General features: G+C 45.9%; 1 protein-coding gene and 1 non-coding gene across 2 annotated transcripts; both read left to right on the top strand.

Annotated features, from left to right (window-relative positions):
* Positions 1-53013: 53013 nt before the first annotated feature.
* Positions 53014-121372, top strand: SIAH3 (siah E3 ubiquitin protein ligase family member 3). The gene is made up of 2 exons (XM_005896747.2): positions 53014-53148; positions 120689-121372. The coding sequence occupies exons 1-2, from the start codon at positions 53014-53016 to the stop codon at positions 121370-121372; spliced, it is 819 nt and encodes a 272-aa protein (XP_005896809.1).
* TRNAC-ACA (transfer RNA cysteine (anticodon ACA)) lies at positions 77210-77281 on the top strand. The gene has a single exon. It is a non-coding gene; the product is annotated as a tRNA-Cys (tRNA).
* Positions 121373-144179: the final 22807 nt, after the last annotated feature.

Raw genomic sequence — 144179 nt, 5'->3', positions numbered from 1 at the left:
CCAGAGCAAGATACCCGAACGTTTCATCTTTGACTCCTGCTTAGCACCTAGTGCCATAAACTGACACCAGTTGTTGCTGTTCAGTCACTAAGTCACGTCTCACTCTTTGTGACCCCATGGACTGCAGCACACCAGGCTTCCCTGTCCCTCATCATCTCCCAGAGTTTGCTCAAACCCGTGTCTATTGTATCACTGATGCCATCCAACCATCTCATCCTTTGTCGCCTCCTTCTCCTTCTGCCCTCAATCTTTCCCAGCATCAAGATTTTTTTCCAATGAGTCGGCTCTTCACATCAGGTGGCAAAGGATTGAAGCTTCAGCTTCAGCGTCAGTCCTTCCAGTGAATATTCAGGGCTGAACATCAGAGGGACCCAATAAATACTTGCTGAATGGCTGGGTAGATACTGGCCCCAGTAAGCAAGTTCAGAATTAAGATGCATCCACCCCTTACCTGTAAATGGGCCTTAAATGCTTTAGAGGATGCTCCCAGAATCACAGCTGCTCACACACCCACCCAACAGTAGTCCTGGCAACCACACAGATCAGCCTCAGGTTACCATTGCTTCAGACCTGCACCAGTCCAGGGCCAAGGGCCAGGCTGACTTGCTCTGACGTCAGAGATTTGCACTCCTATGGCATCTTGTGGAAATGGACTGAGTTACTGACTACCAGGACTGGTTCATCTGGCTGCAGTAAAGAAGATCCTGTGTGTGTGTGTGTGTGTCTCTGTTCTGTCCAACTCTTTATGACCCCATGGCTCTAGCCCTCCAGGCTCCTCTGTCCATGGGATTCTCCAGGTAAGAATACTGGAGTAGGTTTCTAGTTCCTTCTCCAGGGGATCTTCCCAACCCAGGGATCAAACTCAGGTCTCCCACCTTGCAGGCAGATTCTTTACCATCTGAGTCACCACGGAAGCCCAACTTAGGTATGAAAATGGGGCTCATCTTGAGGACCCAGATGGAGCTCTAATCAGGCCAAGCCCCTTGTGGACACACCTGGAGTTTGGATCTGCGAACCTTCATTCTGGTGCCCGACCTTGCTCAGACGTGGCCACACACCTCAGCTCTGATTCTGCTGGGCCATGAGCAGGCCATCCGTCTAGGTGAGGTCTCCCCATGCCCGACTCCACTGTACAGCCTTTGATTTGAAGCTCTTGCAACCAGCCAGCGAATGTGTTGTCTCCATTTTAGTTTGGATTTCTGAGTAAAGAAATTTTGGACTTCCCCGGCAGCCCAGTGGTTAAGAATCTGCCTGCCAAGGCAGGGGACATAGGTTCGATCCCTGGTCCAGGAAGAGTCCCCATGCCAGGAGGCAATGAAGCCCATGTGCTGGAGCTACTAAAGCCGTCATGCCCTAGAAGCTGAGCTCTGCAACAAGAGAAGCCACTGCAATAAGAAGCCCGTGCCCCCCACTTGCTGCAACTAGAGAAAGTCCACGAGCAGCAACAAAGACCTGGCACAGCCAAAAATAAATAAATACATAATTTTTTTCAAAAAAAGAAATTTGATTGGTCTAGTGCATCTCTGTTTGGAGAAGGAAATGGCAACCCACTCCAGCGTTCTTGCCTGGAGAATCCCAGGGACGGGGAGCCTGGTGGGCTGCTGTCTATGGGGTTGCACAGAGTCGGACACGACTGAAGTGACTTAGCAGCAGTGCATCTCTATAAGCCAAACGATGTGGCCCTTAGGTCAGGTGCCTTCTGTGGAGTCTAGTCCCCAGAGGCTGGGGTGCAGAGACTCGTGTGTATCCAGGGGACTGTGCAGTGGAAGCTGCTGCTCAGGTGGCAAGGTCATATACCCGTGGAGGATGGATGCCCGCCCCCCACGGTGACCCTGCGGCTATGGGAGCGTGAAGTAGGAAGGACTCTGCTCCCTGTCTGAACAGCAAGAGAAACACAATAATCAGAGGATGTGACAGCGAATCCACCCAGCTGTCCAGGCTCTGGTGCACTGAAGGGAGAGGTGGGAGAGTGGTATGGGGAGAATGAAACCACCACAAGTGATCCCAGACTTGTTAGGAAACAAAGACTAAAAACACACACCAGGGAGAAGAAGAAGAAAATGAAGTCAGCACTATAATTAGCAGTGGAAGCCTGGAGCTGGTCTTTCTGTACTGAGTGATAAACTCCATGCCTTATTTAGAACCTTAAATAGAGCTCGTTTGGGCCTCCTGTATTTTAGACTCATATTCTATTCTGGGTCCTCATTTTTAAAGCATTTGAGGCTTGCCACGGGATATTTAAAAAGAAAAAGAAATCATAAGCCATTGCCCGATGAATGCCTAAGACACAGCCGTTTCTGATGTTCACTGAGCGCTTTGCCTCTCAAGGCGGCTGATGCTTGTTCAATTTTCATCTAACAAGCTCTCCCTTCTCAAGTCTCCGGTACTTTATAATCACAGATGGAGAGCCGTGATTAGCTGTTCAATCTGGTGACCACAAGCACCAGTTATTTCTTTCAGCAGATTCAGGCAATCACTCTGAGGTCCCTCTGAGAAGAATCTGATTTCAGGGCACTACTGGTCATGGCTGCCCTGTTGCTCTCCCTGCTGCTGGTGCCCTCCCTGCCTCTGGTGCTTCTTTCTCTTTCTTCCTTCGGGAATCCTTTGGCTGACCCAGCACTGATCCTAAGAGCCAACATCTACTGAATGCTTACTACACACCAGGCGTGCTTGTAAGCGTGTCCCATAATCACCTCACTGAATCTTTGTGATGGCCCTACGGGCAGGTACCATCACATCTCTGATTTACAGAGATATTTTCAATGCTCTCCTTCCAGTCTGGGCTGGGGTTAAAGTCGGGGTGAGAAGGAAGCAGGGCATAGGAGAGAGAAGGCAGGGCACAAGCCACCCAAACCCGACTTGATAAAACGTACTAGGCTGTGATGTAAAGCGCATGACCCAACCTCTCTATGCCTCCGTTTCCTCGCAAGCAAAAGGAGAATAAGGATTCACTCACCCCTGGAACAGACAGATGGTTCTGTTACTGGTAGCTGTTTTCAGCATCCTGAGGCTTCTCAGGTGACTCAGTGGTAAAGAATCCACCTGCCAATGCAGGAGACGAAAGAGATGCAGGTTCAATCCTGCAGGGTCAGAAAGATCCCCTGGAGTAGGAATTGGCTACCTACTCCAGTATTTCTAGCCTGGAAAAAGTCCATGGACAGAGGAGCCTGGAGGGCTATAGTCCATGGGGTCGCAAAGAGTGGGACACGACTGATCAACTAATCACACCTAAGTATCCTATCAAGTCACGCTTGACCTTATGTGCAGACCCTCCCAGAAGGGCCTTGCCTCCCAGAGTCCTAGGAAGCAACCTGAACGCTTCATTCCCAAAGAGGTGCACTAGAGGGAAGCTTCCCAGGCATGGCATTTCTGGATCTACCACAAGGTGATAAAATAGGCCGTGGCACATAATATTAGTGTATTTAACTGGCACAGCAACTTCTAAGAGGTGATTTTCTCTTCATTTGGCAAGTTACCCCATCTCACCACGCTGAGTTGCAATGAAAAGAAGAAGGGTTCCTGATGGGACCTGCATTTAAAAAAAAATTTATACTGGAGTATAGCTGGTCAACGATGTTGTGATAGTTTCTGGTTGGACAGCAAAGTGATTCAGTTATACATATACACGCATCTATTCTTTTTCAAATTCTTTTCTCATTTAGGTTGGTAGATAATATTGAGCAGCCTTCTCTGTGCAATACAGTGGGTCCTTGGGACCTGTGTTTAATCAGAAGGACCCCTGTGGGTTTTTCTTTTTCAATCAAGCAGACCTGCTGCCTCCTGTTCCCAACCCCGGGCACATCTGCAGTGGTGGGAAACCCAGACCTCCTGGGTTTCTTCTGCCGTGTGGCTAGGACTCCATTTCCCATCCCCCACCATCACCCCCACACCACACACAGAAAAAGACAGGGGAGAGACAAACATCCTTTGTGTGGCCTGAAAGACTTAAACTTAGGGGCCAATCCTGCTTCAGCACCAAGACGACAGAAATACGGAAAGATTCAGCTCAGCTCCGTTCAGTCGCTCAGTCGTGTCCGACTCTTTGCGACCCCAAGAATCGCAGCACGACAGACCTCCCTGTCTATCACCAATTCCCAGAGTTCACTCAAATTCATATCCATCGAGTCGGTGATGCCATCCAGCCATCTCATCCTCTGTCGTCCCCTTCTCCTCCTGCCCCCAATCCCTCCCAACATCAGAGTCTTTTCCAATGAGTCAACTCTTCGCATGAGGTGGCCAAAGTACTGGAGTTTCAGCTTTAGCATCATTCCTTCCAAAGAACACCCAGGGCTGATCTCCTTCAGAATGGACTGGTTGGATCTCCTTGCAGTCCAAGGGACTCTCAAGAGTCTTCTCCAACACCACACTTCAAAAGCATCAATTCTTCAGCACTCAGCTTTCTTCACAGTCCAACTCTTACATCCATACATGACCACTGGAAAAACCACAGCCTTGACTAGACGGACCTTTGTTGGCAAAGTAATGTCTCTGCTTTTCAATATGCTGTCTAGGTTGATCATAACTTTCCTTCCAAGGAGTAAGCGTCTTTTAATTTCATGGCTGCAGTCACCATCTGCAGTGATTTTGGAGCCCTAAAAAATAAAGTCTGACACTGTTTCCACTGTTTCCCCATCTATTTGCCATGAAGTGATTAGGGGGTGTTTATTCTGTCCACCGATCTTTAACTTCATGTTCCTTTCTACTTGCTTTCTTGGGGAAAGTTCTACATTCTCCCCCTCCACCCCACAGACAGATGTCTTGAGATGTCTCTTGTGTCCCCCTCTTTATTTTCAGTTTTACACTTAAAAAAAATTTTTTTTTCACCTTGTCACTCCCTGGGGTTGGCATTAAGACTACAGCCTCAGTGACCACCTCAGCAGCCTTAAAATGTACACTTCAGGGCTTCCCTAGTGGTTCAGTGGTGAAGAATCTGCGTTGCACTGTAGGAGATGAGGGTTCAGTCCCTGGTCTGGGAAGATCCCATGTGCTGTGCACCACAACTATTGAGCCTGTGCTCTAGAGCCCGGGAGCTGCAACTACAGGCCCATATGCTACAACTACTGAAGCCCTGGCGCCCTAGGGCCTCAGCTCCACAGCAAGAGGAGCCGCCGCAATGAGAAGCCTGCACACCGCAGCTAGAGCGTAGCCCCGCTCGATGCAACTAGAGAAAACCCACACACAGCAACAAAGACCCAGCACAGCCAAAGGGAAATAAATCCTTTTTTTTTTTTTAAATATACACCTGAATTCTTCCAACCCTCACCTGCCCTCTGCTGTGGGGTTCATCTCCTTCCAGTCAGGGTTGGAAACGAGGAGCTCTGCTGATGGGAAGATGAGAGCAGGATGCTTGAGCCTCTGAAGTCCCTCTGTAGTCTGTATGCAGAGTGAGGCTTGGCTGAGCTGAGTGTTTAGACAGCTGAACGCTCTTGAAACAAAAACCTGAACAGGTACTTCCATTCCTGCAAAAGAATTCAGTTCTGTTCAGTCACTTAGTCGTGTCCGACTCTTTGCGGCCTCATGGACTGCAGCACACCAGGCTTCCCTGTCCATCACCAACTCCCGGAGTTTGCTCAAAGTCATGTCCATTGATTCAGTGATGCCATCCAACTATTTCACCCTCTGTTGTCCCCTTCTCCTGCCTTCAATCTTTCCCAGCATCAGGGTCTTTTCTAATGAGTCAATTCTTCATATCAGGTGGCCAAAGTATTGGAGTTTCAGCTTCAGCATCAGTCCTTGCAATGAGTATTCAGGACTGATTTCCTTTTAGGACAGATTGGTTGGATCTCCTTGCAGTCCAAGGGACTCTCAAGAGTCTTCTCCAACACCACAGTTCAAAAGCATCAAAGCTTCAGCACTCAGCTTTCTTTATAGTCCAACTCTCATATCCATACATGACTACTGGAAAAACCACAGCTTTGACTAGACAGACCTTTGCAAAAGAATTAAACTTCATCAAATTCCCATTGATTTTATTCTCAATAGAGATATCAGGTGATAAAGAATCTGCCTGCAATGCAGGAGACCCGGGTTTGATCCTTGGGTTGGGAAGATCCTTTGGAGAAGGGAAGGGCAACCCACTCCAGTATTCTTGTCTGGAGAATCCCATGGACAGAGGAGCCTGCTGGGCTACAGTCCATGAGGTTTCAAAGAGTCGGACACAACTGAGCGACTAACACACTACTAGGGGTTTTGCCCTGGGCATTTCAGGCTGAGGCTAGGTCCATTTCAGACATAATTTCCTCAAAAATAGGAGACCTTCAGCCAATCAAATTAGGGTTGATTCACCTGACCCTTCCCAACCAAAGCACAATTACTAAGTGACCCATGACAATGGCTTTGGATTATTTCTACAGTAAGGAAGGAAAAGCATCAGCCTCCCATCTTAGAATCTTTGACTTCATCATTCAATAAATAGAGAGCAGCAGCTATATGCTGGGCACTGGTGGCTCAGAGGGTAAAGAATCTGCCTACAGTGCAGGAGACCCTGGTTTGATCCCTGGGTCAGGAAGATCCCCTGGAGAATGAAATGGCAACCCACTCCAGTATTCTTGCCTGCAAAATCCCATGGACAGAGGAGCCTGGCAGGCTACAGTCCACGTGGTCGCAAGAATTGGACATGGCTTAGCAACTAAATCACCACCCTTATGTGCCAGGCAGTGAGTGTGCTAGGGGAGAAAAGAGACCCCAGGAGGATTCTAGGAAAGAAAGAAATTACACTTCAGTTTCCATCCTCTGAGCTCAGAACCAATGGAGAGATACATTCAAGAATCTGACAGGAGAGGATTGAAAATGTCAGCTTTATTATTGGGAAAAGCCAGACTAGAGGATTTTTGGCTTAGGTGTGCAGTCTTTTACTACTTCTGACCACTATCCAACCCATTCCTGGAGAGTTGGCCTCCTGCCACCTCCTGCCTCCAGCAAAGGTGGCGCATGTGTGCCCAGGGAGCTCGCCCCAGGCTGTGGGAAGACAGGCAAACCAGTTCCTCCACGGGACCAGATCTGAAGGAGAAAGGAAGGTACCAGGACCAGGCCCTTCTCCAAGCTCACAGGTTCCACACAACAGTGACTCCCAAGGCTCCTGCCAGCTGGGCTGGTTGTGTGCATGCATGCTAAGTCGCTTCAGTCATGACCAACTCTTTGTGACCCTATGGACTGTAGCCTGCCAGGCTCCTCTGTCCAGAGGATTGCTCATTGTTTTACAGAGCAGGGGGTCTTCAGGGTAAGGTCAGAAGGATAAGCAGGGCCTCTGCCAACTGGGCTGGTTGCAGAGGACTTGACTGTGCCAAGGCTCAGAGCATGATGTAAAGAGGGTGAGTGCAAGATGAAGATGAGCTACCAAGGAGGACTTCTTCCCACTGGCTGTCTAAGAACCAGCTTCCTCTGCCTCCATGGCTTTTGCATTCAAGGAATAAGGAATTGAGCACAGGACGCAGGAGGCAGATGCTCCACAGAGTAAAGACAGGTTTGCTTGTGTGTCTGTGACAGCACTTGGCACGCGCGGGTGCTCCGCAAGTGTTTGTTCTTGGAACTCACATCACCTCCCTCTGGCTGCTTTCTGCCCGCCTGGAGCAGGACGCTTTTCCTCTGGGCCCATTTCTTTTAACTGCAGAGACCCGAGTCAGAGTCACCTTCTCACTTCCCTGAGCCTGTGTTGTGAACATTCCAGAAGTGATGTTTGCACAAGCCTGATGCTCTCAGATGCCCAGCTCTCTGTAAACACAGTTTTATTATTAGAAGACAATGAATTTTTAAAATGCCAATTCTGGCCTTTTCACTGTGACAGAGTGCAACTCAAGTTTCCAGGCACTTTGTTCTTTCTTCCTCAGAAACCTTGCAGGTCTCAGCTCTGGGCTGAGGACATGACTCTTGCCAGGGTCAAGGCCTCTGATGCTCAGGGGAGCCAGGGAGGCCCCATGAGTGATGGAGCCTGCCCAGCTGAAGCACAGCAACCCTAGGAAGGCCCAGTGGTATAGGTCCAGCAATAGCTTGTCAACATTTTTCAGCCTTGTATTAGTTTTTCCTTTAATGTTTCCAATTGGAGGACTTGTCTTAATGAAAGTTGATGCCCTATGGCACCGACTCAGCCAAACAGGATCGGAGGTACACAGAGCAGAGCCCGTGATGTCACACCAGTTCATATCCTGATTCCATCACTTATTGCTGTCTGATTTTGGCAAATCATTTCATCTTTCTGAACCTCATCTGCAAAAAAGGAACATTTAGGGCCTCCCCAGTGGTCCAGTGGCTGAGAGTCCACACTCCCAACGCAGGCGGCCTGGGTTCCACCCCTGGTCAGGGAACCTGGTCCCACATCCCTCAACTAAGGAGTCTGTATGCAACTAAAGATCCCGTATGCCGCAACTAAGACCCAAAGCATGCCTGCTAAGTCGCTTCAGTCATGTCCGACTCTCTGCGATCCTATGGACTGCAGCCTACCAGGCTCCTCTGTCCATGGGATTCTCCAGGCAAGAATACTAGAGTGGGTTGCCATGCCCTCCTCCAGGGGATCTTCCTGACCCAGGGATCAAACCTGCTTCTCTTATATCTCCTGCCTTAGCAGACAGGTTCTTTACCACTAACACCACCTGGGAAGCCTAACTAAGACCTCGTGCAGCTAAATGAATATAAATAGGCATTTTAAAAAGAAAGAAAGAAAGAAATGTTCATAATCCCTGTTTCAAAGGATGACTGTGAAACATACTACAGGTCAAGCCCAGGGCACTCTCTCCAGCAGAGCAAAATTCCAGAGAGGAGGTTCCCTGCCCCTTAATGCCTCCTGCTGCCAGCGGAGAACCCAGGGGAAATGGAGAGTCAAGTGGGCATCTCTTGGGGAGAGAATCAGAATCAGCCAGCATTGGGGGTACTTCCTTAATTCCCCTGGGTTGCTGATCTAACTGGGAAACAATCTGCCACTCACCCAATTGGCCTCCTTTACTGATGGAAACATAAGCTTGCAGGGCAGAGTCTGGGGCATGGAGTTCTCTTAAGCCCTTGGCACTTGCCCTCAGCCCTGTGAGGCAGAAAGCGACTCCTTCTCTTGGATGAAGTCTATCTCCCTCCTCCTCCTGGGCTTATACCAGAGAGTTCCATGTGACCCTCCCACAGCATTTAGTATTTATCTTACCCCATTTCTCACTGTCTGTGGGCAGGTCTCTTCCCCTGTTGGGACACAAGCTGTCGGGTAGGTTGGACAGTGGGCTGCGTCTCCATCTCATTCATCCTTGTATCTCCTCTTCCTCCACCAGCTTGCCCAGTGGCTGCCAAGCAGTGCTAAAACAAGACAAGACAAGGCTACTCTGTTAATTCAGGACTGAACCAAGAACACCACAGAGCCACAGGGCCCAACTTCCCTGCTAATTTCATCCTAGCCTTTGGCCTTTGATGGTTTCCATGTCCTTTTCTACTTTAAAGTTCTCAGTGACATCAATGATTGACTCCACACCAGACTGTGGTCTCTTTTCCCCTTTGCAGATTCTCTGGGGCCTGAATGTGAAACTTTGGAACTCATAGACTGTGAGGAATAGCAACCAGGTCTTTAAAAAAATTATTTTTAATTGAGACCAAATTCACATAACATAAAATGAGCCACTTAAAGCACAATTCAGTGGCATTTTGTACATTCACACTGTTGTGTAACCACCACCTCTATCTAGTTCTAAAATATTTTCATCCTCTGAAAGGAAATCCTGAACTCATCAAGCAGTCACACCCTGTACCCCCTCCTCAGCCCCCAGCAACAACCAATCTGCAGTCCATCTCTATAGTAGACTTACCTATTCTGGATATTTCATTTAAATGCAGCCTTTTGTTTCTGGCTTCTTTCATTTAGCATAAAGTTTTCAAGGTTCATCCATGTTGTAGCAGGTATCAGCCCTTTATTTCTTTTTATAGCTGAGAAGTGTTCTATTATATACACCACATTTTGTTTATCCATCCATTTTGTTTATCCATCCATTAATAAATTTGAACACCCATCCAAAAGTTTTCAACATTATTTTCAATGTTTCAACTAAACATTCTTTCAATGTTTAGTCTGTTTAATTGTTTTGGCTATAATGACTAACACTGCTATGAATATTTGTGGGGAACTGGGTCTTTTAAGCCATTGTATTCTCAGTGCAATGGCGCTGCCATAAATATTTATTAAATAAGTGGATGGATGTTCAAACATGGTTGTGAAAAAAAATATGCCAATGTAATAGAACTTAAGGTAGAGGCTCTAAGGGTTCTGTTACCTCACCTCCAGCTCCAAGGAAAACAGCTCACACTGTTCAGTGCTTGACAAATGGATGCTGACAGTGATGACAAGACAGGCAGTAACTGAAGAGCAAGCTGAGGATGCTGGCTGTTCTAGAACTGTCCTGGTAGCAGCTCTGGGTTTCATGGACTCGTAGATGAATTCATGACGGCAAAGTGAATAACTGATTTAAAGACAATTGGCCAGTGTTTCAGATGTTCTTCAGCTCCTACAGAAATCCAGAGAAATAAAGCAAACGCTCTGAGATTAGGTAAAAACTTTGCCCCGGCCCATGTCTGCACCAAGGAGCAGTGGTAGCACTGTCTCGAGAGTGGACGGTGACACCCCAGGACTCTAGAGTGACATGGGGACAGCCCTGGAGTGGGATGGTGGGCTGGAGCCGCCTGCTTTTAGGGCGGGCAGCAAGCTGACCGTAAGCCCAAGAGAAAAGGCCGTGAAGAGGATGCTGCCAGGCCTGGGAGGAGAGTCATGTGGCTGCACGTCAAAGAGCCACCAAATTGTGGGAAGAAAAACCAGTCATATGTGGGCCTTGACAGTGACACCTCAACAAATTGTTAGTAACTATTTTCAAGGTGTTTATGTGAACATAAAGTGTCCTGAGTTACGGCACACTGGGAAGAATAATGAATTTACAGTTTTGCTGTTAGGGTGCTACTTCCCAACTGTGTGGTAGGGAGAGCTTGAAATAACCAGTGATCCCACATGCACTCATTCATACATTCTTTCCTTCACTCCTTCATGCATTCAGCAAACGTTTATGGCATAACGTCCTCCTACAGGGCACTGTGCTCGGCACCGCAGGATGACTGACAGGAGCTCATCGTTGACGCAGAGATGCGATTCAGTCTTAAAGCTTGGAGAGGGGTTTACCAGGTTTCCTCGGTGGCTCCGCAGTAAAGAATCTGTGTGCAATGCAGGAGATGGAGGAGATGCAAGTTCGATCCCTGAGTTGGGAAGATCCCCTGGAGGAGGGTATGGCAACCCACTCCAGTATTCTTGCCTGGAGAATCCCATGGACAGAGGAGCCTGGCAGGCTATGGTCCAGAGGGTCGCACAGAGTTGGACACACCTGAAGTGACTTAGCACGCCTGTAGGAATTTACCAGATGGGCACAGAATAGGGAGGGGAAGGCATAGGCCTGCAAATCAAACTTTGAGGAAGATGAAAAAATATGTCCCAGGGACAAGGTTTTTTTCAAGCTCAGATAATGCAGTTATCAATTTGAAAATCTTTGGAATGATCTATCATTGGACAATAGCTAAAGGAAGTGATTTTGGAGTAAAATATCTTTTTCACTCATAATTTATCAGACAGTAGTTACCTGCCAATGTTCAAAAAGAAACTGAAGTGATTGACAATAAAAATTCCTTATTCTCAATGTGAGAGAAAGACCCACTATGTGAGGTCGGAGCAGATGGTATTGGGGGTATCTCCATGGTCCTGGGGGTTCCTGCAGGCAGCCACCTCCCCCTGCCATGGCCACGGGTCTGCCTGAGGGCTTTCCTGCCTGAGGCAATGGACATGCTGGGAGGCAATGCTCCAGCAGCCCGAGGCCCTACAGAGGAGGTTACAGCAAACACACCCAAAGCTCCTCCAGCAGGATATTCTGCATGGTCCTCTGGGGCCCCCAGCAGGATTAGGCCCCATCTGCCCCCAAGAGCGTCCCGCTCATTCACGTCCTCTGTCTGCCTCCCTTCCCTTTCTCACTTCTCCACCTGCTTCAGCGCTTCCTGCGATCACCTCCCAAAGAAACTAAATATTTGCATTCACAACTTTGTCTCAGGGTCTGTTTCAGGAGGAACCCAACTGTTGCAGGTTGAACCATGCCTCCCCAAAAGACAGGCGGAAGCTTTAGCCTTCCCTCCCCCACCTGTGGGGCTACCCTGATAGCTCAGTTGGTAAAGAATCCACCTGCAATGCAGGAGACCTGGGTTTGCTCCCTGGGTTGGGAAGATCCCCTGGAGAAGGGAAAGGCTACCCACTCTAGTATTCGGGCCTGGAGAATTCCATGGACTATATAATCCATGGGGTTGCAGAATTGGACACGACTGAGAGACTTTCATGGGAAATAGATGGGGAAACAGTGGAAACAGTGTCAGACTTTATTTTTTCTGGGCTCCAAAATCACTGCAGATGGTGACTGCAGCCATGAAATTAAAAGACGCTTACTCCTTGGAAGGAAAGTTATGACCAACCTAGATAGCATATTCAAAAGCAGAGACATTACCTTGCCAACAAAGGTTCGTCTAGTCAAGGCTATGGTTTTTCCTGTGGTCATGTATGGATGTGAGAGTTGGACTGTGAAGAAAGCTGAGTGCCAAAGACTTGATGCTTTTGAACTGTGGTGTTGGAGAAGACTCTTGAGAGTCCCTTGGACTGAAAGATCCAACCAGTCCATCCTAAAGGAGATCAGTCCTAGGTGTTCATTGGAAGGACTGATGCTAAAGCTGAAACTCCAGTACTCTGGCCACCTCTTGGGAAGAGTTGACTCACTGGAAAAGACTCTGATGCTGGGAGGGATTGGGGGCAGGAGGAGAAGGGGACGACAGAGGATGAGATGGCTGGATGGCATCACTGACTCGATGGACGTGAGTCTGGGTGAACTCCGGGAGCTGGTGATGGACAGGGAGGCCTGGCATGCTGCGATTCATGGGGTCGCAAAGTCGGACACGACTGAGCGACTGATCTGATCTCATCTGATCTGAGCGACTTGCACTATCTACAACATTTCCAGATCTTTTCTACACACACCCACAAAACCCTACACTCATATGTAACTGAATTTTATAGCTTTTAAATACTAAAGTATGATGTTTGCCATCTTTAGAAAGATCATAGCACTAATTAAATATTGGCAGGGGAGTTCATATAACTGTAAAACTTGCTATGTCAGACTCTACAGTTCAAATCTCTGGATTGTTTACATTTCTATTCCATTTCCAAGGAAAGAATGAAAGAAGGAAAGGGGGGAGGGAGAGAGTGAGGGAGGCAGGGAAGGAGGAAGAAAGAAAGAGAGAGAGAGAAAAAGAAAGAAAAAAGAATCATTTATCTGTTTTGGAAATTATCTTAATCCTTTATCAAAACCCAATTCCAGGTTTCAAACTTTCAACTGTTTCTATCTTCTTTTATCCACCTTTATTGAGCCAGCTGCCTCTTCCTTAACTTGCATTCAGTCCTTTCCTGTTAGAAATAAATCTGCTTTTAAGTGTTTGACCTTGAGCCCTGAAGACGGAGGAAGGACGGAAGAAAATCAGCACAGCCTGATAAAGACGCTGTGAGCCTCCTCCTGAGGCTGGGGAGACTCTTCATACACATCTTTGGAACCTTGGAGTTTTCCTCCTGGTCGTTCATTCCCGGTCCAGAGTCATCAGATAGATAGCCCCAGAGCAAAACTCAGTGCGTGTCTGTGGCTGGAAGTGGCCACAGCAATTTGGAATCTCTTTTAAGGATTCCTTCCCGCCATTCTGCAGACAGGTGTTGCCATGGTAACTCTCAGGGGCATTTTCAACCAGAGACATTCGAACACGGGAAGACGGTTGGTTAAGAAAATCCATCTTGACAAATAGTTGGCGTTTTAATTTGAAGGCAGAGTCAGAAATTCTGCCTGCAGCTCTGAGTGACCCTATGTGCAGGAGAATGCAAGTGATCAAAGTAATCTGAAATGTCTGTAAATCAGACTCCCAGCTGGGAAGAGCATGGCCCGGAAGCCCTTACTGGGAGGTCTCTCCATAGGAGGCCCAGCTAGTGAGAGACTCTGTGAGTGCTGTTGAGAGCAGAAGTCAATGGTGGTGATTCCTCCTGGAAAGGGTGATGGGCGTGTTCTTCTTTTACTCTCTTACACACTTATTCACCGTCCCCATCATCCTCCTAGAATCTTCCTGCCTTTCTGGGTTCCATTTCTCTTAGGCCACAGACCATATTTGATTTGTAATTCGTTTGAACCTGGAGTTCAGTCCCAGCTGTGTGACCTTGTTCCTTAACCTCTCTGAGCCACAGCATCCTCATCTGTTAAATGGAACTAGTAGGGTGGAGGATGCTTGTCAACAGCGAATGTGGTGACATCTGGACCTGGGTTAGCACAAAAGCAGCACAGTTCAGTTCAGTTCAGTCGCTCAGTCGTGTCCGACTCTTTGCAACCCCATGAATCGCAGCACGCCAGGCCTCCCTGTCCATCACCAGCTCCCGGAGTTCACCCAGACTCACGTCCATCGAGTTAGTGATGCCATCCAGCTATCTCATCCTCTGGCGTCCCCTTCTCCTCCTGCCCCCAATCCCTCCCAGCATCAGAGTCTTTTCCAATGAGTCAACTCTTCGCATGAGGTGTCCAAAGGACTGGAGTTTCAGCTTTAGCATCATTCCTTCCAAAGAAATCCCAGGGCTGATCTCCTTCAGAATGGACTGGTTGGATCTCCTTGCAGTCCAAGGGACTCTCAAGAGTCTTCTCCAACACCACAGTTCAAAAGCATCAATTCTTTGGCGCTCAGCCTTCTTCACAGTCCAACTCTCACATCCATACATGACCACAGGAAAAACCATAGCCTTGACTAGACAGACCTTTGTTGGCAAGGTAATGTCTCTGCTTTTGAATATGCTATCTAGGTTGGTCATAACTTTCCTTCCAAGGAGCAAGCGTTTTTAATTTCATGGCTGCAGTCACCATCTGCAGTGATTTGGGAGCCCAGAAAAATAAAGTCTGACACTGTTTCCACTGTTTCCCCATCTATTTCCCATGAAGTGATGGGACCGGATGCCATGATCTTCGTTTTCTGAATGTTGAGCTTTAAGCCAACTTTTTCACTCTCCACTTTCACTTTCATCAAGAGGCTTTTTAGTTCCTCTTCACTTTCTGCCATAAGGGTGGTGTCATCTGCATATCTGAGGTTATTGATATTTCTCCCGGCAATCTTGATTCCAGCTTGTGCTTCTTCCAGTCCAGCGTTTCTCATGATGTACTCTGCATATAAGTTAAATAAGCAGGGTGACAATATACAGCCTTGACGAACTCCTTTTCCTATTTGGAACCAGTCTGTTGTTCCATGTCCAGTTCTAACCATTGCTTCCTGACCTGCATACAAATATCTCAAGAGGCAGATCAGGTGGTCTGGTATTCCCATCTCTTTCAGAATTTTACACAGTTTATTGTGATCCACACAGTCAAAGGCTTTGGCATAGTCAATAAAGCAGAAGTAGATGTTTTTTTGGAACTCACTTCCTTTTTCCATGATCCAGCGGATGTTGGCAATTTGATCTCTGGTTCCTCTGCCTTTTCTAAAACCAGCTTGAACATCTGGAAGTTCACGGTTCACATATTGCTGAAGCCTGGCTTGGAGAATTTTGAACATTACTTTACTAGCGTGTGAGATGAGTGCAATTGTGTGGTAGTTTGAGCATTCTTTGGCATTGCCTTTCTTTGGGATTGGAATGAAAACTGACCTTTTCCAGTCCTGTGGCCACTGCTGAGTTTTCCACATTTGCTGGCATATTAAGTGCAGCACTTTCACAGCATCATCTTTTAGGATTTGAAATAGCTCAACTGGAATTCCATCACCCCCACTAGCTTTGTTCGTAGTGATGCTTTCTAAGGCCCACTTGACTTCACATTCCAGGATGTCTGGCTCTAGGTGAGTGATCACACCATCGTGATTATCTGGGTCATGAAGATCTTTTTTGTACAGTTCTTCTGTGTATTCTTGCCATCTCTTCTTAATATCTTCTGCTTCTGTTAGGTCCATACAATTTCTGTCCTTTATTGTGCCCATCTTTGCATGAAATGTTCCCTTGGTATCTCTAATTTTCTTGAAGAGATCTCTAGTCTTTCCCATTCTATTGTTTTCCTCTATTTCTTTGCATTGATCGCTGAAGAAGGCTTTCTTATCTCTTCTTGCTATTCTTTGGAACTCTGCATTCAGATGCTTATATCTTTCCTTTTCTCCTTTGCTTTTCGCTTCTCTTCTTTTCACAGCTATTTGTAAGGCCTCCCCAGACAGCCATTTTGGTTTTTTGCATTTCTTTTCCATGGGGATGGTCTTGATCCCTGTCTCCTGTACAATGTCACGAACCTCAGTCCATAGTTCATCAGGCACTCTATCAAATCTAGGCCCTTAAATCTATTTTTCACCTCCACTGTATAATCATAAGGGATTTGATTTAGGTCATACCTGAATGATCTAGTGGTTTTCCCTACTTTCTTAATTTAAGTCTGAATTTGGCAATAAGGAGTTCATGATCTGAGCCACAGTCAGCTCCTGGTCTTGTTTTTGCTGACTGTGTAGAGCTTCTCCATCTTTGGCTGCAAAGAATATAATCAATCTGATTTCAGCACAGAGCTACCCAAAAAACATTGGTTCCTTCCACTCATAACTTTTCCTTTTCTTTGTAGTCTTTGTGTGAAGAAGAGTGACCATGAATTAGAATCAGAGGGAGATGCCATTCCTCAATTCTGTGGGTGTTTGGCTAAGGTGAAAGCATTTGATTGAAAGTAGTTAGAGCCTGGCGGGCTGCAGTCCATGGGGTCGCAAAAGAGTCAGACATGACTTAGCAGCTGAACAACAACTGCTCAAATGGAGGAGAGACCCTCACAGGATAAAGGCACACTATTCCAAGAGAGATGCAGTGGGCCCAGCAGAAATGGCAATTAATCATCAAAATCTTGCTCTGCCACTTCTAGTGAGTCCAGACCGCTGGGGATGAGGGTAGGAAAAAGTGCAGAAGTGTCCCCAGAAGCACACCATGAATGTACTTAATGCCACTAAACTGGATGCAAAAAATAGTCATGATGATCAATTTCATGTTATGTGTATTTTATCACAACTTTTTTTTAAAAAAGCATCACTAGTGATTTCCTGAGGATTTTATTCCAGATTGGAAAAAAATAAATGCAATTAATGCATTAAACTAAGAAAGAAGTCCATCTGGGATTTATTTGTTAATAACAACCAAGGCATCCTTAACTAAGCTGAACTCAGCAAAGAGAAAAAAGCGCTGTGAAATTTGAAAGGCCAATGAGAGAAGGAAGAGTTGTTAAATTCCAAAGATTCCAAACCACCTTTCAGATCCCCTTGATTTAGGATCTGAGGCACACACAACCCTGGTAAGTCTTTAGGCCGCCTTTAAATGCATCTGCTTTCCTAAGTATCTTCATGTTCTACCCCGAAGGGAAATTGATCTGAAATTGCCAAGTTTTAAACAACCCTGTCTGTGATGTAGTTGGTTTCTGTCAGGGCTGCAGTCCTTTTGAGGATGTCTGCCTGCTTCTGCTCCCCAGGCTCCCAGTCCATGGGACGCAGCCTCCTCCTTCCAAGAAAGCTGCTTCTCCCCTACGGGGTGGGCTCTAGTGAGGGCCTCCGAAAAGTTCCGTTGTAAAGGTGGCTTGATGGGGTGTATTGAATTACCTCTTAGAATGACAAGTGCAGTCAATTATTTAATGACTCTTCAACTGCAGGGTTTTGGGCTTTTGTTTTCTTCAAATTAAAAATAAAAAAAAAAAAAGCAATTTCAATGAGACTCTGCTTGACAGTTTTTCAAGCCTGTGGAATATCATTTCCAGCTCAATCACCAGAAAAAAAAAAAAGCATGTCAATCATGAAGTTGAAAAGAAGAAGAGCTTTCCAGGAAGCTCTGATGTGAGGCCCAGGGACAGGTGTCTGCCATCAGGGCACGGCTTCTGCTGTTCTGGGAGCAAAGGGGGCTAAAAGAGGTGTGAGGCTGCTCAATGGCCACAGAAAGGGCGGGGATGTACATTGGTATAGCCACTGGGGAGAAGAGTATGGAGTTTCCTTAAAAAATTAACAACAGAGCTACCATATGACCCTGCAATCCCACTTCTGGGCAAAAATGTGGAGAAAAACATGGCCCCAAATGATACATGCACCTCAGTGTTCATTGTAGCACTGTTTACAATAGCCAAGACATGGAAGCAACGTAAATGTCCATCAACAGATGAATGGATAAAGCAGATGTGATAATATATACAATGGAATAATACTCAGTCATTAAAAAGAATGAAATAATGCCATTTGCAACAAAATGAATATATTTCCACAGCATGTTGGATTTTCCTGGACCAGGGATTGAATCCACAGCTCCTGCATCGGCAGATGGATTCTTCACCACTGAGCCACCAGGGAAGCCCCACTCTTGTCCAGCCGCTCAGTCGTGTCTGACTGCAACCCCATGGACTGCAGCACCCCAGGCTTCCTTGTCTTTCAGTATCTCCTGGACTTTGCTCAAACTCATGTCCATTGAAATCAGTGATGCCATCCAAACATCTCATTCTCTGTTGCCCCCTTCTCCACTTGCTCTCAATCTTTCCCAGCATCAGGGTCTTTTCCAATGAGTCAGCTCTTTGCATTAAGTGGCCAAAGTATTAGAGCTTCAGCACTGGTTCTTCCAATGAATATTCAGGGTCAATTGCCTTTAGGATTGACTGCTTTTAAATAAAAGATTACTTTCAAATGTAGGTGGGCCTCTGTATTTGCTTATGCTGCCATAAGAAAATATTGCATCATAGACTGGTGTGTGGGAGCGGGGAGAGGATGGCTTAAACAACAGACATTGACTTCTCACAGTTCTGGGGGCTGCAAGTCCAGGACCAAGGTGCTACTAGGCCTGGTTTTTTCCTGAGGTGTCTCTCCTTAACCTGGAGACCTTCTCTCTGTGTCCTCACCTGGCTTTTCCCTCTATGTGCTCCTCCCTGATGTCACTTCCTGTTCTTATAAGGACCAGTCCTGGGGCTTAGGGCCCCACTCTGTGACTTCATTTCATGATTGAGCAAATAAGTGCACACGTACATACACACACACCCTGCTCTGTGACCTCATTTCACGACTGAGTGAATAAGCATGCACACACACACACACACACACACACACACGGACCCTATCTCCAAATATTGCATTGGAGGTTAGGATTTTCACATACACATTCTGGGAGGACATAATTCAGTCCATGATGGTCTCATTCAATGAATTGAAGGCCTTAAGAGCAAAGACCTAGATTTCCTGGAGAAGTAGAAATTTTGCCTCCAGACTGTAACATAGAAATCCTGCCTCAGTTTCCAGCCTCTGTCCTGCTCTATGGGTTTTGGACTTGCCAATCAGTAAACCAATTTCTTATATCAAACCTCTATACATTGGAGAAGGAAATGGCAACCCACTCCAGTGTTCTTGCCTGGAGAATCCCAGGGACGGGGGAGCCTGGTGGGCTGCCGTCTACGGGGTCGCACAGGGTCGGACACGACTGAAGTGACTTAGCAGTAGCATACATATCATATATATGTAGTATATAATTCATGATCTAGAATGGATAAATAAGACATGATATATACATACATATGCATACATACACAATGGAATATTACTCAGTCATAAAAAAGAATGAAATAATGCCATTTGCAGCAATGTGGATGAACCTAGAAATCATCATTTTAAATGAAGTAAATCAGAGAAAGATAAATATATGCTATCACTTGTATATGGAATCTAAAATCTGATACAAATGGACTTATTTACAAAACAGAAGCAGACTCAGACATAGAAAAGAAATTTATGGTTACCAAAGGGCAAAGGCAGAGAGGGATAAATTAGGAGTTTGGGATTAGCAGATATAAGCTACCATATATAAAATAGATAAACAACAAGGTCCTACTGTATTAGCACAGGGAATCATATTCAATATCTTATAATAACCTACAATGTAAAAGAATACAAAAAAGAATATCTATGTGTATGTGTAACTGAATCTCTTTGCTTATACCTGAAACTAACACAATACTGTAAATCAACTTTAGCTTCAGAAAATATGATCTAGAATAGGATACATATATCATATGTGGTATATAAAGGGTCAGCGCCATGCATGTCTGCCTTCTAGCTTCTCCATCAGGACTCCTCAGGCCATATTATCTGGCAGCTGAGGCCTCTGGGCACACTCCTGGCATGAAGTAGGATTGAAGAGAAGGTGAGGGCAATGGAGGTTCTCCTGAGTATCTCACTGAATAAATGTCCTTATCCTATAGAGCCCTTTGAATGTGAGCCCCAGTCAATGAACTGGAAACCCTTTCATTTCATTGCCACAAATAACATATTTTCTCAGTCTTTAGTGATCGGTCCTTCTTTTTGCCCCATCTTATCCATTTTCCTTATAAATGATCTTAGTTGTGACCCTGAGCTACTAATAAGTCAGTTAAACACTGTGAGTTTTCTGCCTCCAGTGGTGCTATAGAAATTGAGGGTTCTGCTGGTAAGTTACTAATCCATCAGAATATATTAATTACTGCATGAACTATTAAGAGCTTTGAGAACATCTTAAGAACATTCTAAGAATATCTTGATAATGAAACGTCTCTCCTCCATGATTCACCTCTGGGTAGTCAGGAGAGTGTCTCACACCAAGGGAAAAGCCTCCACCTGTGCTAGACATTCAAACAAGAACTCAAAACAAGCACTCAAAAATGGAGACCGTGTGAATGTGCTTGTATATTTTTATCCATGAGGACTGGTCAGGTTTACTGCAGTAAAACAGCTGCCCAACTCAGCAGCTAAAAACAACAAGTTTCTCTCTTGTTCATGCTGTTTATCCTACGGGCCATGTGCTGGGTCACCCTGGTATTGGGAGGAATGCACTGGCATGAATTATGCCTCCTTCAGTCACATCAGGGCAGCTGTGGATCAAGGTCATGTGCCAGTGAGGCAGAGGAGCACAGCCTGAAGCACTGGGAAGAAGACCTTGAGAGACAGACAGGTTTGGGTTCAAGCTCCAGCTCCAGCATGTCCCTGCACGTGACCTTGGGCATGTCCTCCATTTCCTCTGAACCTCAGTTCTCCTATCCAGTGAGATCAGTTGCATCTCCTAAGGCTGATGTGAAAATTTAGGAGATGATACTTGGAAAGCGGAAAAGCATTGAGTTCCATGCGTGGCAGGAGACAAGCACTCAGTCAACGTAAGCATCCTTTCTGCTGCTCCAATTTCCTCTGAGCCCATCTACACACACACAGCATCAATACCACCACCAGGCAATGAGACAATCCTGAGTTTTATTTTAAAAAAAATTACCTTAGGAGTCTTCATTTTTTTTACTTTACTTTTTAGTTGGAGTATAACTGCTTTACAAAGTTGTGTTAGTTTCTGCTGTACAACAATGTGGATCAGATATAAGTATACATAAATCCCCTCTCTCCTGTGCCTCCCTCCCTCCCACCTCCCATCCCGTCTCTCTAGGTCATCGCAGAGCACTGAGTTGAGCTCCCTGTGCTATACAGCACCTTCCTGCTAGCTATTTCATACATGGTGGTGTGTATATGTCAAGGCTACTCTCAATTTGTCCCAATGTCTCCTTCCTCTGCCCCTGACCTTAGAAGTCTTTAGGCTCATGCATTCCAACTCTTAAAAATCACAACACCCAATCAGAAAAATATTTGAATAAAATCATGTATGAGCTGGTAAGGGGAAATAGGTACAAGCCCTGAACTGCACCTCACCAGGTAGAACACGCAAGAATCACAAACCCAACACCTGTCTCTTGTGTAGCCAGAGAAACTCCTTTGCAAGTGTGCCAAGGAAATGAAGGAGAAGGTTCATACTAGCACTATTTGTGAACACCCAATCTGGAACCATCTCCATGTCCCCCAGTCCTGGGGCAGAACATGGATCATGATACAATCATAGGAAGAAAAGCACGCAGCACTGAAAACAAATGAACTCCACTTATGGGAATAAATCTCCCAAATATAACATGGGGTGAAAGAAGCAGATCAGGGAAAACTCTTATGAAGGGATCAGAGACAGACCAAACTAAACTGTTTTTCCTGATGTATAGATAGGTGCTGAAACTATAAAGAAAGCAAAGGGGTTATTATCATAAAAGTCAGGACAGGGGCTACCTCTTGGGACAGGGAGGGGAATGAAGAGAGGAGTCTCATTCAGATGTTTTCTAGAAGGTATTGGTTCTGTCCTAGTTCTTAACCAGAGTGATGGGAATTCAGGATTTGGCTTAGTCTTTAAAAAACACGAATTGTGTTTCAGGCGCTTCTGCACATGTCCTGAGGTGATCTGCTGCCTAGCTGGTTCATGCCAGGAACTCAGGTCTGAGGCGCCAGATGTGTGGCCTCTGCATGTGCCCCCTTAGGAACTAAGCACAAAGGAAAAGAGAAGAAAAAGGTGCTGGTGCGAATGGTCCTCCTGCCTGGCTGGAAAGTCCCCGGAGGGGGATTTGTGGCAGCAGAATTCTCACATTCTCTAGGTGCTGAGGGGGTGTGGAGCTCAGTACGTAGAAAGAAGAGTGCAACCAGATCAAGCACTGAGCCTCTGGAGTGGGAGCACAGACTCCAAGACCCAAGACCACCAGAGAACTAACCCTGCTGCTACTGCTGCTGCTAAGTCGCTTCAGTTGTGTCCGACTCTGTGCGACCCCATAGACGGCAGCCCACCAGGCCCCGCCGTCCCTGGGATTCTCCAGGCAAGAACACTGGAGTGGGTTGCCATTTCCTCCTCCAATGCATGAAAGTGAAAAGTCAAAGTGAAGTCGCTCAGTCGTGTCCAACTCTTAGTGACCCCATGGACTGCAGCCCACCAGGCTCCTCCGTCCATGGGATTTTCCAGGCAAGAGTACTGGAGTGGGATGCCACTGGGGTATCAAATAGTGAGAACTCACACTAAGAAAACCTCTGGAATACAAGACCCGGCATCACCCAACCACCAGTAGCACCCTGTGCACCCTCATCTAAACAACAAACAAAACAAAAATACAAACCCAGTCATTAGTAGACAGGATTACCACCTCACTCAGCCTCGCCCATCAGAGGAAAAACAAAGAAGCAAGCAAACAAACAAAAACCCAGCACAAATCTCACTCTATATGAGGCTTACACAAACCACTGAACCAACCTTAGGAGGGCAGAAACCAAAAGGAAGAAAGAATTCAACCTTGAAGTCTGGGAAAAGGAGACCTCAAACACAGTAAGTTTAAAAAAATAATGAAAAGGCAGAGAAATACTACACAAATGAAGGAACAAATTAGAAACATAGAAGTTCAAATAAATGAAGAGGAAATAGACAAACGACCTGAAAAAGAATTCAGAATAATGATAGTAAAGATGATCAAAAACCTTGAAAACAAAATGGAGAAAATGCAAGAATCAATTAACAAAGACCTGGAAAAATTAAAGAATAAACATATAGAGACAAACAATGCAATTACTGAAATTAAAAATACTCTGGAGGAATCAATAGCAGAATATCTGAAGCAGAAGAATGAATCAGTGACCTGGAAGATAAAGTGGTGGAAATACTTCTGAAGATCAGAATAAAGTAAAAAGAATGAAAAAAACTGAGGATCGTTTCAGAGACCTCTGGGACAATATCAAATGCACCAACATTCAAATGATAGGGGTCCCAGAAGATGAAGAGAAAAAGAAAGAGTATCAGAAAATTTTTGAAAGAGATTATAGTTGAAAATTTCCCCAACATGGAAAAGGAAATAGTCAATCAAGTCCAAGAGGTGCAGAGTCCCATACAGGATAAACTCAAGGACAAACAGCCCAGACACATACTAATCAAACTAACAAAGACTAAACACAAAGAAAGAATATTAAAAGCAGCAATGGAAAAGCAACAAGAAACATACAAGGGAAACCCCATACATTTAACAGCTGATCTTTCAGCAGAAACTCTGCAGGCCAGAAAGGAATGACAGGATATATTTAAAGTACTGAAAGGGAAACATCAACAACCAAGATTACTGTACCTGACAAGGATCTCATTCAAAATTGATGGAGAAATAAAAAGCTTTTCTGACAAGCAGAAGTTAGAACTCAGTACCACCACACCAGCTTAACAACAAATGTTAAAGGGACTTATATAGTCAAGAAATACAAGAGAAGGAGAAAGATCTATAAACTCAACCCCAAACAATTAAGAAAATGGCAACAGGAACATATATATCAATAATTAGTTTAAATGTAAATGGATTATATGCTCCAACCAAAAGACACAGACTGGCTGAATGGATACAAAAACAAGACCCATATATGTGCTGTCTACAAGAAACCCACTTCAGACCTAAAGACACATATAGACTGAAAGTGAGATGATGGAAAAATATATTCCATGCAAATGGGAAGCAAAAGAAAGCTAGAGTAGGAATTCTCATATCAGACAAAATATACCTTCAAATAAAGGATATTGCAAGAGATAAGGAAGGACACTACATAATGATCAAGGGATCAATCCAAGAGGAATACACAGCAATTGTAAATATCTGTGCACCCAACATAGGAGCACCTCCATACATAAGACAAACACTAACAGACATAAGAGGAGAAATTGACAGTGACACAATAATAGTAGGAGACTTAACACCCCACTCACCCACCAAGGGAAAGATCATCAAAACAGAAAATTAATAAGGAAACACAAGTCTTAAATGATACATTAGATGAGATGGATCTCATTGCTATCTTCAGGACATTCCATCCAAATGCAGACAAATATGCCTTCTTCTCAAGTGCACATGGAACATTCTCCAGGATAGACCACATCTTGGGTCACAAATCAAACCTCAATAAATTTAAGAAAGTTGAAATCATATCAAGCATCTTCTCCAACCACAACGCTATGAGACTAGATATCGATTACAAGAAAAAAACAGTAAGAAACACAAAAACATGGAGATTAAACAATACGTTTCTAAATAACCAACAGGTTACTGAAGAAATAAAAAGGGAAATAAAAAAATTTCTAGAAACAAATGACAATGAAAACATAACAACTCAAAACCTATGGGATGTAGCAAAAGCAGTTCTAAGAGGAAAGCTTATAGCAATACAATCCTACCTAAAGAAACAAGAAAAACATCAAATAGACAATGTAACTTTACACCTAAAACAACTGGAAAAAGAACCAAAAAGAAAAAAAAAAAAACCCAAAATTAGTAGAAGGAAATAAATCATAAAGATCAGAGTGGAAACAAATGAAAAAGAAATGAAAGAAACAATAGTAAAGATTAATAAAACTAAAAGCTGTTTCTTTGAGAAGAGAAAAAATTGACAAGCCTTTGGGCAGACTCATCAAGAAAAAAACAGAGAAGAATCAAATCAACAAAATTAGAAATCAGAAAGGAGAGGTTACAACAGACAATGCAGAAATACAAAGGATTATAAGAGACTATTATGAACAACATATGGCAATAAAATGGATAACCTGGAAGAAATGGACAGATTCTTAGAAAAGTTCAATCTTCCAAGACTGAACAAGGAAGAAATAGAAATTATGAGCAACCCAATTACAAGCACTGAAATTGAAGCTGTGATCAAAAATCTCCCAAAAAACAAAAGCCCAGGACCAGATGGCTGCACAGGATGATTCTATCAAACATTTAGAGAAGAGCTAGTGCCTATCCTTCTAAAACTCTTGCAAAAAATTGCAGAGGAAGAAACACTTCAAAACTCATTCTATGAGGCCACCATCACCCTGATACCAAAACCAGACAAAAACAACACAAAAAAAGAAAACTATAGACCAATATCACTGATGAACATCAATGCAAAAATCCTCAACAAAATTTTAGCAAACAGAATTCAGCAACACATCAAAAAGCTCATACACCATGATCAAATTGGGTTTATTCCAGGAATGCAAGAATTCTTCAGTATACCCAAATCAATCAATGTGATATACCATATTAACAAATTGAAAAATAAAAACCATATGATAATCTCAATATATGCAGAAAAAGCCTTTGACAAAATTCAGCGCCCATTTATGATTAAAACTCTTCAAAAAATGGCCATAGAAGGACCCAACCTCAACATAGTAAAAGCCATATATGATAAGCCTACAGCAAACATTACTCTCAATGGTGAAAAACTGAAAATATTCCCCCTAAGATCAGGGTCAAGACAAGGGTGCCCACTTTCCCTACTATTATTCAATGCAGTTCTGGAAGTCCTAGCTTCAGCAATCAGAGAAGACAAAGAAATAAAAGGAATCCAGATCAGAAAAGAAGTAAAGCTCTCACTGTTTGCAGATGATATGATACTGTACATAGAAAACCCTAAAGATAGTATCAGAAAATTACTAGAGCTAATCAGTGAATTTAGCAAAGTTGCAGGATACAAAATCAATATATATTGATTTTGCATTTCTATATACTAACAATGAAAAATCAGAAAGAGAAATTAAGGAATCAACCCCATTCACCACTGTAACAAAAAGAATTAAATATCTAGGAATAAACTTACCTAAGGAGACAAAAGAACTGTACACAGAACATTATAAGACACTAATGAAAGAAATCAAAGATGACATAAACAGATGGGGAGATATTCCATGTTCCTGCATAGGAAGAATCAATATTGTGAAAATGACTATACTACCAAATGCAATCTACAGATTCACTGCAATTCCTATCAAATTACCAATAACATTTTTCACAGAACTAGAGCAAAAAATTCCACAATTCATATGGAAACACAAAAGACCCCAAATAGCCAAAGCAGTCTTGAGAAAGAAGAATGGAGCTGGAGGAATCAACCTTCCTGACTTCAGATTATATTACAAAGCTATAGTCATCAAGACAGTATGGTACTGGCACAAAAACAGAAATATAGACCAACGGAACAAGATAGAAAGCCCAGAAATAAACCCATGCACCTATGGGTGCCTTGTTTTTGACAAAGGAGGCAAGAATATACAATGGGGCAAAGACAGCATCTTCAATAAATGGTGCTCAGAAAAGTGGACAGCTACACGTAAAAGAAAGAAATTAGAACACTTCCTAACACCATACACAAAGATAAAGTCAAAATGGATTAAAGACCTAAATGTAAGACAGAAACTATACAACTCTTAGACGAAAACATAGAACACTTGATGACATAAATCAAAGCAAGATCGTCTATGACCCACCTCCTAAAGTAATGGAAATAAAAACAAAAGTAAACAAGTGGGACCTCATTAAACTTAAAAGCTTTTGCACAGCAAAGGAAACTATAAGCAAGATGAAAACACAACCCTCAGAGTGAGAGAAAATAATAGCAAATGAAACAACTGGCAAAGGATTAATTTCTAAAATATACAAGCAGCTCATACAACGCAATACTAGGAAAACAAACAACCCAATCAAAAAGTGGGGAAAAGACCTAAACAGACATTTCTCCAAAGAAGACATACAGATGGCTAACAAACACACGAAAAGATGCTCAACATCGCTCGTTATTAGAGAAATGCAAGTCAAAGCCACAATGAGGTATCACCTTACACCGGTCAGAATGGCTGTCATCAAAAAGTCTACAAACAATAAATGCTGGAAAGGGTGTGGAGAAAAGGGAACGCGCTTGCACTGTTGGTGGGAATGTAAATTGATACAGCCACTAGAGAAGACTGTATGAAGATTCCTTAAAAAACTAGGAATAAAACCACCATATGATCCAGGAATCCCACTCCTAGGGATTCCCCACTCCTGAGGAAACCAGGGTTGAAAAAGACACATGTATCCTATTGTTCATTGCAGCACTATGTACAATAGCTAGAACATGGAAGCAACCTAGATGTCCATCGACAGATGAATAGATAAAGAAGTTGTGGTACATATACACAATGGAATATTACTCAGCCATAAAAAGGAACACATTTGAGTCAGTTCTGATGAGGTGGATGAACCTAGAATCTATTATACAGACTGAAGTGAGTCAGAAAAAGAAAGATAAATATCATATTCTAATGCACAAATACGGAATCTAGAAAAAATGGTTCTGAAGATTTTATTTACAGGGCAGCAATGGAGAAACAGAGAATAGACTTATGGACATGGGGAGAGGGGAGGGGAGGGTGAGATGTGTGGAAAGAGTAACATGGAAACTTACATTATCATATGTAAATTAGATAGCCAACAGGAATTTGCTGTATGGCTCAGGAAACTCAAACAGGAGCTCTGTATCCACCTAGAGGGGTGGGATGGGGAGGGAGATGGGAGGGAGGTTCAAAAGGGAAGGGATATATGTATACCTGTGGCTGATTCAGGTTGAGGTTTGACAGAAAACAACAAAATTTTGTAAAGCAATTTTCCTTCAATAAAAAATAAATTAAAAAATATGAATTGCATATATGTAGCTGGGAGTTTTATATATTTCACAATAAAAATAAAGATTAAAAAAAAACCCCAGAAATAGGGGACTTCCTGGTGGTTCAGTGGTTGAGAATCTGCCTTGCAACGCAGGGGACGCTAATTCGATCCCTGGTTGGGAAATGAAGATCCCACATGACTGGGAGAAACTAAACTTTCAAACCTCAACTAGAGAGTCTGTGCACTGCCAGTGAAGATTCCAAGTGCTACAACGAAGACCTGACACAGTCAAATAAAAAATAAAATAAATTAATTTTTTTTAAAAAAAAGGGAATACATTTTAGGTCCTACCTTAGGCTTCCCTGATAGCTCAGTTGGTAAAGAATCTGCCTGCTATACAGGAGATGCCAGTTCAATTCCTGGGTCAGGAAGATCCGCTGGAGAAGGGATAGGCTACCCACTCCAGTATTCTTGGGCTTCCCTTGTGGCTCAGCTGGTAAAGAATTTGCCTGCAATGCAGGAGATCTGTGTTCGATGATGGGTTGGGAAGATCCCCTGGAGAGGGGAAAGGCTACCCACTCTAGTATTGTGGCTATACTGCACCCCACTATACAGTCCATGGGGTTGCAAACAGTTGGACACAACTGAGCGACTTTCACTTTGACTTTTCAGTACACACATTTATAGACCTAGGTGTGTATAAATACATACCAGAACAAAAACTTTCCAGAGAACTCTACTTTTATTACATATTACATGCTGCTGCTGCTGCTGCTGCTGCTGCATCGCTTCAGTCATGTCCGACTCTGTGCGACCCCATAGACGGCAGCCCAACAGGCTCTACCGTCCCTAGGATTCTCCAGGCAAGAACACTGGAGTGGGTTGCCATTTCCTTCTCCAAAGCATGAAAGTGAAAAGTGAAAGTGAAGTCGCTCAGTCGTGTCCGACTCTTAGTGACCCCATGGACTGCAGCCTACCAGGCTCCTTCATCCATGGGATTTTCCAGGCAAGAGTACTGGAGTGGGGTGCCATTGCCTGTCTTGAGGTGTATTCAAATGTTTATTTTATTCTACTTGATTCAATTCTTTCTCTCTCTCTCTCTTTTTTTTTTTTTTTTGGTTGTACCACATGGCTTGAGAGATCTTAGTTCTCTGACCAGGGATCAACACATGCCCTCTGCAATGGAAGTGTGGAATAAACGCTATGGACCACCAGGGAATCCCCTCAATTTATTTTGTGATGCTGGTTGTAAAATGTTGCTGTTTAGTCACTAAATTGTGTCCGACTCTTTTGTGACTCCATGAACTTTAGCCTGCTGTCCATGGGATTTTCCAGGCAAGAATACTGGAGTGGGTTGCCACTGTAAGCCACTCAACTGATTTTAGATCCCCCTAGAGGATCATAGGGCTTCCCTGGTGGTTTAGTTGTAAAGAATTCACCTGCCAATGCAGGAGATGAGGGTTCAGTCCTTGGGTGGGGAAGATCTCCTGAAAGACTCCAGTACTCTTGCTTGGGAAATCCCATGGACAGAGGATCCTGGCAGGGACTGTAGGCAAAGAGTCATACATGACTGAAGTCACTGAGCATGCAGGAAGTGGATCAGGACCTATAGTTTAAGAACACTGCCTTCAACTAATGATAAATACCAACACCCCACCTTGCTTAGATCAGAAAGGCTATTTGAAATATTTGGCAAAGCCCAACATGGCAAAGCCAGACCCTGTTCTTGGAAAAGATTTACTGCTTTTGATCAGCCATTTGCAATTCAACGGGCAAAGCTTTTCTCCCAGGGAGCTAGTCCAATAAGTGATTGCTGGTTATTGTACCACAGCATCAGACGCCCTTGACCTCTGATTCAAACAGTGAAGGGGAAAAAAAAAAAAAGGCTGGATGCAAAAAAAGAATAAAAAAAGGACCAGATGCAACAGTTTGGGGGGCTGTATTTCTGGGGTGGAATAACAGTGTTTTTCAAGAGACAAACCTAAGTGCATCATCAGGAAATGGGCAATGGAAACTATTTAGAGAGGCAGGAGGGAGTGAGAATTGCTGTGGGCACCTCTAAAGGAAGAGGGATGCTGAGATGAAAATGACGCACTAACACAGCCTCCTGTGGAAGAGCATTTTGTTCAGGTGCTGTCCTGTTGAGCTTGGCAAATTATATGGAGGGAGGGTTTTGAGGGAGAAAGCGCTTCCGGCTCCCCAGATAACAGAGCAGCAGTAGGAAATCAATGGACAATCAGCAAACACTCTTTTAGTGTCTAAATACTCTGAATGTTCCTCTTCAGGGCTTCAGAGCTAGTGTTGCTTTTGCTAGCTGAGCAGGACCCCAGGCAGAACAAGCCAAACCCCCTAACTCAGATCCACGTGAATTGCACATTTGCTTTAAGGAGACCAGATGCCTCTGGGCTTATGGCTTTGGGGATCACTGGAGTGAAGGCCCTGCTGCCCTCTGACTTTCCTATAGCTCCAGGTTCAGACACAGTGACTCCCTCACAGGCCAGAATGGAAGCCTATGTAATGCTCTCTCTGGGGACTCCAGCCCATCCAGCCAAGTCCAACATATGGACTATTTCAGATGGCCTCTAGTTAAAGCAGAGACATCACTTGCCGACTAAGGTCTGTATACTCAAAGCTATGGTTTTTCCAGTAGTCATGTACAGATGTGCGAGTTGGACCGTAAAGAAGGCTGAGCACCAAAGAATTGATGCTTTTGAACTGTGGTGCTGGAGAAGACTCTTGAGAGTCCCTTGGACAGCAGGGAGATCAGACCAGTCAATCCAAAAGGAAATCAACCCTAAATATTCATTGGAAGGACTGATGTTGAATCTGAAGCTCCAATCCTTTGGCCACTTGATGCGAAAAGCCAACACACTGGAAAAAACTCTGATGCAGGGAAAGACTGAGGGCAGGAGGAGAAGGAAGTGACAGAGGATGAGATGGTTTGCTAGCATCACTGATTCAATGGACATGAGTTTGAGCAAACTCTGAGAGAGAGTGAAGGACAGGGAAGCCCGGTGTGCTGCAGACCATGGGATTGCAGAGTCAGACACAACTTAGTGACTGAACAACAACAGAAACTGCCTTGGCCAGTCCCAGGTTGTTCTCCAGAGAGTAACCAGAGCATGTCAGGCTCTGGTTGCTTATAAGTACTTTGGGACACATTCCTTTCGAGCCTTGAAACTCTGACTGGATAAAGCGTCCACATGTTATTGCCAGGAGAGATCAGAGCTACGTGCTGCCCTGGTCCCGCAGGGAACTTGAGAAGGTAGAGCACAAATTCTGGTAAATACCCAGTGGGGAGACAGGGTCTGGACCTGTGACATGAGCTGTCAGGAGGCAAAGACATCACGTGGGCTCCAGATGGTCCTGCAGTGATGCCAGGGCGCCGAGTCATAGGGGTGTGCTGCCTAACCATTGGGATGGACTAGCTACCCTAAGACAATGACATGAATGAGGGAAAGTGAGAAAGAAGGAACGACAGATCTCTCATGTTCCCTTGTGTTCTTGACAATCACTGAACATTTATAGCCAGAATAATAACTCTTGATTCCCAGGCCCCTTTCACTCGAGCATTCCTCTTCCGCAGCAGGAAGCAGAAAGGGTCCGCACTCGGGCACGTGTGCTCAGCTGCTCAGTTGTGGCCGACTCTTCTGTGACGCCATGGACTGTAGCCTGCCAGGCTCTTCTGTCCATGGGATTCTCCAGGCAAGAATACTTGTGTGGGTTGCCCTTTCCTCTAAGGGGGTCTTCCCGACCCAGGGATCGAAACGGCGTCTCCTGCATTGGCAGGTGGAGTCTTTACCACCGAGCCACCTGGGAAGAAGCTGTCTGCATTCTTGGTGCTTTATGAATCTTTTATCATGTGCAGAGAAGCAGACCAGCCCTGGGTACAGTCCATGTATTCTTGGCCTTCCTTCTGCAAAAGGGTTTACAGGAAGAGAGAAAATTAGCAACCTTCTCTCCTCTGAAAGAATCCACAACGGACGTCTGTTATGATGACATGAAACGTGTCCCCACTGTCCCCAGAAAACTGTTGATACGTCTTTGTTTGTGTTGTGGATAGGAGGCTGCTGTGTGTGTGTGTGTGTGTGTGTGTGTACGCGTGTGTGTGCACGTGCTTGTATGCACAGGTGTTTGTCCACACATCACAGAGAAGAGAGAGAACAAGCTTTGGAGAAAGACCAGAAAGGGATGGAAACACAGTCTGGGAAGCAAATGTGGACATGATCAAGAACCAGGTATCACCTTCAGGGAGCAGGTTTTAGCTCACAGGCTCCTCTCCCCAATAGCTGGGGCTCTTGGCTCTTTGCCCAGCTTGTTGATCAGTAGCACTTGCTTCTAACCTACTTTGTATGGAGAATACATATATACATTTTAGGTAGCCCCTAAAAGGAAAATCGAGGTTTGAGAAGATAAATATGCCATAAAAGCTTTATGACACGAAGATGAGGTTTCACAGTAAGTACAGGCTTCTTGGTAACAACAGAAATTAAACTGCAGTGGGTTTTTCCTATCCTACTTGTAAATGCACCCAGAGGGTAATAAGCCATGAGCACATCCAATAACTCTAATAATTGAATAATAAATAAGCGTTGAGTGAAGACAGACTGTGCAAGGGAGTGATGCCAACAGGCTGGAGGAGCCCCTCTGCAGGTGGTACAAAGGCAGATTGAAACAATTCAAAGAGGAAGTACGAGGAAAACCCTCTATAGACTTCCTGACCTTGGCGTTTATCCAAGACACGTGGCGAAAACTCCTAAACGCACACCCAGCACACACCTCCGACCTCCTTGCTGCTCTAAATGAGCCTGCTGAAACTGTGGTTGTTCTGGCACAGGCTGAGGACGGCCAGTGGCTGCTGCAGGGCAATTGTCTGGAGTACCAAGACCATCACAAAATTGGATGGATTGTGACTTCAGCATCAATCAGTGTCTTCCCTGGGGTGGGGGAGGAGAGGGAAATGTGTGCAGGGGCTGGGCAGGGGATGAGGCTATTGAGTTGGGAGAATTAACATAATGGAAGGAAATGAGGAGCTCCAGAAAGTGAATGAATTCCTTGCCAGATAGCACTCACTCCTGGAAACATTTTTTTAATGATTCCTGGAGGATTTGACCCAGTGATTTCGGGGCACTTGAGGCTCCATTATGGGCTTTTCAGGTGGCGCTAGTGGTAAAGAACCCACCTGCCAATTCAGGAGACATAAGAGACACAGGTTCAGTCCCTGGATTGGGAAGATGCCCTGGAGGAGGGCATGGCAACCCACTCGAGTTTTCTTGCCTGGAGAATCCCATGGACAGAGGAGCCTGGAGGGCTACAGCCCATAGGGTCCCAAAGAGTTGGGCATGACTGAAGTGACTTAGCAAGCAGCAAGCACAAGGCTCCATTTAACTCTGAGGTGAGGGAGAGTGGAGCTCCCTCACTGAATAAAGACCTACAGGTACCATAGGAGGAAGGAAGGAAGGGCTAATGCATATAATAACATTTGCAGCTCATATTTCTTGGAGGAGCTCACGTTGGGGCAGCTGCCTGATTACAGAGGCAGCCTCCCTCTCCCAGGAGCTCTCAGTGGGGAGGCTGTGGCCACCTTTAACAGAAACACCCAGAGTTAGCTTCTGGCCATGTGTCTGTGAACCTGGAGACAGGGAGAGGGGCATGGGGCCAGCAAATCACTGTACATGCTTATTACCATTATTAGCACCTCCTTCAAAGAAGTGACAGAATCCCAGGACACCATTAGAAAGGGAAGATGAAGTCTCTTTCAGTCCACCATGTAAAATGACACCATGAAACACTGTTCTACGGATGCATATATATATTGATCCAATGGTTCCCGGGCTTCATTTTCTGCACTGAGCATAATACTTAGTACACAGGGCCTTTGGTGATGGTTGTGGCTGATGATTGGAAGGGGAGGAGGAGGGGGAGGAGGGGAGGAGGAGGAATGGGAAGGAAGGGGGAGGGGAAGGGGGAGAAAGGAGAAGGAAGAAGAGGGGATGTTGGTGATGAGGATGCCTTGGAATGGTTTGGTACAGTTTTTTTCTGTAACAGGGTTGGATTAAGTGGTTTAGACTACTCCATGTACTCTATGAAAAGCCACTTTACTTTCCTACTCAGTCCAAAAATCCTATAAATATGAGTATTGTACCTTTTCAGGGTTGTGCATGTAATTGCTGTTCAGTCGCTAAGTCATGTCCAACTCTTTGTGACCCCATGAACTGCAGCATACCAGTCTCCCTTGTCCTTCACTAACTCCTGAAGTTTGCTCAAATTTATGTCCATTGATTCAGAGATGCTATCCAACCATCTCATCCTCTGTTGTCACGCACCCCTCTCCCCTCGCCACTGTGGGTCGATGGGATGAAACCACCAGATGAACATTTTTATGGTATCTGCTTGTGCTGAAGGCATGTGCATCTGAGGACCTCTTGTCTTAAGGGTAGGGAAGGATAATGTGGGTGGAGGGGAGTAGGAAAAGCTTCCTGGTGTCTTTGGATAGTAAAAGTTGTAGTTCAGTTGCTAAGTCATGTCTGACTCTCTGTGATCCCATGGACTGCAGCACGCCAGGCTTCCTTGTCCTTCACTATCTCCCGGAATTTGCTCAAACTCATGTTCCCTGAGTCGGATATGCCATCCAACCATCTCATCCTTTGTTTCCCCCTTCTTCTCTTTCCCACAATCTTTCCCAGCATCAGGTTTTTTTCCCAATGAATCAGCTCTTCTCAAGAGGTGGCCAAGGGATTGGAGCTTCAACTTCAGTATCAGTCCTTCCAATGACTATTCAGGATTGATTTCCTTTAGGATTGACTGGTTTGATCTCCTTGCAGTCCAAGGGACTCTCAAGAGTCTTCTCAACACCACAATTTGAAAGCATCAGTTCTTCTACACTCAGCATCCTTTATGGTCCCACTCTCACATTTGAACATGACCACTGGAAAAACCATAGCTTTGACTAGACAGACCTTTGTGGGCAAAGTGATGTCTCTGCTTTTTAGTATGCGGTCTAGGTTGGTCATAGCTTTTCTTCCAAGGAGCTATGTTTTTTAATTTCATGGCTGCAGTCACTGTCCACAGTGATTTTGGAGTCCAAGAAATAAAACCTGTCACTGTTTCCACCTTTTACCCAACTATTTGCCATGAAGTGCATGTAATAGTTAAATAATATATATCTATGGAGTAGTTTGATGAACCCACTTCCTAGACTGTAGGTGGAAAGACTAAGCCTGATCCACCATTGGACAGCTTGTCCCCAGTGGCATTCAAAAAGAAAGTGACCAGGCTGAGTCCCAGATAAGAACAGGTCCTTGAATAATGAACCCCTTGGATTGCATTGCTATTAATAAATTCACCTTCTCTGCTGGAAGGGGAAGTGTAAGAAAGCATCAAAGTGGTGACGTCAGGGATATCAGAGCCAAGTCTTCTCTGAGAAGAAAGAATCACACACAACCACCGAACCATTAGGAGATTGAAAAGTCAGCTTTTGTTTTTCCTAAAGAGCATCAACTTTGTGTTCTTTCTGTCAATGGAAGTGAGTAAATTTTGAGGGCTACTATCTATTCATTCATTCATTCATTTTTTTTTTTACTGAGTTATCTGGACATCATCAGCAGTAAGCCAATGTAGAAACTGTCAGTGCTCTCAGGGAGCTTGCAATTTACTTAGAGTCTACGAAGTCTTCATATTTTACTATAACACAAGGCAGGATAAGGTACATACTCTGAGAGAAATGCAAATAAAGACTAGTTCTGAGGTGGTAGAGATGTGGCAAGAGAAGAATCTGTCATCTCTGTGGTTGCATGAGAATGGGGAGAAGCAAGAGGCCATTCAGAACACTGAGCACCTGCCTCCTGAGCTGATCTGATGCTGCAGATCCAAGGGTATACACTCATCTTCTTACCTGCAATCCTATTCTCTCTCCATCTTGACTCATGACTTGCTGCCTCTTTAAGAAATAGAATGATTTGAGCCTTCTGCTTGGTGTTTCAGGATCTCAAAGCCTGAAACTACTTCAAGTGTCCCAACATACATGCAGTCAGGAGACTAAATCTCTGATTACAGGTCAACAGTGTAAAAGGAGAACAGGGTAATATGATTATACACTGGCATTTCTGCAGTGTCCAATCTGAAGAGTGCTGGCTGTTTTCTGGGTTACCTGCATATCTCAAGGTAAAAGAGCACTCAGGGTGAAATGCCCCAGTGTTATCAAGAAATAGCATCATTTCAAGTCCTGCCATTACATACACTTAAAATATCAGCTCACATGGTTGGCCAAACAGAAGGAAGATTATCAACCCTGCTCACAGAAACACACACACACACACACACACACACACACACACACACCTATCAAGGTTCCTCAGTGTCACCTTTGTTTATGTTCCTGACTTCTGGTTTTTACCATTAACCCCAGAAACTTCTTGATGAACTTTTGTTAACAACCTCAAGGAACTACAGTCTATGTGACAATATGGTGCTCTTATGGAATTAAACGACTGCTTTACCTTGAAATGGTCCGTGATCTAGACTTGGTAGAAAGAGCTATGCAGTGTTGGTGTCTGCTCGAATTTTCTTTTTGACAGCACAGAGAATATCAGTCTGAGAGCTTATTATCAACATTGATGTTAAAATGCCAGTGGAAGGTGAAAAATAACAAATAATGCCAAGAACAATTTTCCTCCCCAGATGTCCTAATGGGCCTAGAAATACACAGCACTCACCCTTCTAATCAAAGATGAGCAGACCAGAGGGCACATAGGAAAGGCATTTTCCCCCTTTATATTCTTAGTTATGTAAGTAACCATATACTCAATAGTTAGAAAAGGCAGAGGACCCAGAGCTCAAACTGCCAACAACATCTGTTAGATCATAGAAAAAGCAAGAGAATTCCAGAAAAACATCTAATTCTGCTTCATTGACTAGGCTAAAGACTTTGACTGTGTGGATCACAGCAAACTGTGGAAAATTCTTAAATAGATGGGAATACCAGACCACCTGACCTGTCTCCTGAGAAATCTGTATGTGGGTCAAGAAGCAACAGTTAGAACTGGACATGGAACAACAGACTGGTTCCAACTGGGAAAGCAGTACGTCAAGGCTGTATATTGTCACCCAGCTCATTTAACTTATATGCAGGGTACATCATGAGAAACGCTGGGCTGGATGAAGCACAAGCTGGAATCAAGATTTCTGGGAGAAGTATCAGTAATCTCAGATATGCAGATAACACCACCCTTACAGCAGAAAGCGAAGAGGAACTAAAGAGCCTCTTGATGAAAGTGGAAGAAGAGAGTGAAAAGGCTGACCTAAAAAAAAACAAAGATCATGGCATCCAGTCCCATCACTTCATGGTAAATAGATGGGGAAACAATGGAAACAGTAACAGACTTTATTTTCTTGAGCTCCAAAATCACTGCAGATGGTGACTGCAACCATGAAGTTAAAAGACGCTTGCTCCTTGGAAGAAAAGTTATGACCAACCTAGACAGCATATTAAAAAGCAGAGATATTAGTTTGCCAACAAAGGTCCGTCTAGTGAAAGCTATGATTTCTCCAGTGGTCATGTATGGATGTAAGAGTTGGACCATAAAGAAAGCTGAATGCTGAAGAATGATGCTTTTGAACTGGAGAAGACTTGTGAGAGTCCCTTGGACTGCAAGGAGATCAAACTAGTCAATCCTAGAGGAAATCAACTCTGAATACTCATGGGAAGGGCTGATGCTGAAGCTGAACCTCCAATACTTTGGCCACCTGATGCAAAGAACTGACTCACTGGAAAAGACCCTGATGCTGGGAAAGATTGAAGGCAGGAGAAGAAGGGAACGACAGACAATGAGATGATTGCATGGCATCACTGACTCGATGGACATGAGTTTGAGCAAGCTCCGGGAGTTGTTGAAAGAGAAGGAAGCCTGGTGTGCTGCAGTCCATGAGGTTACAAAGAGTCAGACACAACTGAGCGACTAAACTGAACTGATACATTCAATATAGAAAATACAGATACTAAAAAGAGTTAATCAACCATTCTATTGGTTGAATTCTATTAATTCTACATTCTATTACTCAGAAAATGACAGTAAATATTTTGGTATATATCCATTGCTATAGATTGAATGTGTATGTCTCCCCCCAAATACATTGAAATGCTAACCTCCAATGTCATAGGATTAGGAGGCAGGACCTTTGGGAAGTGATTAGGTCATGAGGGTGGAGGCCTCATGAATGGGTTTAGTGTCATTATAAGAGAGACCTCACAGAGTTCCCTCCTCCCTTCCATCATGTGAGGAAACAGTATGTAAAAGACTTCCATCTTCAAATCAGGAAGTGGGTCTTTAGCAGACACTGAACATGCCCATGCCTTTAACTTGGACTTCCCAGCCTCCAGAACTATGAGAAAAAAAATTTCTGTTGCTATAAGCCACCTTGTCTATGGTATTTTATTATAGCAGCTGAAATGAACTAAGACATCATCAAAACTCTTTCATATATCTGTGTATATATTTTAATGGAATTAAATCTATAGTTAATATTTTATGACTTACTTTTCCCCTTAATGTATCATGAATATTTTTGTATACACATGCCCATGATCATTTTATTATTTTTAATGGTTAAATAATATTCTACTCTCAAAATGGATAATAATATGCAGTCCTAGATGGTGGTGTTCAGTCACTCAGCTGTGTCCAATTCTTTGTGATCCCCTGAACCATAGCCCACCAGGCTCCTCTGTCCATGGAATTTTCTAAGCAAGAATACTGGAGTGGGGTGTCATTTCCTACTCCAGGGGACTTTCCCAACTCAGGGATCGAACCCACATCTCTTGTGTGTCCTGCACTGGCAAGTGGATTCTTTACCACTAGTGCCTCCTGGGAACCCCTGGATATCACTGGATATTCAGGTTGCTTGCAGTATTTCACTTTTAAAACTAATGCTGCTGCTGCTGCTGCTAAGTCGCTTCAGTCAAATGAGTATGATTCTAATGAGTATCCCTGTACTTATATTTGCATACTTGTCTGTTACATTCTTAAGGATAAAGTCCTTAGAATGGAATTACTAGGTACATACACATTTTTGAGGCACTTGCTAGAAATTTCCAAACTGTACCCCAGGATTTGTACCAATTTACACTTTTAGCAAGTGTCTAAGAGTCTTTCCCCCTCAATGCATGAGAGGCACTTTGAAAATCCTGTTTAAAACCTTAGCCCTTTGAACTCCCAACTAGGACATGCGCCCTTCCCGACAGCAGCTTACAGAAAGAGCTCTGTACCACTCGTGGGCACCGAACAAAGAGAGGTGGGCCGGCAGCCACAAGAGGAACAGCTGAGACTGCTGTCAGGACATAGCGGGATTTCACTCGAGAGAAAAGAGTGAGGTGTCAGCCTCAGAGATAGGTGGCTTGCTTCCCTCTTCCCTTACTTGCAGTGTTAAAAGCAGCAATACTTTCTATTCATACAGCAAGGTTTCAGCTTTCAAGCCTTTCCAGACTCAAGTATAATTGATATCTGTGCACTTTGGTATAGATGATCGTGGTAAGGCCTCTCTGCTCCCTGATTTGGTGCAGGTGTAGTTATCCACCTCACTGTGAATTAGGACATTTGCCTAAATGGTAGGGTAGAGTGTTGAATCTCTGGTCCCCAGTCTAGAGCTCCCTTTAAGTATTATCCTCTTTCCCTTAATGTTTACAATATTTGGAATAAATACATATTAACCCCAGGACCTGTGGTGAAAATTACCTTTTCGACATAATTCCTGCTATCAATTTTTGCTGTGTTTTGATTTTTTTTTCTCTCCTAAAGAAGGGTATAGCACAAATAAAGAAAAAATAAAATAGCTGGTCCCAGCTCTTCTGCAGATGCCATGAAATTAGCTACCTTCATGGAACTTACTTATTGCATGAGTGACTCTTTGGGGTCATGCTTACTGGCTTGTGAGGAGGTACCTGTGTTTGGACAGGGCAAAAGGGGGTCCTTTCATGGTCAATTTTATCTGTCAACTTGGCTAGGTCATGGTACTCAGATATTTGGTCAAACATAGCTCTAGATAATTCTGTGAAAGTATTTTTTGATGAGTTTCACATTTAAATCAGCAGTCTTTGAGTAAAGCAAATTACCCTCTATAATGTGGGCAGGCTTCATCCAATTAGGTGAAGGCCTTAATAGAAAAAACTGATCTCCTTGACGAAGAGGAAATTCTGCCTGTGGACTTAAAATTGCAGCGTCGGCTCTTCCCTGGGTTCTAGTCTGCTGGCCTGCCTGAAGATTTTGAACTTGCCTGCATCCATTATGTATGAGCCAATTCTGTAAAATAAATTCCACCCCCGGCCCCTTGCTGTCTCTCTCTATATATAATACATAGAGATTATAGATACATATTATATAATTATAGCTATATATGAGATAGAATAAGTAATATATATATTATATTACATAATATATTATGTAATATATATTATATTATATATATACATATATATATATAAAATCTGATGATTCTGTTTCTCTAGAGAACTTTAATACAAGTCCATTGCCAACTTGTAATAGAACTTTCTTTTTTTCCTTTTTTAAAATATTTATTTATTTGGCTGCATCAGGGCTTCCCCGGTAGCTCAGCTGGTAAAGAATCCACTCGCAATGCAGGAGTCCCTGGTTCAATTCCTGGGTCGGGCAGATCCCCTGGAGAAGGGAATGGCTACCCACTCCAGTATTCTGGCCTGGAGAATTCCATAGACTGTATAGTCCATGGGGTTGCAAAGAGTCGGACACGACTGAGCAACTTTCACTTTCACTTTTCGTCAGGTCTCGGTTGTGGCACAGGCTTCTCTCTAGTTGTGCTGTGCAGGCGTAGCTGCCCCGCAGCACATGGGATCTTAGTTCCCCACCAGGGATCGAACTCGTGTCCCTGCATTGGAAGGCAGATTCCTAACCACTTGACCACCAGGGAAGTCCCGGGACAGAACTTTCTGATCAGGGTTTCTACCTAATCTGGTGTCACTTTCAAATCCAAGAAGCAAACACAGGTGAACTCCATTCCTTCCCACTTTTCAAAGATATGTTCAAAGACAAATGAGAATGACAATACAGGAAAGTCCCAAGCACTGTGCCCCCAAATTCACAGCCTGCCACTAGGAAGTCGGCCCTCGTAGCCCACCAAAAGAGAGGAAGCTAAGGCCTGGGGAGGCTGGGTTACCTGCATTTCCCTTGTAAATGTGACTCCAGTGAAATAATGCGTAATGAGTAACGTATAAGCAGCTGAAAGCGGTGGGCCTGGAGGGTCAGATTCAGGTTCCCCTGATTTGCCTGACTCTCAAGTTCAGGCTTTTGACCTCTGGAACATCCTGCCATGTCGTAAAAGCAGTTGCATTTGAAAAAAAAATTCAGTCCCAACTGGGCACAGGCAGGGGTCCAAATTATCTTTGTTTCTGAGCCAGTGAGAGCTACCCAGAGACTGTTTGCTTCAGGTTCTAAACACATGAAATGAGGTTCAGGCAGGAAAGAGCATCCTTCCCTGAGCCCGGGCAACCAAGCTGAGTGTTTCTCCAGTTTGAGAACAATTTTGATGCTCAACATATGCCACTGAGCTTCTCCAGAGCTCTGTCTTCGTCTCCAGCTCCTATCTCCCTCTAAGGCCATTAGATGCAGAGCTGGGCTCCAGCCCCGCTTACCTTGCCCCTGACTCAGCTCTTCCCAGGCTCCCGGTGTCCCCACGCGGGCTGCCTCGTGGCCAGATAGCCTGTTGTCTGTTTTGCCCTCAGCTAAAAATATCTCTAGCACACTTCCCAGACCTGCTGCTCCATTTCCCTCCTCACTGCCACGTTGTCCTTGCTTCATCCTCCTCCTTTACAGGTAGAAAGATCTGGAGGCAGGAGCCAAGGGGAGGAGAAGAGGAGGAGGCGAACCAAGGCCATTCCTTTCCTCTCTTCTTCCCTTGCAAATCCAGACACAGTTGAAACATAATAAGCATCTTTCAGCCGCGTGAACAGATGTTGCAGTAAATGTCACAAGAAAGCATCAATGTGCTTTCACACTCAAGGGGACAGAGCTGTAAGAAAGCCCTGTCCACTGCTGTTAGGAGTCACAGAAGGGAAAATGACAATATTACAAGAGGCACGGGGCTCCTATTTGGTTCAAGGCAGATTGTAATATGAAAAACACCATTTGCCTTTCCCTGATGACACTTTAAGCATTATGGAAGCACGTTCACCCAGAAAATAGTCAGTATCTTACAGCCTTCTTTCCTGTTTTCCTAGGAAAGATGTACAGAATCATTCTGCCTCTTTATTGCTCCTCTTTGCTCCCTCCTCCCACCCTCGGCAGTGTCAGAAGCAGATGCTGTTGCCTTGGCAACATTACAGAATAAACTTGTTGCTTCTGAACCAGCTGTACCCAACCCGGGTTGTGTCAAGGCAGTTTGTTTCCTTTTCCTGTTCATCATCTGCTGAAAGTCAGGCTTCATAATTCAGATACTGACCTTCCTTAACTGTCCCATGAGGGCTTACTTCTCACACCCATCTCAGAGTTAGAAGGGCTGGTGGTTCATTTGAATTCAAGTCTTTCCTAAAGGACCCTTAATAAAATATATACCTGTTGCTGGTGAGAGGGGACCCACCAACACATTACAATCCAATGGGATATGCCAGTGTTCTTTCTTACAGAAGACAATCTCAATGGACAGCATAGGGCCACCACGTGAAAAAAACAAGTGTTAATACACTGTCCCCTTCCCTCTCTATAGACATGCATTTACTAATTTATCTATTTGTCCTTATTTCAAGAAGGACAGTGATTAGAACAGTTATACTTGTGTCTTAAAACAGATTGGAAAAATACAGAACAATATTCCAAAATTACCAATAATCCTGCTACAAAACACTTTGTTTTCTGAACATTTTTTCTCTCATGCTGTATGTTTATTTAAAAATCAGATGGCTTTGTTTTATAATTTCATATCCTGATTTCCCAATTTAATATACATTGGGCATTTTTGCACATTTAAAAAACTATTTGAAACATGATGTCTCTCTCTCTCTCCTTTCTACCATCCTTCTCTCTCTAAGCACTGTTTTATTTATTAAATAAACTGGTCATTTTTCCTGTAGTTTCCAATGACCTGATTTTGCTAATAGGACCTCCCCATTTTGTCATTTATCATATTCTATTTTGTCATTGATCATGTTCCTCTGTCCCCTATATTCTCTAAAAAATGTTAGCTACATCTCAAAGTTTGATCAGATTCATGTTGTTCCTTTGGTAGGACTGCTTTTTTGACACTTCCCAGGAGGTACCCAATACCTGGTTGTCCTTCTGTGAAGAAGTCAAAGATGATCACTGCCCAGATTCATTATTTCATTAGGAATTTCAAACAGATGAATATTCTCACTTTACCACTATTTCTACATTCATTAACTGAAGTTATAAGGAGAAAGTTCTCTTCATTGACTCTAATTATATTGAGGCATAGCTCATAGAAGGCAGGATAAACGTGTAATTTATTCCCTTTATTTGCCAGTTATCAAAATAATGAATTAAGTGCCAAGCACCATGCAAATGGAACTAATTAGTTTTTCTAGCATCATTATGAATGCGTGGATTTAAACATATTTGATGTGTTTCAGTCCATTGCAGTTATTATTCTTAATCATGTGCCAACGGTCCCATCTTCAGCCAGTAGGAGCCTCTTCACTTTGCTTTCTAAATCCTTAAACAGATCCTAGCTTTTTTTTCCTAGTGCTTTTTAAAAACTACATCCTTACTTCCTGTTGTTATGGGATGTTCCAGGCTCATCTTAAACATTTTCTGTTCCAGATCTAGAGCTAGTCATTTCTTTAAACAGATCCAGTTTGTTTGCTTCTAAGTGGGAAATTTTATATAGAAGCTGGGTTTTAAGGTATTCATCTTCAAGGTCTTTTCTGTGGACAGAATTAAGCAACTTTGCTTTGGCTTTCCCCTCCCCCTCCTCGTCCTTCTCTCCTCCTCCTGCTCTGCCTGCTCCTTAACATAAAATACTCCCTTGCAATGATTGCCATTTGAATTCAAGATTACAGTATTTTTCAGACCTCATCAATCTTATACCTGTGGTTCCTTTCTCTTACATCAATGACACCACCATAATTAGTCATTTGCTTCATCAACAATACACACACATTGAATTACCCCAAAACGAATGGTTCAAAGCCGCAACAAACACAAATATGCATCACAGTACCTGTGGATCAGCAAATCATAAGTAGCTTAGCTGCAGGGTCTGGGTCTAAGATTCTCAGGGTCTGGAGGGTCCAGAAAGCATGATTTCTGGCTTCTCTCAAAGTGAGCTGGTAAAAAATGCAAGGTATGAATGGCAATGCCTTGGGTAATCAAGCCTCAAAAATCCTACAGAGTCATGGCTATCACTTTCTATGGTGAAAGTTCCTTGTCTAGGCCAGGTCTGAAAATGAGTCTCCACAACTTTCAACTCCAGCCTCTGAGCTCTTGTTTCTACCCTGGAGGTCATCTTTTCTTTTTCATAAAAGGTAGCCCAGGTTTTCTGCTCAAAAGTTTTCTCAGTTTGCTTCCTACCAATAGGAGCTCAGGGTCCAAAGGCTTCTTATCAATTTTATACTAATTTGGCCCCTTTCAATCCAACCATGTTCAGTTCAGCTGCTCAGTTGTGTCCAACTCTTTGCGACCCCGTGGACTGCAGCACACCAGGCTTCCTTGTCCATCACCAACTCTCGAAGTTTGTTCAAACTCATGTCCATTGAGTCGGTCATGCCATCTAACCATCCCATCCTCTGTCGTCATCTTCTCCTCCAACCTTCAGTCTTTCCCAGCATCAGGGTCTTTTTCATGAGTCAGTCCTTCACATCAGGTGGCCAAAGTATTGGAGTTTCAGCTTCAGCATTAGTCCTTCAGTGAATATTCAGGACTGATTTCCTTTAGGATGGACTGGTTGCATCTCCCTGCAAAAGGGACTCTCAAGAGTCTTCACCAACACCACAGTTCAAAAGCATCAGTTCTTCAGCACTCAGCTATTTTTATAGTCAAACTCTCACATCCATACATGACTACTGGAAAAACCATAGCTTTGACTAGATGGACCTTTGTTGGCAAAGTAATGTCTCTGCTTTGTAATATGCTGTCTAGGTTGGTCATAACTTTTCTTCCAAGGAGGAAGAGTCTTTTCATCTCACAGCTGCAGTCACCATATGCAGTGATTTTGGAGCCCAAAATAAAGTCTGTCGCTGTTTCCATTGTTTTCCCATCTATTTGCCATGAAGTGATGGAACCGGATGCCATGATCTTAGTTTTCTGCCAACTTTTTTTTTTTAAAACTTAGTTTTAAGCCAACTTTTTCACTCTCCTCTTTCACTTTCATCAAGAGGCTCTTTAGTTCTTCTTTGCTTTCTGCCATAACATTGGTGTCATCTGCATGTCTGAGGTTATTGATATTTCTCCTGGCAATCTTGATTCTAGCTTGTACTTCATCCAGCCTGGCATTTCACATGATGTACTCTGCATATAAGTTAAATAAACAGGGTGACAATATACAGCCTTGACATACTCAGTCCCCAATTTGGAACCAGTCTGTTGTTCCATGTTCAGTTTGAACTGTTGCTTCTTGACCTGCATAAAGATTTCTCAGGAGGCAGGTCAGGTGGTCTGGTATTCCCATCTTTTAAGAATTTTCCACAGTTTGTTGTGATCCACACAAAGGATTGGCGTAGTCAATAAAGTAGAAATAGATGTTTTTCTGGAACTCTCTTGCTTTTTCGATGATCCAACAGATGTTGGCAATTTGATCTTTGGTTCTTCTGCCTTTTCTGAATCCAGTTTGAACAGCTGGAAGTTCATGGTTCACATACTGTTGAAGCCCGGCTTAGAGAATTTTGAGCATTACTTTGTTAGCATGTGAGATGAATGCAATTGTGCGGTAGTTTGAACATTCTTTGGCATTGCCTTTCTTTGGGATTGGAATGAAAACTGACCTTTTCCAGCCCTGTGGCCACTGCTGAGTTTTCCAAATTTGCTGACATATTGAGTGCAGCACTTTCCCAGCATCATCTTTCAGGATTTGAAATAGCTCAACTGGAATTCCATCACGTCCACTAGCTTTGTTCATAGTGATGCTTCCTAAGGCCCACTTGACTTCACATTCCAAGATGTCTAGCTCTAGGTTGGTTCTTCTAGTTCTTCTGTGTATTCTTGCCACCTCTTCCTAATATCTTCTGCTTCTGTTAGGTCCATGCCATTTCTGTCCTTTATTGTGCCCATCTTTGCATGAAATGTTCTCTTGGTATCTCAAATTTTCTTGAAGAGATCTCTAGATTTTCCCATTCTATTGTTTTCCTCTATTTTTTTGCACTGATCACTGAGGAAGGCTTTCTTAGCTCTTCTTGCTATTCTTCGGAACTCTGCATTCAAATGGGTATACCTTTCCTTTTCTCCTTTGTTTTTCCCTTCTCTTCTTTTCTCAGCTATTTGTAAGGCCTCCTCAGACAACTATTTTGCTTTTTTGTATTTCTTTTTCTTGGGGATGGTCTTGATCCCTGCCTCCTGTACAATGTCAGGAACCTCCATCCATATTTCTTCAGGCACTCTGTCTATCAGATTTAATCCCTTGAATCTATTTGTCACTTTCACTGTATAATCATAAGGGATTTGATTTAGGTCATACCTGAATGGTCTGGTGGTTTTCCCTACTTTCTTCAATTTAAGTCTAAATTTGGCAATAAGGAGTTCATGATCTGAGCCAGTCAGCTCCTGGTCTTGTTTTTGCTGACTGTATAGAGCTTCTCCATCTTTGGCTGCAAAGAATATAATCCATCTGATTTCAGTATTGACCATCTGGTGATGTCCATGTGTAGAGTCTTCCCTTGTGTTTTTGGAAGAGGGTGTTTGCTATGACCAGTGTGTTCTCTTGGCAAAACTCTGTTAGCCTTTGCCCTGCTTCATTTTGTACTCAAGGCCAAATTTGCCTGTTTCTCTGGGTATCTCTTGACTTCCTACTTTTGCATTCCAGTCCCCTATGATGAAAAGGACATCTTTTTTGGTACTTCTGTGTGGTACTTCCGCCAATTTACTTCCTTTAAAAATATCTGATGGGGTTGTTGTGAAGAGGAAAATAAGATATTTCACTGTAGAAGTACTTGACCTCACAGGCCAACTATTTAGCATGCTGCCTGATATCTACCGAGCATTTAAATAGTTCTTAAACGTTTTATTTATTTAATTTTGGTTGTGCTGGGTCTTTGTTGCTGTGTGGGATTTTCTCTTGTTACAGCAGGTGGGCGCTACTCTTCGTTGCAGTGAGTGGGCTTCTCCCTCCGGTGACCCCTCTTGTTGCCGAGCACAGGCTCCAGGGCAAGCGGGCTTCAGTAGCTGCAGTGCCAGGGGTCTAGAACACAGGCTCAGAAGTTGTGGCGCACGCACTTAGCTATTCCCTGGTATGTGGGATATGTGGGATCTTCCACAACTAGGGTTTGAACCCATGTCTCCCACCTTGGCAGGTGGGTTCTTTACCACTGAGCCACCAGGGAAGCCCTCTATCAAGAATTCAAATGTTTGTTATTATTAGTCTCATCAGCAGCAGAGGAGAATGTCAATCTCAGTTAAGATTTATCAGCCCTGAATATGATTGTTTAAAAATAAGAAGTGCCAATTTGACACATAAAAGATGCTATCTTGCTTCATGGACTTCTCTAATTTCTAGTTCTATTGAACATTTATCATTCATTTATGAATCTGTTGTTGTTATAACTGCTACAAATATATCCCTCAATATTTTGAGTTTTTTCAATGTTAGTTGTTAGACATTATTTTGATGTAGAGTTTAGCATTTTATGTAATCAGTATTTTCCTTTCTGATTACTTCAATAGTCTTTTAAAATATTTATGAATATTCCAGTACTTCAAAATTTGATTATTTGCTCATCCACACGTTATTTCAATATATTTGGGGCAAATATCTCACATACAGAAAAGTGCACTGATCATTAGTTCATAGCCAGACTTCCCTGGTGGTACAGTGGATAAGAATCTGCCTGCCAATGCCAGGGACATGAGTTCAATCCCTGGTCCTGGAAGATCCCACACGCTGTGGAGCAATGAAGCCCATGCACGACAACTACTGAGCCCACGGGTTGCAACTACTGAAGCCCGAGTGCCTAGAGCCCGAGCTCTGAAACAAGAGGAGCCACCGCAGTGAGAAGCCTGCACAACCCAACGGAGAGTGGTCCCCACTGGCCACAAATGGAGAAAAGCCACAACAAAGACCCAGAACCACCCAAAATAAATAAATAAAAACTTTTTTTTTTTCACAGCCTAAAGAATTTCCACCAAATGGATATACCCATTGTATTGTTCTCTTGGGCTGCCATAACAAAGTATCACAGTCTGACTGGCTTTCACGGCAGGCATCTATAGGACAGTTCTGGAAATGTCTGAGAAGTCTGAGGTCGACGTGCCCTCAGGGTCAGTTCCTCCTGGAGTCTGTGAGGGAGAATCTGTCCCACGCCTCTCCCTTGGCTTCTGGGGGTTTGCTGCTCGTCATCAGATTCCCTGGTGGCTCAGACGGTAGAGTCTGCCCACGATGCAGGAGACCTGGGTTTTATCCCTGGGTTAGGAAGAGCCCCTGGAGGAGGGCATGGCAGCCCACTCCAGTATTCTTTCCTGGAGAATCCCATGGACAGAGGAGCCCGGCAGGCTACAGTCCACGGGGTCACAAAGAGTCAGACCAACTCTTTTACTGAGCGACTAACCCTTTCACCTTTCAGGATTGTAGGGTAGCCATATGTTTGGCTTTACTAGATGGTTCCAAGCAGTTTTCCAAAGTGGTTTCCAGCAGGGCATGAGAATTTTGGTTGTTCCACATGCTCATCAGAACTTTGGGTTGACTTGGACAAAAATAATTTTGATGGGAAGATGATAATAATGATAATACCTTCTCACTAAAGTTATTATTAAAACCAGTCATTGGGCTGGCTATTTTACTTATATTATCTCATTTCATCTTTAAACTACTTTTCAAGGGAGTTGTTAGCTTCATTTTTACAGACAAACAAAACTAAGCATCAGTGAGATCACATAATTTGCCCAAAGTAGCAGTAAGTAGCGAAGTAGGTTTCCAAGTCAAATCTGTCCAATTACCTATCTCTGAGACTTTCTGGTCCAGGTAAAATGTAAATCTGGTTGCTAAGGAGGTGAAGGGGAAACCTTAGGCATTGCGGAACAGCAGGAGAGGGTTGGTGCGGCTGCTGCCAAGGGGCCAACTTAGTGGCAAGAGGCAAAACAGCTCTAAATCTTTATTTGAAAGCTTGTTTGTGCCACCATATTTTGGGTACATCAACCATGAGAATCTGTTACCAGGGTTAGCTTCAGACATTTCCCAATGGATGATTATTTTGAGGACTGATTCTGAGAACAGATGGATAAGCTTAATATTCAAAAATAGAGTGATGCAAACCAGTTTGAGGGTAGAGAGTTAGAACAAGAGGTCAGGTTAAGAAAAAGCATCCTTACTAGCAGATCTGTGGCACTGCCTAGTCAGTCACTGATGTCAATATGCACTCCTTAGCCCTTCAGGCCTCATTCCCAAGCCCAATGTCCAGTTGATACCAAGTAATACACTTAAGGGATAAGGCAATGGCACCCCACTCCAGTACTCTTGCCTGGAAAATCCCATGGATGGAGGAGCCTGGTAGGCTGCAGTCCATGGGGTCGCTAAGAGTCAGATACGACTGAGCGACTTCACTTTCCCTTTTCACTTTCATGCTTTGGAGAAGGAGATGGCAACCCACTCCAGTGTTCTTGCCTGGAGAATCCCAGGGACGGGGGAGCCTGGTGGGCTGCCGGCTATAGGGTCACACAGAGTCGGACACGACTGAAGCGACTTAGCAGCAGCAATACACTTAAGAACGTAGCAAGGGCTTCCCTGGTGGTCCAGTGGTTAAGAATCTGTCTTGCAATGCAGGGAACACCAGTTTAATCCCTGATCTAGGAAGATCCCACCTGCCTCCGAGAAACCAAGTCCATGCTCCACAACAGCTAAGCCCGCCCTCTAGGGACTGTGCTGCACAATAAGAGAAGTCACAGCAATGGGAAGCCCACGCACCACAACTAGAGAGACCCCACTCACCACTACAGAAAGTCTGTGTGCAGCAACAAAGACCCAGCTAGAGAAAAAAAGAACATAGCGAGAGTCAAGTCTGTTCTTATCATGCCCAGTGCTCCCATGGGTAAACATCCATGGGGGAAAATAATTCACAGAGCAGAAAGGAAAAACATTATGGAAATAATCACTCTTCCACTAAAGACACTCAATAGGCTCAAGAATTGAGAGGCTGCTTTGAATCAGGCACTGGGATGGATTCTTCCAGATACATCATATCTTAGTCTTCCCAGTAACCTTGAGGGAGAAATAAGTTGCTATTATCTCTATGCTACAGGAGTGGGAACTGAGCCTCAGTGAGGTTTCAGGAAACCTGTCTGAGGTTACCCAAAGGGAGAAACAAACTGCATAATAGTTCCATTCTAACAAAGGATGTAGAAAGAGAAAGTTTGGACCTTCTGAATTACGAACTGCGTCTTTAAGGACTCTATGGGAGTATATGCTAATTTTTATTTTTATATTTTTAAGGAAGACAATAAAAGAATACTGAAGGTTTTCCTGCTAAAAGCTTGTTCTGGAAAATGAAAACCATAGAAAAAGAACTCCAGAAGTACAGACCAGCAACTCTTATTTATGAATCGTACAATGAACAGGGCTTCCCCTGTGGCTCAGCAGGAAAGAATTTGCCTGCAATGCAGGAGATGCAGGTTCAATCCCTGGGTCAGGAAGATTTCCTGGAAGAGGGCATGGCAAGCCACTCCAGTACTCTTGCCGGGAAAATCCCAGGGGCAGAGGAGTCTGGCAGGCTACAGTCCATGGAGTCGCAAAGAGTCAGACATGACTGAAGCCCCTGAGCACATAATGAACACGTTGGTCCAGGGACTCATATCCTATAAAAGTATCACATTGATGAGGTTCTAATCAGTTCAGATGTTGTCATCTTCTAACTTTGCGCCAGTGCAATTATTTTAGAAAGTACAGTTTCCATTTTAATGGGCGCTTGGCTTATTCATTTCTGAAAACATTGGTTTGGTTTCAAACTCAATTGAAAATGAACACCTGGGTTTTGTCCTGGTTTCAGGAAACCCACACATTTTTTTTTCTCTCTATACTTTAATCAGTAGCTGTTTTAATTGCCTTACCAGGTCACAGACGTCACTGTCCCAGCTGTGTGTAAGCTTTACCTACATCACAACCCAAGCACGGCAGCCCGAGTGGAGCGAGAGCCATTCAGGAAGAAGCAATGTGCTCTCACACTCTGGGTGTAATTCACACCCAAGCCTGATACTCACCCAGGCTCGCTGGGTGCAGGCTGACTTCCCACCGGAGAAACAGCCAAAGAGGATGGGAAACACAGCACACGCCACTCTGCTGCGTGAGCCCCAGAGAATGACCAAGTCATCAGAGCTTGTCCGCCCCAAACTCTAAGACTCCTCATGTACTACTCACAGCCTTTCTCCCCAAACAAGTAGGTGGGCTTAAGCACCCCCAGCAGCCCAGTTCTGAAGAGAGACAGAGTGCCGTTTGAGGACTGGAATGCCCTCTGCCTGCTCCAGCACAGAAATGTGCTGCTGGCATTCACAGAGACAAGCAAACGATGTGGTATTGTGGTATGTGTGCTCTTAATCTCTATTTTAATGTCTCCAACAATCTAGTGGTTAATTAGCAATTTGCTGCCCACCAATATGCAAATGAATGACAAGCAAAAGCCCTCCGCATCTGTAATTATTTTGCTGATTTACAAGCCTCTCTCCTCTCCCTGTAGCTTTTCCCTCTGTGTGTGCATTCATGCACCAGGGATTTCATTATTTTTAGAAGCATACACTGTACACTTTTAAGCTTTAATACTTTCAGGCTTCAATAATTACAGTATTACGGATATACATACACATTTCCCCCCCTCCAACTCCAAATGCATGTCAGGAATGCTTTTCTCTTTGATAAAGACTGGAGAGTAAGATTTATCAAGCGGCTGAAATCCAAATCGCAGAGAGAGTCAGAGCTCAAGATTGAAAGATGCATGATTCTGCCGCTGCCAAATCCTTATCTGGAATTGGAGGAGTCTTGTAATATTTGATTTTCTCCCAAGCAGCTCTGGTGAATCGGAGCCACGATCTGCCTTATCCATCTGCCTACTTTGGAGCTGGGTGTTTTACTATTTGGCGGTTTAAATGCTTCACGTTTTTGCCAGCGCATTAAGAAAGGCTCTCATGTTAAATTAAGTCAATTAATAAATGAGACACATTAAGCAATCAATTTTGTCAGCCTATCTCCCCGGCATTATGTATGGTTGGCTGTAATCACAAGATAAATGCAATGTGCTGATCTATGGTAATGTTCAATAATACATTCTCCGCCAGGCTCAATTCATCAGGGAGTTTCGGTAGAGGAGGCATTTGTTATTGGCTGTCTCTGCACCTCAAGGATAACATTTCTGTCCTTTTGATTGGCCGCCTCACTGCTGCAAGATTCTAACCGTCTTATTTTGATGATGAATATGAAGGCATGCTAAGCCGGGCTGGAGCGAGTGTCTCAGAGGCTGCGCGCCTTCCAGAGCCCAAGGACTTAACGGCTTCCTCCGCCACCTTCCTGTGCCAATCATCACCCAAAAAAAGTTGTGATGCTTTTCTTCACCCAGTGCTTTGGGGCTGTGTTAGATCTCATTCACCTCCGCTTTCAGCACAACAAGGCTAAACGGGTGTTCTCCGCCGCCGGGCAACTTGTCTGCGTTGTAAACCCCACGCACGACCTAAAGGTGAGTGGCTGGCTACCGTTTGATGTTCCCGTGGCCCGTGGCTCGGGTTCAAGTCCTTCCTCTGCAGGGGAGGGGGGCGGGGGCGGGGGAGTGGCGTCAGGGACCCTCCCACGGAGCCCGGGGCGCTCCAGGCAAAGGTCATCCCTCTGCTACATAAGGCGGTGTTGGGCACCTGGAGCCCCGCGCTGGGCTCCTTCTCCCTCTCTGGGTGTGTGGATGCTCTCGCGACGGCGTGTTTCCCTGCCTGGCGGGGGAGACTAGAGTCAGCGTCTATTTCTTTTACCCCACGCTGTCAGCCTAGGAGTCGGAGGTGGGGGTGTGTGTGTGTCAGAAGTGAGGGTGTTGGAGGGAGTAGGGGGCGTCCCCTCCCTCTCCCAAATACTTGTGGGCAAGTGTTTAGGAGAGGGTTTGAAAAGTTACCCACATTGCAGGCTGTCCCGTGTGCTGGAAAGGCAGGCAGGAAGCACACGGATTTCTGAAGCCCCCTCTGCTCCTGAAGTAGCTGGGCTGGGCGGTCGCGAGACGGGACCCAACCCTCCCACACCAGACAGGGGTCTGGGAGCTGGGGAGGGGGCGCTTTCTGCAAAGTGTGTTTTCCCTGTGCTCAGACTCAGCCTGGGGGGCGCGGGGCGGGGGTGTCGGTAGGAGCTCGTCTTCTTTGCATCCTGAGAGCTGGATGCGCGATGCGCCTGGTGTATAAAGACGGGAGCAGGCAGATTGTTTCAGTAGCATTGTAATGAACCCCGCTCAGAGCCGCCACTGCTGGGATCACTGCAGGCGCTGCAGCCCTCTCATCTCTTTAGGTCAGCGCCCTTTAAGAGGACAGCCTCAACACGGGCTCGAGGGACCGCTCTGCATCCCCCGCCAAGATGACGGGGAAATGAACCGAGAGCCGCTTGGCTAGGGGAGGAGGGAAGATGGGCAGTGGGGGCGGTAGGGGGCAGTGCGAGGATGCAGCTGAACTCCCCCGCACCCCAGTGTGAAAGTCGCAGCCGCCTGGGCTCCGTCCCAGAATAAACGATGGACTCGTTTGGGAGTTGCTCTCATTATCGGGGCTGAGAGAAGAAGGGGAGGTGGGGGGAAAGGGCATCTGTGCCGCTAAGCAAAGGAACAGTCTCTGCGAGCATAGATCTGTCATTCTGACCACTGCTGTGGGGCAGGTCTTATTGCTTGTTGCTCATCACTTTATATACTCCTGCAGTCAGACTCTCTTCAGCTAGAGCCCTGCAGGCCAGTGCTAATGGGTACCTCCTCGCACCCCTACCCCCAACAATTCCTGGAAGTCCTCAGGAGGGCCAGCGGCCTGGAGCCCCTGGGGCCATATGCCAAGGCCCTTCCTGGATGGAAGGGTGATGGCCTACCTTGAGAGCACTATGGTGCTCTGGACCTAGGAAGTGATTTTCTGCAGGATCCAAGCTGGGATGAACACCATCTCAACTGCTCTGCCTCTCTCCTGCTCTGTCTCTCCCATCTCTCGCTCCACCCTCCCCTCTCCCCCTCATTCCTCTGTTTCTTTTTCCCTTCATGGCTTACTTTTATAAATGGGAATTCACCCCCAGTCATCCTTGGCAAAGTGAGTGTATGATGTACGTATTAAAATATGATTCTGAATTCCATTTTATGACTACTTTTGAGACCGCCTTCAAACTCCCATTATTTTGTCACTTTACATTTGTTTCTTCCCTGTGGCAAGAAATTCTGTTTATTCCTGCTTTGCATTTTAAAACTTTTACAAATTGTTTATGAGACTTAGTGTTTCCAAAGTTTCGATTTATATGGTTCGTTGGCTACAGCTGATGATGGAGGGGAAACAAGGTGCTAAGATCTTGGTAGGGGGTGGACTGAAAGTCATCTGTGCTTGTTTCTGTGATGTCAGCCTGGATTTTGACAGGCAGTCCTGCTGCCCAAACCCAGGAGTCCAGAGTCAAGGTTGGAGACCTTAGGTCAGTGCTGACCAGCTCTGTGACCTTGAATGACTCAGTGTCTCTGAGCCTTCCCTTCTTCATCTTCAGAATGAACCAATGAATCTCTAGCCTGCCTCCTCCGTGGCTCTGTGAGGCTGTGAAGGGATACTCAGGGTAGATGGGCTTTATTAACACTCCCTTCCACCCCCCAAATTATATTATTGCACGTCATTTGTAGGGTTCCATTAGGAATTTCAAAAGTTATTACTTAAAGCCTTCAGCCAACTTAGAAACTATATAAGCATGAATATAAAAATAGGTGACACGTGCTTTTAGAGGCTGTTTTCCATGGCTCACTTTGTCATGTACATACTCATTTGACTTTTTATTTCCCATAAAAAGCCACTTAGAGATTCTGCTCAGATGAGTGTCCTCACAGATAAACAAATCAAACTGAGGGATGCTTATGTTACCAGGGGGTACGACAGGACACACAGCATTTACAGAGGCTGTGCCAGGTACAGACAGACCTCTGCAGCCCAGGATGCCTCTGTGAAAGTCTCATCCATGCTCCAGGTGGCCCAGCAGGTAAGTTCTACCTGCTTCTCCAACCTGAGAGCTAACAGCTTGGAGCTTTTTTTGGAGCTTTTAAAGGCACAATTCTCTAGGAACACTGCTGCTCCATCATGAATATTAAGAAGTGTATAAAACCTCAAAAGAAAGTGCTCCTTCCAACCATTCCTTTCCAAAGACAGGCCACGGAAATATGCCTTGGATGTAAAAAGCTGCAATCCACGTAGGAAGAAAAAGTCTTTTTTTAAAGAAAAAAAAAATAGTTGTGGCCATGTTAAACCAGGATGGCTATTGATCTGCGGTGCTTCCCCGCACTTTGTACAACAGGCCGGTACATGATGTGGTGACCACGGACACAGGGACCGCAATCCCGCTTTCAAGTTTCTAGGTTGTGTGTTGCTCCCAAGAGGAACTGGGAAGCCTGTGTTTTTCTTTGTGGAAGCATTTTTACACTTTGTCCTTTCCTGTTCTTTCCTGAGAATGCTAGCAGTACTTCGGGATCTGAGGCAAGTGCTGAGTTATAATCAAAAACCACTTACTGAGCAGAGAAAACCGTGTATTTACCATGCTTCTATAGGTCACCTTCATTCTCAATCTCATTATGGCGCTTTACTCAGCAACCTGGGATTCCTTCAAGCAAGCTTGTTCTAGAAGCTTGCTTCTAAGTGGAGGCAAAGGCCTTCCCAGGGAATGCAGACAACCCAGTTAAACCCATTACACTCCTTAAGTCCACCCTTCTTAAAAGGGGTGTTTAGAGTCGCTGGCCTGAAATAAGAGGTTCTCCTTCTTCAAGAAGAATCCACTGCAGAGCTGGCTCCATGGACTGCAGACGGCATCCTGTGTTGTCCTGTGTCTGTCTGTCTCTGCCTGTAGAAGTGGCTCCTTGAAGGGATCAGGCCCCCCAGTTCTCCGTCCCAGCCTGTGGAAAGCGACCGCCAAGGAGCTGGTGATCTTGCCTGGCTGCCGTCTGCTTCCTTGCTCATGGAAGTCACTGAAATGTGGCCCAGGGGCTGCACCGAGCAGGGTGCAGGCTCATGTCCTGATTTAGCACCACTTTCTCCCTCCTGTCCTTCGCTTGTTTACAAACCAAGAAAGCCTTTCTCTCCCGGCTCCTCTCCCATCCACACTCGCTGCTTGGACAATGACCTGCCCCGGCAGCCCTCTCTGCTCCTGCCCCATCTCCAGCGGTGCCCTTTGAAGAGTGGACTGGCCAGTCTATGCACCCCGGCCTCTCCAGGGAAGGGTCTGCAGTGTCCGCTGGAGCCCCTCTGGGGTCAGAGCTCAGCACTTCCCAAGCAGACTGGCACTGAGCCGGGGCTGGCTAGGAGACTTCCTCCCTGTAACCACAGCGCTTGATAAACCAGGTTCTGAAACAAGTCTTGCAAAAGGCTTTCTGGCAAACTTCCCAAAGGCCCTAACCTCCCTACCGCTCCTGGGAGGCCATTCATGCCTCCATCCAGTGGGTCCAATCCCCAGAGCCCTTTTCTGTTGTAACCCGTTAACCTTGAGTCTATAGACAGACACACACATACACACACTCAGAGCCATGCGCACACACACAGTGGGCGGGACATGCGGGACAGTGTGGGCTTTAAGTGCCCGTGCATGCTAAGCTGCTTCAGTTGTGTCCGACTCTTTTGTGACCCCACCAGGCTCCTCTGCCCATGGAATTCTCCAGACAAGAATACTGGAGTGGGTTGCCATGCCCTCCTCCAGGGTCTCTTCCCAACCCAGGGATCAAACCCAGATCTCTTGCATCTCCTGCACAGGCAGGTGGATCCTTTACCACTGGCACCACCTGGGAAGCCTAGCAGACACTAAACCCAAAATGAGGGCATTTTAGTACCAGGACTTGCAGCATCCACCTGCCTCTCATTCTGAGACCAAGCCATCTGGATGGATGTGTGCTGAGTGACAGTGGGGATGGGGTAGGGGCTGCATGGAGTTGGGGGAGGGGATGATTAAGGGAGAACCAAGGCAAACCTCACCTCAAGCGCCTCCACTGTTCAGGAAACCTTTGGAAATCCCATTCCGGCCTCAGGGCTTTCACTAACTGACACAGCACGGCAGGCAGCCGAAGGGAAGCTAAAGACCTGGATGTTGTTTTTAGAGATGTAAAGGCGGCCTTGGAGTGTTCAGCCTGAACGCCTAGTTTCCGGCAGTTCAAGATGGTTTAGTAGCCGGCGTGTGGGTTTCTCAGCTCTTCCTGACACAGCCACCTCTGAGGGTCCCATCCCCCATTCCCTGGACATGTCAGCATCTTCCTTTGCTGTCCAGGCTGGAGGCTCTATTAGCGCCTTAGATGGGGGTGGTAGGGAGGGAATGGGGGGGGGATGGGGAGACCAGTGGAGGAGGATAAGGGGGGCTGAAGATGGTCCCTGAGTCACTCTCTGAGCTTCAGTCTAAAGGCTTTCCCGTGCCGCCACCTCCAGCCCTTTGGTTTCTGTGAATACTGTATGACACTTGGCTCTGCAGTCACAGAGCAGTCATGCGGCTTTTCTGGTTAATGGTGATTGTAAATGAGGCTCCCGAGTCACATAACTGGAGGCTCCGGGCGGCCATTCGGGTAGCGGTGTGCTGTGATGGGGAGGGCAGAGGAGGCTGAAGCCGGTGTGGAGGTGAGGTAAGCCCACGACCTCGGCACTGCCTTTCTCTGGTAGCCCCCTGAAGCAAATTTTGTGGCCCTCCCTTCACCACGGTCCCTCAAGCAGCAGGGACTGTTTGGAAGCAAGGAGAAAACAGGGACTGAACGCTTTCTTTGAAATCCACAGAGAGGTCAGAATTATTTTGATGGCTTCCCTGAGGTTAAGGCAGAATATTTTTCTAGCAATTGACAATAAGAGAAAAATGAACTGTCTTGGGGTGGTATTTGACTCTTGGCAAAGTCACAGAGGATGAGATGGTTGGATGGCATCACCGATTCAATGGGCATGAACTTGGGCAAAATTCCCAGAGATGGTGAGGGACTGGGAATGCTGCAGTCCTTGGGGTCGCAAAGAGTCGGACACGACTTGGCGGCTGAGCAACAACAAAAAAGTCATCTGGATTCAACCAGCTGTGCTCCCCAGAGGGGAAAGCCGGCCTGTTTAGACACAAAGTGTCACGTGGAAAGGGTCCCACCCCAGAGAATGGAGCCCCACCCTCCCACGGGGATCGCCAGCTCAGAGAATGATGGGGAGGATGTCAGAACTGGGAGGCTGAATCTTCTTAGTCTACAGTCAAGGAAACTGAGGTGAGAGAGGGAAATGACTTGTATTTCCTACAGCTGCTGTAACAAATTACCACAAATGGGGAGGCACAAAATCAGAGAAATCTATTTCTCAAAGAAATCAGGAGGCTGTAGGTCCAAAATCAAGGTGCCAGCAAGGCCAGGCTCCCTCCAAAGTTCCAGGGAAGAATCTGTTCCTTGCTCATCCAGCTTCTGAGGGTTCCCTGTGTTCCTTGGCTTGTGGCCTCATCTCTCCACCTCTGCCTCTGGGGTCACATGGCCTCCTTCTCACCTCTGTGTGTCCATATCATAAGGACACAGGTGACTGTATTGAGGGCCTATCTGGATTGTCCCTACCTGGACAATCCAGGATTAGTTTTCATTGCAAGATCCTTAATTTAATCACACTTTGAAAGCTTTAGTCCCTCAGTCATGTCCAACTCTGGAACCCCATGGACTATAGCCTGCCATGCTCCTCTGTCCATGGAATTCCCCAGGCAAGAATACTGAAATGGGTTGCCATTTCCTTCTTTAGGGAATCTTTCCTGACCCAGGGATCAAACCTGGGTCTCCTATATTGCAGGCGGATTCTTTGCCATCTGAGCCACAAGGCAAGGCTAATCACACCTTTGGTCATATAATATTCACTCTGTTGCTCTTTAAGGTAATTCAGAAGTTCCAGGCACTAAGATGTGAATATCTTTATTCAACCCACTACTTCCCTCTTGCAGACTCAATCTATTTTGTGACAGAATTGGAACTGGAAGTTAGGTCGCCAAAGGTCAGACCTAGATCCCCGGCTGCCCCAGGCTGCCTTCCAGTTAGTCCAAACTAAACACCCCTTGCTTGAGTGCATGCTGTGGGAGCAGGAAATTGCGGGGACCCCCTTCCTGCACCCCATCAGCCCTAGACCAGCCAGTGTGACCCCATGGGCTGCACCACACACCCTGTCATCTCTCCTTTATCAGAGCCACATTTCCTTAGCAAATCAGGCCCTCTTCATCACCGCACGGAGTGCTAAGTCAATTCATTTGTGTTTGACTCTCTGCAACCCCATGGACTGCAGCCCACCAGGCTCCTCTGTCCATAAGATTCTCCAGGCAAGAATACTGGAGAGGATTGCCATTCCCTTCCCTAGGAGATCTTCCTGACCCAGGGATCAAATCCACATCTCATTATGTTTCCTGCATCGGCAGGCAGGTTCTTTACCACTAGCACCAGCTGGGAAGTCCTCTTTATCACCATCCTTCCTTATTCTCCTATCCCTTCCATAAATTTTCTTTCCCGTTTCAAATTCTTTTAAAAATAATATAATCTATGTGGATGCCTGCACATCAGACTTTAAAAATCAAATGATAAAGAGATACACTGTCAGAAGCATAGAGCATTAGATCTTGCCCTTGGCACGCAGTTTGTAAATCTACCAGATCAATACGGGGGTGAAGCAGTGGGTGTAGCGAAAACACACAGGCTTTGGGGCAGAAAGAGCTGAGCTCAAATCCAGACTGTTCCAGTGGCCGATGGGTGACTTTGAACAAATGACTTCGCCTCTCAGAGGCTTCATTTCCTTCTCTATAAAAAGCAGGAAAGAACGCCCACCTTCGATGGGGCTGCAAGGAGTAAATGAGCTCACAGAAGGAAAACGTCTGCCGTGGAGGAGAGAGTCGGTAAACAGCAGCCGTTATTGTCAACCCGGGTCATTACGATAAAAGCTAAAAGCCGCTCCTCGGAAGCTGGAGTCAGTCTCCCCACCACTCCACCTTCTGTCTTCCTCCACCGCCCCTCCCTTCCTTCGAGCCTCGGGCCTGCTGTTCCTTAGTATTTGTGAATTGCCCTTGGCCTTCAAGAGAGTTTTGAATAGAACAATTTCTTGCCCTAGGTAAAAGTCAGATTTGTCCTTATTGCCTAACTTCATAGAAAACCCTGAGCCCTGCTTGAGTTCCGAGCCTGGAAGTGCAGTGGGCGAGGGGCTGGATTGGGGGAGGATGAGCGTGCCAGGTGGGACACGGGCTGGCACGTGTGCCCTGGTGCCCAACATCCGCAGAGCCAGGAGCCCTGCCACAAGGTCCCCTCTCCTCCTGCCAGAGAAGGGTCCTCATGATGTATGCATGCTTTCTTTTCATTAGCGGCAGCCGAGTAAGCACAAGGGCCAGCGGGTCTGTGAGGGACATCTGATCGGGGTGAGGGTGTGAGGCTGAGTGACACCATTGAGAGACGCAACAGGGCGGGGAGAGGTAAGCGGGCAAAACCTGCAGGCTCCCTGGGAAACTGGACATTCATTTTCTCTCTGCCTGCAGTTCATTTTGCCCTGAGGAAGTCCCTTGCCTCTGAGCTAGTTGGGATGGTTGATGCTTAACGGAAGCTTGGTGTTCTTATTGAGCTGCTAAGTCGTGTCCGGCTCTTTGAGACCCTGTGGACTTGTAGGCCGCCAGACTCCTCTGTCCATGGGGTTCTCCAGGCAAGGATACTGGAGTGGGTTGCCATTTCCTCCTCCAGGGGATCTTCCTGACCCAGGGATGGAAACTGAGTCTCCTGCATTGGCAGGCTGAGCCACCAGCCACCATAGAGCCACCACTGGCAAGCTGATTTACCACTGAGCCACCTGTAGCCCCTGAAATCAAGGGAGAGAGAGGCTCTGGCCTTTCTAAGCCAAGAAAGAATTTCCTGGATCCTATGTTCAGGCAAGTCTATAAAAAGCACCGAGAAAGGCCACAGGGCTGGGCTCTTCCTTACTCTACCTGAGTTTCTACACAGACACAGACACACACACAGACACAGACACACACACACACAGACACACACACACACACATACACACACAGGGTCCATGGCGATTCTGAGATGCCAGACTTTTTGGACCCTGAGTGGTCTCTGAATAGCAGTGCAAGATCAGAGGGTGTAAAGCCCAGTGGATGGGGTCCCCAGCACCCCCGTGGAGGAAAGAAGGGATCTTTCTTCCCCACCCAAACTGTCACTGACCTCCAGCCTCAGGAAAGAGGTAAAGGGAGAGATGGGAGAGAAAAGAGGAACATTCTAGTTGAGGCTTTAGACTCAGACCTAGCTGGGTTTGGATCCAGTGATGTCAGTTCCCTTGAGTAACCTCTTTGACCTCCCAGAACCCGCATTTCCTCAACTATTAAAATGCTTGTCATGAAGGTGAAATATAATGTAGATAAACTGCTTAGTACAGCACCCAGCACCTTGTACATACTCCATAAATGGTAGCTGTCGTCACTAGCAAGTGGAGCTCCTTAGAGATGTTCCTGATGCGCAAGATGTACCAAGATTCTTCTGCCCAACTTGGACAAGTGATCAAACTTCTCAGACTGGATGTTGGGGGAGAGAGAGGGAAGGGTCAGCAGTAAAAGGACCTGACCAAGATTTTGAAGCATAGTAGGTTCAAGCTCGGGCTTCCCAGGTGGCTCAGTGGTAAAGAATCCGCCTGCCAATGCAGGAGACGTGGTTTGACCCCTGGGTTGGGAAGATACCCTGGAGAAGGGAATGGCAGCCCACCCCAGCATTCTTGCCTGGAGAATCCCATGGACAGAGGAGCCTGGTGGGCTACAGTCCATGGAGTCGAAGAGAGTCAGACACGACTTAGCGACTAAACGACAACAGGTTCAAGCTCAGGGAACCAGACAGAGTCCAGGTCCTGGTTCAAACAGATGAGACCCAAAGGGGTGATGCCCAGGGTCACAACTGAGGTAGGGCAGGGCCCACTGCTCTATCTATGCTACCACACTGCTGGGGGCTGGGGCGTTGGATAAAGATGCTGCCTCTCTAATGTGAGCCACACATGCTGGGCATCTTCCCAGGGGGTCCTTGTCCTTAGGACCTTGGCAAGGTAACAACTAGCCAGGAAAACGTGGGGTGTTTAAAAAGGCAGTGTTCCTCGCATCTCTACTGTTGGCATAAATACATAGCAAAGGACTGGGATGAGGCTGCAAGTGAAATCACCCAAGACACAAAGCCATAACCCCAGACTTTCAGATAGCAGGGTGGGTCAAGTTCTGCTACAAAAGGTGACGTTTTCATCTTGACCTGGGGCCCGGGATGAAAGCACCATCAGAAACCAATCTGTGATCAGCCCGATGTTTTTAGCAGACGAATAGGGTCCCTGTGGATCATTTAGAATTGTGGTCTAACTGGAAATGTCAGTTTTACTTGCAAGACGCTGTATCTCTCTAATCATTTCTCGGTCCTTTAATGTATTTTTAATCACGAACCTGTGATTAGGAGGGAGCTGTGTGCTGCAGGGCTGTCTCCAGGCGGTACCAGGAACTCCAGCTGGAAGAGACTGGACTGTGGAAGGGGCAGGGCCCCCCAGGACAAAACTGGAGAGTGTCCTCTATGGAGGGGAAAGGCCACTGCGACCATTTTGGGGAGGGTGAGCATGGCATTAGGAAGGCTCCACAGAGACTGAACCGAATCCAGATCAATACAAGATTTTACAAAAGATGGGCCAGCTAGTCTAGCCATCTGCCCAGCTTTGTAGCCAGACGCCACAGTCCCTCAGATCTAATTCCTACGACTTCGCCAAGGATGTACCAGGAAGTCCAAGGCAGAAAGCCACTGAGAACCTTGTGTTCCCTTTCTATAAATTACAGGTATATTGTGACTTAGGCTAAGCTGGCTGCATATCCTGAAACCCACAGGCTGTGCTTTTCTGCTGTCCCAGTTATGCATACAATAATAACAATAATGATCAGAACAACCACAAAATAGCTACCATTTATGGCAGGCATGCTATGTCCAGGAACTGTGTTAAATGCTATGCATTTAATTCTCCCTAGGAAATAGTATATTATTATCATTCCATCAAAGCAGAGGAAAGGAAAAAAGCTTGCTCAGTGATACACAACTCTGTGCAGTGAAACCATTTAAAATTAAAATCCTGTGCTTGGGGGCTTCCCTGGTGGTTCAGTGGCAAAGAATCCACCTGCCAAGGCAGGAGGCTCGGGTTTGATTCCTGATCAGGGAAGATCCGACATGTCATGGAGCAGCTAAGCCCGTGCACCACAGCTATTGATCCTGTGCTCTAGAGCCTGGGAGCCACAACCACTGAGCCCATGCGCTGCAGCTGCTGAAGCTGACGAGCCCCAGAGCCCGTGCTCTGCAGCAAGAGAAGCCACCACGATGAGAACCCTCGCACGTCAACTAGAGAGTAGCCCCCGGTCACTGCAACTGGAGAAAAGCCTGCGCGACAACTAAGACCCAGCTCAGTCCAAAATAAATTATAAAAAAAGGAATTCTTTAAAAAAATCCTGTGCTTTTAAAAATTTCTTCGTATGTCATCCCTCAGCATTCCTATTTCACAACAAACAACTGGCCATAAGACTAATGTTGAGTGTATTATATTTCATTTAAAAATACTGAGCTGAGATCCTGGCTCATTCACTCTGTATGTACAGACATTAAACACACACAGATGCCCCAGCTCTTGGGGGACGATCCTGGGAGGCTTGCTCTAGGATTCCCTAGGCTGCCTCATGGGATGGACCCTGTGGCCAATGGCAGTGACTTTGTCCCTTCCTCCTGCCTCCTGGAATCTCTTCCCAAAGAAACCACTGTATGAAGTCCTTCTCTCAGGCTCTTCTTTGGGGAACCCAAGTTAAAACTACATATGTGTGTAGTAGTAGTGTTAGTCGCTCAGTCATGTCCTACTCTTTGCACCCCATGGACTGTAGCCTGCCAGGGTCCTCTGTCCATGGAATTCTCCAGCCAAGAATACTGCAGTGGGTTGCCATTCCCTTCTCCAGAGGATCTTCCCAACCCCACGGATCAAACCTGGGTCTCCGGCATTGCAGGCAGATTCTCTACTGTCTGAGCCACAGGGAAGTCCACATATGTGTATATGTTTCCTAATTAACATATATTTATTGAGCATTTCCTAAGTGCCAAGTGCCATGCTAAGTGATTTACCCGAATTGCCTTTTTAACAGTTCTCAAAACAATGCTGACAGTCTATCTCCAAATCACATGGGGGGAAGCTGAGGTACAGAGAAATTAAGTAACTTGTCCAAGGGTGCATCCAATGAGTGGTAGAGTTTAATTGGTGCTTTTAACCTCTGTGTTAAGCTGTCTCTTCCACTCAATCACAGACCACCTACTTGGAAGCTTCTACAAAGAGCCTAGCCTTCCAAATCAGGCTTGATAACAACTATGATTTTGGGGGACTTCCCTGGTGGCCCAGTGGTTAAGAATCTGCCTTCCAATGCAGGAGATGCAGGTTCGATCCCTGGTCAGGAAACTAAGATCCCGCATGCCGAGGAATAACTAAGCCCCAGCACCTTCAACTACTGAAGCCCGAGCACCACAACTAGAGAGCCCATGTGCTGCCTCAAAAGATTCCACATGACGCAGTGAAGATCCAGCACGCTGCAGCTAAGACTCCACGTGGCCAAATAAATAATAAATATACACAGATTTTAAAAAATTACGATTTGCATAAAATACTTGAAGGAAATCTTGGCAACAACTTTACCTGAGTGCTTGACTCAAAATTATCTGCAGAAAAGGAAGTTCGTGTCCCATGATCATTTTTTTCAAATGGATTACATGATTGGAGGAGGACAGAGTGTCTGAAACTGGCGTGCGTGCTCAGTGGCTCAGTCTTGTCCGACTCTTCCTGACCCCATGGACTGTCTGATATTAGGTCAGACAAACCAGGATAGCAATTTGAGTCTCACGAAACAATGACTATGCTTTCTTTGTTATGTGTGTGTGTGTGTGTGCTCAGTCACTAAGCCGTGTCCGACTCTGCAATCCCATAGACTGTAGCCCGCCAGGCTCCTCTGTCCATGGGACTTTCCAGGCAAGAATACTGGAGGCGATTGCCATTTCCTTCTCCAGGGGATCCTCTCCAACACAGGGACTGAACCCGTGTCTCTTACGTCTCCTGCACTGGCAGGCCCTAGCACTGACCCCTAAATCCGGGCCACGTGATTGTCTTGTCAATACCTCACTTGCTTCTCAATGACAATGGGAACTACTCGACCGTGTCAGAATGCAAACACTCCCTAAGCACTCGGATATCATTAAACAGGGCACTTTTTCTCTGAGAAGAAAGGAAAGAAAGCTTTTTATTCAAAATCAAAAACATACTTCAAGAGAATGAGGCTCTTACCCTGTCACACCTGCTGTCTCAGAGATCCACAGAACTTTGAAATGTTCTTTCCCATTAGCAGCCATACTTTATTATCAAATTTATTTTTTTAAACTCAAATCAAAGAGGAGCGAACTTTTAATGACCATTTTCTACCTAATTTAACTCAGCCTCTACCTTGACTTCTGGTCAGCCCTTTTCCTGATGCTCTTCAAATGTTTCTTCTTTCCAAAGCTGCTGTGAGAAGAACTGAGTTGAGGGAGGCATCGGGTTAGAGGTGGGCTTATGGAAGAAGGGCGGAGTGGTGCTTGTGGTCTTTGTTCCCAGTACACAAGCTGGAGCCATGCAGGGCAGCGTCTATACTGACTTCTGAGGAAAACGCTCAGCCAGGCACCATGGAGGGAGGTCACCAAGGTAGTCAACCCCAGAGTCACCTCAAGCAGCAGCCCTGACATCTGGGGAAACTCACAGAGGCTGCAGAGGGCTCACGGGGGAAGCTGACATGAAGGAGCTAAAGGAATTCTGGGAGGAAAGTGCCTCAGACTGGAGCCATGTGCCATCACCGCCATTCCCAGCCCCCGTGATGCCTATGCATCTCTGTGGCCCTCGGGCTGACCACCTGGAGGACCACAGTGGGCAGGGGCCTGCCCTGAAGCACCGCTGCTGCCCCCAGCCCTGCACACCCCCACCCCCACCCCCACCCCCCCACCCCCGTAAGCAGGAGGGCTGATGAGCACGTGAAGAAGCTGCCCCACTGAAAAGTCAGCTCTCTTCAAGACTTCCCCTGTGGTCCAGTGGTTACGACTCTCCACCTCTACTGCAGGGCACAGGTTTGATCCCTGGTCGGAGAACTGAGATCCCACAAGCTGCACAGTGGAGCCAAAAAAAAGACAGTCTCTTCACCAAGTGATGCTGGGAAACCTAGACAACCTCATGTAGCCCAATGAAGTTAGAATAACCCACATACTATACACACAAATAAACTCAACGTGGCTTACATTTAACCATGACATCTTAAAAACCCTAGAACACAAAGCTTTCTCTGACATAAATTGTACCAATATTTTCTTACATAAGTCTCTTTTTACTTGCAAAAGTAAAAGCAACAAATGAGACCTAATCACACTTAAAAGCTTTTGCATAGCAAAAGAAACCATCCACAAAACAAAAAGACAACTCATGGATGGGGAGAAAATATTTGCAAACAGTGTAACTGACAAGCGCTTAATTCCTAAAATATATGAACAGTTCATACAACTGTATCAAAAAAACAAACAACCCAATCAAAAAATAGGCAGATGACCTAAATAGACATTTCTCCAAAAAAGACATACAGACAGCCAAGAGGCACATGAAAAGATGGTCCACAATGCTAGTCATTAGAGAAACGGAAGTCAAAACTACCATGAGGTACGATGTCACACCAGTCAGAATGCCCATCATGGGAAAGTCTAGATCAATAAATACCAGATAGGGTGTGGAAAAAAGGGAACTCTCTTACACTGTTGGTAGGAATGTAAATTGGTACAACTACTATAGAAAATAGTATGGAAGTTCCTTAAAAAACTAAAACTAGAATTGCCATAGAATCCAGCAATCCCACTCCTGAATATATAGTATCTGGAAAAGACAAAAACCCTAATTTGAAAAGATATATGCACCCCAGTGTTCAGAGCAGCACTGTTTACAGGATCCAAGACATGTAAGCAACCTAAGTGTCCATCAACAGATGAGTGGATAAAGTAGATGTGGTATATATAGGCAATAGAATATTCAGTTAGTTCAGTTTCTCAGTCATGTCTGACTCTTTGTGACCCCATGAATCGCAGCACGCCAGGCTTCCCTGTCCATCACCAACTCCTGGAGTTCACTCAGACTCACGTCCATCGAGTCAGTGATGCCATCCAGCCATCTCATCCTCTGTTGTCCCCTTCTCCTCTTGCCCCCAATCCCTCCCAGCATCAGAGTCTTTTCCAATGAGTCAACTCTTCGCATGAGGTGGCCAAAGTACTGGAGTTTCAGCTTTAGCATCATTCCTTCCAAAGAACACCCAGGGCTGATCTCCTTTAGAATGGACTGGTTGGATCTCCTTGCAGTCCGTGGGACTCTCAAGACTCTTCTCCAACACCACAGCTCAAAAGCATCATTACTCAGCCATAAAAAAAACAATGAAATACTACCATTTACAGCAACATGGATGAACCTAGAGGTGGTCATACTGAATGCCAAGTCAGACAAAGACAATATTACTATTATATGATATCATTTATGTGTGGGATCTAGCAAACACCCTGTTCCAACAAAACCAGAGAAGATTCTACACATGGACATCACCGATGGTCAATACCGAAATCAGATGGATTATATTCTTTGCAGCCAAAGATGGAGAAGCTCTACACAGTCAGCAAAAACAAGACTGGGAGCTGACAGTGGCTCAGATCATGAACTCCTTATTGCCAAATTCAGACTTAAATTGAAGAAAGTAGGGAAAACCACTAGACCATTCAGGTATGACCTAAATCAAATCCCTACGATTATAAAGTGGAAGTGGGAAATAGAGTCAAGGGATTAGACCTGATAGACAGAGTGCCAGAAGAACTATGGACAGAGGTTCATGACATTGTACAGGAGGCAGGGACCAAGACCATCCCCAAGAAAAAGAAATGCAAAAAGGCAAAATGGTTGTCTGAGGAGGCCTTACAAATAGCTGTGAAAAGAAGAGAAGGGAAAAGCAAAGGAGAAAAGGAAAGGTATACCCATTTGAATGCAGAGTTCCAAAGAACAGCAAGGAGAGATAAGAAAGCCTTCCTCAGTGATCAATGCAAAGAAATAGAGGAAAACAATAGAACGGGAAAAATAGAGATCTCTTCAAGAAAATTAGAGACACCAAGGGAAAATTTCATGTACAGATGGGCACAATAAAGGACAGAAATGGTATGGATCTAACAGAAGGAGAAGATATTAAGAGGAGGTGGCAAGAATACACAGAAGAACTATACAAAAAAGATCTTCACGACCCAGATAATCATGATGGTGTGATCATCAACCTAGAGCCAGACATTCTGGAATGCGAGGTCAAGTGGGCCTTAGGAAGCATCACTACGAACAAAGCTAGTGGAGGTGATGGAATTCCAGATGAGTTATTTCAAATCCTGAAAGATGATGCTGTGAAAGTGCTGCACTCAATACGCCAGCAAATGTGGAAAACTCAGCAGTGGCCACAGGGCTGGAAAAGGTCAGTTTTCATTCCAATCCCAAAGAAAGGCAATGCCAGAGAATGCTCAAACTACTGCACAATCGCACTCATCTCACACGCTAGTAAGGTAATGCTCAAAATTCTCCAAGCCAGGCTTCAGCAATACGTGAACCGTGAACTTCCAGATGTTCAAGCTGGTTTTAGAAAAGGCAGAGGAACCAGAGATCAAATTGCCAACATCTGTTGGATCATCAAAAAAGCAAAAGAGTTCCAGAAAAATATCTACTTCTGCTTTATTGACTATGCCAAAGCCTTTGATTGTGTGGACCACAACAAACTCTGGAAAATTCTTAAAGAGATAGGAATACCAGACCACCTGACCTGCACCTGTTCTTGAGAAATCTGTATGCAGGTCAGGAAGCAACAGTTAGAACTGGGCATGGAAAAACAAACTGGTTCCAAACAGGGAAAGGAGTACGTCAAGGCTGTATATTGTCACCCTGCTTATTTAACTTATATGCAGAGTACATCATGAGAAACGCTGGGCTCAGATACGCAGGTGACACCACCCTTATGGCAGAAAGTGAAGAAGAACTAAAGAGCCTCTTGATAAAAGTGGAAGAGGAGAGTGAAAACTTGGCTTAACACTCAACATTCAGAAAACTAAGATCATGGCATCTTATCCCACCACTTCATGGCAAATAGATGGGGAAACAGTGGAAACAGTGGCTGACTTTATTTTTGGGGGCTCCAAAATCACTGCAGATGGTGATTGTAGCCATGAAATTAAAAGACGCTTGTTCCTTGGAAGAAAAGTTATGACCCACCTAGACAGCATATTAAAAAGCAGAGACATTGCTTTGCCAACAAAGGTCCATGTAATCAAAGCTAAGGTTTTTCCAGTAGTCACGTATGGATGTGAGAGTTGGACTATAAAGAAAGCTGAGTGCCGAAGATTTGATGCTTTTGAACTGTGGTGTTGGAGAAGACTCTTGAGACTCCCTTGGACTGCAAGGAGATCCAACCAGTCCATTCTGAAGGAGATCAGCCCTGGGATTTCTTTGGAAGGAATGATGCTAAAGCTGAAACTCCAGTACTTTGGCCACCTCATGCGAAGAGTTGACTCATTGGAAAAGACTCTGATGCTGGGAGGGATTGGGGGCAGGAGGAGAAGGGGACGACAGAGGATGAGATGGCTGGATGGCATCACTGACTCGATGGACGTGAGTCTGAGTGAACTCCGGGAGTTGGTGATGGACAGGGAGGCCTGGTGTGCTGCAGTCCATGGGGTCACAAAGAGTCAGACACGACTGAGTGACTGAACTGAACTGATATGTGGAATCTAAAAAGTAATAGAAACAAATGTATTTATAAAATGGCAATAGACTCAGACATAGAAAGCAAGCAAATTTATGGTAACCAAAGGGGAAAGGAGATGGGTAGGGATAAATTAGGGGTATGGGAATAACAGGGCTCCCCAGGCAGCACCAGTGGTAAAGAACTTGTTTGCCAATGCAGGAGACATAAGAGACACAAACTGGATCCCTGGGTCAGGAATGTCCCCTGGAGGAGGGCATGGCAGCTCACCCCAGTATTCTTGCCTGGAGAATCCTCATGGACTGGATTCCTGGATTCCTTCCAGAGAAGCCTGGCAGGTTACAGTCCATGGGGTCGCAAAGAGTCAATCATGACTGAATGGACTTAGCACACAAGCATGCATGGGATTAACACAACTGTATATAAAATAGATAAAGAACAAGGATTTACTGTATAGCACAGGGAACTATACACATTACCTTGTAATAAGCTATAATTGAAAAAGAATTTGAAAAAGAATATATATATATATATATGTAACTGAGTCACTTTGCTGTATACCTGAAGCTAACACAATACTGTAAATCAACTACAGTTCAGTTAAAACAAACAAATAAATAATAAAAGACAAAAAAAAGCTAGAAGCTGCCTCTTGAGGCCCAAGTGCTACATCTGTTTATGGTAATTAAAGAAATGCCAATTGGACCCTTCTCGGTGCGCCTGCCGAAGCCAGTGCTAGACACCTGAGGCCCTCCAAGAACCCACAAGAAATGAGAGTACAAAGGGGCTCTCCCAGGCACTCACCAGGGCTCCTGAAAATGCTCGGCCGAGGAGGTTTCCTCAGAGCTGAGAAGCTGCGCCAGTGGTCAGGCTCCGTGCCCATGGGGTCTTGCGCGAGTCACTTAACCTTGGTGTTGCCATCTGGCAGGTGAGAGGTGACACTTGCCCAGTGCCTCCCTGCTGGGCGACCCTGGTGTGCAGAGACGGTTCTGTACCGCTGACCTCATCCACACGTGGCCTCTTTTCCAAGGGGTTTGAGACAGTTTAAGCCAAATGACGGCGTGAACAGGTGAATAAGACAGAAGTAGAATGGAGGATGTGAATAGTTAACCGTACAAGCTTAACCCATTTATCATGAGTGACGGAAATTTAGTAGAAAAGTGAAATTCTACCGATGTGTCTTAAGTACCTCTCAGTGTACTAGAAAGATCGTGGCCTTTGGACTCAGATATGGCTTCAAATTTAGTTCCAATATTCATACCTAAGTGACTCTAGGCAAGTGACTATTAGAAGACAAACAATGTGAAGCTGGTGGAGGATTAAATGTGTCGAAAACACGCAAAAGCACCTAGATCAGTGCCCAACACATAGGAGTATCCTCTTGGAGGTTGATTTCTTTTGCCTTCTTCCCTTCCTCTTTTCATGTTTTTCTATGTATTTAACATGGAAATAGTTCATATTTGAATAATAGGTTAGAGGGAACTCTCTAGGATTGAGAAAGAGCTTGAGATTATGAAAGGGAGAGACTTGTCCTGCAGGAAAGGCAGAAATTTTCAAGATGGGAATGACTCAGCTAACTTATCCAAAGTCAACGGATGAGTCCTTCACATTCTCTGCGTCTCCATTTTGTTATCTGGGTATGGAATTATTATGACGGGTTCTCTGACACCTGAGAGCTCCCAAGGGTTTGTGGGCACAGAACAGGGAATGCTGGGAGGATGTTTTTTGCACTTTGAAGCGAGAAGACCCCAGGCACAGCCACTATTAGGAGGGCAAGGGGCACAGCTCCACACAGACACGAAGCTTTGCAACATCAGGATGCCTGGGTGGTCCAGGGGGCACTAGAATCTGCTGTTCCTCTGTTCCTGAAGCAGGCATTGGGACAGCAGTGTGTGTGTGTGTGTGTGTGTGTGTGTGTGCGTGTGCTTAGTCATGTCTGGCTCTTTGTGACCCCACAGACTGTAGCCCACCAGGCTCCTCTGTCCACGGGATTTTCCAGGCAAGAATACTGGAGTGGGTTGCCATGCCCTTCTCCAGGGGATCTTCCCGACCCAGTGATCAAACCTGCATCTCTTGCATCTCCTGCATTGGCTGGCGGATTCTTTACCACTGTAGCAACTGGGAAGACCCTTGGAATAGCAGCTGTCTGCACATTTTCTACTAAACAATTAAAAAGGAAAGATGACAAATGCAATTTTTCCTTGCTCTCTGAGGTCATGTGGGTATATGCAGGCAGGCAAAGAGACAACCAGCAAAATTCCAGGCAACTGGCTGGTATCAGGGACACACAGCTGCAAGGAGCAGCCCACACCACCTCTCCCCAGGGAGAATCAAACCTGCCTCACCCACCTCACTGATATACAATGGAATATTACTCAGCCATACAAAGGAATGAAATTGGGTTAGTTGTAGAGATGTGGATGGACCTAGAGTCTGTCATACAGAGTGAAGTAAGTCAGGAAAAGAAAAAGAAATACCGTGTATTAACGCATATATGTGGAATCTAGAAAAAAAAGGGTATAGATGAACCTATTTGCAGGGCAGGAATAGAGATGTAGATGCAGAAAAGAGACTTGTGGACATGGCAGGGAAGGGGAGGGTGGGACGGAGTGGGAGGGTATCACCGACATATATACATATCGTGTGTAAGACAGCTAGTGGGAGCCTGAGATACAGCACAGGGAGCGCAGCGCAGTGCTCTGTGAGGACCCAGATGGGTGGGGCAGGGAGGTCCCTGAGGGAGGGGATGTCTGTATACATATAACCGATGCACTTCGTTGTACAGCAGAAACTAATACAACTTTGTATTACACTCCAATTGAAAAAAAAAAAAGACCATAAGTTTAGGGTTGGTTTGTTGGTGCATTCAAATGCAACCAGTGGGCCTTGTGGTTTAGGCTGTCTGTCTTTATATTCTGTCTAAAGGGGACAAAAGAACATTAAAAATCTCCTTTAGATGTTAAAGGAAAATTCCTTTTTGTTTTTAAATGCACACTTAATAGCTATTTACTATGAGCCAGGCATGCTGTTCTAATGACAAATATTAACTCACTTAACCTGCAAAATTTCCCTGTGAAATACAGTGATAACCATCACTGCTTAACAGATGAGGAATGAGGCAGGGAGAGGGTAAGCAGTGTGCCCACAGTCACGCAGCAGTGAGGGGTAGAGCCAGGAGCATGACCTCAGGACCCGGCCCCAGGGCTGCCCCAGTGTCTCCCATCACGCCACTCTCCAGAAGACCTAAGTGTGGGTCTGTGCACAGGAAGGTAAACAGGCCTCTCCCAGTCCAGGGTGGGCTGAGCTCCCTGATGGTCCAGGTATAGCTCTGTCTGTCCTACTGGACAGGGGAATCCCACAGACCCTATCAGACTCCCAGGTTGACTCCAAGTGGCCCAGCTTTAGAAGGGAAGCTTCCTCAGAAAAGAATCTGAGAACCCAAGCAGACAGTCCCCATGAGCTCGAGGACACTGTCTACTGGCCATGGGCCCTGAGTTCCCACGTAACCTGAGAGCATAGCCCTGTAACCTGAGACCTCAGAGGTAGACCACCTCTCCCCCTTGGTTTTCTGTTACCTCTCAGATGGGCCCAGACTCAGGCACAGGGCCTAGGGCCTGAGGGGCTTCCTCCTGCATCTGAGCAAGTGAAGGGAGCTGCACAGATACCGGTAAACAGGTCTACGTGATTGCCAGACCTTCGTAACTGGACAGCCTTCCCTTTCCCCTGATAGAGATAAATGTTGATAACTCAATGATGATGAAAACATTGTAAAGTGCCAAGCACAGCATGTTTAGTTACAAAAGCCAGGAATAATTGCTTCTGCCTTGCTGCTAAGAAAACCAGTTGTTGAGTCCAGGATAATTCTAGTAAGAAATTGGCATTCAGGGATTAATTGTTTAGGATGTAATGACCACTACAACCCAAACTAATGAGAACAGAAGGCAGTTTCCAATTTGAATCTCAGAAATGAAATAGGCCTTGCCAGGCTGGCTGGTGCAGAAAAAGAGAATGGAAGGGCCTTTTTTTTTTAAAACCTCACTACTGATTGGGCGAAAAATCAGAAAGCATTTTGCGAGAACAGCTTCTGAGAAGACTAGCCAAAAGTCTGTGTGGATGCCTCAGGAAAACTCTTGATTGATTATTAAAAGCCTGGCTGAGCTCCTTCCTGAAGCCCTGAGCAGGTTGAGGGCAGCAAGGCAGGGGAGAGTCACCACCGTGTGGGGGAAGAAGGAGCGGGCGCCTGGCCTGGAGACAGGCCATCCCTGGTGCTTCAGCTTGACCTTCAGCGGGTCTCTTTTTTCTCAATCTGTCCCTTCCTGCAAATCTTGGGATGGACTGCAGTACTCACCCCGCCAAACTCAATGGCTTAGGTGAGGAGCAAACAAGAAAATACCTGGCAAAGGGTTTTTTGATCTTTAAATCACAATGTGGGTGGACAGTATTATTGGGATGAACTAGCCCCGTCCTCATCCTTTTATTTGTCTGCTTAGCTCTCTTTGTTTTAAACAGGACTCAAGGCAACCTACCTATCTTGTCCTAATTTCTTGCAGAGCTATAAGCACCCTGTAGAATCATGGTCATGGCAGGCAATGTTCAGTTCCAGAAAAGACCCAGGATGGTTTGCTGGACCCACTGGACAAGAGCCTGAGGGCCCTGGTGGGAGTGGAACCCTTGGCAGGTCTTCAGAACCTCGAACGCACTCCCTACTCCCTCCTTCATCTCTAGCTCATGATTCATCATCCACAGCACTTAAGTCTGTCTGAAACAATTTGAAGTATTTATTTCTTTATGTATCTATGGTATCCATACCTTCTTGTTAGAATGTAAACCCCTTGAGAGCAGAGACTTTTTCTGCCTTGTCCACTGCTGTTGTGCTATGCTTAGTCCCTCAGTCATGTCCAACTCTTTGCGACCCCATGGACTGTAGCCTGCCAGGCTCCTCTGTCCATGAGGATTCTCCAGGCAAGAATACTAGAGTGGGTTGTCATGCCCTCCTCCAAGGGATTGTCCCAACCCAGGGATCGAACCCAGGTATCCTGCATTGCAAGTAGATTCTTTGCTGTCTGAGCCACCAGGGAAGCCCGAGAATACTGGAGTGGGTAGCCGATCCCTTCTCCAGGGGTTCTTCCCAACCCAGGAATCGAACTGGGGTCTCCTGCATTGCAGGCAGATTCTTTACCAGCTGAGCCACCAGGGAAGCCCTTGTCCACAGTGCCTGCTATCGATATCCATTTCAGGGACTTCCCTGGTGGTCCAGTGGCTAAAAACCCAACTATTCAGAGTGAATTTGAGAAGGACAAGAACTGTCTCTTGATTGAGACAAATGGCCTTAATTTTGTAGAACCACCCTGGGACTAGACAAAAGGGCATTTTAAGCTCTGAGTTCTGCAGGTTCCACCTGGCCCTCCCCAGGCTGTGTCCAGACCTGTGGGGGTGAGGGAGTTGCAGCCCCAAATGAATGCTCCTCCCTGAAGCTCGTATCTTCCCTTCCAGGCCTCTCTCTGGACGTCCAGAGCTGGTCTCTCACAGACTGTCTTTTCAAAGATGCCCCATGCCACCAGCATGCTTGAGGGTAGGCCGGGTGGCCCAGTCAAGGCTTCCTTTTTGTGGACAGAACTTAGATGGACCGGCTGGGTGGCCACATACATACATCAGATATGGGATAGAGCCAGAAATAGGAAAAGAGCTGGCAGGCTGCCCAGCCTAGTCACAGCTGACACTCTACTGCCACGTTTCAGAATTCCAAGGAGTCTGGGTGCTCTAAATTCAAGCCTGGTGTTATGAAAAGTTTTACTTATTAAGATGGGGGGAGGGGAGTACTCTAACAGGCTTAGCTGTAACTCTGAAACATCTAGTCAAATGACTGGGACTTCCCTGGTGGTGCAGTGGTTAAGAATCCACCTTGAAATGCAGGGGATTCGGGTTTGATCCCTGGTTGGAGAACTAGATGTCACATGCTGCAGGGCAACTAAGCCTGCACGCTGAAACTACCGAGCCCAAGCTGCAACTAAGCCCCAACACAGCTGAAAACGAAAGGTCTGGGGGCCTCTCCTTGACCCTTGCCCAGGGTCTCCCTGATGTCAAGGGTAGGCCTGTGCCTCAGCGAGACAGGAAGGAAGTCCTTACCACCGGGATATGGGCATCATGAAGTGCGGGGCTCTGACTTGGATACAGAAGCCTCCAGAAATACAAGGTACTTTTTTACTCTGGGGATTTTACATATAACTGAATACATGTGACCCTGAGTCAGGAAGATCCCCTGGAGAAGAGAATGGTAACCCACTCCAATATTCTTGCCTGGAGAATCCCATGGACAGAGGAATCTGGAGGGCTACAGTCCATAGGGTCGCAGAGTCAGACACGATTGAAGTGGCTTAGCACGAACACATATGATAACATATGGATTTTATTAGCAGGGCTAAGAGACAGAAGCACCTCTTGCTTCTCTGAGGACCAAATGCAGGCAAAGTAACCAGCAAGACTGTTTTGCCTCCAACTAATTTATGTCAGAGGAGGAATTACTGGGAGCAGTGGGGGTGAGGGGTATTGACAGAAGCTTCCAGAATGCTGGAAGTGTTCCACATCTTGATTAGAGTGGCGGTTACTGGGTCCTGCACATATTAACATTCCCCAAGCTTCGCACTTGAGATGAATGTACTTCACACAGGAGCAGTTGGGGAGTCAGGCAGCCTGGGGCTAGCCGGCTCCATGCCCTCCGGCAATTTACTTATCCTCTTAAATCTGAGTTTACTGGGGCTTCCCTGGTGGCTTAGATGGTAAAGCATCTGCCTACAATGCAGGAGACCCAGGTTCAATCCCTGGGTCGGGAAGATCCCCTGGAGAAGGAAATGGGAACCCACTCCAGTATTCTTGCCTGGAAAATCCCATGGATGGAAGAGCCTGGTAGGCTACAGTCCACGGGGTCGCAAAGAGTCAGACACGACTGAGTGACTTTTCTTTCTTTCCCTGGTAGTCCAGAGGTTAAGACTGTATGCCCCCACTGCAGGGGGCATGGGTTCGATCCCTGGTTGGGGAACTAAGATCCTGCTTGTTATGCAGCCAAAAGGAGGAAAAGAAAATTTATTGACTAAAAATCAAAATAAGGCATATCAACTTTCAAAAACTTAAATGGGAAAAGTAACACATACAAAAACAAAAACCTTAATTCACTCACTGCGTAGTGGGTAAGGTCAACTCCTTACCTCACGACGCTGCGGGGGAGGGTGGAGGTGCGCTTCAAGAGTGCTTCATCGCTGGTGGTTATCAAATTATATCAGCTCCATTAACTGCTTGTGCATCAGCTATGTCAGCTGGTGCTTATTAAAATGCTTAAAACTTTAAACAGATTTGTTGAAGGTATATTTTTTCTAAATGCAACAAAATGTGTTATCTCTGTCCAAAACTCTCCTTCGTCTAACTAGTCTGTCAATACCACTCATTTTCACTGACTGATTTCTTGGAAACCACGCTTGCGGCTAGGTGCCGACTCTTCTGCCTGGCAAGCAGGTTGCCCCTTGGCCATCAGGCATCTGGGACATGACTGGAATTCAATCCTCAGGGAAACTAGAGCCCGCTATGGAAATGGGCTTATTGACAAAGACCTTCATTGCTCTTCTGGTGGAATTCACCCCGGCCCGAAAGAGGCTGGTCCTGGCCGCATTTCATTCCTTGTGGTAATGTCTCAGCTCTGATCTAATTCCACTCCGAAGCTCAGAGGAGGTAGAGAGGAGATTCTGACTGTTTTATATTAGGTCAGCCAAGCGAGGACAGCAAGAGGAGTCTCACAAAGTATCAACTATGCCTTCTTTGTTATGTGTACGTGTGTGTGTGTGTGTGTGTGTGCTCAGTCACTAAGTCGTGTCCGACTCTGTGATCCCATAGACGGTAGCCCGCCAGGCTCCTCTGTCCCTGGAATTCCCCAAGCAAGAATACTGGAGTGGGTTGACATTTCCCTCTTCAGGGTATCTTCCCATCCCAGAGACTGAACCCACGTCTCCTCCATTGGCATGTGGGTTCTTTACCACTGAGCCACCAGAGAAGCCACTTCTTTGTAATACTGCTGTTAAATTCTGCTCTTCTCTAAATTCAACTTCTAAAGGAGAAGTAGGCTTCTCCTAGAGTTCTAGAAGCTTCCAGAACAGCACCTATACATCATCAAAACCTTACCAGGTGATGCCAAGGACAAGGAACCATCCCAGGTGCCATGGAGGAAATAAAGAGGGTCTCAACCCTCAAAGAGCTTACCTGGCATCAAACTCCTAAATGACGAACCCAGAAAGTGAACTTCAGCATTGGAGATGGACATGGGTGCAATCAACCCCAGTAGGAACTACAACCCCAGTAGTTCCTCAGGCAGACGAGGAACTAGAACGGGGCACTCGAGCAGGCCAGGCATGGTGGAGCTGCTCCACTAATGTCTCAAAAAGTCCACCAACAACCAGGCAAAGGAGTGAGGATTATTCTCATTGTACAGATGAGGAAAATGAGGCTCAGAGAGCTAAGACATGGCCCAAAGTCGAAGACTGTAAGTGGAGGCAGGACTGGTTACATCACGTTCGAGACACAGATCAAAGTCAAAATCTAGAACCCTATGTTAAAAACTTAAGAATTTCTATTTTTTACATTTTATTTTTGGAGTGTAGTTGCTTTACCATGTTCTGTTAGTTTCTGCTGTACAACAAAGTGAATCAGCTCTAGGTGTACATACAGTCCCTCTCTCCTGTGCCTCCCTCCCACACAAGCAACAAAGATTCATAAGAGGGGGAATTATAGCCATTATCTTGTAATAAATGTTAATCAAGTATAATCTGTAAATAAAAAAAATACTGGAGCACTATGCGCTACACCTGAAACCAATATTATATTGTAAATAAACCATACTTTAAAAATAAATATTAATAGAATAAAAAAATTTTAATTTAAGAATTCACAGCAGTGACAGTAGTGCATTAAATCAAGGCCGAGACCATTTTAAGTGCAGAGCCCTGTGTACCTGGACATTTCTGATGCCCATGAAGCCAGCCTTGAGTGAAGGGGTGGCAAAGAACTGTGGAAGGAAAGAGGGCTTTATCACGGTTGGGAAGACTGATAAAACAAAAAGTTGTATTTACAGAGGTGGCAATGAGTTGGAAGGGGAATATCACTTTGGTTTCATGTAGTCAGACCCGAGAGCACCCTACTGGTGCTTTTTAACCAGAGCAAGATGTAGCCAGGAGCTTAGGTATCTCCTGAAGCCGATGGGACTTGGGTATCTGTCCCAGGAGCAAGCTGCCAGTTCTTGGTTTCATCCTCTGCTGTCTAGTACTTTTCCCAATCCCTCTGAGAATTCCGTGACCTTCTGGATCAGCTCCAGGCCTGGACTAGACATGTCTGTATAGTTCCCTACCCATTAACAAATAACAGAATAATTAAACATCAGTAAGTAGCCTGACTGGTTTGATCATCTTGCTGTCCAGGGGACTCTCAAACCAGTCAATTGTAAAGGCAATCAGTCCTGAATATTCATTGGAAGGACTGATGCTGAAGCTGAAGCTCTAGTACTTTGGCCACCTGATGCGAAGAACTGACTCATTGGAAAAACCCTGATGCTGGGAAAGATTGAAGGCAGGAGGAGAAGCGGAGTGACAGAGGATGAGATGGTTGGATGGCATCACTGACTCGATGGACATGAGTTTGAGCAGGCTCCGGGAGTTGGTGATGGACAGGGAAGCCTGGTGTGCTGCAGCCCATGGGGTCACAAACAGTCAGACACGACTGAGCGACTGAACTGAACTGAAGTAGCTTGAAGAAATATAGATCTATTTTTCTCACACAACAAAGCCTAAGAGTAGGTAGTTTGCAGCATTAGTTTTGGTTCTCAAATGTCAGTTTTGGTCTCTCTGTGATTCTCTTGCCCTTTGTCTCAGGGTATCGCCTCATAGTTGCAATATGCTTGCTGTAGCTCCAGCCATCTTGACTTCACTCAAGACAAATAGAAGAAGGGGTGACAGTGCACCCAAAAGGGAAAGCGAAAGCTTTCTCAGAATGCCCCCCTCCAAACAGCGGCCCTTGAATTTCATTGACCAGAGCTGGTCACACAGCTGCCCAGAACAGCCAGGGCATGGAGACAAGAACAGTACTTGGCTCCGAGCTGTAAATGGCCATTCAGCTGCCATGAATTGCTATTAACCATGAAGAAAACAAACTAGTATTATGTCTGAAGGCTGCTGGTTACTCCATGGACAAATCTAGTGCCCGGAGTTCATTCCAGTCCACATGTATGTCTCCCAGAAACAGTTTGAGGGAACCTTGAGACTATGGTTGGCCTGGGTATCAATCTGGGGGCATCCGTTACCCCAGGACTGTGGGCAGCTAGACAGACTTTGAAGCCCAGGCATGGCCTGTGGCCCTGTGTCCCCTCACCTCTTCCCTTTAGGGCACTTACAACTCACACAGAGGACTGAGGTTGCCTCTCCCCTCCTGTGGGACGGTAAACTCCTGGAAGGCAAATCCATTGTTCCGATTTGAGCAAGTGTATTTAAGGATGTCAATGGCTAAGAACTCTGATTTTGGTACAGTCCACTAATGGCTAATAAAGGCTGCAACACAGACAGGAGGAGAGTGATAAGAGAAAGCATAGAGTTCCTGTAATAACACAACTTGGAGAGCCAAGGAGGGCTTGCAGAGAAGGTGGTTGATTGAGCCATCCATCCATCCATCCATTAAAATATTTATTTAACACATAGAATGTACCAAGCATTGTCCTAGGCTCTGGGGACATATTAATGAATAAGATAAACAGGTTCTTGATCTCATGGGGCTGATCTCAATCTAGTCCAGGGAGGAAGAAAAATAAAATTCAAGTAAATAAACAAATGTATTAACTTGAGCAGCAAGGAGATCAAACCAGTCCATCCTAGAGGAAATCAACTCTGAATATTCATTGGAAGGACTGATGCTGAAGCTGAAGCTCCAATACTTTAGCCACCTGATATGGAGAGTTGACTCATTGGAAAAGACCTTGATGCTGGGAAAGATTAAGGGCAAGAACAGAAGTGGGTGACAGAGGATAAGATGGTAGGATGGCATCATCAACTCAATGAACATGAGTCTGAACAAACTCCAGGAGAGATGAAGAACAGGGAAGCCTGGTGTGCCGCAGTCCATGGGGTCACAGAGTCAGACACGACTTAGGGATTGAACAACAACAATGAACTGAGTCACCCCTTCTTTAAACAAATAGCTGCTGCTGCTGCTGCTGCTAAGTCACTTCAGTCATGTCTGACTCTTAGCAACCCCATGGACTGTAGCCCACCAGGCTCCTCCATCCATGGGATTTTCCAGGCAAGAGTACTGGAGTCGGGTGCCATTGCCTTCTCCGAAACAAATAGCATGTGAGTTCAAATTTAAATGAAGAGCAAGTTTCCAGAACCAGCCCTGCAAGGCTTGGGGGAAAACATCTTTGGGGGAAAGGCTGAGATGAAACCAAGCAAGAAAGCTTCAGGGCTGGGGTGTTGGGAGCCTGAGCGAGGAAGGCAGGGACCCCTGAGTGTCCTGGGTCTTGTCTGCGTGCGTGGGGAGCCTCTGGAGGAAAGCTGGGTCTTAGAGGATGAGTCCAGAAGTGAGGAGGGAGCAGCATGGGGGCCATCCTATGGACAAACCAGGATAATGACAAAGCCCAGAGGCTGTGTGGCTGGGGCAGGTGTGACCTGAGGGAAGAAGAAGGTTCTCCAATAACTGTCTCTGGGTGGGGGGCCAGGAGTGGAAAGAGATGTCTTCAACTCAGGAAAGAGAATGCTGGCAGAAGGCCCTCTAGAAGCATCAAAAATATCCAGAAAACAAATGTCGAGGATACACACTTGGGAGGGGGCTGGGTGGTGGGAAACTCAGTCTACCTGGGAGATAAGTAGGATCTTCAGATGCTCCGCAGGGTCTACCTGGCACTTAACCTGTGACAGGTGTGCATTGATGGTAGTGGAATGAATGGACAGGTGATGAGAGGCTGAGAAGCTCCAGAAAGCAGCGACAGGGAAAGTCATTGCCCCAACAGAAAGGGCTGCCTCCTAAGTCACTTACCAAGATGTTTCATAAAAGACACTGACTTTTTCTTTCCCCCTACCATTACCTTCCCAGGTGGTGCTAGTGATAAAGACCCTGCCTGACAATGCAGGAGACATCAGAGACTAGGGTTCGATGCCTGGGTTGGGAAGATCCCCTGGAAGAGGGCGTGGTAACCCACTCCAGTAGTCTTGCCTGGAAAATCCCATGGACAGAGGAGCCTGGTGGGCTACAGTCCATAGGGTTGCACAGAGTCGGACATAACTGAAGTGATTTAGCACGCACACACCATAACCTTCAGTAGGAAAGTGAACTGGGAGAAGCGAGTCAGCTAGAGCACTAATTTACAAAGGTGTGAAAAGGTCAGTTCAGATTTAGCGCTAAGCACATCACTGTGACTTGGCTGGGAGCGAGGCTACGGGCTTTGGTGAAATCAGTTCCCCTTCCTGTGTTTAATGATGAGCAGTGTGATGTGAGGCTCTGTTATGGAGGCTGCAATCCCTTCTCTGCCTTTCTCCATCATCTTCCTTCCCATTTATTAATGTGATGCTCCTAGAGTTGAGATAATGATTTAAAAGCTCTAATTTTGTTACATTCTGAAGCCTGTCTGCCATCAAGGCTGATTGTAATGAGATTTGGGAAGGAGCTGGGCTCTTAGCTGGGGTCAATTCATCTCTGGGAGAAAGTGCTACCATCAAAACGCCCAGGAATTATTAGCACTTAGACGACAGCAGAAGAGACCTATTAATGCGAGCTGCCTGGGGAGTCCTGAAGTGTGAGACGCAATTATATTTCTTATTTATTTCTCCTGGCTTCATCTTTAAGGGTGAAGAATAGATGGGTAGGCAAGATCTTGTGAAATCACTAAATATTTAGTGATGCTATCCTAGCGCCCAACCGGGTACCACATACTGGCACTCAAGGACGTGAGCACGCCTGCACGGGCTAAGTCTCCCAGTTTCTCAGCCCAGCCCTACAGACACGAGAGGACAGCCTGTTTTCTATTTTTGTTTTTTTTAATTGAGGAATCTGAGGCTCAGAGAGAGTAAGTCCTTTTCTCTAATAAGTGGTAGAGCAGGATTTAAAGCTGGATTTTCCAGTTCCAGTGTACTATTTTTACAAATCCACAACCCCACTTTCTTTACATTCCAGGCTCTGTGTGATGTAGTCTAGGGGTCCAGAGAGATTTTATCAAGTGGTTTCCAACCCTGCCTGCATGGTAGACTCAGCTAGCAACCTTTAAAAGAAGGGGGGAAACATGCCCAAACCTGGGCACCGCCCCCAGAGATTCTGCTTTAATTAGATGAGATCAGGCCCAGAACCTTTGACGATATAGAGATGAGAGAGAAGGAAGGTGTGGGAAAGACAATGCATGGCGTGGGGCCATGGTCACTGTTGATCTTTTTATTAATAACAATGCTTTAGTGACTGCAAGAAGGGCCAGGTGCCTTGCCTGCTCCTGGGTCTTATCACACTCAATCCCACTGACAACCCTCGGGGGCGGAGAACATAATTGACGTGTTCAGGGAACTTAATATGGCACAGTGAGATGAATTAAGGGCTTGGAACTAATAGGAATTGACTTCAAAACCAAGTTCTGCCGGTTTCTATTTGTGTGATTTTGAACAAGTCACTTAAACCTCTTTAAGTCAAATTTGCCTGGTTCGTAAAACGGGATGTAAAAATTGCCCTAAGTTACAGCAAGCAGAGATGAAACGGAAGAAAACGTGTCTTTGAACTTTGTAGGGTCTACTATGTAGGCCGGCAAAACAACATCCTGATGACATTTCAGAGGGATAGACTGAGGCTCAGAGCAGGAAGCGAGGCACCCAAGATGACAGGTGGGGCGGACACACTCCTGATACAAACCAGTGTCACACACCCCTCTCCCCTCGCCACTGTGGGTCGATGGGATTAAACCACCAGACGAACATTTTCATGGTATCTGCTTGTGCTGAAGGCATGTGCATCTGAGGACCTCTTGTCTTAAGGGTAGGGAAGGATAATGTGGGTGGAGGGGAGTAGGAAAAGCTTCCTGGTGTCTTTGGATAGTAAAAGTTGTAGTTCAGTTGCTTAGTCATGTCTGACTCTCTGTGATCCCATGGATTGCAGCATGCCAGGCTTCCTTGTCCTTCACTATCTCCCGGAGTTTGCTCAAATTCATGTTCACTGAGTTGGTGATGCCATCCAACCATGTCATCCTCTGTTGCCCCCTTCTCCTCCCTCCTTCAGTCTTTCCCAGCATCAGGGTCTTTTCCCGTGAGCCAGTTCTTCGCATCAGGTGGCCAAAGTTTTGGAGCTTCAACTTCAGCATCAGTCCTTCCAATGAATATTCAGGGTTGATTCCCTTTAGGATGGACTGGTTGGATCTCCTTGCAGTCCAAGGGACTCTCAAGAGTCTTCTCCAGCACCACAATTTGAAAACATCTTCACTCAGCCTTCTTTATAGTCCAACTCTAACATCTGTACATAACTATTGGAAAAACCACCTTTGTTGGCAAAGTGATGTCTCTGCTTTTGAATATGTTATCTAGGTTTGTCATAGCTTTTCTTCCAAGGAGCAAGCATCTTTTAATTTCATGGACAGTAAAAGACTGAGGCTAAATTCTTGCCAGTGCTTGAGGGGAATCACAGAACAGACCAAGCTCTCTAGAGCTGAGAGTTAACATTCAGGTAATTGGAGTATTTTAAAGCTGAAGGCATATCAGCCGTAGGTTTCACAAAAGAAAAAAAAAAAATTGGAAAAACTCCAGAGGTAGAACACGAGACTTAAGGTTTCTAAAGTAGTGGCTATAAAAAGACTTACCTCAGAAACTAGGGCAGACTTGCCTTGCCTCTAGCGGTTCTGAGGATCAGCTAAAATAGTAGACCAGTGTTTTAAAAACTTGGAGGCAGCACTTCTTAGCACTGGCTGTCTATCAGAATCACCTAGGGAGCCTTCACAAGCCTCCAGAAGTGGGGGGGCACCCCAGACTGATTAAGTCAGCAGGCGGGGGTGGGTGGGGCAGTAAAAGCTCCCCAGGCAAATCATCTGAGCAAAGAGAAACCGCCACTCAGAAGCTTCCTGCAAATATGAGTTGTGATTCTGTTATTATGCAAGTAGACCCAACACTATTACGGACTATGGTGCCCACCTTCAACTGAGGTTCAAAGAAGAGCTAATAGCTTGAAGCTACAGCAGCAGGGCTTCTTTGGTGGCTCAGTGGTAAAGAATCCACCCGCTGATGCAGGAGATGAGGGTTTAATCCCTGAGTCAGGAAGATCCCCTGGAAGAAGAAATGGCAGCCCAGTCCAGTATTCTTGCCTGGGGAATCCCATGGACAGAGGAGCCTGGTGGGCTACAGTCCATAGGGTCACAAAGAGTTGGACACAAGTCAGTGACTGAACATCAACAGCAGAAGGGACCAGTTAAACCAAAGGAGAAGCTGTCTGCCCTGAGGATTAAAAGAATCCCTCGGGCTTCTCGAGCATAGACGTCCACGAGGACCAGGTGACCTGCAGCCTCCATATGCTCTTTAATAAAGCAAATAAACAGAACTGCACGGAGGTAATATTTAAGGCTGGGATAGAGGCTATGGGGGCAGGAGGTGGAGAGCACAGTAGCTTTCAGACCAGCTCCTCTTGTTTCAGAGTAAGGATGAGTGTCCATCCCCCATGTCTGTGCATACCCCGCTCTCACACAACAAATATGTGTCAACTGTACTGAGGATACTGACTCTTCTAAAAATAACATTTTCCTGATTGTATGAAAAATACACGTTCATTTTCAAAATCTGGCAATAAAAATATTAAAAATTTAAATGGCCCATAACCTTACATCCCAGAGGCAATTCTTATAAATATTAATTAATAAATTTTGCTCCCCCCATTCTCTCTCTTTCTTTCTGTGTGCACACTTGATAATGAAAACTTTAGCTCACTTTTCCATGGCATTAATCACTCTTGAGTAATAATTCAGATTTAAAGCTTAGATCAGAAAAGATTCAAGTTCAAATGCAGTTTATTTAGTTATAAAACAAACCCATTTAACTCAGGGTGTTTCCATGTGATCTAATATGCTGCCTACTATACAGGCATGCCTCGTTTTAGTATGCTGCACAAATATTGTGTTGTTTACAAATGGAAGGTTTGAAGCTTTGTGGCAACCCTGAATTATCAGAGGATGGTTGGTACTTTTTAGGCAATAAATCATTTTTAAATTAAGGTATGTACATTGCTTTTTTAGATATAATGCTAATGCACACTTAATAGACTACAGTATAGTGTAAACTTTTATGTGCACTAGGAAATTTAAAACTGTGTGTGACTTGCTTTATTGCAATATTCTCTTTATCATGCCTGCCTGGAACTGAACTTGCAATCTCTCTGAGGTCTGCCTACACTTTGAAAAAGTAATGAGTGATTATGGGGTAATATATTTAAAAAATCTCTGGGCTTCCCAGGTGGTGTTATTGGCAAAGAACCCATCTGCCAATGCAGGAGACTTAAGAGACGTGGGTTTGATCCCTGGGTTGGGAAGATCCCCCAGAGGAGGGCATGGCAACCCACTCCAGTAATCCTGCCTGGAGAATCCCAGGGACATAGGAGCCTGGTGGGCTACAGTCCATAGGGTTGCAAAGAGTCAGACATGACTGAAGCGACTTAGCACAAATACACATATTCCCCTCTAAGAAATTTACAACAGAGTTGAAAAACAAGTCCCCAAATCACATTCCGAAAAGACTGCAATTTTTCCGCCCATGGTTCCCCAATTACAGGAGCAGGATAATAGATCTGAGTCAAGACCTCAGTGTCTTCAGAAAGTAGTGAGTAGCTGGAAGGCTCTTAGGACTAACGCCGGGGAGCCTGGACTGGCAACTCCAGGACCCAGACTGCTCCAAGATGCCCTGGGTCCCACACGTCCCCTGTAGCTGGGGACAGATGCTCCAAGAGCAGAAGCAGGTAGTCCCAGCAAAGAGCACACAGGTATGATGCATTCCCTGTAACCACTGCTGATGGCCCCCATAAATCACTCTGCCCCCTCCCCAGGCCCTCAGCCCGGCATCCTGGAGGGTGGTGCTGAAAGATAAGAACCAGACATCAATCTAGCACGTGAAGAAGAACCTCCAGGCATCTCACAGGGCACATTTGTTCTGCTCTCTCTTCTACCCAGCTTGCTGAGCTGCAAATCCTCCCCTTCGTTGCCTTTCTGCCCCACTTCATTGATTATGAACCGAATCATCACAAACAGGTATTTCCTGGGGGTCCTATCTAGGTGATGATAAAATTAAGAGGGCTATGGAGCCACTAAAATAAGGCATGCTTGTAATTTGCATCTTTGTGTCATTAATTAGAGGGCTTCCCTGGTGGCTCATGGTAGAGAATCCGCCTGCCGATGCAGAAGAAGAGAGTTTGATCCCTGAGCCAGGAAAATCCCCTGGAGGAGGACAAGGCAACCCATTCCAGTATTCTTGCCTGGAGAAACCCCATGGACAGAGGAGCCTGGAGGGCTACAGTCCATGGGGTCACAAAGCGGTAGAATATGACTGAGCGACTGAACACGCATGCACGCATCTGTGTACAAGGCACAGAGGGGAACACACAGGAGGAGCAACAGAGCCTGGCTGGGAGAGTTTGGGGATGAGAGGACTTTCCAGGAAGACAGGATATGTGGTGCAAAGGCCCAGGGGGCAGGGATGGGCCCCCCAGGAAACAGGATAGGCAGCAGCATGTTAGGAGAAAGCCCCACAGATGGCTATTCCCCAGTGAGGCTGCTCTAAGGACCCCAGGATCTGGGAAAGAAGGGGAAAGAGAAGCTTCAGGGAACTCAGAGACTCACAGAAGCGGCCCTGGTGGAGAGTCTGTTCTCCCCAGGTTACTCAGGGAAAGAGGTGAGAAGTAGGGAAGTGGCTACGCGGAAGGACTTGAGAATCACTAGGCACCATCGCCATTGAGCAGACCTGCCCCTAATATCTGTGGGCCTGGGGCAGGTGGAAGCCCACATCCCATACCTCTATGCTTTGAGGAGAGCAGCCCCATGAGCCTTCAGCATCTCGGTGAGGCGAGGCAAGCAAGAGTAATCAGAGGGTACACCCCAGAGGGCTGCTGTCCTGGGGGTTTTGTTGACACTTACATCGGATGAATGCTGTTCCTGCAGGGCTTTTATGACTCAGCTGTTCTAATTTATAACAACACTTAAAAAAAATAGACGCATACACATAATTTCCCACTCCACATGTTAGTGGAAATACGGGGCTCCCTTCCTTCTGCTGGGATATGAACACTAGATAAGCCTCACTTCACTGTCTTTATGCCAGTCTTGTCTGGTCACCAGGATCCTGAGATAAAGAGGCTGGTGGAACCAGGGGCCGGCAGGTTGCAAGACCTCAGAGCACCCTTCCCGTGTCCTTTCTTTCCCCTGGAGCAGAGTGATGGGACGGTGCAGAATAGACACAAACCAGGGGGGGCTTCCCAGGTGGTGTAGTGGTAAAGAACCCGCCAGCCAGTGCAGGAGACATAAGAGACTCGGGTTCGATTCCTGGGTCGGGAAGTTCCAATGGAGAAAGGATAGGCTACCCACTCCAGTATTCTCGGGTTTCCCTGGTGGCTCAGATGGCAAAGAATCCGCTGCAGTGCGGGAGACCTGGGTTTGATCCCTGGGTTGGGAAGATCCCCTGGAAGAGGGCATGGCAACCCACTCCAGTATTCTGGCCTGGAGAATCCCATGGACAGAAGAGCCTGGCGGGCTATGATCCGTGACTGAAGTGACCTAACATGCACAGACGGGGTTCCAACCGCGGTCCTTGGTCTCAATGCAGGTCTAGCAGGAAGGTCTAGCCTGGGCTTCACTCCTGCCTCCAACCTCCTGTGTGAACCTGGGCAATGCAGCTACATTTCTCTGTGCCCCAGTTTCCTCATCTCTAGACGGGGTTGATGATGATTCCTAACCTGTGGCTTTGTTGTGAGAATGAAATGAGAGGATGCATATGGCATGCTTCATGGGAGGCCTGGCTCCTGGAAAGAGTTCTCTTAAGTAGTACCTGTTTTCGTTCTTATTATGAAACTTCCTGAGCTGCCATGGCACCTTAACTGCTGATGTCAGCTATGTGACAGATGAAGACACTGATTCCCAGGAAGTTAATTGACTTGTCTAGACTCTAGAAACTCAGCGGGCTGGGGCAGGCATGGAATTCAGGGCTGTACTTTTTTTTCCTACCAAGCCCTCTGGGATCATACTGTGAGCACCTGTGATCAACAGAAAAAGCCAGAACACATGGTGTTTCCTGGTAGATAAGATGTAACACTTTCAAATGAACCTAAAGATAATGATATTTTATCATTATAAAAATACACCACATATATTAATCAGGGTTCTCCAGAGAACAGAACCAATCAATTTCGTTCAGTTGCTCAGTCATGTCTGACTCTTTGCAACCCCATGGACTGCAGCATAGGCTTCCCTGTCCATCACCAAACTCATCTCCATCAAGTCAGTGATGCCATCCACCCATCTCATCCTCTGTCGTCCCCTTCTCCTCCCTCCTTCAATCTTTCCCAGCACTGGGGTCTTTTTCAGTCAGTCAGTTCTTTGCATCCAGTGACCAAAGTACTGGAGTTTCAGCTTCAGCATCAGTCCTTCCAATGAACATTCAGGACTGATTTCCTTTAGGATTGACTGGTTGGATCTCCTTGAAGAATCAACAGGACCTACCTATCTATGTATCGATACATCTATACATATACGGGGGCTTCCCAGGTGGCACCAGTGGTAAAGAACCTGCCTGCCAATGCAGGAGATGTAAGAGACACAGGCTCGATGCCCGGGTCGGGAAGATCCCCTGGAGGAGGGGAAGGCAACTCATTCCAGTCTTCTTGCCTGGAGAGTCCCATGGACAGAGGAGCCTGGACTGTATGGGCTACAGTCCATAGGGCCACAAAGAGTAGGATACAACTGAGCAGCTTAGCACGCACGCATGCATACATATACATACACACACTTGTGCCCCCAATATGTGCCACAGAAAAGTATGGCAGTAATGCCGCAGGTTCCCGGAGATTCTATGTCAGGATAATGATCATTATAATCATGTAATATTAGCCACCCACTGCTCCAGAATGACTGTGAAGAGTAATGGGATGCGGTTAACAAAGTCCTTGAGGAATTCATCAGCAGGCACTGTTTTTAACCTCTTTCAGGTGAAAAAAAAAAAAAAAAGGATGAACTAGGAATGGGACCATCACTCTGCCCTGTCCAGGTTGTGTAAAATGGGCTCGGGGGTTGTCCGTCCTCTTTTCTGGGGTGTTACTGTTATTCAGTTGCTCAGTCATGTCTGACTCTTCACAACCCCTTGGGCTGCAGCATGCCAGGCTTCCTGGTCCTCCACTATCTCCCAGAATTTGCTCAAACTCATGTCCATTGAATCAACGATCCTGGGGCATAGGTGAGGACAAAAAGAGATCCTGAAAGTGAACGTCCTGGGAAAACTAGCGAGCTTGGGACCCATCTCCAGCCTGGCCTGCACGATCAACCTCAGGTCACGCTTCTGCACTGAGCAGCTTGGGAGCCCATTGGCAGCTCCTCCTCAAAGTCCTTGGTCTGCTCGATGTGGCCCACTTGCTTCTTCTCATCTCCACCTGTGCTGGGAGCTGTGCTCTGGTTGACTCCAGGCTAAAAAGAGCGCACAGCATGAGCCTGGCTCCTGTTCTCTGAATGTGTCCCTGGCATCCATACCCAGATGATCCATCTCTCCCAGGAGATCTAGCCCTTCCCAGGTGAGCTGTCCCTCTCCAAATGATCTCTCTCTCCCAAACTGACAGCTGAGGAATCTCTGAAAGTCCAGACAGAGCCTTCCCATAGGGTCCCAATGCAGAGCCATCCTCACAGCAGGACCAGCTTAGACCTTCCCTGGTTCCCCAGAGACAGAGCACCTTCCATTTGCATGATCTTCCCCTAAACGACCTCCGAGTCCTACGTGAGTAGAGGCTGATGGACATGAGAAACGGAAGTTAAACCAAGAATAGCAAGCTCGAGGATAGGATGGCCCAGGGAACCCTTGGAAGGAGAAATTGGAGCAGGTGACAACAGAAGCAGTTATTTCCTGTCTGCAAGGAACGTCAGGACAGGAAGTATGCCAGGACCACAGTTTCATAGCCCTAAGACTCTGATAGTGGTTTCCTGAAATTAAGAAAAGTCACCCATAGGAGGTGTCATTTAGAAGGCTCTAAAAATACTTCCAGAACATCTATTTGTCCTATAAACAAAGCACAATTACAGAGTTTTCAAAATCTAGTTAGGCTGAAAACATTAATTTCTCTCCTGTTCATTGCCTCCCTCCTGGCCAGAGTACCCCCTACCACCACCCTTCACCCCCTCCAATTAGTCCTGCCTTTAAGTTCCAAAAACCTTCACCACAAGCACCATCGCTATCATCATCACCACTACCAATACTGACTAGCAACTCTTCTGTCCCAGATAATGTGCTATGGTACAGGACTTTCTCTTTTTCTTAAAATCACCCTATGACAGAATTCTCTTACTGTCTTGGTTTTACATAGGAAGCTCAGAGAGGTTAAGTAACTTTCCCTAGGTTGCACAGCAAATGAACAGCTAAACCAGGACTCAAATCCGTGTCTCCAAAATTCATGCTTTTAACTTCCTTCCCTATTTTACTGCCCCTAAGCATAATAGAATAGTTCCTCACTGTATTCCTGCAAAAGCCAAGCAGAAAGATACGGACAAGTGAGCTGCTGGTTTTCTTTCTTTCTGACTCTGTGCCTGGTTTCCAGAGAGTCTATTCTAGGCTCTTTCAGGCTGTACATGCAGACCCTCACCTAAAGACAATGAACCAGGGAGCCCAGGGAAGTTTGTAAAGTTTGTTGCTTCACATCTCCAGAGATGCCTGTAAGTGATTCAGTAGTGACAACTCACAGTCAAATTTTAGCAGAAGAATCTGTTCAAAATAATCATTTTGGAAGAGCATCAACTCTAGATTTCTATCATCCACATGAATAGAGCAGCACACAGTTCTCTAAATGTTGGCCTCCGACTCTGAGCCTAGAAGTGAGAAATTGACAGGCTCCATGCAAACGCTGGGCTAAAATTCCAGTCCTTCATGGGTTTCAGTACTTTTCTATTTTCTGAGAGCGATTTACTCTGATTCCAGGACATATCAATACCCCGTGTCTGAGCCCCCAAATACCAGCCACTGGAAGCAGAGTTTGAAAAATGCCTCCTGGATTTTAAGTATCCAGAGTGGTTTGCAGCAGCAGTACATCAGCCCGACAACACGTGCAAGAGCCAAGATATATGTGCAATTCTGGTGCAAACCATTCCTCACCCACGCCCTGAGTGGAAGCAGTCTCCTCTCCTGTGCAAAACAGAAGTGCATCCACCCATTCAGCCAGCTAGCCTCGGCAGAGCATCCCTAATGGACATGGGACACGGCTGAAGCTGGTGGTCTCTTTCTTTCGTTGAAAGGAGGGTGTTGAGTTGAGCAACCGGAGGGGCTGGCATCTCTACCAGCTATTCTTGTAGAGCCTGGTCTCCTGGGAGGTCTAGAACGCTGGCTGTGGGCCACTGTGATGCAAGCTGATGGCTTCTTAGTCACCCTTGTGAATTGCGCCTTCAGTCGTCACCCCAGGACTTTGCAGTGGTTTAGGAACTTTGGGCTATGGGTCAGAACTGGCTCCAACAGGGGGCTCACAGCTAAGTGACTGCCCTGGACCTAGCTGCTGAAAGGAGTTCTAAATGGATGCGGGTTTGTTTTTTTTTTCCTGTTTATGTTTTGTTTCATTTCTCTCCCTCTTTTTCTCTTTCTCCTTCTTTCCCTGCGACATACATCTTTAAAAAAATAGCATTTATTTTTCTAATGACAAAACCAGCACATGCTCTGTAAGGATGCTTATAAAATATAGAAAACCACCAAGAGAAAAAAAATTGCCTATAGTCAATCCCACCCAGTGATCACCACAATTCTGTTATTTGTGCTTCCAGTAAAATATTAATGCAACATGTTTGACTGTATTTTTACAAGAAGAGCATTAAATAGCATTATCCATATATGGTCTTACCTTGCTTTTTAAAAAATTAATGTATTTTAAACATTTTACAAGGTCAGTATGAAGGTAGGACTCTTTCAGGGAAGCCCCTTGGGCACTTTTAAGTCCAGTGTCTCCCAACTTGAGTCTCACCCAGGGTAGAGGAACATGGCCCAAAAGGACTGATGCTCTTGGCTGAGACTTTCCTTGCAGTCTTGAAGCAGCTGAACTGCCCACAATCAGGAGTCATGCCTGGCAAAACCCCTGAGAGACATGGCTCTCCGTCTCTACTGGGCACATCTGATTTATCTAGGGCATTTGTTAGAACATTCAGAGATGTTCATTCCACTGATCTGCAGGCACAAAAAAACATGTCCAGTACTTGTAATGATTTCTAAACCATAGTCTATAAATTTCCAGGGCAGCCTTAAGTGTGGAATGGAAATTATGGAGTCCATTTAAAGGTCTCGGTTCTATAGAGCCCCCAGCATCCCCAATTCCCTCCACCCTCACTCCCGACAACTCAGCCAATTACTTTAAGGCAGCAGCTGCTGAAAGTTCAAGGGTTATATGAGGCAGCCTCGGGATTTATGTCCGCTTCAGGACTCACTGACCCTCATCGACTTCTCTTATGTATCAGGACCGAGAGTAGACCATCAATATTGTTCCAACGGGGTTGGAAGCCAGCTCATCCCCCGTGTGGGGACATGCCACTGAAGGCAGAAACTCAGGGCACTGCAGCCTCAGAAGCTTCTTAATCAACTAAGACCTTTGAGATGAGAAATAGGTCCAAATTGTAAACATGTTCATAATTTGAGAAGTGTAAGAAATACAACATTCTTTTCTCTATAACTGAATTTACGTCTTGGCTTCCCATTCCACCAAGAGTGGAAACAATCTTAGCCAAGTTGAAGATTCCCCACTTTTGCCCAGAGTTTTGTCCACATTTTGAGGGGCCTAAGAAATGGTGTCCTTTTTTTCTTTTTTGACCACATAGAATGGCTTGTAACATCTTAGATCCCTGACCAGGGATTGAACCATGCCCCCTGCAGGGGCTTCTAACCACTGGACTGCCATGGAATTCCCTGACATGATGTTCTGATCAAAGTTTAGCAATCAGCTCTCTGGGGTAAAAAGTATATATACACACATACATAAGTTTACTATAAACTTTACTGATATAAACTACCTGCGACCAGTCTAAAAAAATAGTAAAATACACAATATTCTTAATCTTAAATTCCATATAGCCACACAGAATGCCTTCATAGGTTTTGCTGGACTCTTGTACCCATAGCCAACCTATAGTTACAATTTGAGCATTACTTGACAAGACCAGGTCATCATGAGACATCGCCACTGAGCTGATGAATGTGTGTGATTTCCCTGTGAGTGTTGGTCGAGAGTTTCTTTCATGTTAACAAGATAAAAGTGAACCAGCAAAGGTACATGTCAGAGTATCACTCACACTTCAGTGTGTGAATGACCCCTTGGCTTAATCAGATAACAATTTTAGAACACACTAAAAGAGTGTTTCCTCAATTTTTTGCACTATTTAACACAAACGAACAGCTCTATACCCAATGCATTTTTAAATGTAATTTGCCTTATTAACATTTTCTTGGGAAAGAAAGGATGGGACAAACTGAGAGAGTGGCATTAACATATATACAGTATCATGTATAAAATAGCCAGCTAGTGGAAAGCTGCTGTACAGCACAGGGAGCTCAGCTTGGTGCCCTGTGATGACCCAGGGGGGTGGGAGGGAGGCCCAAGAGAGAGGGGCTATATGGATACACAGAGCTGATTTATGTTATTGTATAGCAGGAACTAACACCACACTGTAAAGCAATTAGATTAATTTAAAAAGAAAAACATGTTCTCCATTATTTTCTTCAATCTCCTCTAGACAATCAAAAAATTTGAAAAACCAAAACAGAGAATCAAACCCTGATTTCCAGTACTTGAGAATTTCCTAAATACTCCTACCACGTGTCCTGATTTGTCTACACACGCTGTCTTCTCCAGGTCCATAGCTCTCCGCTCACTCCTGTGCCTCTATGGATGAACGTAGATGCAGAGTCTAAAACTCAGGGGATTTCCCTGGTGGTCCAGTGGTTAAGAATCCACCTGCCAATGCAGGGGCCATGGGTTTGATTCCTGGTGAGGGAACTAAGATCCCACATGCCTCAGTGCAACTAAGCCTGCCCTTCATAACGCGACAGTCTGTGTGCCACCAACGAAGAGCCCACGTGCCACCAGATAAATAAATAACTCATTAGAAGAGTTGGGAGATCCTTATCTCTAAAGACACACAATGGTAACTTTCCGCTCAACTAAATCCACTAAAGCAATCCGTATGTGTTTGGGTCATGTGGTTATTGTACGTTTAACGCTCTGAGGAGCAGTCAGAATGTTTTCTGGCTGTACCATTCTACATTTCCACCCACAGTGTATGAGGATTCCAGTTTCTCCACATCCTCACCAATTCTTGTTACCTTTTTTGTTTGTTTTTTAATTTTAGCCATCTTAGGGGGTGTGAAGAGGTATCTCATTGTGGTTTAGAACTGTATTTCCCTAAAAGCTCATGACATTGAACATCTTTTTACTTGCTTGTTGGCTATATAACTTTTGAGAAATGCATCTTCAAAAGAAAGTGAAAGTGAAACATGCTAAGTTGTACCTGACTCTTTGCCACCCTATACAGTCCATGGAATTCTCCAGGCCAGAATACTGGAGTGGGTAGCCTTTATCTTTTCCAGGGGATCTTCCCAGGGATTGAACCCAACTCTTCCACATGGCAGGCGGATTCTTTACCAGCCGAGCCACAAGGGAACCCCTTCAAAGCCTTAACCCATTTCTTAGTTGGGTTACTTGTCTTCTTGTTACATTGTAAGAGTTCCTTATATATTCTGGATATAAGCCCCTTATTGGATATATGATTTGTAGATAGTGTCTCTCATTTTTTTTGCTTTATCAAATATCTTTACAACATCAAGGAATATAGTTACATGATTCCTTTTGATCTACTTATATGGTAAATCATATTAATGGCTTTCTAATATTACCATCAGTCTTGCATCCCTGGTATGAACCCTTCTTAGCCAAGGGTTATTATTCTTTCAATATGCTGCTGCCATACTCTAGTTGTATCATTTTATTACAATTTTACATCAGTATTCATAAGTGAGATTAGTCTAAGCTCTCTTTTTATGTTGTCTTAATTAAATTTTATAATTAGTATTTTGGTGGGCTTTTAAAAAAAATCAGATTTCTTTTTGGACTGCTTAACCATTTAGATATGCTGAGGATCATCTGTTTGGTACAGATTTGGCGGCAGTCGTGTGTGGAGCCGTCTGGGCCTGGGGGTTATATCTTCGGAGGATGTGAGAGAGGAGCAGCAGCTTCCTCTACTGCTTTTCAGATTTGCCATCTCTGAGGTTCACTTGTGTGAACTCATCTCTTCCAGGGAACATACACATACATCGCTCAGTTGTGTCCGACTCTCTGTGACCCCCCTTGGTATATCGCCCTCCAGGCTCCTCTGTCCATGGGATTTCCCAGGCAGAAATACTGGAGTGGGTTGCCGTTTCCTTCTCCAGGGGATCTTCCTGACCCAGGGATCAAACCTGAGTCTCCTGCTTGGCAGGCAGATTCTTAACCACGAACTCCCTTAACCTGGAACTCCCTTATATTTGCATAGACTGAAGTAATTTTATAATTTTTACAAATTTCCTTTCTGTCTGAGTTTATTCTCATTTCATATTTGTCCACAGTCCTTAGTAATGACTCAAGGTGTTCCTGGGAGAAAGGAGAGCCCTCTGTGTGTCTCACCTTTGGACTCTAGCCCTGGTGGATCAATTTGAATGTGAAACAAGAAGTTAGACCCTGCTCGCTCAATCCAGGGTCTCCACACAGGACACGATCCGTGTCCCATCAAGTCAAGAGCCGTTTTCCTCTCATTCTTGTGAACATTCTTCTCATTCCCTGTAAACAATTCCCTGTGAGTGATTCCCTGAACAAACACATGGCAATCAAGACTTAGGAAGTATTAATAACGTATTCCTAAATTTGAAAAAGATCTGTAAGTGGTTAAGAGTATTGCACCAATTTTATTTGCCTGATTTTGATCACTGCAAGATGGTTGTATGAGTTGTTAGCAATAGATGAAGCTGCATTCATGGTATGTGGGAAATCTCTGAAATTTTTTTGCAACTTGGTTCTCTACATCTAGAGAAATGGTACTGACGAACCTAGCGGAGAACGGACTTGGGGACGTGGCAGAGGAAGGTGAAGTTCGGTGAACTGAGAAAGTGGCATTGACATATACACACTACCATGTGTGAAAAAGATAACCAGTGGGAAGCTGCTATGCGGCACAGGGAGCTCAGCTCAGTGCTCCGTGATGACCTGTGCAGTGGGATGGCAGGACGGGAGGGGTTCAGGAGGGAAGGGATATATATATATAAAATTATGACTGATTTACACTGTAGTATAGCAGGAACCAACACAAAATAATAAAGCAATTTTCCACCAATTGAAAAATAAAATTTTTAAAAATGAGTTTAAAAGAAAAAAATGCACCACCTAGGAAGCCCACAAAAAATATTTTAAAAAAAAATAAAATGAGATCAAAAGAAAACTATATTTGGCAAAACTAATACAATTTTGTAAAGTTTAAAAATAAAATAAAATTGTAGTTGGAAAAAAAAAAAATAAAATAAAAACTTAAATGTATGACATCACAGCCTTAGAGTATAAGCAGTGGAAAAGGAGTCTTGGCTTTTTAGAGATAGATTGGTTTTAATTCATATATACTTATAACAACATTAATATAGTAATATAGGAATGGTAATAATGAACTCACCTAAATAACATGTAAAGTGATTTTATTTTTAAAGATGTAATATGTAAAACCATTTTATTTGTAAAAGTTTCAATCACAGTTTACTTTATAGGAATCCATCTATTTTCAGTGTCCAACTATATGCATCTCTAAAAAGGAGTGTGTGTAATTGGATAAAAATATACATTTTTAACTGCTACTATGAGAAATTTGTATGCAGGTCAGGAAGCAACAGTTAGAACTGGACATGGAACAACAGACTGCTTCCAAATAGGAAAAGGAGTACATCAAGGCTGTATATTGTCACTCTGCTTATTTAAATTCTATGCAGAGTACATCATGAGAAACGCTGGACTGGAAGAAACACAAGCTGGAATCAAGATTGCTGGGAGAAATATCAATAACCTCAGATATGCAGATGACACCACCCTTATGGCAGAAAGTGAAAAGGAACTCAAAAGCCTCTTGAAGAAAGTGAAAGTGGAGACTGAAAAAGTTGGCTTAAAGCTCAACATTCAGAAAATGAAGATCATGGCATCCGGTCCCATCACTTCATGGGGAAATAGATGGGGAAACAGTGGAAACAGTGTCAGACTTTATTTTTTGGGGCTCCAAAATCACTGCAGATGGTGACTGCAGCCATGAAATTAAAAGACGCTTACTCCTTGGAACGAAAGTTATGACCAACCTAGATAGCATATTCAAAAGCAGAGACATTACTTTGCCAACAAAGGTTCGTCTAGTCAAAGCTATGGTTTTTCCAGTGGTCATGTATGGATGTGAGAGTTGGACTGTGAAGAAGGCTGAGCGCCGAAGAATTGATGCTTTTGAACTGTGGTGTTGGAGAAGACTCTTGAGAGTCCCTTGGACTGCAGGGAGATCCAACCAGTCCATTTTGAAGGAGATCAGCCCTGGGATTTCTTTGGAAGGAATGATGCTAAAGCTGAAACTCCAATACTTTGGCCACCTGATGTGAAGAGTTGACTCATTGGAAAAGACTCTGATGCTGGGAGGGATTGGGGGTAGGAGGAGAAGGGGATGACAGAGGATGAGATGGCTGGATGGCATCTCTGACTCGAGGGACGTGAGTCTGGGTGAACTCCAGGAGTTGGTGATGGACAGGGAGGCCTGGTGTGCTGCGCGGTTCATGGGGTCGCAAAGAGTCGGACACGACTGAGGGACTGAACTGAACTGAACTGAAAACTCAACATTCAGAAAACTAAGATCATGGCATCTGGTCCAATCACTTCATGGGAAATAGATGGGGAAACAATGGAAACAGCGACAGACTTTATTTTCTTGGGCTCCAAAATCACTGCAGATGGTGACTGCAACCATGAAATTAAAAGACGCTTGGTCCTTGGCAGAAAAGCTATGACCAACCTAGACAGCATATTACAAAGCAGAGACATTACTTTGCCAACAAAGGTCCATCTAGTCAAAGCTATGGTTTTTCCAGTAGTCATGCATGGAAAGAGAACTGGACCATAAAGAAAACTGAGTGCTGAAGAAATGATGCTTTTGAACTGTGGCGTTGGAGAAGACTCTTGAGAGTCCCTTGGACTGCAAGGAAATCAAACCTGTCAATCCTAAAGGAAATCAATCCTAAATATTCATTGGAAGGACTGATGCTGAAGCTGAAACTCCAATACTTTGGGCACCTGATGTGAAGAACTGAGTCATTTTAAAATACTCTGATGCTGGGAAAGATTGAAGGTGGGAGGAGAAGGGGATGACAGAGAATGAGATGGTTGGATGGCCTCATCAACTTGAGGGACATGAGTCTGAGTAAACTCTGGGAGTTGGTGATGGACAGGGAGGCCTGGCAGGCTGCAGTCCATGGGGTCGCAAAGAGTCTGAAACAACTGAGCGACTGAAATGAACCAAACCGAACATACCTATCAGTGACCCAAGCAAGTCAGAGTTGTATAAAGCACAGTCCCCACTTTCAAACTACTTAGGAGAGTACATTACTGTGGCTCACACGCTAGTGAGCAAGCTTTCTGGTGCAAGGCTGCTTCAACCCAGAACTCCTGGTTCTGTCTTCTTCCTCTTGCTTCGATGCAAACAATTGGGGACAGCACGCATGCTCAGTCATGTCCGACTCTTTGGGACCCTATGGATTGTCACCCACCAGGAGCCTCTGTCCATGGGATTTTCCAGGCAAGAATACTAGAGTGGGTTGCCATGCCCTCTTCCAGGGGATCTTCCCAACCCGGGGATCGAACCCATGTCTCTCGCATCTCCTTCACTGCAGGTGGATTCTTTACCCACTGCACCATGTGGGACAGCATGTGTGAATGCACAACTAGAGCTAGCGTGGCACTTGCGTGAGGCTCACCGAGGCCACTGCTCTGTTCTAAAATAGTGCATCCTCCTAGAGCATCCCCACTCCCTCTCCTAAAGCACGAACGGTGGCAGCCAAAGTGACCCCTCAGTCTAGTGTATGGATATTTGGCTGAGAATTACCCTAATAATGCTGAAGATTTTCCCACCCTCCTTCTAGCTCAAGGACCATAATCCAAGAGGCAAAACTTCCTCAACAGTTCCTGCCCTGGCTCACCCCACTTCGCTCTGTACACTCACCACCTGCGTCACTGGGCCATGGGAAAAAACTATACCCCTGTCATTCTGCCACTTCATCGAACCTTAAACTCCTTGTTTTTTAAAACCCATTTTCTGGTTGATTCTTTTACATATCCCAATTTCCATTTAAAGCATCTTCCCCTCCCGCTCCCCATCTCTTCCAGAGTCAGCATAAACTGGCAGAATCTCCACCAAAGCTCAGCCTCTCTGACACTTACTGTCGAGACCAATGCCTGGAACATACAGAATACCAGCAAATGTCATCAATGGGGTGACAAGTGCACCTGACCTTCCGTATATTCAGGACTGCACGAGACACTAAGTATGAAAACACTTTAAAAATGCAAAAGTGATGGTTCGGGGTGATAGTTCTTCACTGAAGAGACGGCAAAGCAATGCATAATGTAACACATTATTAAATATCTGTTGAGCCCCTGCTGGGTGAAAAGCCCTACACACACAATTTATTTCCATCATGATTTCCAGTCACTTATAGTAGAAAGCATGCCACACTCAGTCTACCCTGTGTATCCTGATCATGTATCCAGGATACGGAACCAATCCAACGTGAACCCCCATGCCACCCCTCCCAACCCCCAACTTACTTCCAAAGCTCTTGGTAATGTTGTCACACCTTTATTTCTCATTATTCTGCTAAGGCCTCACCCGCCCATGAAAAGACTAGCTCCTCACTGAGCTCAAGCTGTTCCCTGGCCTCCAGGAGTTCTCTCTTCCCACCTCTCCACCACCCAGCTCTCACCTCTTGTTTCTGGCCCATTTTAAGGGTCACCCCCTGCACAAGGCTTTTCCTACAACTCAAGCCATTTGATCCTGCAGGGAAGGCAGCCTGCATCACTCCACGCTGTCTTATATTGTAGAAACATATGGCTTCACATATGGCTTGTGCTGGCGAACCCCCTGATGGTTGAAACAGCAACATCTCTGTCTACGTTCCATTCAACTCATCACACCGTGTCTAGCACACCCTACCTGTGCTGGCTGATAAGGACCCTGGGGGGAAATGGCCCTGAGCCTACAGGCAGAAGTGGGTACAGGCAGAGTCAGCCCTTCTCGTGGGATGGTTGCGGAAGCAAGGCCCGAGTTTCCCCACCCCACCCCCGCTGTGATCATGGCACTGGAAGAGGTCACCCACAAAGACAACGTTCTACCTCATTACCAATTCAGTCCCCGTGGAAACCCTTGCCAGGGCCCTTAATTTCTTGTGTTAAAACAACAAACGAGGTGACCCCAGCACAATCTCTAATAGGTAGCATGGGTCACCAATTATTCATTTTGTGCTGGAGCTTTTCGCTTGACGGGCTGAGATGAAAATTTGTCCTCTTCCTGGCAAGAGCCATAAATTAGTTTTATGCTACTGTTAAACCCAGAGGCAAAAGGGGGGAAGGGAATGGAGTAGGGGGAAGGGCAATGAATAAGGCCTGGCTGCTTCCAGGGACAGAGCTACTTTTTGGACTCTGTGGACAAGGACAGAGGGGACAACAGAGGACAAGCAGGTTGGGCCACAAAAGAGAAAGATCCAGAGACTCTAAGACAAGACAGTGAACTCTCAGAGGATCTGAACTGAATCTTAGTTTTCTTTTTATGCCAGGATCTGCCAGGTCTGCTGAATGAATGACTCAGTCACGATTGAATACATGCAACTGTGTCTCTCTTAGCCAGATCTGTACGAAACCAATTATGCCACCTCCACATGAGTTCTCCATGAGTTCTCTGAGATCACTGGAGCCAGTAAAAATGATGGTGTCAATCAGCATATTTTGACATGTATCGTTCCATAAGCTCTCAAATGGGAAAAAAAAAAATGTGTACAAGATCATACACACAATACGTGCATGCTCTGTTGCTAAGTCATGTCCAACTCTTCAAGATCCAGTGAACTTTAGCCCACCAGGCATACATACAATGTTTAGGTATTTACGTTTAAAAGGCATTGAAAAAAAGCACCACCAAAATATTAATAGTGCTATTGACAGGACGGTGGTCTTCTGAGTTTTCTATTTTCTTCTTTATACTGTGCAGAATTTTCTGAAATTTCTTTGACCAGGATACATTTCCTTTTCATCAGAAAAAAAAAAATCCATTAAAAAAAAAAGATCCATGATCAACCCATAGTTATCTGGGCTAGAAAAAGAGGACAGTGGTGAGCCATGTAGATCATCTAGAAGATGGGAAAAAGCACCCAGGTTTGACTCTGGAATATGTTGCATACATTTTTTTCCCCAGAAGATTTATCTTCCTAATTAGGCTTTGCTCTTTACTTAATATTAGGATTACTTTTAAGTCCCTGAGCTCCCCTGCCAACTAATGAGCTGAACTGGATGGCGAGAAAGAGTCAGCTTGGAATAAAATGAAATATGAGCTGCAGATAATCCAGAGGCAGATAATTGAGCTTCAGTTGCACACCAAGCGGGCAGGAACCCCTGGGTGGGCTCAGTTCCCCTGCTCGGAAGCCGGATTCCCAAGGATCGAAACCCAGCTTCACTACTGCTAACCCCAGAGTCTTGAAAGATCCTTCTTTCTGCTGCTCTAGTTTCCCGGGATGCAAATTGCCATTGATAATGGTTCCCACGTCCTGGAGCCCAGAGGAGGATTCAGTGAGGTGATGCATGTAAGGCGCTTTACACAGGTCCTTGGCAGATGTCTGCCAGAATAATTAAGTGGGGGCACGCCCCTGCCTGATTTGCATTCATATAATACTTTCTTCCAAATGGATTTCAGTGTTTAAAACACATTCTAACATAACATCTCCTTCACATCCTCCAGTTAAGGGGCAGGTGCCAACTTTCTCATTTTACAGTCATGGAAATGAAGGCCTGGAAAAAAAAACAAAAAGAGTTGCTTCTGGTTTCGGAAGGAGTGGAAGAGTTGGGACCACATCGCATTTCTGCGGGAGTCTTGATGGCTACCCGCTCCCCATCACACATGGTGGGCAGAGCGGGTGGGGTGGGGTTTCCACTCTACACCTCGGTTCCTTTCTAAGCCCTCACAAGGACATTTAAGTTTCACTTCAAGATCTGTCTGCAAAGATTTGTGACGATTAGCCAGGAAATTACTGTTAACTGCTTGGCCAAGTTCAAATGCTGTGGATATGCCAAGTTCCGGTAATGGGGAGAAACTGAAGAGACTTTCGCTCACTCCGACTCTTCATCACGAGGCTGGCACGTTGGCAGGGCTAGGATCGAGGACTTGTCATTCCTATGTTTTATGAAGGAAGGCCTTCCTGCCATCATCAACTTATCTCCCTTCTGAAATATTCTTGGATGTTAGATTCGTGGAAGAATTTTTTGGCCGTGGTGGTATAGGGAAAGGGCTGGGGAGGATAAAGTCCTTCCAAACCTGGCTTCCTGCAAGGAATTTATACAGAGATCAGACCTTAGAGTCTACATGGATTCTAGCTCCTTCCTCATCCCCACCCAAGCCACCTTCCTTGCCCTCTTCGCTTTTCTTCCCCCTGCCCCCCGCCATTCTCTCAGCGTGTGCATGCTCAATAGCTCAGTGGTGTCTGACTCTTTGCGACCCCATGGAATGTAGCCCGCCAGGCTTGTCTGTCCATGGGATTCTCCAGGCAAGAATACTGGAGTGGGTTGTCATGCCTTCCTCCAGGGAATCTTCCCCACCCAGGGATCGAACCCAAGTTTCTTGCATTTTCTGCATTGCAGGGAGATTCTTTACTGCTTGAGCCATCAGGGAAGCACCCCACCCCCACCATTGGGTTTGACATTAACAGAGGAGGACGCAGAAAGGACAGAGCAGTTTGCCCTCAGCTTCTGTCTACAAGACACCACACAGAGCACACCCTGATCATTCTACAAATCCCTGCCTGACACCTATGAGCACGTGGTCCCATTGCTCAGAAAGTCAGCTCTGAGAAGATGGGGACTCATTGCCCTGTGCACCTCCCACGGCACATACTAATTGCTTAATATAGATTTGCTGAATGACTGAGTGAATAAATGAATTCACTATGTGACAGCAGCAAGCTCTGGGAATTGGTGATGGACAGGGAAGCCTGGCGTGTTGCAGCTTATGAGGCTGCAAAGAGTCAGACACGACTTAGCAACTGAACAACAAGAAATGTGACAGCAGAACAGCATGGAAATCAACGGACGCTGCTGGAGAGGGTGATATTTGTTTGTTTATGTTTTACTACTTTAAACTCGGAGGAGGAAGCTGCTTCTAAATTCCGAACATGAAAACCCAATTAAATTAAATAGTGGGAAATTACAGGCAGCTATAAAAAAAATGAAGAATTTATTAATTAAAGCTAAACTCGCTCCTAAAAAATGAATTTAAATACTGTGAAAATAAAGAAGATAAACCAACTTCCCACTCTGTGCTTAAAAACTCCCTCAGTGCTCTGCCTTCCCTTCTTCCCCCTCTGCCCCTCCTGGGAAGCAAGTCCATGTTACCAGGCTCTGCCTGGATACCGGGGACCCCACATGACTGACAGATCAAGTCGTTATCCTGCAGAAGAGGGGAGCCTGTTATGAAGGTGCCCTCGAAGTTTGTTAAAGAACCAGAGAGTTAAGAGAAATGTCTGAGACCATTGAGAACCATCTATTTGAGTCCAGGAGATGCCCAGTAGGATCTAAGCTGACAGGAAGAGTGCGTCTAGCCCCTTGCTCCTCAAACTGTGGTCCATGACCCAGCAGCTTTGAAATCCAGGAATCTCAGTCCCACACATGCTGGCTGAGTCAGAGTCTGCTTTTTCACAAGATGCCCAGGTCATTCGCATGCACGCTGCGGTGTTTGAGCTAGACAGGTCTAGCCCCCTCTCAGTGGATTAGTGAAAGGGGAGTTTTTCTGCTGATGGAACTGCCGGGGATGCTATGGGAGATTCACATGAGTGCAGGGCATGCGCTTGCCCTTCTAGAATATCCCCTAAGAGCGAGGGGAATGATGGGGCGATAGAAAGCCAGCCTAGCCCCCTTCCTGGGGTGACCCTAGAGGGGACCCACACTGCAGGTGCTGTGCAGGGTTCAACCAGCATAGCCTGCAGAGGGCCCAGCTGGAGTCTGGGGCCCCATGATCATCTTCCCCTTAGGAGATGGAGTGTTTGGGACTCTGGGAGGAAGTGAAGGAAATGGGACCAAAACGGGACCAATGTTGAAATGCAGCCACAGTGAATTCTAGAAAGAAATACAATTATGGGGACGCTTTCAACCGCCTTGAAGTATATTGGACTAATTATCTTAGTGGACACTAATAATCATGTTCCTTAGAGACGCATGGTGACCGTAATAACTCAGAGATGAATATTGGATGAAGGAGTTATTAGGGACTGGCTGGACTGCTCACCCTCCAAGCCCAGCAGGCAGCAATTCTCCTTCCTGCCTTCCCAAGTCACCCCCTTAAGCCTGAAATTTTTATTAAATATGTACCCAGCGACTGGGAGAGCTTTAGAGTCAATAAAACACCTGCCCCTACCTTGCTCAAGGGGATTGAGTCTGAGCCGTCAGCAGGGGTGAGGGGGGCCTCGCCCCATAGAGAGGAGACACACAGCTCTCGGCCCACAGCTGGAGGCGGGTCTCCTCTAGTTCTCAGTCCTGCCCTGGTGTTAGTCTCAGTCCTTAGCCCCTCATCTAGACTCAAGAAAGTGTCTTCTGCTCCCACGACCAAAGGGCTGGCCCTGCCCCATTCCAGGCATGGCTGTGCATCCCTTCAATCCTTTCCTCAAATTTCCAGTCTCCCCGGAAGTGTCAGTCTGACCCCATCTTCCAAGCCCAAGGGACTCTCACTCCCCGTGGATGCCCAGTGCCTGGCCCTGCTCTAACTCCCACCCTTGTCCTCCAGTCACCCTAGTTACTAGCATCACAGGGCACCAAGATCCACAGAGGAGCAAATGAACACGTGGGAACATAAAAAAAAAAAGTTTTCTGCCTTAAGGACCGTACAGTATGCCCATTTAACAGTGACCTGGAGACAAGAGCCATCCACCCCCATTCCCCCAGTCTCCTTCTTTATTCTTTTTTAATACGGATTAAAAATCCATATTAAAAATCTTAACGGTAAGATTCTTTTTTTAAAAACTGTATTAATTTATTTATTTCTGGCTGAGCTGGGTCTTCATTGCTGCGCACGGGCTTTCTCTAGTGGCAGCGAGCGGGGGCTACTCTCCAGTTGCTGTGGGCGGGCTTCTCTTGCTGCAGAGCTTGGGCTCCAGGGCGCAGGCTCAGTAGTTGTGGCGCCACGGGCTTAGTTGCTCTGCAGCGTGTGGGATCTTCCTGGACCGGAGATGGAACCCATGGCCCCTGTGTTGGCAGGCGGATTCTCAACCACTGGACTACCAGGGAAGTCCTTCTTTCTTCTTTTCTATGTGTTGCTTGGTTTATGTTTTTTCATGTATACCGTGCAGTAAAGTACACAAATCTCTAGTACATAACAGATTTTGATCCACCTAACTACTAACGGAGAAGGCAATGGCACCCCACTCCAGTACTCTTGCCTGGAAAATCCCATGGGCGGAGGAGCCTGGTAGGCTGCAGTCCATGGGGTCACAAAGAGTCGGACACGAATGAGCGACTTCACTTTCACTTTCCTGCATTGGAGAAGGAAATGGCAACCCACTCTAGTGTTCTTGCCTGGAGAATCCCAGGGACAGAGGAGCCTGGTGGGCTGCCGTCTATGGGGTCGCACAGAGTCGGACACGACTGAAGCGACTTAGCAGCAGCAGCAGCAACTGCTGAAACATTTCCAGCCCCGCCCCCTCGCAGAGATTCCCTCACGTCTCTTCCTAGTCGATGCGCCCCCACACAAACCTCTCACCATAGGTAAACTGTACCTGTTTTTCAACTTCATACACATGGCATCGTTCAGGATGTACTCCGCTGTGTCTAGCTTCTGTTAACCAAGACGTTTCTGAAATGGATCCATATGTGTAGCAGTCTTTCACTGTCCTGTGATAGCCAGATAGCATCCCAGCTTAGACAGTAGTGTATCCATTGAAAGCACACTTAGTGGTTTTTAGATTTCTAGCTACTGTGAATTAATCCTTCTATAAATATCTGTGTGTATGTTTGCTGATCTTACTTTGCTCACTTCTGTCAGGGGCTCAATGTAACCAAAAGGAGTCTGAGATTTTACTCAACTGGTTGGCTCACAAAGTAGCCTACCTATTTCACTGAGGCTGGCAGAAGACACAACACTCCTGGGTCTGAGATGACAGGCAATTTCCCACTCACAGCAACAGCAGCAGCCAGAATATTTGCATTTTTGCACCAGTTCCTTGAGACTCAATCCTCAAAGAGTAATTAACACAGAGAAGGCCAAATGACACCCACCCACAGTAGGGTGCCTTACAAATGCTCGGGGAGTTCTAATTTTTAAAAAAAATAATTATTTTTATTGATTTATTTGGCTGTAGCAGGACTTTGTTGTGGCACGTGGGATCTCTGATTGTTGCAGATGCAAGATCTTTAGTTGCGGCATGTGAACTCTCAGTTGTGGCACGTGGGATCTAGTTCCCTGACCAGGGATCAAACCCAGGCCCCCTGCATTGGATGAGCACAGAGTCTTTCTGGACCACCAGGAAGTATTCCCAACCAATTTTTTATAATGGACAGTAAGTATGCTTGCCCTTAGTTCTAGAGGGAGATACAATATCTGAGTCCCAAAGAACGTGAAAGTTGCTCAGTGGTGTCTGACTTTTTGTGACCCCATATACTATACAGTCCATGGAATTCTCCAGGCCAGAATACTGGAGTGGGTAGCCTTTCCCTTTTCCAGGGAATCTTCCCAACCCAGGGATCGAACCCAGGTCTCCCACGTTGCAGGTGGATTCTTTACCAACTGAGCTATCAGGGAAGCCCCATCTGAGTCCCAAGGCTGTAAGCAAATCTTTCTTTTGCTCCAGAGTGAAACAGTATCTCTCTATCTCAAGGCTGTTCAATATGCAAACATCCTTGAAAACATAATCTGAAACAACGGACATTGAATGCCTGGCTTGCCAGGTGTACAGAAATGCAAGAGTTCAACAGAGAACTGTTTCCCAACAGATGAATGCTGAGGGATCAAGGTGCTGAGTCAAAGTGGCTGGCTTGTATTTAGCTGCAGCAGATATTGCCCCAAAAGTGGCCCAACATGACTGTACCAATTTATACTCCCATTAGCAGTGTCTGAGGTTTTACCCGCTCCACTTCCTTGCCCACACATGGTACTGTTGATCTGTTTCATTTAAGCCATCCCAGTGTGGGCATGCCTTTGTTTATTCAGGAACTCTTCCACATAGCAGATGCTTAGAGGTCATTTAAAATGATGGTTCAGATCAACATGAATATTATTGCCTTTACCAAATTTTCATTTGTCAACTATATATTAATAGCCATATACCAGGTAAGCCGTGGGTAGTGTAGGCATGAGGCTCCAGGAAGCAGACACACAGGGCAATCTTCTCTCAGGAAACATATTTTAAAGACGTAGAAAGGGACTTCCTTGGCAGTCCAGTAGTTAAGATTCCACGCTTCTGATGTAGGGGTTGTGGGTTTGATCCCTGGTCGAGGGACTAAGATCCCACATGCCTCATGGTGCAGCCAAAAAAAAAGACACAGAAAGGGCGGAAGAGGCTCTCTTAAGCAGGGAGAGCCTGTCTTAGGGGAGGGCACTGCATTACGTAATGCCACTTAGGCCTGGCCACCATGGGTGAGAGGCCCTAGGAGAAATGCTCGATCAATGGAGGAGAAAGGGATGAGCTTCTAAGAAGCTGGGGGGACCAATGCACACCTGCTCATAGAATTGCCTGAACTTTCCAGCAGCTTTGCACTGCCCAAAATGCTAGTAGATGATGATGTTCAGTCGCTCAGTCATGTCCAGCTCTTTGCAAACCCATGGACCAGAGCACACCAGGCTTCCCTGTCCTTCCCCATCTCCCAGAGTCTACTCAAACTCATGTCCACTGAGTCAGTGATGCCATCCAACCATCTCATCTTCTGTCGCCCCCTTCTCCTCCTACCCTCAATCTTTTCCAGCATCAGGGTCTTTTCCAATGAGTCAGCTCTTTGCATCAGGTGGCCAAAGTATTGGAGCTTCAGCTTCAGCATCAGGCCTTCTAATGAATATTCAGGGTGGATTTCCTTTAGGATGGACTGGTTTGATCTCCTTACTGTCCAAGTAGATGATGATAATGAAGATAGTAACGATCAGTTATTGAGTACCTCCTATGTTTCAGGCACTAAACTAGGCTCTCTACATGGATTAAGTTACTCTGTACCTTGCAGCCAGCATCCATTGGCTAGTGACGAGATGAAAATATTGAGTAAAAGGCTTTCTACGAGTGCAAACACTGGTCTGGAGTGAGAGCTGTCAGGGAGGTTTGAGGGGGTGTCTGGAAAGGTTTTGGTGTTTTTATGATTCCATCCAATTCAGTTATGAATCTAGAAATTATGTAGAGTGAATTTCCTTAGCTTATATCTTCAGCAGCTAGCTATTCAATAACCATGATAATAATAGTGATGATGGCAATAATGACAATAATATCTTCTTACTCTGGCTTAGGCACTATACAATGTGTTGAGTTGGCCAGAAAATTCACTTGGATTTTTCTGTAACAGCTTATGGAGAAAACCGAACGAACTTTTGGGCCAACCCAATATTTTGTATTTCATTCAGTCCTTACTCCAACCTTATGAGATATTACAATTCCCAACTTATAAAGGAAGAAACAAGAATGGAGAGGTTAATTAATGAGCCCACAGCCTCAGAGCTTTTAATAGCAAAGCCAGGATTCATACCCTGGCGGGTCTGCCTTCAAAAATGTTTTCTTTTTCCCCGCAGCACTATCTTCCCATCCACCCTTGGTCAAACGACACGCTTCCTATTTTAGGGGCAGGCTTATCGGAAGGCCCAATTTGCTAAAATGATTATTGGGAATTAAGTGTGCTGTTGGAAGATGGATTTTTTTTTTTTTTTTTTGTGAAATGACCTGGTTCTCTGCTCTAGATTTATGCAGCTCTGGTGTTAGCCCAGGGATACTGAGCTGACAATCATTCTGGGAAAGACTGGCTACATCCACGTCTGGCTGTAGACGTTTCCTGACAGCGAGGCCATTCCCTGTCCCAGTCATCCTAAAGCAAGCCTCAGGGAGGAAACCAGAATTTTGAGCAGAGGTCCTAAGCAGACAGAGAGGAAACCCTTGCTTCTATCATCTTGGACCTGGAAGATTCAGAGGAATGCAGATGTGTAGGCATGAATTCCTCAGTGCTGGGAGATTTGGAGACGGACTGGGAGCCAGGATGAGACAGGCCTGAAAGTCATCATTGTTGTTGTTTAGCCGGTCAGTTGTGTCTGACTCTTTTGTGATCCCACGGACTGTACACACCACTCCCCCAGGCTCCTCTGTCCATGTGATTCCCCAGGCAAGAATACTGGAGTGGGTTGCCATTTCTCTCTCCAGGTGATCTTCCCAACCCAGATGGAAAAGTTTAAGACCCAAAGGAATGTAACCATTCATTCAAAAACAAACAAAAACAGTTATTGAGCTCTTTAAGGTACCTGATAATGTTCTAGAGATACAACAGTGAACACAGCCAAATTCCTAGTCCCAAGAAACTTACATTGCAGTAGGGAATACTGACAGTATACAAAAAAAATGTATGACCTACATATACTATAATGTATAGTTGTATAGAACTGAAAAATACTAGGAATTGAACTAAAGCAGAGTAAGGGGATTGAGAGGGTTTCTTTAACAGTTAAGTGAAGGACAGCCTTAGAGTAGAGGCAGTTGTGGGACAGAGATGTGAATGAAGTGTGACAGTGAGCCACGTGGGTATGTGGGATTGTTTCAAGTAAGGGGAATAGACACGTGGGAATAGACAAAAAACCCTGGGGCAAGTGTGTGGATAGCATGTTCAAAAAAACAGTAAGAGGTCAATGTGCTTAGGCTGAGTAGCAAATAGGATGCAGAGAAAAAAAAGATGATGCAGAGAATGTGGGATTTTGTTCTTTGAAGTATAGTTGATTTACAATGTTGTGTTAGTTTTAGGTTTACAGCAAAGTGATTGTGTTATGCATATAAGAATATATATATATATATTCTTTTTCACATTCTTTTCCATTGTAGATTATTGTGAGTATTGAATATAGTTCCTGTGCTCTATAGCAGGTCCTGGGTGTTTATCTATTTTATATACAGTAGTGTGTATCTGTTACTCCCAAAGTCCCAGTTTATCCCTCCTCCTCTCTTTCCTCTTTGGTAACCATAAGTTTGTCTTCTATGTCTGTGAGTCTATTTCTGTTTTATAAATAAGTGCATTTGTATCACATTTTTAGATTGTATATATACGTGATATCATATATTTGTCTGACTTCCCTTGGTATGGTAATATCCGGCTCCATCTATGTTGTTGTAGATGGCATTATTTCACTTTTTATGACTGAGTAATATTCCCCTATATATTTAATGTGTTTATATATATACCACATCTTTTTTATCCACTCATCTGTCTATAGACATTTAAGTTGCTTCCATGTCATGGCTATTGTAAACAGTGATGCCATGAACATTGGGCTACAGGTGTGTTTTTGAATTAGAGTTTTCATCTTTTCTGGATATATGCCCTGGAGCAAGATTGCTGAATCCTATGGTAGCTCTATTTTTAGTTTTTAAAGGAATCTCCATACTGTTTCCATAGTGGCTGCACCAATTTAAATTCTAAGAATGTAGGAGGCTCCCTTTTCTCCACACCCTCTCCAACATTTATTATTTGTAGACTTTTTTGATGATGGCCATTCTGACCAATGTGATTTCACTGATTATCATTTCTCTAAGAATTCGTGAGGCTGAACATTTTTGCACGTGCTTACTGGCCACCTGTACATCTTCTAGAGTATGCTGGTTCTTGATGGCACACGTAGGAGTTTGTGTTTCATCCTGACAGTGATGGAAGACCATTAAAAGATTTTGTGACAAAAGTTACGGTCTGTATGAGGCCAAGAATGGATGCAGGAAGACTTGCGTATTCATTTCCTAGGGCTGCCCTGCAAATTACCACAAATTTGGTGGCTCAAAATACTAGAACTTTATTTTCAATGGTTCCAGAGGCCAAAATGCTAGAATCAAGTTGTCAACAGGTCCACGCTCCCTCTGCAGGCGCTAGGAGAGAACCTTTCCTTGCCTCTTCTGGTTCTGATGCTCCAGGTGTTCCCTGGCTTGTGGCAGCCCCACTCCAACCTCCACCTCCATTCTCACATGGCTTCCTCTTCTGTGTCTATGCCTTCTTCTCTTCTGTCTCTCCCAAGAACACTTATCATTGGATTTAGGGCCTCTCTGGATAATCCAGGGTGATCTCCTCTTGAAATCCTTCATTTATTTAGATCTGCAAAGACCCTTTTCTCACAGAAAGTCACATTTACAGTTCCAGGGGTTAGGATGTAGACCTATCTTTTGGGGGTCACCTTTCAACTCAATACAACTAGTTAAGAGGCTGCCACATTAGCCCAGAAAGGCAGTGAGGCTGACTTGCCTGAGATTGGCAGCAGCCAGATAGTGAGTGGCTGGACTGTATTAGGGTGAGAGCTCAATGGGGAAGAGTCACTCATTCAGCATCTCCAGGAATATTTCTTGGGTACCAACCATGTTCCAAGTTCTGCCAGCACTGAGGATATAGCAGGGAAGAAAAGATGCGATGTTCAGGAACCTGAGTTCACATCACAGTCCTGCAGCAAAATTGGATGTTCAGTGTATCCTGTGTCACAAAGGAACACAGGGCAGACAGACCTGCACTGGTCAGCAGAGAACACTGGAAGGAGGAATACAACTTAGCCAGGCCATAGCGTGTATTGTCGGAGAAGGCAATGGCAACCCACTCCAGTACTCTTGCCTGGAAAATCCCATGGACAGAGGAGCCTGGTAGGCTGCAGTCCATCGGGTTGCTAGGAGTCGGACACCACTGAGCGAATTCACTTTCACTTTTCGCTTTCAGGCATTGGAGAAGGAAATGGCAACCCACTCCAGTGTCCTTGCCTGGAGAATCCCAGGGACGGCAGAGCCTGGTGGGCTGCTGTCTGTGGGGTCGCACAGAATTGGACACGACTGAAGCGACTTAGTAGTAGTAGTAGCGTGTATTGTAGGTGGGCGATGGGGAGGGTAGCGAGTCCAGCTGGAGAGAGCTGAACTTACGGAATGTCTGGTCAAGATGTCTTTAAAGAACCACACAAACAAGGGTGGCATGAGGTCTTGGGGCAGCCTGGCCATCAGCATGTCTCAGGCCACCCAGGACTAACTGCCACCCACTCACAGCCTGCCAACACTGGTGCTGCTGAAGTTTGCTTTCGCATGTGTAACTGTTTTTAGCAACCCACCCCCAGCCCTGATCCTACCCATTGCAACACCAGGCACAGGAGCAAAACCGTTGCCCACAACCTGCAGTTGTTCAGATTGGCTGAGACTGTGTTCCTAGCAGGCTAGGCCCTGCCCTTGAGTCACCCCGGGGTCCTGAAGTCATCCGATGCAGATGCTTACAGTCTTTAGGTAATTAAATCTTAACCTATCAACGGCTCCCTAGAGGCCCTGGGATTCACTTGCTGGCTGCAGATATAAAAGTCTGATGACTCAAAAAGTTGCTTTTAAGGAAAGGTCTTTCATCTATAAGACTCATAAAACTCATTAGTATGCTCAAAAGCCCACGGATGAAAGGCGGAGTCGGGGAAGAAATAGTGATCCCTCCGCCACTGGTGCGGGATTCCTCCGCGGCGCGGTTTGACCGCAGACCCGCCCCTAACGTTCGCGGGGGGCTGGAGGCCAAAGAGCCGGCGGAGGCCCACACGCCGCCTATCTGGATACCTCGAGGCTAAAAATCAAGGGAAGCGACTCTTCGAATACGTCCTACCCTCCTGCTTTAATAATTAGCCCTTTGAGATGATCCGGAGACTGCAGTCACCGGCCAGCAGCCTGTCTCACTTTCTTTTTACTGAGGCTTCGTCTTGCATTGCGATGAGTCCCAAGGCAGAGGCAAGTGCACACCCGCGGCCCACCCATCCAAGCTCCAGCTAGTCCCCCACTGGCCACACCTCACGTCTGCCGTTGCCCGCCTTCTGGGTACTGGATCTTAGAAGTAGCTCAGGCTCCTGGAAGCTGAGGCAAGAGTCCTTGGGTAGGGAATTCTAGGACCCCTGTTATCTGGAGTGTGGCCTAGAAGGGCCAGTTCAGGGTGCGAGGGCACAACCCAGTAGGCCCTCATCTTAAAGGGGAGGGAGCAGCGGGGGGCGGGCCTGTAATCTTGGGTTGAAGTTGCTTCCTGGTGATTGTTGACAGAAAACGAAGAGGCGGTATGGGGGCATCCAGCCTTCTGTTAGGTCACTGGTCCTAGTGGGGAAAGTGGGTCCAGATCAGTCTAACAGGTGGGCGTCGGTCCACCAGACCGTCCTTCCCAGATGGTAAGAAATCATCTGCTAAGAATAAAGAGGATGCTGAGACTCGGGAAGTAATCGCTGTAAAAAGTAAAAGCAAAGAGAGTGCCTAACTGGCAGGAGAAGTTGCTTCTTTAACACTGTTATTGCACTTCCTGTAATGGCGGCTGGACACGAACCAGTGCCTGGACGTGAATCAGGTCTCAGTGTCCCGTCACTCTCGAATTCTGGGGGAGGAACCACCAGGAGACCACCATGGAACCACCATGAGCCCACAGCTATCAACTCATGCTCACCCATGTGCACACACATACACACCCACGTATTTCTACAGGAAGGAAGGGTAGAGGACAGAGCCTCTAACTGAAGGCCAGTGGCCTTTGCATGGATACGCTCCAGGACACCTGCTGGGCGGCCATGGGCCAGGATCCAGGAACTCAAGAAAGGCCCAGGGTGCTTGAGGACTGAATTATATTTTTGCTTTCACAGTGTTGTCCACATATTTCTTCCCAGCCTCTCACACAGCCAGGGTCTGGATTTATAAGACGATCAGCTTGGTCAGGAGATTTTTGAGACCATAGGAACAGTACCTGTATAGACACCTGTATGGATACCTTTCACCCCTTTTCACCCACAGACCTTGGGTTTTAAAATCGATCCACCCAAATTTTTATCTTCCTCTTTTCACAATAATAACTCGTTTCCCTCTTCTCTAATTAGTTATGGCATATATGGGGCTTCCTGGGTGGTACTAGTAGTAAAGAACCCATCTGCCGATGTAAGAGATGCAAGTTCAGTCCCGGGGTTGGGAAGATCCCCTGGAGAAGAGCATGGCAACCCACTCCACGATTCTTGCCTGGAGAATCCCATGGACAGAGGGCTGCAGTCTGTGGAGTTGCAAAGAGTCGGACATGACTGAAGTGACTTAGCACACACTCACACATGGCATATATAGCTCAGGACTCAAAGTTTCTGTGTATTTGCTAACCAATGTCTCCTTGCTCAATTTATATAATTTTGACTGCCAGCAAGAAAAGTTTGTATGTATGTAGTGATCTAACAAGAAAAAGATTCTGATATTCTTAGAGACGGCATCAGACCATGGGAAGTCCTTGACTCAGTGGCTAGATTCAGAAATGGTAATGGAACAAACTCCTGGGTTCATCCTTAAAGTACAGAATTATTCTGAAATGTTTGAAACAATCTTAGTACATCTATTATCTGATTAACAAACTACTAATTTCACCAATGGAAACCTCTGTGGAAATGTTAATTAGCAACATCTGGTGTAGATCAGAAATATGGATACTAAGCGAGGCAACTGTAGTCATTATCTCTGAAGTGTGGCCTTTCGGATAAAATGTTAGGTGATCACCTCGAAGTGTGAATTCCTGATTAGGGAATTGACAGCCCCTGGAGTGTAGGTTAAAAATGTACACATTTCTATCACAATCTCTCAACTGAAGCATTTTAAAGAAAATTACAGACATTATCATGCTGCCCACATGAAGATCTCATTCATTCAGTGTTCTAAGTACAACAATCTGGGGAAAAGCAGCATAAGACACATTTTTGAAGGAAGACAGTCTAGTGGAAATAAAAGCCCCATCGTTGTTTTCTATCTCAGCGTAACTCATTTCTTGACTGTTTGGCAGAAGCTTTTCCAGAGTCCTCCTGGGTTTCGTGTGCACATGCACACTCATGTTAGGTTTTGAGGTGGGGGGGAGGTGAGAAAATGGAATGGGAAACACTAAACCTTCAGCCTTGACCATCCTTCCCAGAAACAGAGGGGATTTTTAAACACTGCAGAGTGGGACCTGAAGCAGATACAATTACCCTTCCGTCTTTGCAGACCTGATGCCCGGCTAGGTTCTGGCCATGACTGTTTTCCAACGTTGTGGTTGTTGCTGTTGTTCAGTCTCGAGGTCATGTCCGACTCTGTGACCTGATGGACTGCAGCCCACCAGGCTTCTCTGTCCTCCACTATCTTCCGGAGTTTGCTTAAATTCATGTTCATTGAGCTGGCGATACTACCTAGCCATCTCATCCTCTGCCACCCCCTCCCTCCTTTTGCTTACACTCTTTCCCAGCATCAGGGTCTTTTCCAATGTTCTGATACCTGCCCTGAAATATAACTCCTCCCCATCTTCCCTCCTGTGTGTGAAATACATCGATAGCATTGCTGAAAGTACTAAAAGCTTCACTTCATTAACTCTCATAAATAAGGACATGAGCAAACTCAAAACCCATGACTGTCATTTGAAATTGGGTGCAAAACCCACCTTCAGCTGAAATGCCTCCATTAGCATGGCACTGTTCCTGGAATCAGGCAGAAGGACAGAGCAGTCCTCCAAATGAGCTCACAGATCAGAGGGAGCAGAGGCTGGAGAAAGGGTCACATGGTGTTTCCAGGGGCAGGTTTCCTCTTTGGACACCAGGATTTGGAGGGATAGCCATTACCAACCATGGGAGTGTGGCTGATGAAATTAAGGAAGATGTCTTTAAATTCAATTACACCCTCAGTGGAAATGGTCTCACTAATGCTTGCGGAGAGAATTATACCCAGTCCATAAAGCCTAACATTTCTAAACCCAATTTTGCGAATTATTCTAAAGGTTAATTCAAGATCTCTCTTCCAAATGGCAAGTTAAGGACAGCCAATGGAAGGAAGGCGATCTTGGACTGACTGAGAGGTTTATCAGCCTGGAAGAGTTCATTAGTTTTAATTAGTGTAATCACTAATGTTGCATTAACAGTTTAGTGAAGGAAAGTAATTACTCACACATCCACTGTATGAGATGGGAAGATTAGAATTCATTTTCCAAAACGATTAGCATTTTGCCAATTAAAAGAATCCCTTCTCCCAGCCAGCGGCCCTGTGACCTCGCTCACCCCAAAGATCGTGTATATAAATGAAACATATTTTGCATCAGGAGAAGGAGCATGAAGAAATAAAGGATTAAGGCTGTGTTTATTCTCAGCGCCTTCCCAGGGCAGAGCAAGCAAGCACAAGAGTCTCTGTGAGTTTACGATGTATTTGCATAGTCATTCACTCTGGAATACATCCCTGGCGGCTTTGTTACCCTGCAGCAATTAAACAATGGGAAGGCCAGGAGAAGATGAGGCCAGAAGGAAGGAAGGGGAGAGTCTCCCTGGAATGATCCTGGCTCGAGTCCAGGGGTTGGACCAGTGCCAGGACTCCACTGTGGTCCCATCTTGAGTGCGAGCTCTACTGCTGGGCTTGGGGCATCGCACTGCCTGAGGGGGTTCCCTAAAGCCCTTGGGCCCTCCTACCGATTGCCCCTAGGGCTGGGTGCTACCTCCGTGCCCACTCTTTGGCAACATGGTCCGACTGCTCTCTGGCCCTGCTCCTCGCCATCTCTGCCAGATCCCCTAGCAACAGCCACTTGGAACGTCTCATTTCTTAAACATCCCATGTTCTTTCAGATCCGGCTCCTTGGAACCTGTTACAAACCTTTTGCCCATTTTGTTAGAGCATCGCCCTTCCTGCTTCACCAAGGGTAGACAGCGCTTTGCATTGACCAGAACAGCTACCGCCCCTAATCTGCACGCTCAGAGTTCCTCCCGGCATCCTGCGTCCTTGCACTGTGTTATGTTACACTAATCACAGTGAGCCACTGAGACGGGAGCAGGAATGGTACCCTGTTCAGTATTCTCAGCCCATGCCCAGGCGGTGCATGTGTCAGCTGGTATATACATTTTCATCAGACGGCTTAATGATTGTGGACAGGTATCAGCCCTCCCTACCTCCCCCTCACCAGCCTTATCAAAGCCCAGCCGAGGAAGCCCAGCATGGTGGGATCAAGGAACATCACAAAGGAGAGAACTGAGACATCTGCATGCAGGTGGACATTCCCTCTTCACAAGCACATTTCCAAGGGGAGCTGACCCTGGCTGAGTGCATCTCCCGGGCTTCCTTCTGCTTGCATTCAGCCAACAGGAGGCACCGGCAGGAGGCTGGAGGGAGGGGAGAAAGGGAGGCTATGGTGTTTCTTCCTAACTCCCTCCTTCCTTTGATTTTATATCAATACTGCGTGTGTGCTTACTAAGTCGCTTCAGTCATGTCCAACTCTTTGTAACCTTATGGACGGTAGCACACCAGGCTCTGTCCATGGGATTCTCCAGGCAAGAATACTGGAGTGGGTGGCCATGCCCTTCTCCAGGGGATCTTCCCCACCCAGTGATTGAATCTGCATCTCTTAACGTGTCCCTGCATCGGCAGGTGGGTTCTTTAGAAGCCTGGTGGTGAGCCCCTGGTAAGTTGTTCTTTAACAATGAGTCTAAAGCAGGTCAGAAGTGTGCCTGGTAGAGCCAAGTCCCAGGAGTCACAGCTGAGACTCCCGCCCTGGGGACCACAGTCCAGTGGCACACAGTCAGCTTTGCGTGCCATGGTTGTTTTACAACCCAGAAGGGCACCCCAGATAGTACCAATCCCTGGCAGCACTGGAAGGACAAACCAGTATTTACCGAAATTTTGTTCTAAAAATATCAGTAATGATAAAAAGGCGGGGGGGTGGAATCCATTGACCTCCAGTCCCTGCACAAAAATATCAACAATATCAAAAAAGAACAGAAAAATTGATTTCTTTGTTACTTATGACCATCATAATGCATGCTATTCAAAGGGGAAAATTGCCTGTTTGAGTATCTTATTAAAGAATCAGAAAGGCATAAATATTGCATTTTCTTCGACTGAGTTTTCAGAATCTCAACCACCCAAGATATCCACCATGTCCCTCATTTTTTTTAAGGTTTTTTTGTGTTTTTTTTTGTAATACACTAATACATTTGGAAAGTCTCTTCTTGCAGGAGGAATCTTTTGAAGGAGGTTCTGTTTTCAATTGGGTAAATTTACATTCTCTCCTGAAATGACACGCAAATGTACAGATGTTTCAGCATCTAAATTTGGCAAAACATTCAAAACAATGAATTCGGTCTCATTAACCTATTTGTCAAAACACATAATAACAAGTGTTGACAAGGACATGGAGAAATCAGAACTCTCTTACTTGGCTGATGGGAATGTAAAATGTGCTGCCATTTCAGAAAACAGTCTAGAGGTTCTCTTTTTGTTTTTTTCCACAAAATAAAGCTTTTGTCTACCTGTATCGGTTGGAGAGGGAAAGGGCAACCCACTCCAGTATTGTTGCCTGGAAAATCCCAGGGACATAGGAACCTGGTGGGCTACAGTCCACGGGGTCTCAAAGAGTCAGACGGAGCAACTGCATGTCATCCCCTGTACTGGAGCGTTTGCTTTCCACACTCTGAACCTAGGGGTTGGTGGAGGGGGTGGCGGTAGGTGGTCCTCAGCCAGAGAGGCTGATCTCACAGCCACGAACCCACTAAGGCTCTTCTCCTTCTCTTACAGTATGTGTCCAGCAGACACGCCGTCACTCAGAGCGCCCCGGAGCCCAGCAGCTACCCGCCTCCGCACGCCCCCCACCACCACTGCCACCGCCACTGCCCCCTCCAGCCCCGTCACCGCCTCTGCCACCACGCCCGGCCCCACCACCTGCACCACCAGGAGGCGGGGCCGCCCGCCACGCAGGTGATGCCCTGCCTGTGCCCCTTGTTCTCCTGCCAGTGGGAGGGCCACCTGGAGGTGGTGGTGCCCCACCTACGGCAGATGCACAGGGTGGACATCCTCCAGGGGGCCGACATTGTCTTCCTGGCCACGGACATGCACCTCCCGGCGCCGGCCGACTGGCTCATCATCCACTCCTGCTTCGGCCACCACTTCCTGCTGGTGCTCAGGAAACAGGAGAGGCACGCAGGGCACCCCCAGTTCTTCGCCACCATGATGCTGATCGGGACCCCCACCCAGGCCGACAGCTTCACCTATCGCCTGGAGCTCAACAGAAACCACCGGTGTCTCAAGTGGGAGGCCACGCCCCGGTCTGTCCTGGAGTGCGTGGACTCGGTCATCACCAATGGGGACTGCCTCGTCATCAACACCTCGCTGGCCCAGCACTTCTCCGACAACGGCAGCCTGGCCATCGGGATTGCCATCTCTGCAGCCGCGGAGATCTGCTCTTCAGAGGCTGAGATGTGACACAGAGGCCGCCGGACACTCACGTGCGGCCACCCCTCTACCAAGAAACTGCCTGGGCCCTCAGATCTCTGCGTACCAGGACTCCAGGCTCCTTTCCATTCTTCTCCCTCCTCCCCTCCTTCCTTCCTTTCTGTTTTTTTGTCTCAGGTACTTTGTGGTATTTGGTATCTGTCTGCCATGGGCATTATATTATGTAAACATCCTGTGATGCAAGACCTTGGTGTGACGTTTGTCCTGATTTGTTGGTGTAGTTTTACAGAATGAGTTTTACATTCCATCAGAATGGTGATTGCTCGCCACCCGCAGTTCCCTTCCCTCCTGCTTCTCAAACGAGCAACAGTCACCGAGGTCACGAGGCAGACTCTTGGGGTTGAAAGGAGACTGAGTGTCCACATCATTTCCCCCTCCTCCTTTTAGTCTATTTCAGACTGAGCTAACTCCTAAGGGTGTGGAGACAGCAGATTACGGAAGGGGGCCTGGCCAGCTCGGGGGTGTGTATTGCAGACCAGCTAGACACAGCTCTGCCACTTTCCCAGGAACCTCTGGGGCCATGCTGCCTGGACACTAGACGGCGTCTCCTCCGGGGTGCGGGGCTGGAGGTACCATCATGCCGTGTGTCCTCTGGGTTGATCCTGGGGTTCAGGGGAGCAGGCAAGAGGTTGAACCCTCTTTTGGCAGGCTGCTGTGAGCTTGCCCTCAGCCCGGGCCATTTTTTTCGTGCTCTGAAGTCAAAGGCCTCAAGGGTTTGGTGCTTTCTAGAAAACCTCTTTGCCCTTCGTTGAGCAAGTCATAGAAAAGAATGGGTAAGACACAGGGGAAGAGAAGCAGCCAAAAAAAGCAAAAGATAAAATTAATCTCCTACCTCTGGGAGGGCATTCTCCCCGGAGAGAGCTTTATTATCAAGTTATAAAATCCATCAGTGTTTTCCCTCGGGGTGGAGTGCTTTTGTATCCAGCAAGGATTCCTCTGCTCTGGACAGTTCAGAACCATGATTCAGCAGCAGACACAAGAAACTCGGAGGGTGCAGCTGGCCCTCTGGCCCGGAGGCCTGGCCCCATCACTCAGACACCTGGGAGAGTCCTCCTTCCTTTCCTTACTTCTAAAATACCCCGGTGGTCCAGCGGTTAAGACTCTGTGCTTCCAATGCCAGAAGCATGGGTTCGATTCCTGCTCGGGAAACTAAGATGCCCACAAGCCACACGATGCAGCTGAAAAAATAAATACATAAAACATGCCGAGGGCCCCATTCAGCACACAGATGCTATCACTGGTCAGTCTGCATCCACCACTCTGCTGCAGGGTGAATGAAGGGGCCACAAAAATCCACACTGCCTGCGGGTACAGTGGCTTTCTCTTAATTCGGCCGTCAGAACAATATGCCAACGTCTTGTTGTGGAAGTCTCTCGGGTTTCTGAATAAAGTAAGCGTGTTTAGTCAATGTCGTCTCTTCTAACGAAAGCTGAACACCTGTAAGTCTTCCCAGGAGGTCCTCTCCTACCTCCTCCTGTCATTTTCGTTCTCTCCTTGGCCACTCCCCATCTGCACCAGAAGCGTGGGCCCCCCGAGCCCCACATGATGCTCACTCGTGGACCTTTCGCCAACCAGACATTGCTCTCAGCCCCGTTCCCTCACCTCGGCCATCTCGGCTGGGTCCTGGCAGGCCTCCCACTGAGGACAGTTTCAGGCAGCATGCCCTGGCTGGGCATCAGCCATCTTTTCTCAGCCAAAAATAACTGATCTTGAAACACAAGAGCAACCTTCCCCCAACAACCCTGTGGTCACCTGTGCTGTTAACCTCCAGCTCCAGCTCCAAAAGGGCGGTGCCAGTCCATAGAGGAGTGCATAACACAGCCCCCTCTACTTACACAGTAACTGCTGGGGCCTGGGAGCTGGAGTTTTATTCTCTAAGAGCCCTAAGGAAGCTAATAAACATCGTGTTACTGATGGAGGCAGACACCAGCTCTGCAGCCCCAAGGAAAGAGCCCTTTTTCTCAGCACCGTCACAGCATCCTACAAGGCGCCAGCGTCTCCCGCCAAGAACAGAACAAGCCAAGACCGGTTGGCTCATGTGGGGAGAAACTGGCTCCTTCCTTTACCCCCAGGCCCTTCCCCAGAACCTAAGACCCTCCCCACTTGGCTGTAAGTCTGTTGCCTCCGGAAGTTGCATTCCTTCTCTGGCTCCTGGTCCTCTACCACTTTGAAACATTTGTGTAGCATCACAGGTGCCCAAGATAAACAAACCAAACCTCAGCAAGAGTCTAATTACTGTCCACAGGGCCTTAGGGCTCCTGCAGACATCATCTCTGCCTTCCTGTAGTGCCAAGTTACGTGAGCCAAACTGAGAATAACATTAGGTTACTATTAGTGCACACAAGACTGTATTATGAATAAGTGAGCCCAGACAGGAACTGATATTTTTGGTTCCCAGAAATGGTTTAGACTACAGGGTAGAGATGGGTTATTGTCACCCATCTACGATGGTCCCCAGAAGGCCTTTGTCTCGATAGCCATGTGTTAAGAATGGAAGAAAAAGGAGCAAACTAAAAACAACAGGGATTCCCACCGCATCTGTGGACTGTGGGCCCCAGGGTCCACTGGGTCTTGGTTCCAGGACCTGGGGGAGCAGGGACACAGAGTGTGAAGTGGCTTTGATTTTAGAGGCATCTCAGCTCAAAAAACTGGTCGACCTGGAAGTGTGGGGAGGGACATGGCAGGGATGGGGAACCAAAGAGTGGGGTCCTCAGTGATCTCAGGCCCTACTCCGTATCCCATCACCCACTTCAGGCTCCTCGTTTTTAGATTCCCAGGAGGCAGCTCAATGTAGAGCCCTGGGATCTGACTGCCACTCGCACATCTAGGTGCAAACTTATTACCCACTTTCTAAACAGTACAGTCAGCCCTCTATATCTTCAGGGGTCTGTGTCAGGATAAGCCCCCCACCCGCCACCAACCTCCAGATATCAAAATCAATGGATGCTCAAGTCCCTCATATAAAAAGGCTCAGTACAGTCAAGTCAGAAACCACAGATGTGGGGGACCAGTTTTATTTGCATTTTAAAGTAGGCCTAGGAAGACAGCAGCCCTTCACAGCAAGAAATGAGTTACCAGCATGTGATCTTCAAGCAGGAAGTGTGGTGAGAAGGACATCCCAGCCTAGAGGCTGAGCTTACATAAAAGGTCCGTGTACAATGGAATCAGACCATGCAAGGAAGAAGATTGCCTTAATTATCCTTCTCTGCATGAACTTGCATCTAGGGTAGATCCCATCACCACCTGTGGAGACTGTGGATCTTTTAGAAATTGATCAGGTTAATCACAATGGTACTCATGGCTACCACTTATTGAGGGTTTATTATGTAACTTAGTGGGCTAAGTACTTTGAGCATATTGCCTTATTTAATCTCCATTACAACTGTATGAGGGCTTCCCAGGTGGCACTATGGTAAAGAACCCGCCTGCCAATGCAGAAGATGTAAGAGATGCCAGTTTAATCCCTAGGTCAGGAAGATCCCCTGGAGAAGGAAATGGCAGCCCACTCCAGTATTCTTGTCTGGAGAAACCCATGGACAGAGGAGCCTAGCGTGCTACAGTCCGTAGGGTCGCAAAGGGTCAGACATGACTGAAGCGACTTAGCACGGACACGCACAACCTTATAAAGCAGGTACTATTATTTCACCCATGAGAAACCTAAGCAAAGAGGGGTTAGACACTGTTTAAGGTCACAGAGCTAGCAAATGGTACAGCAGAGACTGGAATTCAGTGTGTCTTGCTCCAAAGTCCCGGCTTCGGACCAATACCAACTATGTCATTTCTAGGAATTTATGGACCCGTGGCTCAGAAGGGCCATGCATAAAGTCTGAATGGCATGGAGGCCTTTTAGTACTTTAGTATTAAATACACCCTTTCATCTCTCCCTTTACTCCATCTTTTCCCAGACCAAGACAGAGTGGTATGTTAGAGCTGGCTTGTGTAACAGTTGTTAAATTTTTTAGGAATTTTACAAACTGTTAACCATAGCCATGATTAAAAATTAAATTATATAAATTTACAGTTAAGTTCTATTAAAACAAGAGTAATAAATACTCGAAACTCATCACTTCCTAATTATTTCACTACTCTTATTTTCCATGCTCTTGAGATTGTTTACCTTGATCACATACGTATGGTGAACATTCTATATAATGCTGTGCTACCATCCCCATGTTTGGTGATCTCACGGGAACAGCTTGAAACTGGCCGTGGTGGCAGCGTTTACACCATGGAAATTGGCAGTGCGATAAGCCAAGGTGTTTCCCATTTGAAGAACTAATCATTAAACATTTACTAGCATTATCACTGCATGGACAGTTCTGATGCATACATCAGGATGGGGAAAGGGGATTTTGGAAGGAGAAATAAGATCCCAGTGGCCACAGTGACAGGACAGAAATGACAGCCAAGCCAGCCAAATAGCAAATTATTGGGAAGGCGCAAATTGTTTTGGAGAAGGGAGTCTGAGGCTTTAAAGCAGCTTCCAGGGCATTCCTTTCCCTATTCCAGATCCTTCCCTATTGTAGTTAGTGTGGAAAGTTCTATCTGATGACTTTCATGGAAAAATTATGCCTCACAAAACCAGCCTGTTGGCAATTCCTGTCCAAAAGAGAAGACCAAACTCTACAAAAGTACAGCTTCTCGTTACTTGTTCTCATTGGTCATCTGTCTCACTCCACATGTAGACCAAACCCTAAAGAAATATTTCACTTTGCAACAAGAGACTGGAAATATCCAATAGTGGGCAGTGACTATAACATGGCATAACATGTGTGAATGCAAAAACAGGACCCTCATCCACGAAGCTGAGGGACTGAGAGGGAACAGGTCAGGGGATGTTACACGAAGAAAGTAGCCCAGCGCTAATCTAGCTTAATCTGGCTACTTCACTGCAACCCAACAAGGACCCCATTCACCCAGGCCAGCACACTTTTCACATTAAGGCCTGGTTCCCACAAGGATAAAAGTCACAGAGAAACTCCAGGCTGAGTACCTGGTAAGAGGCAGAATCTCCAAGGCCAACAGTGAATCAGTGACTCTGATCCCAGTGGCTTCAGTGTAAGGGAAAGAAGTGAGGCTTGTTGAAGCTTCCACTTGGATGCAGTTTCTGGTGGAAGGGGAAGGGATCATGGTTGCGACATCAAAGAATTACGCTTTGATTAAAGTTCAGCTACAAATAGCATCCAGAGCAGAGTCTCCCAGTAGATTGTTAGACCTTCAGATGATTTGTTCTGAAGATTTCCTTAAGAATTGCTGAGCTCTCTATTGTGTTAACCTGGAGAACAGCCAGCCAAGAAAAACTTCACTGTTACAAGACCCAAACAATCTGTTGTAGATAAGCATTTATTTTTCCCCCCAAATCAGATTACTACATAGGTTACCTACATGGCTTAGAGTTTGCCTTTTCTAATATAGTATAGTATATAGAATACTATACTATAAATATTCCTCTCCCCTTTTTAACCTCTTTTTGGGGTACTGAGATGAGAGAGACAGAAAGGAAATCAAGGATCATTTTACTTGACTTAAATTGATGTTTATGTTATTTTCTAGGCTTTCTTATGATGTTAGAAGAAGCAGGCTTAGAATATCACTTTATCTCTACCCTGTCTCCCATGAAAAATGTCATTAAATTGCATTTGATATTGTTTCCTTGAACCCTTCAGAGTTGCTTGTTGTTATTGTTTGTTGCTGGAGTTTTTTCCTCCCCACAGGGTTCTGTGCGACTTCAGGGAATAGAAATGAAATGCTATACGGGAAAGTGCAATTATCAGAAATTCACCAGCTGCCACATTTGACCTATGTTTCATTATCTTTCTCCCTGTTTCATTTTTCTGCCTCCATTTCAAAGTCATAGTTGGATGCAAGGAGGAAAGTATTTCTGAAGGTGAATAAAAGCCCTGGCAACTAATGTGCCCCCAGGACTATTTCAGCCTCTGGTGCTGCCTTGAGAAGAGGGACCACAGCCTTCCCCGATGGCCATCACTGCCCACCCCCTTGCTACCAGCACCCCTTATCTGAGATCTTCCCTGCCTCTGTCTGACAGCAGGGTCCCTGAAATTTACTTCTGGGCCTATCAGATCAGTTGTCAAGGGAGCCTTCATGGTTTAATTCTTTAATTTCAGGCCACTGTTAGTTACTCGCAAGATCAGGATTGAGCAAGAATTTTAATCCTATTGCCTGTCAATTCATCTTAACCTCCATCTTCTTCCTTATGTCCTTCTTCCCAGAACCTACTTCCTGCTCTCACAGAGGCTTATAGAGAGTGCCTTGAATTGAGCTGAGTGATCAAAACTGACCACAGGACCAGCATGAATATTCATGAACCAAGTTAGTTGTCAGGCCATGGCCTCTCTTGGAACAGTTCTGCACCCTGTGGTGTCCCAAATACTTTCCATTGCCCTCAAAATACGCTAAAGACGTGCAGTAAGGCTGCTGAGTGCCAGAGAGAGACTCCACTGAAAGAAGGGGGACACTCACCCGTCGAGAAATTCAGCCAGGGAGGGAGGTCCAGCCCAGAACCCTCCCTGGGATGCAGAGCTTTATTTCCCAAACTTCAGTGTGCTTAAGAATGTGCTTAAGAATGATCATCAGGGCTTCCTTGGTGGTATAGATTCCGCCTGGCCAGCACAGAACACGGTTTTGATCTCTGGTCTGTGAAGCTCCCACATGCTGCCGAACAACTAAGCCAGTGTGCCACAATTACCGAAACTTTCACGCCTGGAGCCCATGCTCCACAAAAGAGAAGCCACAGCAATGATAAGCCCATGAACCGCAACTAGAGAGAAGCCCCCGATCGCTGCAACTAGAGAAAAGCCTGAGCAGCAATGAAGACCTGACAGAGTCAAAAATAAGTAAATTAAGTGTATATGTGTGTGTGTGTGTGTGCGTGTGTATGTACATAAAGAGTGATCAACAGAACTTGATTTCTGAGATCCAGAAACCAGAGATTCTCATTCAGGAGACTCAGAGTGGAACCCAAGATTCTGATTTTAACACTCTTTCCCCCAGGATTCTGCAAGGGTTATGTGACCAATGATTGGATTCTCAAATCCAGAGCTGAGCACACTGGTGGTAACAGGGGCCACAGAAAACAAAGGCGCAGATAAAACCTCCTGAAGAAGCAAGCCGGTCCTTCCTCGAGAGGGAGGAAGGCAGGAAAGAAGCTGACGGGAAGGGACCGGTTACATTCGGATGGGGGAGCAGGAAACTAACAGAGTTCAGAGAGGAGAGGAGTCAGGCGGGGGTTCCCTAGAGCAACAGAGGAGGGAACTCTGTTCTCCTGTCCCTTGGAGGCAGAGGTGGTGGGTGACAGGCACAGAGGAGGGAGAGAAGAGAGCTGGGCAGGCAGGACACTGGAGGTCACCAGCCGTGATGCTGGAGCCGTGGCCGGGGCTGGCAGACGGAAGCCAGCATGGAAGGGCCCCCAGTGCCGAGTGCCACGTGGTCACAACTCTGGCAGCCTGGTGCCGATGAAGGGACTGTGTAAATCTTCCCCATGAGCACATAAGCGGCTCATCCTATAAACCCCTGCCAGGCTGGGATGGTAATTCATATTTAAATCTCTGCCCCTAGCCCTGACAGGGAGTTACCTCTCAAATCCCCAGGGAGTCATTTATTTATCCTGCAAATCTCCCCCAGGACGCATGAGCAGGTGTCACTGTTCCAGGGCCGTCCGTGGGGGATGTGAATTATCAGGCCACTTTCAGCAGCGGCTCAGAGCTAAGCCCCACATAAGTCTTGCCTATGGGGCGAGAGGAAAGGAAATCACTGAACTAGTTTCTTATTAGCCTAGAGGTAGACAAGGTATACTCTGTACACCCTCTGCAAGGGGGCCCATGGAAAAAGCATCTATTAAGGATCAAAGCTGGGGACGTGGATTATCACCCATCCAGGAGGTAATTCCATCTTCCCCTCTCTCTGCCTCTTCCTAGGTTCTGTATCAACTTTTGTTAACACACAGAGATAGACATTTCTTGATTTCTATAATCCTGGCAATTACAGATTTAAAAAACAAAACACAATCAACAGGAAATCAAGCACCTCAATACATTGAAATGTTAGAGAACTGTTGAGTGAAACTGGCCGCCTTGGCTGGGCATGAAAATAAACTGCTTGCCTGAGTTGTCTCACAACAGGAGGTCCCGATAAAGAATGCGATGCTACAGCCAAAACTCACCAGAGAACTGGAGAGGGTCGAAAGGAGAAGGGAGGAGATGGTACATCCTACCAACCTCCCAGAAACTCACACACTGGAATCCACCTTGGCTGAGAAGGACTCTGATTCAGACCACACATGGGCAATAAGCAAAATGATTGGCCAGAGACGACCCGGAAGCCAACTGCATTACCATAAAGCCCAAGACTGTGAGCCATGTGACAGCTGGATTCCCTTGCCCTGCTGCTCTCCACCGGGGCGCCCCTTCCCAATAAAGTCTTTTGCTTTGTCAGCACATGTGTCTCCTCTGATCATTCATTTCTGAGTGTTTGATCCCACCCTCAGGCCCTGGAAGGGGTCCCCCTTCCTGCAATGGAAACGCTTCCAGATCATTCAAAAGCCAAGCCCACCACCTACCTGGTGATCCTGCTTCCTGCAAACAATGACAGAAGATCAAGGCAGCCAGCAAAACTCAGGGAAGGTCTCCTGGAAGTCTAGGTCCACCCTCTAAACATTCAGATCTACATCTTCACCAGCCCAGGTGCAAGGCTCTGTGAAAAATAAGAATCAGGAAAACCATTATCACTGGGTCTGCTTTAGTGATGTGGCCACACTCCGAGGGCAAGGCTCAGTTGGGGAATGGGCTCTAGAGGGGAGAGTGCAGAGAGTAGGACCACTTAGTAAAATCAAAGTATTAGGGTATTTGCTAAATCTGGCAAACCTAAGAGGAACAAGTCCATAAAGTGCGTTTGTCCTATTGTGGGTGCGGGTTACCAGCCAGAGCAAGCCCTCATTGGCAGTGTCGCCCTTTGCTTATTCTGCTCCTAATCTGGGGAGCCATGCGTATGGCCAGCTCTCTGGCTGCAGGGCTGGTGGGGCTCTTCCCTAGACTCTGCTCTTGCATTCACGGTGGGCTGCCCTCTGCGTGGGCACTGATGGGACTGGAACTCACCTCCATTGTTTAACAAAGCCTGGGGTGTCTTGAGAGCCCAGAGTCTTGAGGCAACTGGGCACACGGAAACCATGGCAATTTAGAAACAGTCCCACATCTTCAGGCAGCCATCAAGAAGAGCACTTCAGGACAGGATGTATGAAAGCCTACAGCAAGCGCAACAAAACAGTAGTATTTACATGTGTTGGGCTTACTGGAGGATACAAAGGTAAGAACAGTTTGGTCCCTGCCCTCAGGAACCTCGTAGTGAACTCAACGAGACAAAATAAATACATTTACATGTGCATCAAGCAACTGTCTAATGGCCCAGCAGTTTCTAAGCAGCAGCCCAGTGGCATTTGGTTGGTTTAGATGACATGCATCCATAATTCTGGTCAGAAGAAGACAATGAGCCCAGATGGACTGGGACATTTTTCTTTGGCTGCATCGGGTCTTGGTTGCCACGTGTGGGATCTTACGTTGCAGTGCGTGGGATCTTCTCTCTAGCTGTGGTGCACTGACTTAGTTGCCCCAAGGCAGGTGGGAGCTTAGTTCTCTGAAGAGGGATCAAACCTGTGTCCCTATCATTGGAAGGCAGATTCCTAACCACTGGACCACCAGGGAAGTCCCTAGACAATTTATTATTTACAGCAAGAATAATATTTGAGTCTAGGTTTCCTGAGCCCCAGTTCCAATAGGACGATGAACAGGTGCTACCTGAGCACAGAGTTGGGGAGCATTAGGGAGAGGGACCCTGAGATTAGGAGACTCTGATCTTAGGTAGGGTTGCTAGGAAGTCTGCCCATCTTCCTTTCTGGAGAGATTATTTTTTTATTACCCTGTGTGTTTCAGTCATGTCCAGCTCTTTGCAAGCCTAAGGACTGTAGCCCCCAGCCAGGCACCTCTGTCTATGGGATTCTCCAGGCAAGAATACTGGAGTGGATTGAAATTCCCTTCTCCAGGGGATCTTTCCAATCCAGGGATTGAACCTGAGTCTCCCACATTGCAGAAAGATTCTTTACTATTTGAGCTACCAGGGAACCCTTATTACCCTGGAATATAAGCAAATCTCTCTAAGGAGGGAATGCTTCTACTTTTACTACCCAGGAACATAAATAAATTTGTTCTAGAAGGAGTCATTGTCTCCACATTTACATTAACATTCCTCAAAAGACAATTCTAGAGCAAATTGGCTCTTCATGCCTAGACATATAGAAACATGAGCAATTCATGGGCCATCCTCTCGCAACAGCCTTGAAGAATAAAGAGCTAACGAAATGATGAAGACTTTAACTGACATGGTTTGAGGAGGAACTTGATGGAAGCTATTATGATTAAAAAATGCTTCATGGAGAAATAACTTGGCATTGTCCCTGCAGAACTTGTAAATAATGTCCAAGATTCCAGCCCATTCTATCTGCTAGGACAAGAGCCAGATAGTAAATACTAGAGATTTTGCAGACCATATGCTCTCTCGGGCAACTATTTAGTTCTGCCGTTGTGGTGTGAAAGCTGCCTTAGACCTCACCTGAATGAATGAGCATGGCTGTCCTCCAATAAAACTCGATTTACAAAACAGGCAGCAGACTGGATTTGTCCGACGGGCTGTAGTTCATCAACTTCGGCACTAGAATACACAACAATTCACTTAAACACACATGCAATGGGATGATCAAATGGATGGGTCACTGACCATCAGAAATGGCAGAAGGGATTCATTCAACAGGAAGAGGGTTTGATGAAGAATCACTGAATAGGGACTTCCTTGGTGGTCAGTGATTAAGAATCTACCTTCCAACGCAGGGGACATGGGTTCGATCCCTATGGGGAACTAAGATCCCCATGCCGTGGGGCAACTAAGCCTGTGAGCCACAACTAGTGAGTCTGTGTATCACCAGGAGCCCGCATGCCACAGTGAAAACCCAGTGCAGTCGAAAAATAAATAAGCAAGCACTGAATGATGAAGAGAGTCACAGAGGAGGAATCTAGGTAATTCCTAGGTTCCTTTATCACTCTAAGATTCTGTAATTGTTTAGAGACTTGGTAGAGTAACTATAAATTCTACAGGTGTTTTGAGCTTTCTTCCAGATGTGCAATCCTATTAGAGTCTTAATCTACACATTCACCTCCAAAATTCTAGAAGAGCTAGAGATTCTAGAAGGTCACAGAGAGCCTTACTCATGTTAGTTCTTAGGTTCTCTGAAATAAACGATAAGGGAGACTTCGCGTCTGATGGTCAGTGACTCAACAATGAGAGGGAATGCACTGATGGGGAATCCTTCATGTAACTTCGCTGAGACAGAAGACAATCAAAATACAAGGGTTCTGTCTTGAGGAGTCCAGTTCATCATAAGAAATAAAGACTTTGGAATATGATACTGTGCGTGTAGGCTCAGTCATGTCATACTCTTTGCAACGCTATGGACTGTAGCCCACCAGGCTCCTCTCTCTATGGAATTTTCCAGGCAAAAACACTGAAGTGGGTTGCCATTTCCTCCTCCAAGGGACCTTCCAGACCCAGGAATCGCACCCGTGTCTCTTTCATCTCAGCTTCCCTGATAGCTCAGTTGGTAAAGAATCCGCCTGCAATGCAGGAGACCCAGGTTCGATCCCTGGGTTGGGAAGATCCCCTGGAGAAGGGAAAGGCTACCCACGCCAGTCTTCTGGCCTGGAGAATTCCATGGACTGTACAGTCCATGGTGTCGCAAAGCGTCGGACACGACCGAGCGACGTTCAGTCACGCACTCTCGCCTCTCCTGATTGCAGATGGAGTCCTTCCCGCTGAGCCACTTGGGAAGCCTGTGATACTATGTAGCACTGCTCAAATAGTTTCTTTCCCAGTGTTTTCAATTGGCCAGGATTTGTTTTAATCAGATATGATAAGATGTAGACACAGGGACAAATACCTGTGAGTGAAAAGTTTATTATGTAAAAATTTCCAAGAGGAGGGGGGGTCCCCGTGCTACCCAGAGCCACACAAGGAAACATCAGGGCAGACAGGAGACAGGAATGAGGGTGAAGCAACATGGCAAAAGCCACTGTTGTGCTTTTCCTGAGAAGGGCTGGGTGAGGCGGAGGACGCAGCTGAGCGGGTTGAGGATTGGGTATTTGAATCTCAGTGGCCTCCTCAAGGTTATTGCCCCCTGAGGTGATTTAGGGCAGGTGCCTGATAAAAGGAGGAAGGTTGTTGTTGTTCAGTCGCTCAGTCATGTTGGACTCTCTGCGGCCCCATGGACTGCAGCACGCCAGGCCTCCCTGTCCTTCACCATCTCCCAGAGTTTGCTCAAACTCATGTCCATCGAGTCAGTGATGCCATCCAACCATCTCATCCTCTGCTGCCCCCTCTCCTCCTGCCCTAAATCTTTCCCAGTGTCTAGTCCAATGAGTCAGCTCTTCACATCAGGTGGCCAAAGTATTGTGGATTCAGGATTGGTTGATTTACACATCAAAGGCATGCTCTCAGGGACGTTGTCTACTCTCTTGAGGAATGACTCATCTAACCTTCAGAGGGGCTGTCCCTCTCTGGGGTCCTCAAGTCCCCAACATGTCAAAACATCATAAAATATTGAAAATAAAACTCATGATTAATGCACCCAGCCCCTGGAATATTTTGTCCTAAGTGTCTGGACAGAAGAAACTATAGCCTTAAAGAGTTTTAATCCCTTGGAGAATGTCATGAGAGCTGATAGAGTTGTCATCTCTGTAGAAAATTTTCCCTTCATGCTTGGGTGGCTACAGTACAAGCCGTGGAGTGAGGCCCAAACTAAGGCAGCAGGAGCAGCAGAGCTGAGACACCGATGAGAGGCTTGCAAGACCAGAGCAGTTCATGAGGGAAAGGGTTCAGCCCATGTGAATGGTGTCCTCTGGAGCTGAGCAGTGCACCATAGCCCAGAGTGCGAACCACCCAGGACACACAGGAATCGGGGAGTGTGTCAGTAAAGCTTTCTGGTTGTGGCCAATAAATCTGCTGTAGCTAGTTTAAGCAGAAAATATATGAGGTAGTTCACAGGAGGGCCAGAGAGTCATAGAGTCGGGGACAGAGCAGACAACGAAAACTACCTAGCTATATATAGCACCAAATTCTTCTGGCAGAAATACCACTGTGTCGACTTCTGCTTCTCAACACCTTGATACCAGGACGCTGGATGCTGGGGTCAGAGACTTGGCCATGGCTGCCTCCAGGGTAGCAGAATATGGCTCCCCAAAACGTGACTGTGGGAGTTCAGGACGCAGCACCCCAAAACATGCCACTTTGACATATTGATTATATTGAGCCCTAGGCACTTGGAAAATAGCAAATACACGGAGAAGGCTTTTTCTGAACGCCCCATATCTACCTAAAGAGATTTTCCAGAAGGAAGTCCACTGTCATAAACCATCTCCCTAGGAATTTCACCAACCAGGGAAGATGGACTGTATCACAGGAGAGAAGAGAAGTCACTACCTCACTCAGACAAACTTCCTCACAAACTATCATCTCTCCTATCTGTTCTTCTAAGGGTCCATTCAACTTTCCTGGAAGTCAATTTTTCCTCCCATTAACAGGAGGACTTCATCCTCCTCTCCTGTCCTTGTTAAGATGATATTTAAGCCTGAATTCTTTTTTTAATTAATTAATTAATTTTTGGCTATGTTGGGTCTTCATTGCCACACGGGCTTTCTCTAGTTGCGGCGAACAGGGGCTCCTCTCTAGTTGCAGTGCGTGGGCCACTCTTGTCGTGGAGCATGGGCTTTGGGGCTTGAGGGCTTCGGGAGTTGCAGCGCATGGGCTCAGTTGCCCCCACAGCATGCGGAATCTTCCCGGACCAGGGATTGAACCCATGTCCCTGCATTGGCAGGCAGATTCTTAACTGCTGGATTAGCAGGGAAGTCCAAGCCTGAATTCTAAGCCACTTCTTTGAGTTACTCATTTTCCCCAGGTGTCTCTCACATATACATGAGGTAGACATGTTAATAAACTCCTGTTTGTTTCTTGTGTGCATCTGTGTTTTATTACAGGAGTCTTAGCCAAGAACTCAGAAGCCAAGAACTCAGTAGTTCTTGAGTTGCTAAGTTGTTTCCGACTCTTTGCAACCCTGTGGACTGCAGCACACCAGGCTTCCCTGTCCTTCACCATCTCCTAGAGTTTGCTCAAACTCACATCCATTGAGTCAGTGATGGTAGTGGGACAGTATTTTCCTCCCCTACTAGGGTCAGACATCCCTACTACTGTACTTGCCAGGAGATCTAATTCCTAAATCATAGGAGAAGGTCTTAACGCCAGGGAAACTGGGCAGAATTGGTCTTAGCTTTCAGAATCTCTAGCTCCACAAAGCAAACTAAAAGCAATTAGAATCTGTACTACATGAGCCAACTTATATGACCTGTCACCATAAAGGATGAGAGGCTTAGAGTTCTAGGATCAAACCTGTGGATTCAAAGCAGCTACCGCTAGGATGATCTCCTGAGTTCTGGCTTGTTCCGATGCTGCTGTGGGCTGGGAAGCAAGGGGTGAATCATCTTAAGTAAGAAACACCAAAATCCCAGAAGTAGAGTGCATTGTGCCAGTAGACCTCTTCCTGAAATGATGAACTAAATCACAAGCTAAGCACCCCATATAATATTTACAACTTAAAGAATTCCATTGTAGATCCTTCTGCAAAGTGAATAACCATCCTCCTATATTTCTCTCCAGTGAAGCTGGATTAATATACTGAGCTTTCTTAAATCAAGGTGTACTATCCCCTTGGAGCCTTTAAAAGAATGGAACGTCACAAATCTCATGAAAAGAGGCCATAAAGAGTCATGGTTTTGACATAACAGGCATGACATAACTGCAAGACGGAAACTGGCAACTGGCGTTAAGCCCCCTGCCTTCCATATTAAGAGCTGGAACTCATCAGTTTGGACACAGAGGGAAAGCTTGTGATCTGAATACCTGGCTGTGTCCACTTAGTAGCTAATGTCCTCAGAGTATCCCAACTCAAATGCAGATCATGGATCCCACGTTTGCATGTGAGCTATAAATACTCACTCAGGTGCTGGACAGGAGGCACGGGTACTTAACGCTCTCATAAAAAAGCAGCATGCAGATGGTAATTAACGCCTCACTGTCCCCAGCGCTCAGAGAGGATTTGCTACAGTGGCAGCAACTTTGATTTTTTTTTTCCTAATTTTTGCTCAGAGAGCCGGAGGCCAAAAGCTGTACATTATGAAAGATTTCTCTGCCCGTTCCCTCAAATCTCAGCGCATAATGGAGATTGGTTCCCCATAATAGATTCATGTACTTCTTCCCCGGTGCCTTGTCAAATAATAGCACAATCCAAGCAATAAGACAGGAGTCCAGGCACACACCCGGCTCACAAGGCCAACAGTGGGGAGGGGGCTTGTTTATTACCCTGTCTGGAGCAGAATCAAATTACTTATGGACCATTTAGATGCAAATGCATCATTCATTTAGCAAACATGCTGCATATGCAGACAATTTAGCCAAACAATGGATCTATAAGGACATCCCCTGCTCATCTTCGAATATCAACTGTGCGTTTTCAAAGGGGATTTGGATTTTCTCTGAATTGATCAAACTTGACAAGTAATTTCTACCTAATGTTCTGGCTAGCCTCGTCTCTCTTCTCCATCTGTAGGTGAGAAATCCTATTTTCTGCTAGTGACAGGGTAATGCAAAAGGCTACAGACGCAGGAAGAGGAGGCAATTCTTGTGCCCGGGACTAGCTTGCCACATTCTGAAGGATCTGTTTTGTTAGGTTGCCTTGAAATTACAAAACCTTTCCATTCGACACACGCCCCATCCCCCACCCCATTTACACTTTCTGAGCTGCCGCGGGAAAAGAAGCTGTGAAGAAATCTAAGCCATCTTTGTACAAAGGGAGACAGCGTTCTCACACGGCAGCTCCCAAGACCGTCTCAGTCCCTGCCTGGGAATTATAAACCAGCCACTGCTGTTCCAGCCACGCTCGGAATCAAAGAAAAGCACATTAGGGAAGAAGATACCAAATTTGAAAACTCGCCTCATCCTGGAGTTTACTGTCAAAAAGACAGCTTGATTCAGTTGTAGGAAACAATTGGGTGAATAGGAACCATTGGGAGAAAAGCCAGGGAATCAGCCCAGTAAGTCAGAGATGTCAAAGGGAGTTATAAGAATTTTCCTACCGAGGGGCTCACTGAACTCAAAGATCAGCCTCTACATATTCTAATCAAATGACTAAAACCTACACTGGCATTTTTCCTTGTACAAGGCAAATGACCTTTAAAAAAAAAATCACTTTTTTTTCTTTTTGGTCCATGTCCAAATGGAAAATTACCTGTGATCTGCCTCCTTAAGGAGCCTTAGCCCAACAGATCTCCTACCAATTCCAGGAGGTGCCTTGGCCTGGTCATTTGCTATTGTTGTTTAGTCACTAAGTCATGTCCAACTCCGTGCCATCCCATGGACTGTAGCCCACCTGGCTCCTCTGTCCATGGAAATTTCCAGGCAAGAATACCGGAGTAGGTTGCCAATTCCTTCTCCAGGGGATCTTCCTGACCCAGGGACTGAACCCAAGCTTCCTGCATTGGCAGGCAGGTTCTTTACTGCTGAGCCACCAGGGTAGCACTTGGCCTGGTCATTAGAAAACCATAATTGAATTGCCAATGTGTTCTTTAACCAGGTACCTCTGTTTTACTGGAAAGCCAGTCAATGCCTAGATTTAACTGACAGTGATAAAGTGGCAATGATATGCACCAGAAACACTGGGCCAGATGCCTTTGAAATTTCTTAAGGGAAAAAAAGCTTTGATATTGTATTTTATTAATCCAACAAATTTTATAAAATGTTGGCTAGGGTATAATTCTCCACATGCTAAATATGACACATGCCAAATCAATAGTAAGTCACCTTATTTATCCCTATCTCTCTTTCCCCACCCATTTCTAAACTCCATACACACAACACATACATTCTGTATCCAAGCTACTTTCCCACTCTCCACTCGTCGCAACAGTTCTTAAAACCTGCAGCTGCTACTTCTTTAACCACTAATGTCATCCTTTCTGTGTGTTCTGGCTTCATCCCTCACTACTGTACTATCTCAGCTTGCTCTCATCACAAACTACCTCTATTGCCAAACGCAGCTGCCTCTTGTTTTATTCAAACTCTCTGCCACAGTTGGTGTCGTGGGTGGGTGGCTCGTGGATTTCTGGGAAATTCCTGAGCCCTACACAGAGAAATCCACTCAGCATCTCACACCTCGCTTTTACCCAACATCGATGCTGACCCGCTTTTTCTACCTGCACAGGAGCACGGTCATTGAACCTTCCATTCCCGAGTTTCTAACCTCTCTCTCTCGGTCACCTGACTAGAAACCCAGCGGCGTCTTCACAACTTCCCTTATCCTCCCCTGACTTTTTCAGTCCACCTTGGTGTCCACTTGATTCTTCCCCTACATCACTGGCTCTCTAAGAACTGTCCTGCATTTCCTGCATTCCCTCAAGGGATTCAAATCACACATAAAGAGTCAAGGGATTCAAATCGCACATAAAGAGGTCCAACTTTATGTTGTATCTGCAATTGGCAATATCAGTTACCTCTGCAGTGATGTTAGTGTGGGTGAGAATATTGGACTACTTCACACTGAAATACATGTTATTTGATATAAATGACTATCGTGGTGTTTCTCCCATATATTACACTTGTGTGTGTGTGTGTGTGTTTAGCCAGTCTGTTGTCTCAGATTCTTTGCGACCCCATGGACTGTAGCCCGCAAGGCTCCTCTGTCAATGGGATTCTCCAGGCAAGAATACTGCAGTGGGTTGGCATTTCCTTCTCCAGGGGATCCTCCAGACCTAGGGATTGAACCCACATCTCTTGCGTCTCCGGCTCTGCAGGCAGATTCTTTACTTATGAGCCATCAGGGATGCTCATACTACACTTAGTGTATTAAAATTTCTGAAATTAAGAAAGTAGCTTGGTTAGACTATTTATGAGCTTCATTTCAGGTGGGTTGATAAACGCTGCTCTCTTGTAGAGCAAGTGTTTAATCTTTCCCTTCTAGTCCCACTGATCCTTTCCAATTGCCTACCTAAATAGCATATTCAAAAGCAGAGACATTACTTTGCCAACAAAGGTTCGTCTAGTCAAGGCTATGGTTTTTCCTGTGGTCATGTATGGATGTGAGAGTTGGACTGTGAAGAAGGCTGAGCGCCGAAGAATTGATGCGCTTTTGAACTGTGGTGTTGGAGAAAACTCTTGAGAGTGCCTCAAAATAACCATCTTATGCTGGTCTGGATGCCAGGTTCTTTTATAGATCAGAGATGGGGGGAGGTTAGGAAGCAAAGTAGAAAGGTCATTAATCTAGCAAATATCTCCTAAAATGGCAGGGAGTGTGTTAATCTCTTCCTTCCTGCCATCTACAGGTGGACAGGGTTCTAAACAAAGGCACATTAGTTTACAGTCAGGCAGAGGGGCAGGGTTCGCTGAGGCAGGCCGTTATGTATGATTATAATAACAAAAGCAAAGAAAAGCAAATCCAAGAAGCAGTTCCAACATGGAGTCAGAATTGGCTTCTTCTCTGCAACAGGCTGACTCCTCTGGGCCTTCGCTTATGCGGTTCCCTCCGCTTCAACTGCCTGTCCCTCCCCCAAGCACCAGCGTGGGATTCACCCCTCAAGACATCCTTCCCTGCCCCCAGGCCCCCCCACTCCTTTAAGCACTTTATGCCAACCCATCAGAGCACCCAGTTCCTCCCCGCTGACCACAGTTCAAAGGTGTGGTCCCCTGGGCCAGGACAGTCTCATTTACTGATATGTTGGTATCCTCCCTTTGACATAGTGCGTGCTCGAGAACTCAAAACACTTCTTGAGTTCAGCTGAAATAGCCAAATCTTGCCAGAACTCAAAGCATTCCTGGACAAAGACCATCTGTTGGGAGAGACCCAAGGGAGAGAGGGACGTGTCCGTAGCCCTGTTAACAAGGCTAACTGCGGGGCTTAGCGAAAAGCCTCAGACATTTCTGTCCTGCTATTTTAACTGAAAGTAAAGGCAAATAGCAGTAAAACAAAGAGAAATAAATGCAGCACTTTCTTAAAAGGTTATGTTACCGAGTCCAAGAGCGCTCTGCTTGCCTCGCGAGAAAAGCCGATAAATCTGAGACAAAAGTGTCAGGATGAGGAAGGGACTTTATTTGGGAGCCGGCTGACCAAGAAGATGGCAGGCTAGCGCCTCAAAATAACCATCTTGTCGGGGCCTGGTCGCCAGATTCTTTTATGGATCAGAATTGGAGGGAGTGGTGAAGGGAGGAAACAAAGTAAAAAGGCTTTCAATCCTTGCAAATGTCCCCTAGAATGGCAAGCCTCAGGCAGGGGGACGCCTTAGTTTCACAGGCCAGTGTGTATGCTCACAATAATAAAAGAGGAAAAGGAGGGTTAAAGTCCCAGTAGCAGGTTCAGCATACATTCAAAATTAACCCTTCCCAGTTACAGGCAGACTGGCAGGCTGCTTCAGCTTGCAGGGCTCTGCTCCTCAGCGACCCACCACCACCACCGTTCCCGCCCCAGAAGCCCCTCCCGGTGGTGGTCCTGTGGAGTCAGGGTGATTCTCCCGTCAGGGCTCTTCCAGCCAAGTGGCCAAGCATGGAATCCACACTCGTCACTCCACGGTGAGCTTCAGGCCCCCGGGGAAACACGCCTGCAGTCAGGTCTAAGCAACATTGCAACTCAAGCATCTGTAGTGCCCGGCACGCAGTGCCAGGTACGCCCAGGCGGGCCTCCGAGGTCACCCAGCCCTGGTCCCCACCCTTCCCCTGCCTGCTTTCCCCTCTGTCTCGGTCGGCTCTGTCCCCCTTGCCCCCCCTTGCCCCCTCCTCATGTCACCCCTCTCCCCCCACCCCCGCCGTCCTCCAGCAGCTCTGAGCATCTTCTCTGCTCTAGAACCTGCACGGTGCTCCCTCTCTTCTTAGTTTCCTCCCTGTCGCCTCTGCCTGGAAAGCTCTCCCTCCTGCCCACTCGTCTCCAGTTACCTGGGTAATTCTCACTCCTCTCGGAGCCTCAGGGACGCCTCCCCTGGCACCTCTGATGGAATGTAAGGCTCACACTACATCAAACTCCTCCGCTAGCACAGCCTGCGATCTGTCGCTCCCTAACCCTCACCACACTTGTGGTGCTTTGCTTTGTATTTGTCTTCCCCGGTCTGTGTCTGTTCACCAAAGCATCCCCAGGGACCCAACACGGGGTCTGGCACATAGCAGAAAATCCATACTTACTTACAGGAGTGAAACGAGCTGCCTGACCGCATGGATAGGTCTGCAGATTTCATGGGAATATCTACCATGGGAATATCTACCATGGAGAACAAGGTGGGCAGAATCTCTGTTGTCACAAGTCTTCCACTGCAGTGGGAGGAGATGGATTCTTTAAAGAGCTGAAGAAGGAATATGATTATTGCCAACAGTGATGATTCTGAACAAGTTAAAATCCTCCCTTTCCTATAACTTGCTCAGGTTGCCAGTTACCTAAGTTCCAACTCCCTTAAAGGCCATGATCACCCCATACCTGCACAATATTAGCATGATGTTAGCGGGGAAGAAGCAAGACAGATGGCCTAGGGGTTGAGAGCCAGGGTGTGGCCACCTTTCCCCACATCAGCCTCACTTCTCCTGTCGTCTCTGTGTCTACATCACAGCTCCAACTCAGGTCCTCTTTGATTCCAGCTATTCACAAATGTCTCTGTCTCCATCTGTGAACAGGAAGGCAAGGACTAACCTTTCCTCAAGTCTGCACATGGCTCAGCATATAGCAGGAGCTCAGTTAAGATGTGCTACCTTTGAAAAAGCTGGACCTAGAGACTGTCACACTGAGTGAAGTAAGTCATACAGAGAAAGAGAAATAATGTGTGATATCCTGTATATGTGGAATCCAAAAAGAAAAGATACAAATGAACTTATTTACAGAAACAGTCTCACAGAGAATTTATGGTTACCAGAGGGAAGGAAGAAGGGAAAAGACAGTTAGGGAGTTTTGGGTGTTCATGTACACACTGCTATATTTAAAATGGATAACCAACAGGTACTTACTGGATAGCACAGAAACTCTACTCAATGTTATGTGGTAGCCTGGATGGGAGGGGAGTTCAGAGGCTTACGTCATTTGCCCCAAGTCACTCACCTTGATGGAGAAGGAAATGGCAACCCGCTCCAGTACTCTTGCCTGGAAAATCCCATGGACAGAGGAGTCTGGTGGGCTCCAGTCCATGGGGTTGCAAAGAGTCAGACATGACTGAGCAACTGAGCGCACACACACCCACACACACACACACATCCACTTTGAAAATGGCCAAATTAGATTTTAGATGCAGTAGGACTCAGTCCAGAACTACAATCACTATGATCTGCAATCACTTTGCCATAGTCAGGTGACACATTTAAGTGAGGACTCCATCTCCTCCTGGCTGCGTTCTCTTGAGTACACAGTAAGGGCTTGATAACAGTGTCTATTATTATCATTATCATACTTAGTGCATGTGCACTCAGTTGCTCAGTTGTGACCAACGCTTTATGACCCCATGAACTGTCACCTGCCAGGCTCCTCTGTCCATTGGATTCTCCAGGTAAGAAAACTGAAGTGGGTCACCATTTCCTTCTCCAGGGGATCTTCCCTTCTCAGGAATTGAACTCACATCTCCTGCATTGACAGGCAAATTCTTTACCACTGAGCCAACGGGGGAGCCCACCATTAAATAATTGAGACTATGGGGCAGGATGCCTGAGGATTTAGAAAGCAGGGGAAGGAAGGGAGAATGACTGGAAAGCGTCTGAGCCTTCTGGCCAGCATTAAACCTCGGCTCACGGGAAGCCTGGAATGGAGAAGCATGGCTCTCGTTCTCTTGCCCTGAATCATTCTTCCTCCTGAACCAGCAGACACCCACGAGGGAAGCGTGGGTCAAAGATGACCTCAACCTTAGAGCCATCGTTTTCATCACCTCCATCCACGAGGGATGGGACACACTGACAGCTGCAGATAGAGACCCAGAGAGGCACAGCTAACTGCTCAGCTGCTGGGCAGCTCACGGAGGACCGCACGATCAAGACCCTCCACTGCAGGCAGCAGTGTGTTAGAGAAGACCCTGAAAGCCGGCACAGGGGAGGAATAGGGTGAGGAGAGTGAGGCATTCACTGTGGGACCAAAACTCAAGGGAGTGCCAGAAATTAATAATCGAGATAATATTTTAATGCAATATTTTTTTAAAAAAATCAAAATTGAAGCCCCCAGATTCCATGCTGAAAAGTATCAGTACTGTAAATAAAGACCAAGTGTGATTTGACACTTTGTACAGCCCTGAGACTGAGTTCCTCACCTGGCCCAGCTTTGATTACCTAAACATGGACAAGAGACCTAGTCACCGCATCTGGTGTAAGGACCAAAGGAGGAGGTGTGGTTTCCACCCTTTAGGAACTTATAGGCTTATCCTGGTGAACTAGGGAGCAGTTGTAACCATACAACTGCTTACTAGGCCAAAGGAAATTCGAACAATATTTATGGAGAATGAAATGTCAATATTACTCAAAACTCTCCAAAATATGCACTTTAACTCAGCAATTTTGCTTCTAAGAAGTTACCTTAAGGAAATAATAATAGATTATTATTATTTATATATATAATAATATATAACGTGCAAAGACATTCATCAGTGCACAGTTTATTATGAGAGAAATCTTAGAA

This window comes from Bos mutus, chromosome 12 (assembly GCF_027580195.1).
Source record: "Bos mutus isolate GX-2022 chromosome 12, NWIPB_WYAK_1.1, whole genome shotgun sequence".
Classification (NCBI taxonomy): domain Eukaryota; kingdom Metazoa; phylum Chordata; class Mammalia; order Artiodactyla; family Bovidae; genus Bos; species Bos mutus.
The sequence above is the reverse complement of the archived record's forward strand: the minus strand, read 5'-3'. Positions and strand labels throughout refer to the sequence as shown.

Excerpts from the sequence above, each read along its gene's own strand:
- SIAH3 (XM_005896747.2), top strand. The coding sequence starts at position 53,014 with ATGCTTTTCTTCACCCAGTGCTTTGGGGCTGTGTTAGATCTCATTCAC. Across the intron at positions 53,149-120,688 it reads ACCCCACGCACGACCTAAAG|TATGTGTCCAGCAGACACGC; the intron begins GTGAGTGGCTGG and ends CTTCTCTTACAG.